Source organism: Pyxicephalus adspersus, chromosome 3 (genome assembly GCF_032062135.1).
Source record: "Pyxicephalus adspersus chromosome 3, UCB_Pads_2.0, whole genome shotgun sequence".
NCBI lineage: Eukaryota > Metazoa > Chordata > Amphibia > Anura > Pyxicephalidae > Pyxicephalus > Pyxicephalus adspersus.
The window spans coordinates 55,795,065-55,917,464 of NC_092860.1; the positions used below are offsets into that span (position 1 = coordinate 55,795,065).

The 122,400-nt window shown below is 37.5% G+C and overlaps 6 protein-coding genes and 1 non-coding gene across 9 annotated transcripts; 5 read left to right on the plus strand and 2 right to left on the minus strand.

Annotated features, from left to right (window-relative positions):
• Nucleotides 1-6,417: 6,417 nt before the first annotated feature.
• CIMAP1D (CIMAP1 family member D) lies at nt 6,418-12,044 on the minus strand. Its single transcript, XM_072406790.1, has 4 exons — nt 11,993-12,044; nt 11,566-11,676; nt 11,007-11,120; nt 6,418-7,107 (listed from the first exon to the last, which is right to left on the minus strand). The coding sequence occupies exons 1-4, from the start codon at nt 12,042-12,044 to the stop codon at nt 6,623-6,625; spliced, it is 762 nt and encodes a 253-aa protein (XP_072262891.1). The 3' UTR covers nt 6,418-6,622.
• An 8,063-nt stretch (nt 12,045-20,107) lies between these two features.
• Nucleotides 20,108-44,195, plus strand: LOC140326290 (hippocampus abundant transcript 1 protein-like). Of its 2 annotated transcripts, none has more exons than XM_072404756.1 (12): nt 20,108-20,320; nt 26,750-26,839; nt 26,919-26,981; nt 27,074-27,201; nt 27,485-27,599; nt 34,452-34,670; nt 36,476-36,589; nt 36,915-36,986; nt 37,580-37,692; nt 39,285-39,382; nt 42,458-42,624; nt 42,869-44,195. In XM_072404756.1, the coding sequence occupies exons 1-12, from the start codon at nt 20,237-20,239 to the stop codon at nt 43,079-43,081; spliced, it is 1,476 nt and encodes a 491-aa protein (XP_072260857.1). In that variant the 5' UTR covers nt 20,108-20,236; the 3' UTR covers nt 43,082-44,195. The 2 variants fall into 2 exon arrangements, with proteins under 2 accessions (XP_072260857.1, XP_072260856.1); XM_072404755.1 differs by having other exon boundaries at nt 20,109-20,320; nt 26,744-26,839.
• A 10,770-nt stretch (nt 44,196-54,965) lies between these two features.
• MADCAM1 (mucosal vascular addressin cell adhesion molecule 1) lies at nt 54,966-67,721 on the plus strand. Of its 2 annotated transcripts, XM_072404757.1 has the most exons (9): nt 54,966-55,069; nt 57,983-58,249; nt 59,284-59,598; nt 59,981-60,193; nt 61,412-61,678; nt 62,469-62,774; nt 63,435-63,644; nt 65,572-65,700; nt 67,074-67,721. In XM_072404757.1, the coding sequence occupies exons 1-9, from the start codon at nt 55,015-55,017 to the stop codon at nt 67,283-67,285; spliced, it is 1,974 nt and encodes a 657-aa protein (XP_072260858.1). In that variant the 5' UTR covers nt 54,966-55,014; the 3' UTR covers nt 67,286-67,721. The 2 variants fall into 2 exon arrangements, with proteins under 2 accessions (XP_072260858.1, XP_072260859.1); XM_072404758.1 differs by lacking the exon at nt 61,412-61,678.
• Nucleotides 67,722-70,293: 2,572 nt separating this feature from the next.
• On the plus strand, nt 70,294-72,866 carry TPGS1 (tubulin polyglutamylase complex subunit 1). The gene is made up of 2 exons (XM_072404759.1): nt 70,294-70,625; nt 72,189-72,866. The coding sequence occupies exons 1-2, from the start codon at nt 70,294-70,296 to the stop codon at nt 72,715-72,717; spliced, it is 861 nt and encodes a 286-aa protein (XP_072260860.1). The 3' UTR covers nt 72,718-72,866.
• A 3,590-nt stretch (nt 72,867-76,456) lies between these two features.
• Nucleotides 76,457-87,483, plus strand: CDC34 (cell division cycle 34, ubiquitin conjugating enzyme). The gene is made up of 5 exons (XM_072404760.1): nt 76,457-76,782; nt 77,867-77,953; nt 84,741-84,838; nt 85,647-85,781; nt 87,129-87,483. The coding sequence occupies exons 1-5, from the start codon at nt 76,600-76,602 to the stop codon at nt 87,337-87,339; spliced, it is 714 nt and encodes a 237-aa protein (XP_072260861.1). The 5' UTR covers nt 76,457-76,599; the 3' UTR covers nt 87,340-87,483.
• Nucleotides 87,484-95,551: 8,068 nt separating this feature from the next.
• On the minus strand, nt 95,552-95,728 carry LOC140327863 (U2 spliceosomal RNA). The gene has a single exon (XR_011920154.1). It is a non-coding gene; the product is annotated as a U2 spliceosomal RNA (small nuclear RNA).
• Nucleotides 95,729-103,280: 7,552 nt separating this feature from the next.
• On the plus strand, nt 103,281-121,660 carry BSG (basigin (Ok blood group)). Its single transcript, XM_072404761.1, has 9 exons — nt 103,281-103,446; nt 111,705-112,052; nt 113,391-113,547; nt 114,996-115,084; nt 115,754-115,890; nt 117,692-117,968; nt 118,310-118,334; nt 119,282-119,343; nt 121,071-121,660. Exons 1-8 carry the CDS (start codon nt 103,374-103,376, stop codon nt 119,334-119,336), a joined length of 1,161 nt encoding a protein of 386 aa, XP_072260862.1. The 5' UTR covers nt 103,281-103,373; the 3' UTR covers nt 119,337-119,343; nt 121,071-121,660.
• Nucleotides 121,661-122,400: the final 740 nt, after the last annotated feature.

Below are 122,400 nucleotides of genomic sequence, written 5' to 3' on the forward strand. Positions count from 1 at the left end.
CAAAAATCTGGACACTACAATGAAAATTGCAAACATTGCGGGATCAGTTGGAAGATGCTGAGAACTGAGCCACGAGGGATAACTTGAGAATCGGGTATTCCTGAGAGTATTGTGGATCTCCAAGGGTTTGTTCCAGCATTGCTCAGTGCTTTGTTACCTGAAGTTCCTCCTGATCGTCTTGAAATAGACAGGGTCCATAGGGCCTTATCTCACAAACCTATAGATGGGCCTCCTAGGGATGTCATTATAATGTTCCATACCATACAAAGGAATTGATTTTACAGGCGTCTCGTGCCAGGGACTCTCTTACTTACCAGAATTTTTCTTACCAAATTTTTGTGGATCTATTGCAGTCCACGCAGTCCAAAAGTGTAAAGTTCTAAAACCCTATCTGCGCATCCTTTAAGATAACAATATGCAGTATAGATGGGGTTTTCAGTTTAAATTGTTTTTTTATCAAAATCACCCCTATTCTGTGGTTACCACAGCTGATTTACAAAAATGTCTTATGGATTTATCATTATATCCCATGGCTGGTACTTCTCAAACATCTCGTGGGTCATTGGTGATGTCGGTTCACGCAGTTTCTCCAGATCCCTCTACAGGAAAAATTCCAGTTCTCAAGAAGTGTCTCGTTCCAAGGCTTTGGGGCGTCTTCAATCGCAATCTTTCTGCAAAGCGTCTGTTGGTTGATCTTCGTCCCTTTTTTTTTTTTTGAGCTGACTTGTTATCGTACGCATCTTTTTGTGTATTTTTATTATAATGTTCTGTGTATAATGCTTTATGCGACGTGTTATTTTTTTTTTAAACACGTTATCTCAGTTGGTATTTCCATTTTGCAAAAGTTTTACCTCCCCGCGGTGAGATGGTCAGTGCCTTAAGGTTACTTTTGCCTGAGGTGACACATGTTCCTCCTTGTTTTTGTTGGCCTCTGCAGTATTGGTTCCCCTATTTAGGAACCCAGGGTCAACTGTGATGCACTACGGCGCTTCCCTTTTCATGTTTTTTTTTTTTGCATTTTTTGATGGTGCATAGATTTTTATGTTATTGTTCTGTTCTAGATTGTTTTCCTTTGTCTTTTTCTTTTATTTTTTGTTTTCTGTTCTCTGTTTTTTTTCTATGTCCTGTTGTCATGTCTTTGAATGGGGATAGCTATTTATTTGGTAAGAGTTCTAGATGGCTTGAAACTTTTAACTTTAAATGTGCAAGGTATGAATTCCCCTCATAAGAGATCCACCATATTTAATTATCTCAGATCCAATAGGAATAATATTGCTGCTTACAAGAGACTCATATTTCTGCTTCTTCTGAACTGAAATATTTACACGCTACCTATTCCCAATTTTATCAATGCCCAGTTAAGAAATGTGGTGTCTTAATCGCAATACACAAGAAGACGCCCTTTATTTGTCGTAAACATACTATGGTGAAAATATGTACCTATTATGTCCTCAACACATTATGCGTAACTATTATGCCCCCAACACGAAACAATTGTCTTTTTTCTCTCACCTGTTTAGTATATTAAACAAACACGTGCAAGTTACTGTTATTCTGTGCAGTGACTCAAATATGGTTTTGAACCCTAAATTGGACAAATCTAAACCTGATGGCTTTTCTTCCAAGCAGGACTTGTCCAATTTTGGTTCTCTATTGAGTAATCTGGGTGTAGTAGATGTGTGACGGGAATGTAATCCTCTGGCGAAAGATTTTACGTTTTTTTCTCACCCGCACAACTCCCACTCACGGATAGATCACATCTTTATTTCCAAAACGCTAATAACGCAAGTTACCGATTCTCGTATCTTAACGGTAGCCTGGACTGATCACGATCCTGTTCTCTTGGTATGCAATTCATTTTTTCCTAAGTCTACTTCTAACAATTGGTATCTGACTGATTCCTTACTATCCTATTCTCCAGTTATGGCTGATTTATTAACTCAGACTACTGAATATTTTAGGACAAATATTGATACTGTTTCCTCGTCTATGGTTTTGTGAGAAGCGTATAAAACAGTTATACAAGGGGTCCTTATCCACCATGCCTCCAGACCCAAATGCGAACACACTAAATATTTGGCTAGGTTAGAGGCGGAACTGGAAGCACTTTCTCAAAGTTTTAAATGGCACCCCATGGAACGTAATATATTTGGTGGACACAACAAAAGTTTTATACAAATAATACTGCATAATACCCAAAAATAAATCTGCATTTACTCTACGTACTATGAATCAAGTTCAAACTTCTAACACTATTAATACACTTGTAGAATTTAGTTCTCAGCTAGCTAAACTGTATAGTGCTTCTCCTGAGGCTTATTCTTTAAAGATTCAAAAAAATTTTGTCAAAGGTACACCTTCCAACTTTAAATGCTGATCAAGCAGATTTTTTGGGTGCGGACATTACTCTTTTGGAGGTATAAGCCACCATTAAATTCTTTAAAATTGGCAAGAAGGGAGGTCCAGATGGGTTTTCGGCACTTTTTTATAAAAAGATGGCAGACTCCATTGCACCTCATCTAACTGATCTTTTTATTTTCTTTAAATCTTTAGGCCTCCCCAGTACCAATATGCTGCAAGCACAAGTGGTAATGATTCCTAAGCTGGGTAAGGACCATCTTGATTGCCTATATCCTTGCTCAACATAGATCTCAAAATTTTGGCGAAAGTGCTTGTATTCCGGTTGAACAAGTTTTTGCCTTCTTTGATCTATAAAGATCAAGTTGGTTTTGTGCCCGGCCATAAGGCTTCGGATAGTATCCGGCGTACAGTTTTACTTAATTATTTGGCCAGGCAATCTAATCAAAAGCTTATGCTCTTATCTCTTGATATGAACAAGGCTTTCGATTCCATATCCTGGCAGTACTTACATTCAGTTTTGCACAAGTGGAATATGGGTGCGGGATTTATATCCTGGATAAACGCTATATATATTCTACTCCGCTGGCTTCGGTGAGCTTTTGTGGTTATGTCTAAATTATTTACTATTGTACGAGATACTAGGCAGGGGTGCCCCTTATCCCCATTACTTTTTTGTATTGGCTTTGAAACCTCTTGCAGCATTTTTTAGACAAAGAACAGAATATTGTAGACTCAAAACTTCCCACGCATAAAATTTCATTGTTCGCGGACGATATTTTATTATACATAACCTCTCCTCATGTGACGTTACCATCACTGATAAAGATATTGGCTGATTTTGAACAGTTGTCTGGGCTCAAGGTTAAGAAATTGTGTGGAATGTGTTTTCCTTCCCCTCCCTGTATGGATCTGTATATGATTATTTTGAAGGTGAGCTACCTCTAAAAAGTATTAAACAAGTAAGTGGATGGAGAAATAAAAGACGTTTGAGGCTCAGAAATTTTTATGCAAAGAATGAAGTGTATTGAAAGAATATTTTATACATAGACCATCTAATACACAAAAACAAATAATGTTTTTTTCTGTCCTCTTGACATTTCACAAGACATGATATAAGTACATACTATACAAAGTAAATACATTAAAGGTAATTAACGTAACCGTATAACCGTTCATATGACCGTGCCGTGATGCGCAATAATCCGATGGGTTTCACAATGTTGGGCTTCCTCAGGGATATAAATTAGTGCGTGCTTAACAGTCTACAGATATAGAGATACCACATGTCAGGGATATAAGACATAATATGCCCCATAGTTGCTGTAACGTGACAGGAACTGTGGGGCATATTTGGTGGCCCTGTCCTAAAGTTTCTAGACAATGGATAAGAGTATACCATATGATTTACACTGTTCTGGGGATTAATTTACCTAAAGATCCACGACATGCACTATATGCATTTCATATTCCTTTGCCCGATATTGACAGGAAATCCTCAATTCTTATTTCTCATATTTTTATGGCTACCAAGCAGACTATAGCACATGCCTAGAAGACCTCTGCATTGATTTTTATGGAAATTAAAAATTGAACGCAAGGGACAATATTTAATGAAAAGATTACGGCTATTATTAATGATTCCCATAAGTTCCTGGACATATGGCAGCCCTAGTTGGAATACCATTTTCCGTCTCCGAAAACTCTCTTCTTTATATCTAAATGTATTTTGATTTAGTATTGTAACAGGACACCCCCCCACCTCCCCTTTTTCCTTTTATTTTTTCCTCTTTTGTTTTTCCCTGTTTTTCTTCTTTTGTCAACAAACAAGAAACCAAGAGATTGTATATGCTTTTTTTGTGTGGAAGGTAATCTAACCACTTTTTTAAAAAAATTTATTGTTTTGTTTTCATGGAGCATTTGTATTGAAGCTTTATAATGGATCCTATTCATTGCTGTACTGTAATGGATAGCGATTTTTCTTTTACTGTGTAATATGCTGAATGATTGTTTTATTTCTTCTTTCAAAAATACCTTTTTGTACCATGCTTCTTGTTACTTGTACTCAGTTGTATGATCCTAATAAACTTTTTGTACCAAGAAAGCAAAACTCTGCCTTTACCAAGATGGCCACCTATAGCTAGAGACACATTCCAGAACAAGGCAAAGTAATATTATGTAATAGGGAAGGATCAACGACAGGGAGACCACAGACAAAATTGGAAACTTTAATTTGTCGTCTGCTTGCCTTTTTTGAGCATAGCTTTCACAATGTTAGCTAGATTCAGCTGTTCAGCTGTTCGGCCTTCCCCATAGTCCTTCTGGCTTAGAAAACAGATGAATCAAAGGATTTGAATGTTCCTTTGAAGTTGCTAGTGTAGGTGCAGATACACAGATGCAAGTTCAAGCAGTGTAGCTCCTATAAGAAAATGAGCTTTAAACTAAACCAAATGCCATGCTATGAACATTACCATATTCATATTCTAACCAGTAGCTCACAAAGGCACTCTAGTAGTCTGCATCATTTTTATTTAACTTTGTTCTCTATGAAAGTAGCAACTTGACAGAGGTATAATGCAAACACAATTCATTAGCTTTCCCTTTCCAACACCTAATCCTAATAAAAAAATAAAAAATAAAACTGATTTCAACCAGACCAGAGTGCCTTGGAGATGAATTGCTCACAGTTCCGGCAGCTAGAGAGATCAGTGAGGACTTGTTTAACAGCTTAATACCTGTTTTTTAAGAGTGTGTAAATATATAAATGTCTATAACCTGGCTATAGGTTGGCTTTAATCATTTTTTCATTCATCATGTAGATGTAGGTAGCCCACCTACAGTTTTATCACTTCATGGTTTTAATAGAGGTACATTGGTCAGGTAAACTTCAATATGCATATTTTAGTTTTTATTTTGTCTTATACATCAAGTTTTTTGAACTAAAATTACATATCTCCCACATATTATCAATTGAATATTTAAAGGTAATATATTATACCAAAGTTACAATACACAGTTACAAAAACTTTGTGACATCATACACGTGTATTTACCATGTGCCATTATTGTTGGGATGTTAAAATAAGACGATTTCACATGTTGAAGCATGACAGGGACCAAATAATAAATATAGAATAAATAAAAAATAAATAAGAAAAGCAAAAAGTAAAGGTTACTTAATTTATTGCCAACCTCCCTAGCTGTCTTCACTTTCCCTGCTGCTCCATTGGGCTACTGGGAGTAAAACTTAATATGTGGTACTTTAGGGTATAGGAAGCATGCAACTCATTCTCCATTTCTTTCAGCAAGGGAGTTTTTAGCTCAAAAGACCTCGTACGCTCTATTATTTCAGCCTTAAAGCTTACACAGAGCAACAAAGTGGATGGGGGTGCTAAATAAAGGTTAGTATTGCAGCTGGGTTTTACATTGAACGCAAACCTGTAAGCTCCAACAGCATACATATCCAGCATCAGATGATACTGTGGGCACCTCCCCAATTTTCCAGAGTGGCCCGGGACAATAAAACATTGACCAGCACTGCTCTGATTCAATGCCTTAATACTTCCAAAACATGACTTCTTCCATGGTGTCAACAGTGATGAAAAGCTAAAGGGAGTTTTAGTTTTGCATTCTTTAATTCATATATGTTGCAAAACAAGGATTTACAGCTTACTGAACTACATGAAACCTTAGAATACATTTCAAGCAGAAATAAGCACATTATCACAAAAAGTCACCAGGATATTGAGTTCCTTGGCAGAAGAGACATAAAGTGTCTCTTTTGCCAAAAAAAAAAAAAAAAAAATCACCAGCTTCTGGCTCCTTTTGTTCTTTGTTTACACTGCACAGCAAATGTGCAATACAGTGTAAAGCTGGAAATGCCAAGAATGGATCAAAATGCTGGAGAGACACATCCAGGAGCTATATAACTGGCTGCCCAGTGGCCGAAGGGATCGATATTGACCCAAAAGAAAGCAGCTTTAAAGGATGCAGTAATAATAGCATCCTTGAGTTGTCATTATTGGGGGCACAAATAGGTGTGTGTTATATTCTGCAAGTATGTTTTGCATGTTTGCTGATTATGGCAAAATTTCACCTACACTACCAAGTTGTTTTCTGCTTTAAAATCTTTAAATCCTAATATTTAGGATGCTAAAGACAACATCAAGTATTCCTTTTGTATTAAAATTGGATTACATTTAAGGGACTTTGGACCACTTTAATAATTTCTGGGTTTTGGTAGTACTCATTTAATGGTATAGGATCAATTAGATACTTCTATGATGAGAGGAGTAGTATACTCAGAGTGTCTGATGCCCATTGAAAATGCAGGTGCTCGTTTTTTGTTGTTTGTGACTTTTTCTGGATTATGAGCTCCAGGCCCTGGGGTAGCAAACTGTATTTTGGAAACCGGATGTCGCCCAAGCATTGAATAAGCTGGACCTTTTTTCATGTAGCTATTGTTATCTGTTTGACTATAGTGAGCTGGACCTGGTGTAAGTGCTAAATCTTCAGAATGCCCTCCACGACGTATCCTTGCAGACATAGTAAAAGCTGGGGCAGATGCTTTTGCTGGAACTCTCGGACCCAGAACTGGAGGTAAAGAGTAGGTGTTCGGTGCTGGTACCTGATCAATTGTTCTGTAGCGGGTTCTTGAACCAATAGAGTATGATGGGGGTTTGCGATAAGTTGGAATGATACATTTCTCCGGCCTGTAAACCCCAGGACCAGGTGTTGTTTCTCTATTATCTGTGAACATTAGACAGGTATTATAGTGAATAATGTCATACTGACATCAGATAGTTGTTAATTTTTTTGGCAGTTTTTTTATGATATCACAAATCTATGCATTTAAACTAGCAAAATTTTATTCCAGCAACTAGTAATGTCTTTGCTTATCTGCAACATGTCCAAAACTTTACATAAATAAAAATGTTTTTTAAAGGACAACATAGACGTTTACAGATAAAAAAAATAATTCTATGCTGAGGAAAACACATGGGTTGCTGCTTTTCATGTTTATTTTCTGAAAATGTTAATGGTTAGCAGTCTCCAACTTTGGTGGGTGTTTTTTTCGCACCTACATTTTTATTGGGTATAAATCAATGCATACATAGCCTAATATTAAAAAAATAAATAAATAAAAGGGTACAAAGGCATACATATAAAATGCAAAAAACATACAAATTAGTGAGTGTTTCAACATGGAAACAAATTTTTTCCCTGGCAATCAGGCTTTTAAAAATAGAGAATAGAGGCAGTGTAACAGTTCTAACAGTGCAGTTAAATACTCAATTCACTAGAATGCAGTAAATGTTCGCCACCAATGACTGCTATTGTTTTTACGTACAGTGTGTTTGAACAAACAACATTCTTCTTGACTATTTACTATTAGAGTATTTACTACTCTCAAGCTGGTAAATTCCATTGACCCTTTTAAAGTGATAGGCAGGTCAGATCACTCTTTTATAAAGGTGGAAATGGTATAAAACTACTGTAAAATAACAGTAATGTAGTGGTAATTGAAAAGTTGTGGTTAAACCAAAAAGTAACAATCTTTTGAAACAATGACCACTTTTATGATTCCTAGTGATCAGGTAATTCACCCTTTTATAACACAGCCCTCTATAAGTTGACCAGCTTCTTGAAAGTGCTACACTGCATGTGTAACTATATGCTAATTAAACAGTTAGACAGACATTGTAATAAGTACTCTACCTTGACAGGGACTCATCTACAATTATCTTTCCTAATCAAAGTAATACAATTTGAATAGTCAAGCATGCTACACGTTAAAATTAGTTTAAAAGTGTAAAGAGGATTTTTTTAAAGAGCTCATGTGAAGTAAGAATGGTCATACTTACCTGTCTCTTATCCAGTCCCTCACTGTGTACTGTCACTACAGGACATGAAATCACAGTTGGGGCAGATCCAAAAGAGTATTGGATGTTCAAGGGATTACAAAGATCCACATCAAAAGGATGATTAGCATCCATCAAACAGGTAAGTATGAACACTTTTGTTTGACCAGACACCTTTAAAAAGATTCAGTTGATAGACAGACTGTAGTCATGTGTCGCCATCTAGTGGACATATTACCCAAAATCCAAACCCAAAATCCAAAACTGCTGAACACAAAATAATGGTGAAAAGCCAATTAGCAATTGAAGGCTTTATCAAACTTACTGTATTTTTCTGTGCCAACCCTTTGCCCTAATCTTAAATCTAATAAACCTGCATGTTTCTTCTATCCATTTATTTTTAAACTAAAAAAAGTTTGCAGTACCAGAGAAAATGGTGTGAGAAGAAAGATATAGACATCTATTTTTCCATCCATAGATTGCAGAAACTACTGAGAACAGATACTGCTTGCCATGGTGTTTTAAGTCTGTCTGGCTGGTAGAGCTATTAGGGGATTCTTTAGGGGACATCCTGGTAACATGTGCATACCCATACATATAGAAGGTGCAGTAGTTCTGCTGTATGGCTTTCCAGGTCCCACACTTGATCATGAAGAATAAGTCCAGCATTCCTGCAGAGATACCCACATAAAGTTGCACTTGCCACCTTGTTCTTTTTCTTCCCTACTTTTTTGAGTGTTGGTGATTATAGAGAAAAAGTTTGAAAACTAAATAAGGGCCCAAAAGCACATAAGCCTGTTGCTTGCCCAATCCACTTTTAAGAAGCTCATGGTCCAATTTATCATTTGTGAGCGGATTCCATCTGTACTTAACACTTAGATATAACAGTGTATTCCAGCAAAAAATGGTTCAAGTACTGGAAATTCTTTCCAACTATCATTATGGCCTATTGCTAAAGTGCTAGCACCCCATCTATTCACAGAGAATCTTAGCTCTCATCACAATTATTTATGGAATGTACCTTTATGTGTCAGTTTGGAATATGTATTTCTGAACTCCATCCTTACCCTAAGTTTTGCACAACTACACACATATTGTCACCTAAACTGTAATGACTTTGATTTCACATAACACAATGAGCCCTAATATACCTTGTAATCTCACAGGGTTTTATAGAAGCTGCAACTGGCTAGAAGAAATCCACCATTATCTAGCCTTTTCCTCTACAGTCTTAGCACCCCTAGCCTGATACTTTTATTCATTAGGTTCCAATCATTTGAATCATGGGGTCTCAGCCTCACAGATAGGCATTACTTAGAGCAGTTAGCATGAGGCTGAGAGGGCTGTGAAATTTTCAAAAGGCTACATACATCACCCTGCTGGCCTTTTTACAGCCATGATCTTCCCTCATTGCTCAGGGAAGCACAGAAAAAAAATGATGATGTTGCTTGGTCTGAAATAATTATTGTAAAATATTGTAATAATATTGTAATAAAAATAAGAAGGCTCTATTTAAAAATGTCATTGGCATATTTATAGAGAAGGCAAAAATTCTCAGATTAAACCTAATTTAAATGAGTAACGATTTAGGATTTTAGAGAGGTATCTACACAGGTCATACTAGTTGTATACAAGTCACACATGAATGTACAAAATCAAGACTTAGTTAAAAAAGCTCCCTTTTGACACAACAGGGCACATATTAGGATAGATAACCTAAAAAGGATGAATACCTCTACCATCTATTTTGTTTAGTAATAATTTTCTTTTAATAATTGGCATATTTTTTCAGCATAATGGCTTTCCTAACTGTATTTGTGTTTATCTAAAAAACTGAAATATAATTTGGATGTAAAATAATTGTGTCATATGTAACGGTATCCAACTGTTAAAAGCCTTTTTTTCTTGAATTCTCTTTCTTCTCTCTCCTCTTTTATCTCCTATTACGCTATTACCATTTTATTTAGCTGCTCAATAGACACTTTAATGAAACCTGCAGGAGCGGTTATATTTGGATTCAGTTTAGTTAAAAAATGGATTTTCATTTATAATGAAATATAACACATGGTAAATAAATGCTTTAGGTTTTTTTTTTAAATCAGCCACTGTGAAACTTTTCCTATAAATGCTATGGGGTAAGTAAAAAGCAAAACCTTGTATGTCCCCCTTTGCCTGTCCATCCTCCTTCAAATCTCAGTGAGCAAATGTAGTGCACTCACAGGGGTCTATTTAGAAAACAGTGAATCTGACATTGCCTTATGAAAAATGTTCCAGGTCCATGTGTTTCCATGGCTTCTTTCCCAGGTCGGTAACTACACTGACACCAATGTTATTCCTGAGTGTTATTTCTAGTGTAATAGGGCATTTTCTTCCCAAGGATTGTCAGATTAGGGGATTATCCCCCAACCATGATTAACAAAGTAGGAGGGCAAGAACTCATTTAAGTTGTTTGTATGCTTCAAGTCTGTAAAAGAGTCTTCATTTTAAAAACAGGAGTTCAATATCCATGCTTCATGGCAATATTCTTTATAATTTATAAAAATCATGTACTAGGTTGCACTTTTATTTATTATTACATTTTTTTAAACTATTATGCTGAATGCTGGTAAACAGTACTCACATGCTATAGCTTAGGGCCTGTGCTGTATGGTAATTAATGCAATGTTGTTCCAGCTTGAGAGAATCAAACATTTGCTATTGAGCTATTTCTAGGTGCATTTTGTTTGATAAAAAACATCCAAAACCCAAAAAAAACAAAAACTGAGAGTTTTTAGTGTTTGGACCTACCTGCTGATTTGCCTCTAGCCAGAATAGAATAAGCTGGCCCAGCACTTCGACCAAAGCGTGTCAAACATGGTTCCACATAATAGCGAGGTCCCGGGCTGGAATCGACAACATGGGCTAAAAAAAAGGAAGGAAGTAACATAAAGACATACACTGGCAACATATAATTAGAAAAGAAAAAGAAGTATTTATATATTTTTCTACAGTGCCCTGACATAGCCTCAAATTTTTTTTTTCCACTAACATAAGCTGCTGCGTACATGTGGCATAATTACTAGGTCCTGTTTAGGAATAATTCTAACATATCACATTTTTAGAATGTAGATGGTAAGCACTTTGTAAAAATAAATGCAAACAAGGTCTAACGTAAACTTTGATAAATTGTTAACAAAGATTTTAGGTTGCAAGTTCCAATTCATTATTAATAAATAGTAATAGTAATAATATTAATAAGTAAAAATGTCAGGGACATACTTGAAAAGTTCTACCTGTAAATCAAAGAATTAAATTATTATCTAATTTTACCTACAAAATGTTATTAAAAATTCATTAAAGATCATACCAGAGTGACTTGTCCTTCCGTGGAAAGAATAAGCTGGGCTGGAATATTTTGTATAGTCATGGCCTACAAACCCCACAGTTGGTGGCAAGTTGTAACGTCCAGGCCCAGGACCTAATGTAAAAAGAGGTTGCAAGAGTTACAGAATCAAAGAGATACTTGAGGAAGCATGACGGAGGATACTGAGAATAGGTAATGTAAAGAACTGAGATGCTTGTTTATTTCTGTTTTTTTTGACAGCAGAGGTTGTCTAGCACTCAATTAGAAATAGATTCAACAGCCTACTCACAGATAAAATCTGAGTTCAGATTGTTAGGCATTACTGTAAACCATTAACATTTGCTTCATTTGATTGAATAACATAAAAATGTTTTAGCAGGAAAAAAGTGACATAGCACATGGTAAAATCTAGCAAACTATACTCACTGACCTGTTTCCTTAGCAGCAATCATTGCTGTTTTTCTTTCTGTGTTTTCTTCCATTTTAATCCAGCGTCACTTACTTATCCTTATTTGTACCTATCAAAAGCTCTTGCAAAGAACAAAATGTATCCGTTATATTTTATAAAAATAGATGAATTTTCCTCAATAATAAGAAGCAAAGTTTGATGAACAGGTGTACTGTCAATGATCTTCCTCTGTTATACTGTAGCTCACACCATTGTAATTAGACCTAAGGATGTTCTAATATGTGTAAGCTTATCCTTGTGCTATCTCATCACCCACTCCAAAACACACCCATCAACCCCTCTCACATGGGTTCCAAGTCACTGGAGCAAGAACACCTTCATTATGATAGTTGGTGGATTTTATTTAACCATTTATGTTCTCTGTGCCCTTAGATCTGAAATTATTGAACAAATGATAGATAGATTAAAGCCAATAGTACTGTAAAAATGACTAAAAACCTTTACATATACCCATAGCAGATATTAATTAGTTATCCAAAGCACTTTTTCTTCAATGATTTCTTGGATTTTCCCTTTCCAGTTCTGTAAAATGGTTACCAGTACTAATACAGAGGTAAATCTCCCTATTGGAGACAGAAATAAAAACTTGAAAGAAGTCATAGCCCTTTCACCATCCTATCTGAAATTAAAAAAAAAAGTTTTGCCCAGAGATATACTTTACATTTTCTAGATAAAGCTATCCCAAAACATAAACAAGCATGATTTTTAGTATAAGCATTGCTGTAATTTGTTTGATATTTGTTTTACTATCCAATTGGGTACGTGTGCCAACATTCTTTCTAAAGCTGCGTACACACATGCAATTCTTGTCGTTGGAAAGGGTCTTTCACGATCCTTTCTAACGACAAAGGACTACACAATGCATGAACGAGTGCTGTACATACAGCACCGTTCTGCTCTATGAAGAGGGGAGGGGGAGAACGACGGAGCGGCACCCTGCTGCGCGCTCTCCCCCTTCCCTTGCATTAGAATCGCTCATCGTTCATCGTCCGTGGATCCGCCAGGACGGATGCAAGGACGATGAACGACCTGGGCTGTACACACGCCAGATTCTCGCCCAATATCTGGCCGATGCCGATTATCGAGCAAGAAAAATTTGACGTGTGTACGCAGCTTAAGACATATAACGCAGCTTAAGACACAAGATAATTTGCTTCTTTCTGTGTGCAAATATTTTACAATGATATAACAAAAATGTTGTCTTTTAATTTGGAAGATAACAGTACTCTTTCAAAAATTCCTTTTGATCACGTCTGTTTCCTGCTAAACAATGTCCATTTAATGTACATTGTATTTTAGGTTTTGTTATGGTTTGATGATTTAAATTTTAAATATTTTTAAATTTAAATATATTTGATATTTTTTAACAGCTGATATGCATTTGCATTTGCTATCAGACATTAAACTTACTCATCAATCACAGCATCAAACAATAAATGTTATACTAACGTTTCAGAGTTTAGTATATTTGTCTCAAAAAGTAGCCAGTTACATAACAATACCTATCACTGTTAATTCTTTTCTAACCTAACCTATATACCCGACTATAAACCAAGATGTTTTTTTAATGCCATTAGAAAAATTATCTTGGTTTTTACTCGGGTCATACCACTTGACGGTGTTAATAGATCCTCATGGTTTCCTCTTGTAAAATGTATACCCAACTTTTTGAGACATTATTGTAGTTTGTTACACAATTTACACTAGGACACTCCATCATCTACTGGTGCCCGAAATTAATACACACAAAATCATATCATCAAGTGCACGTGATCCATCATAACCATCTCAAAAGTAGAAAAAACTGTAAACAGAAAGGGGGAAGATAAACATACTAATCCTATGTAATTGTATTTCCCCCCTTTTAAATATTAATTGATGTAAAAAAAATAATAACACACCAAGGAAGTATTTATTTACATTCATTTTATTGCCATTTTTGTTGACTACTGTTTTAAATGTTAACAGTGATGACCAGATTTATTTACCAACAAAAACAGTAAAACTACATTGGCCTGAGTATAAACTTAGAGAATTGGTTTACAAGTATATGTAGTATATTTATAGTACTTAGCAATACAAAAAAATCTGCACTACTGTGGAGGTAGCTATCAAAACAAATGCTTAGCATTACTTTTAGCAGCAAAATAACTATTTGACATATACCCACTGATTTCTATAGGATATAATAGTTGTGGTAATGAGTGAAGATCCTCTAACCTAATATTTTCTTGTTTCAAAGTTTCATTCATCATCTTTTTTATAAAAATTTGTAACCTTCATGCCATGCCTAATGCCACCTCTTCTGAAAAAGCTTTTTTTCTGGCGAAACGCGTCAGTTTAATTTTTCCTTTTTTCTGCTACCTATGATTTTTCAGTAATAAGAATAATCATGATTGATTGTTGTGATCATTTTATGTTAAATATTTTGAGATTATGTTAAATAGTTTTTGGTACACTTTGCTAATAAAAATTTCCTAAAATTACCATATTTAGTTTTAGTTTAGTTTTTTTGATTTTTTTTGTAGTTTTTATTCAATATGGTCTGTACAGGTTTTTAAAAGGCACACATGAGTATAGTTCTTAACATATGGGCATATATACACATATGTTTTGAGAGACTTTATTATTTTAACTTCATCACTAAACATGACAGCTTTTCTGGTCAGTTGATGTTGATTAGGAAATTCTTGAGCGTAGTTGTAATTTATATGTGATTTTGAACTGTTCCATCCCAAGTGTTACCCCAGTGGGAAAAAAGGAAACCCCAATCCCTCACAACACATTGACAATGGTTTATGTCATACATAATGGAGCAGTCATTATTCCACAAGCACCTAGAATTTTCTGCTAAAGCAGAAAACAGCACAGTTTGTGACTGGAACAATAACATTTAATGTAATTTCAAATTGACTGTGCACACATAAACTTTTTTCCTATTTTATTAAAACATACCAATTAAATTACAATGAAAAAAATTAAAAATTGACAAATTAAATATGACTGAATAAAACTCGGGGCAATGCTTCTGATAACGTGGCCATATGTCTGACTATATGTTTATACAAAAATCATCATTAACAAAAAGCCATTGTCATAACATATGTCCTTTTTTAAGATTTTATTTTAGATTGATATTGATTTAATTCCTTTTATACAATAAATGAATGAATGGATATTAAACCTACGAATCAATGACATAGAATTCATAGTGGAATTGAATTGTGAATGCTATACACAGTATTACAAAAAAGACTTGACTTTGAACAAAAATAAATCACCATGGAAACCAAGTTTACTAGTAAGAGGAGTAAATCCTGCAATGATTCCTAAACACAAGGACAACTAGGAGGGCAAGCTGGGATACATGGAGATTTGGATGTAAACTATATAAATTATGCAGTCACTAAAATAAATTGACCAGACACATCATTTTGCAAAATAAATATACATCACAGTTGTACTTTGGTTGTGTGCTTGCAATATGTAAAATGTATAGGCACATTTAATGTGTGATTACAGGACAAAGAAATCCACATAACTGCCTTTAGATATAAAAAATGCCTAGGGACCCCCTAATGGTATTTTAATAATACTGGAAGCTAGCAAACCAAAGCTTTGCAATTGTTGCTACTAGGTTCTTGAATTGTAATGTGGAATAAAAATAATAATCTATGTAGTTCTATGGGTTTTTCCTTTTAACCATCATTTTTAAGACTTACTTCTTTTGGTTTATAATAAAATATATAAATTGTATTGGTTTACAGCAATCTTTAAATCATGCCAAAGATTTAGGGGATTAAGGTCTGGGCTTTTTCTAGGCTATTGCAGGACATTTGAATGGTTCCTCATTAAAACACTCCATTGTAGCTCCCAGTCTCATACCTCTGAAAGACTAAAAAGGAATTGCCTTACATTGGTGCCATCTTTCCTTCAATAATGACACATTTTCTTGTTCCTGCTTATGAAAAACATCCCCACAGCTTGATGCTGCCACAACTGTGCTTCATTGTAGGAACTGTGTTCTCAGGATGATGGTAAGTGTTACATTTGTGAAGTTCAAGTTCAATTTTAGTCTGTACATACAACCATCTTTTGTTGGAAGGGTCTGCTACAAACTATTAAGCAAACTCCAAATATGTTTTCTCATCTTTAAAATAATACAATATCTTCTAAAGAGAGCAGAATGCAAAACCATTGCATAACATGGAAATATAAACATATACACATTTGCAATGGCTATGGCAAATATTGTCATTAATTAATGTCTATAGATAATTATTAGGTTTAAGAAGGCATCCTGTAAGAATAGCGTTTGTATATTCAAAGATAATCCCATCACTGTTGTGTGTCTTCAGCTCCTTCATTGTTATTCTTTGTGTCTTTTTGCATCTCTACTTAATGGCCTCCTCCTCAACTGTGTGGGTTTTAGTGGACGGCCTTTTCTTGTCAGGTTTGTACTGCTGCCATATTATTTTCATTTTGTTATATTTAATTTATTGGTACTCTGTTTGATATTTAAATTTTAGGATTTTTTTATACTTAATCTGGATTTATACTTCTGCACATCCTTGTATCGGACCTGTTTGCAGTGCTTCTTGGTCTTCACGTTGTTTTCAGTGGTTTTTCAGACCTCATGTGACAGATATGTTATTATATATATTTATATAGTCAAATCTCATTACATAAAATGTTACTGTATTATTTACATTACTCAAAGAGTGTTTTAGGTCTTAATAAAATGGCAGTTCAATGGGGCCTGGCAACTGAATAAAACATCATTCACCATAGGAACTACCATCCCATGGTCAGTGATGGTGAAAAAAGAACAAAAGCAGTGCGGGGTTACTTTGTAGAAGGAGTGTGGTGGCTGTGCGGACAAAAGCAGCACATATCTCATTAGCACCTGCTTTCACCTGTCAGGCTGATGCTCTGTGAAAGCATGCTCACAATGTGTCTCCAGGCTGTCAAAAGAGCTCTCATGAGGCTACGCTGGAAGCTGCAGCTGATGTATATGACTTGCAGGAGGGATAGGGATCATTTCATTTATCTGTGTTTTTTTCACTTTGTGACAGGGTCACCTAAATACACTGACTGGACACATTGGCATTGCAATCAATTGTGGGGAAAAGTCAATGAGAAAGGTTGCACAGGAATCAATTGGAATCTAATTTATTAATATTACATTTTTAGAAAGACTTTACATTTTTTTTATAACTCTAAAGACCAGGTTCCTGTGAATAGATTATTACACCTGACATTAAAAAGTGCATTGCATTTAGGCAGCTCATTCAGACCTATAGCGCTAATAAAGCTTGTTCTCCATGCACATTCTTAAAGAGGATGTAAAGCCTAAATGGCTGATGCTTGTCTTTTTGCATCTCTAATTATTGGCCTCTTTGCATGTTGTGTGGGTTTTAGTGGGCAGCCTTCTCTTGTCAGGTTTAGTAGTGATGCCATATTAATTACAATTTGTTATAATGGCCTGTCTGCTGTGCTTCTTGGTCTTCATGTTGCTTGCAGTGGTTTTTACGGACATCAGGGGAGCATAGAAAAGAGTGACAACATACAACCACTATCGGGATATAAATGTTACTCCATAGCAGGAAGTCTCTGAAGAAAGTCCCTCATGAAATGAGCATTTGGTATTATTTTACTGAAAGCTGCCCGTTTAGAAAGAATGAAAATAACTTTTAAAATGACATGAAATTGGAAATAAACCAACGGTTTCCCAAAACAGTTACATTCAAGGTTCTGGTTATAACTATCACAACTGTCAGTGTGTGTATGTCAGTTAATAATGGAACTTCAGGGCCCTTATTGTGGAAAACAGTATTTGGAAAGCTGCACTGCAGAGAACTGTGAGGTACTTCCCAAAGTTACTGCATGGCAAAAAGCGACTTTTCACTCTCACTGTAGCCGCAAGCACAAAATGGCCACCAACCATTCCTACTTACTTGAATCCAAGCGATTGTGATTGTGGTTGGGCCTGCAGCAGAACGGTGTAACTCACTGCACGACTGAAATGGCCCCCTTAAGCAAACCTGTCTTCACATTCTCAACATGTAAAGGGGTAGCTATTTCTTTTACATTAACCACCTGGGCGTACACTGATGTCTAGGTTTCTGTACCAAAAGCGTTACAGGTTTTAATGAAATTTTTTTTTTTTAAATTGTAGACCTGTAACTTACAGAAATTTGTCCGAACAGGGTTCTAGTAGATATCATGAATATAAAAAATGTTTGAAACACACAATCATGTAAAAAAAAATACTTTTAATAAAATTAAAATACACAAAAATCAGCTTAAACAAGAATACATAAATAAATGAAAAATACTGAAAATGCGATAATTCGGTATACTGTATATTATATTTTTCTAAAACACCTCCCTAGTGTCCAACCGTCCAACGTCACATACCTATAGACAAAACCACATAAATATATTTTGTATTACTTTGTATTGGATTGGATACAGAACTTTGTATTCAATCCAATACGAAATATTTGAATTTCCCGCTACGACCCCCATCGACGGGCACACGCACGCACATCATCAGGAATCGCCGAGGGACGCGTACGCGAACGCTGGGTATTCTAATTCTTTCCAAACTTCCATGCAAAAAGTGTTAAATTTTTTGCATGGAAATTTAATTTGGATTGTAGGCTCTAATTCACCGAATTACCGCATAACTCACCGAAATATGTCCAAAATTTTATAAATTTAATAATTTTTTTTTTATAAAACATAAAAAAAACCTTTAAAAAAAAAATCTTTAAAAAAAACTAAAAAAAAGTTTAAAAAAAATAGTGTATAATGTAATGTACAGTAGCTTATATATTATATATATAATACAAATATATATATATTATTTAAGGATTTCTTTGTATTGGACTCAATACAGCTTTTTTGTATTGAGTTCAATGCAAAGGAAATCAATACGGCTTTTTCTTCTAAGGAGAGGACACCCGATGCTGGAGGACGACACTGGAACACGACGATGGACGATCGCAGCGGGACCAGGTAAGTGATCGCTCAACCCGAACTTTTCTCACTGTATTTTCATACAGTGAGAAAAGTACGGGCTTATCGATAATTGCAACTTTTTTTAGATGGGAAAAGTACGGGCTTAACGGTTGGGAGGTTAAAAGATTGTTTTTTTTTCAATTTTCTTAAGGGATGTCCCCTCCCCTTCCTAAATACTTGCATCACATATCCCAGGAGGCTGCAGGCTGCTCTTTCTGCAAATGTAATAATAAAACAGGTGCCGATCTCCCGCATGCGCAGTAAGGTGTCATGATGTGAAATCAGGAGACGTCAGGAAGAACCCAGAAAAAATAAAATGGCAGCACTGCATGGAACGAGCCCCGGAAGGGAGAAGTCAAGTCAGCAAGGGCTTTCACTTTATTTTATTTGATGAAAGTTCCACTTTAAGTCCTCAAGCTCACTGCTGGGAGGTTTGGGTGATACCACTGCTGTTTCCCAGTGCCTGCCACAAGGCATAGTGACATTACACAAAACACAAATTAGCCGAGGTGTGTGTGTGTGTATATATATATCTTATTTTTATATGCCACTTGTTATATTAGGAGACATGGGGGGCTTTCAAGAGCAGACCATCCCTTTTCAGCATTAGATTTTAATATTAGGTTTATTCTGCTTTTAGTACCAGTTTCACTCTAATTAGGCCTTCCAAGGTGTAACCCCTACTTCTTGCACACAATGCTAAGTTTCCATGAACAGAGCTGTGCCTTCTCGTTTTCCAGCACACAGCATAGTTAGTCTGGCCTGTGTTTACATAGCCGCTAGAAGCACGCACACATATGGAATAGCAGCAGTAAAACACATAAACATATGGAATCCACCGCCTGTAATGACAGCTCACACTTATGCCACACTCAATATGGAGCCGCTTTCTAGTCCCTTTTTCTATGGCGCGTCACATGCAGTAGCCACTCAGCGTCCACATTACACCTAAAGGACGGCTCAGTCTGCCAGTAGTAGTCTCTGAAGAAGAATCTGAGACTCCTCATTGGACCTACCAAAGCTGAAGGGTGGAGAGTGCACTGGAGGCCGGAAGCGGGTGATGAAGGGGGGGAATGATGCGGAGGGGGCCGCCGTTTCCATGGTAGTGTGGCCCGGTGAGCTGTGAGGGCCTACCTGCGGAGTCTTTCCCGGTGTCGGGATGACGGGCCTGAGCTCACCATGACAGGGGAAAAGAAAAAGAAGAAGAGGTTAAATCGCAGCATTCTGCTGGCAAAGAAAATCATCATTAAAGATGGAGGGACGGTGAGTGAGTCGTGACAAGGCGACACATACAGGTCGTGATCTGTGCCTGGATGGTGGCAGTGTAGTGACTTAGAAGTGGGTTCTTCAGGATGACAGTAACATATGGCGGCAACTGGTAACCTGACTATTTGCATAAGATGTCATGGTGGTGTTATTGAGCTATTGGCAGAAATGTATGGCTTCTTATACTGTATGCTGGTGTTTAATGGCGAATCTGCAGCTGTGTTATATAATGCATTCTGTGTCCCTAATGGTGTGCAGGTCACAAACATGGCACATGCATGTACGGTGTAGTTCTGATGGATCCAGATATTTAGGTGTAGGTGGCCCAGTACATCACTCTACAGGTGAACCTGGCAATGATGGGGGTGCCCCTGCTCAGTGTTGTTGAGGCCTGGAGATCTTCATTTATCAGTATTTGGTAAGCGACTTACTTGGATCATCTGTGTTGTCAATCAGATTTCAGCTTTTCTTTTCCAATAGAAATTTATAATTGAGTTAAGATAAACTTGTCTTATTTGTGTTATCATCACAAACTTTAAAAACATTCCTATTTATTATCTAAGTTATAATATTAGAAACTGTGTTGCAGCTAAGTGACAGACACCATTGTCTGGAAGTGATCAGAGCTCAGTATATCCATTTACAGCATTCAATGATTTGTACTTCGGACAGCCATCCATGCTTTGCTGATCTCACTAGGAGAAGTAGAAACAAAGGCGCTGACCTACAAATTCTAGCAAACTTTTAACAAATACCCTGAAGCATGCTGCAAGTGACAATTGACTAGGGGACCCCATACATGTGAATTTCATCATTGAAGCCATCAGATCAGCCTATTGGTAGAGCTCAGTGCACACATTTTTGTCAGCATGGGTTTTCTGCAAAAGCACTCTGCAAGTTAAAAAAATAAGTATGTGTAAGGTGTAACTTATCTTTTAGGTCTTTGAAGCAGAACTGTGCATTAAAAACAAATAAGACTGCAAACAGGAAGTTTGTTTATTGCAGAAGGGACAGGCAAAATGTCCCTTCTGCAAAAAAATGAACTTACCTTCTGTTCACAATTTATTAGGAACACTCACCTCTCTTTGCAAAGGCACCTCTGTCTTCACCTGGTCTTTTCTGGGTTCCTAACATCAGCCATATGGATTAACCAGGCCAGAATGACATCTCTCCTGATCATGCACACAGAAGTTTATTCTTTCCCCCTAGCTGGGAATGATGGGTATGTCAGGATCCTGCACTTAGGTTCACAGCTCTAAGTACCCAATAAGAAAAATTGTAAACCAACTGGTATGTTTATTTTGTAGCAGATGGGATAGAGCGTGTCCCCTTTGCAATAAACAACCTGTCTGGTCACAGTTTTTAATGTATAGTTCTGCTTTACTGTCCCCTGACATACACACATGCTGTCCCTGATCTGCCAAGTTTCAAAACCCTGATTGTCAAGTCCTGCTGCACCGCAATCCCCAGTCATTGTAATGTGGTATGTCCATGCCCCAACCCCACCTTACCTGTGTAGGCACATGCACAAACTGGTTCCCAACCTCTCCCATTTGGTTGAATTGGAGCATGGCTTAGCCTGCAATACTATGCTTTGGTCAACTAATAGTCTGAAATGGGCCTAAGACCATTTTTATTTTTATCAAAACAAAGCAGGCAGATGTCTGTTATTCTGTAATTACTGCACCTTTACATTCCTCATCATGTACTCATTCTATTTACCTTTCTCAAAAATGGGCAATGTTAGGATGCGTACACACGTGCAATAATTGTCGTTGGAAACGAACGATCCACGATAGATCGTTTAATAATTAACAAAAAAAGTGCACAACGACTGGTCAATAACGCCGAAGAACAAGGAATCTCGCTTGAAACAACCTTTCCGGCGGATCTGATTGGGCGATGATCATTTGTAATCTATTGTGTGTATGGTCGTTCACTAATCATGGATTGTTCTGTGATACACTTTCTCATGTACATGTCCCTTTCTGCATTGTTCCTAGTGTGTACATTATTGGTGGATTATATTTGAACGATCGTATTGTTACAGCTTGTACAGAATTGTGCACAGTACGATTGTTCAAAATAATCGGGAATAACTGTGGATTGTTCGTTTTCAAACGGTAATTATTGCCCGTGTGTACCTAGCCTTACTCAGTGTTCTCCCCAGCCCTTTTAAGCCAGGAGAGCCCGCTTAAAAGGGAGTTTTTGAGTGGTTACTGATAAGTTGGGTCACAATACAGGGGCTTCCACCTGCCTACAATTTCTATCCACCCAGCTTAAAGATATTTCTGGGTTGAGCACTGCTTCTTATATGTAAATCATGACTTTTGTCAAAAGTCAACAGCCCTCATCTCTTACAATCACTTGTCTGGTAACTTAGGTGCAACAAAGAACAGTAATACACAATTGTCCTTGGAAAGTAGAGCTGCGTTATATTCAAGTTTTAATTGACATCAGATTGGTAGGTGCTGGCACCCATCAAGGGATTCGCTAGGTCTCAGGAGAACGACTGAAGCAGTTTTTTTGCATTATGCTCTGGTAAATCTACTATGTTTCTGTAACATTCAATAGGATCGTTTTTTTCCCCTTTAGATATACCGAGAAAATTAGGCCTGCAAATCAATGTTTTAAGTTTTAAAAAACCTTGTTTTTTTTTTTGTTTTTTTTTTTAAATATCCTCACCAACTCTATTGGCTGTATGTGGGATTTGTAAACCCTTATTAATGTAAATGTGTAAACTCATGTAAACAGAGTGATATCACAGCAATTAAATTATTCATTTAACTAGTCTCCTAACTACTCATATTTGGGCCATGCTTTTATGCTAATTTAGGATTAATGTAAAAGCTGTCTTGTATATGGGAATAAAGGATTGGTAAATGTATAATTTGAGTTTTTTTAGCACTGGTCATTCTCATATTGAGGAATGATTCAGACTCTGTTTATTGTTTTGAACTACTGGGTACATCATTCCTTTGCATTTCTATAGGGCCTGGCAGCCAATCAACTGGGCAATTTACAGAGCAGAGCAATCTGGCTGTTCGTTGGCTCTATAGTGCTGGCTAACAAAACGTAGGCGTTGGGCCGATCAAGGGTTAATGCTTTTAAGGAAAAATCTGTGTTTTCTGAAACACTGCCAATATACAGAACAAATATTAACTCAAGAACAGGTTACTTCTGTTCATGCCCTCTACCCCAGCTGTTGTAGGATGCTTCATGATGCTTTATATCTATGACAGGTTTTTCTAATAATTTTCTAGTAAGAAAAAAAAAAAAAGAAGGGAGAAGTCTGAAGCAAGCCAAAATTCTAAAATCTGAATACTGACAGACTAAGCTGAATAATGGAATAGCTGGAGGATATTTTAAAATAAAAGGGATATGTGTTTAAGGCAATCATTTGGAAGCCAATCATCATTTATTATTGTAGGTCATTGGAAAGCATTAATATAAGACATTACCCCCCCATAATTTAGCAGAGTTTACTGGTATCTACGGTAGGGAAAAGGAGAGAAAGAGCAGAGAAGCTGCCCAAACCAACCCTCATTATTGACTGTTCCTTCCAATACATTGTGACTGGAAAGCTGAGATCACCCACTAACATAAGGGTCCCTATAATGTGACTGCTTTGTTTGGTAATGGGGGGGAGAAGATGGAGTTTCTGGCCATTAAGGCCCAATACGCTCCAGAACATTGTTTTTTTTTTTGTTTTGTTTTTTTGTTTTTTTTTTTTGTTTTAAACAAGAGTTTTGTGAAACCCTATGGGTCCTCCAAAGGAGTTCCCTAAGTCATGAGGAATGTTTGCCTTTTTGGTCAGTTTAACTGACGCCAATGATCTTTTTGGCCATCTGTAAGGGTGACATTCTTCCCACTGGTCAGCAATGTAATGTGTAAAATAATGTGCTGTGGATGTTATAACAGGGATTCCCTGAAAGTTATTTCAGTCTTAAAAAGGTCAAGAAAGACTGATCAAAAGAAATAAAGCTGCTGATATGCAGCAAATCCAAAGCCTAAAATTTTTATTTTGAATAAAATAGGGGAGGATTAGAACCTCGTTCAGGTTTTTATTCCTTACTTTATTTTTGCTTGGATTATTTGTGCACACTATATGTTCTGTGACCATTGCTATCCTAGAGAGACAATGAGAGTTCCAAAATCTTATAGTTGGCATCAGAATAGGAAAAAATAGAAATCCTCCAGAGATTCTATTTGCATGTGTTTTACCTAAATCTTGACCCTAAAACTAAATGTTTTATACATTTTAACACTACTCTGTTTAATCCAGTTTACAATATATAAACAATTTGTTCTAGTTCCTTTATACAGGCTATACAATTTCTTGTCAATAACAAAGAAATTTCCCATGTACATAGTCTCCAAGAAGGTATTTTGCCAATAGTCACTGTACAGGGCCTTACAAACAAACGAAATGCTGTAGTATGTGTGTGGCCATAAATTATGTCCAAACATGTATCTTTTGGTTCTAGTTTAACTATTCCAAGCTAATCAGAACATGCAGTATTTTTTTTTGCTTGTAGGAATAGAAATATGAGAGGTGGCATTTTTAACTGGTTTTTAAAGTTTCAAGCTGCAGGTCTGACATTCTATACAAATTGATGACATGCTTTATAAAACATCGTAATCCTGGATTTGATGCTTTGTCACTAGAACAAACATGCTTAACCAGAATTGGGATTTTTCAGACTTTAATCTTTGCATGCCAAGTAGTGCAGCAAGAGAAGTCTGCACTGACTGCTCCCTTATTTATTTAGTGAATTTTACTTAATGAAAGCACTTAAATCCCATTCTTTCCTATGTGGTTGACTCACATTTATGAAATGCAATTTTTTTTATTAAAGATAACCAATTATTGCATTTCATGGGACAGCTGCTGCACACACATAGATGTGAATAGGCCCTGAAGTCATTACCCAGCCTTTACTTTCTATGAGCTCATTTATACCCCATAAATGTTATATTTTCATCTTTTTGTGTTTAATTCTTTTTCAGAAATTGTATACCTCCTGCTTGATTTGCAAAGTAAAAAGTCCACCCAATACAGTTTTACTGAAAATCTCTGCTAGGATTGTTTTTTTTTTTTTTTTGTATGGCTAGAGAAAGGTTCTCACGGAACATTTTCCACTAACAAGGCTCTAGAAAGACAATATGCATGATTTACATGAGCCCAGGGCATTAGCTTGTCTTTCTGTGCGTTTGACAGATATGATCACAAAAATGATTGCAGTGCAGGTAGGTGAAATAATTGGAATTGGAAGGTCTGTGCACACCAGTGGTCATTGGGTGATGTACATAACTTGTACATTCATCAAAAGGATGAATAGAGCCTGACAAACATGTGGGGCACAAACTAACGTATTAACACAAAACAATAGCTGTGAATAAAAGTCATTGAGCTTTGCCTGATTTTCTGCTAATAAGTAGTATATAAAAGAGGGTTATATACAATGGTATTGGTACAGACACAGGGAGATCATATCAGAGATGGCTGAGAGACACATGTGGCCCCAAAACTACTGAATGCAGACTTCTTCTTTACAGATTGATAACTATTAACTATGTAGCTAATAATTTATTACTAATGGTGTTTTTGTTTCTTGAAACTTTCATGTTACCTTACAGTACTTCCATTATGTGTCCAAAGTGCAATCTCTAGAGCTCGTGCTAAAGCTATGTACACAAGTAGGATTTTTGTCACTGGAAATCGCTTCAAGTGACAGATATACAAATGAATGTTGCATACACAGCGCCCATTCTGTTCAATTAAAGGGGCAGGAGGGAAGAAGAATAAGTGGTACCCTCTTGCATCCCCCTCCTTTGACCTACATAGTGTTTGTTCCTGATCATCATTCATAGATCCTGATGATTGATGAACAACATCGGGTGCCCACTTTACACATATCAGATTCTCGCCCAAGATGAATGGTTGTGTTTGTCTTACGCCAGGAATCTGATATATGTACACAGCCTAAAACTGCAAGACTAGAGAATATAGACTATCATGGGTGAACCTGGGTGATCCAGCAAACCTTGACTGGATTTGGTCAGTGATTGAAAACATTTACCAAATAATACAAAATTACTTTAGAAAATCAACTCCAAGTTTTCTGGATCACCCAGGTCCACCCATGATAGTCTATCATCTGCGGTCTTGGAGAGTCTAATAAATCAGACCCAATATAAGGGGTCGTAGATGATGACAGTTTAGTCAGTGATCATACATCATGAATAGAATGACTAGTTAAGTGTACAACAGGCCCAACAAAAAATAAGCCTAAAATATCAGACCTTTGGACTTTATTTTTTTGTTTATGTGAAATAAATGTTAATTGCTGTATACAAGAAGAGTGTTTTGACCTTCATATAAATATTACACATTAATGCCTATTTTCTCTTACACAGCGACAGGGGGTTGGTGAGCCCAGTGTGTACCATGCAGTGGTGGTTATATTCTTAGAGTTCTTTGCCTGGGGTCTGCTGACAACACCCATGTTAACGGTAAGTTCAACACCCAGATCTATTGTAAATGCGACACCTTTTTTCAGATGACATTAAACATCTAATGATTACTTTACAGGTGCTGCACCAGACCTTCCCACAACATACATTTTTAATGAATGGTTTAATCCATGGAGTTAAGGTAATGATGTGTGCCTAGTCACATGCTACACGTTAAAGCTTTATTTTCTTGTGTGTACCTATGTCATCCTAATTCTGCCTCAATTCTTTCAGGGACTTCTCTCCTTCCTTAGTGCCCCCCTCATTGGAGCATTGTCCGATGTGTGGGGCAGAAAGTCATTCCTTCTCCTCACTGTTTTCTTCACCTGTGCGCCTATACCTCTGCTCAAGATCAGCCCATGGTATGTAATGGTGGCAGTGGTGGGTAGCGTAATGATTAATACTGCTTTCTGTCATTTATCAAATGTACAGTAGCATAAATTTGTTTTCGGGGACTTTGAAAAATGAGACCATGTTTCCCTGTTTCCTCACTTTTCTATGTAACTTTTATAAACCGTGAATTTTATAGTTTGAAATGTTAAGCTTAATTTTTTTTTTCGTTTCTAACGGTTGCAGGTTTATTAACACCTTATGTTTCTGTTTTAAGTTTATAAGGTTCTCTAATGCTTTTGAGTTTTCCTACAGGTGGTATTTTGCAGTGATTTCTATGTCTGGTGTCTTTGCCGTCACGTTCTCTGTCATCTTCGCCTACGTGGCCGATATCACCCAGGAACATGAGCGAAGCACTGCATATGGCCTGGTAAGCTTTATGTGGAGCACATATTGAAAACGTTATCATTCTCAAAGCTGAAACTGCTGAACAGCTCTTTGAAATATCTATAAAAAGTAAGGTAAAGTGAGCCTGTGAGGACAGAAGTATTAAATGATATAGACACAGCTTTGGTTTTCAAAGGTGCATTCTTTAGGGTTCTTACTCCAATGTACAATAGGATAGTGTTTCAGAACACCCCTGAAGCCAGTGAAGTTTGAAATGTTTGAACTCTTGCACTTGTCAGCAAAGACAGTCCCCATATCTCCATCCTGCCTGTGGATCAGTATATGCTGATCTATCATCCTGATGCTGAATGAAGATAGTGTACACAACAAAAGGTTAGTTTAAAAAATAAAATTGGGTTAGAGCCAGGGTTTGGAGGTTTAGTTTTTATTAGGTTTTAGTGGGGGAGGTTACGTGATAAGGGCTCACATTACGGGTTAAAAAACAGTCTGCTAGGTGTCAAGACTTTGGTTACAGTTAACTGTTGGTAATAAAATTATTATTACCTCCAGCAAGAAGAAGTGTGAGCAGAACTGTAGTGACATCACACAATCTCTTGACACTAGGCGTCATATGGACAATGCCTTAGCTCCTACATAAATACAGTTATGAAGCTAAATGCAGGAGGAGTGCCTCGATGCATTGGCTTACCAGAAGGTTCACTGCTATTTCTCAGGAGGAAAATTCAAATAAATGTAAATGTTTCAGTGTACTGTTAGGCACAGCTATTTTCTTTTTATGCTCCATTTAAGGGACTCTCTTTAGGGTAAGGTTTGGGTCCATTTCATTGTTAAGGGTTAAGTCATTTTGCTTTGAGCAACAGTCAAGAAATACTCATTTTCAAGCATTAGTCTTAAAGTATTAACTTTTTCTATCTCCATACCTCCTGTTGGTCATATAAAATATTGCCATTGGTGAGTCAGCAGCCTGGTCCAAGTATTTTTACGTCTCCGTGTTCTAACATTATCTGCTGTATCAAAAGATAGCACCTGACTCTACTAGGTACCAAAAATAACATTCCTAACACTTCTCTTATTCTCTTAAGTCATTCTGACCCAGCAATGCTTATAAATTATATTGTATTCCTTATGAGAGTAGCTGCAAAAACAAATTCATATTTGCAGCAGTAGTCTGGATTCTCCGTTATCAGAAGACATAAAATGGCAAAGTCAGGGGCTGTGGAGGGTTCAGTCTATAAGATGACTGGTTAAACAAGGAAAATATTCCTTCTTTTTACATGACAAAAATCCAAGCATCCTCTGATTCCAAAATGTTCTGTCATTTGCACTAACATTAGAGCTATGTACATACTGTAACTTTCATACACAGGGCTCCACTTATACTCTATTTTGTTAAAAATTAGCTGCAGATTGACTTCCAGATCTAAAGCCCTTGCCATTGTCTCAATTTCCAGATCCACTTAATCTGAAAGTTGGTTAGGCAGAGGGAGCTACCCCAATTATTTAGGTTGCTGGGCACCTGTAATCCCATTTCCCATCAGTTTTAATGCTAATGGAGTTAATGCTGTGGTACTTTCATTGGATGAAATGTTTTCTAGGCTCTGTCTCCCCACTGCTCCTGCTTGAAAAGAGCCAAGTAGACATTTAAACTTTGATTCTTATATAACACCTGCCTATGGGAAATTAGGTCACCTCTGGTCATCCGCTCCCTATCTGCTGACTACTGTCTGAGTTTTGGAAGTACCCTAGAGCCTGTATTACACAAAATCTGTAATATGTTTAATTTTAGACATCAGGGTGGGGTAGAATCCCACTGTTCTAGGTTTCCCCAAGGTCACAGGCTCAGCTGGCTGTGGCTGGGCCCTTGCCTTTTTTTATCATGCAAGATTTTATGACCCTATTTACCAAATTTTTTGCTGACTGTAATCGGAAAGGCCACAACCATACTCTTGTAACCTCTCCTTCAGATTCTGTATCTGATTTGCATGCAGCCTTGGAAGATTCTGAGCCACTCCTTCATTCCTCAATCAGTGAGGTGGCCCCTGAGGAATCACAATCTAATTAGATCAATCCCAAATTTAAAAAAACAATGTTGGATCTTATCAATGCAGTTTGGAACTCTCCAATACTGGAGGACCAGCTACCAGATATTTATCTAGTCTTGAGTTGTTTAAAATCTCAAGTCTACTAAGACTTTCTCTTGGAATTTTTTTCCCAACTATTCCTTTATAGAGATTAAAAACATCCTGACAAGCTGTTTGTTTCCTCCTATTAGTTTTTTTGTCCATTTAGTGATGATTTAATGCAGAAGTATTTTTCTTTTCCACTGTGGACCTGGCATTGTCCAGAGAGCTTTGTTCTCACTGGTAGTCCCTGCCCTTCCTCTAGTTTTTGCTGTAACCTTCTTGGTCCCTCTGACTGGTCAGAATTTATTAAAAGTAATCTAACTGCTACCAAGGTTGATCCCTTGCTTTTAGAATGCATGGAGCAGATTAAAATTTAGCTGAGGTGGTTTATTAGAAGCCTCATGACCTTTCCCCTCATAGATCGTATGTTGGTTCATATGTGTCCAGCATTAGGAACAGAATGTAAAGTCTTCAAGACAAATGCTTCGGTGAGTTTCCCAGGGCTAAAAACTGGAATTTTGCTCCTTGCCCCATCTTTATTTCTTCATATGCAGCCTACCTCCAATACCAGTGACTCTTAATGGCTTCTGTTGACATCCAAGTTGCATACTTGCATGTCATCATCTTTCCAGTTCATCAGTGATTTTTAAACTTTAGAAGGGGCCCTAGCAGTTTGAATCCTGCCTTTTTTTTTTGCTGTTGTAGCTAGGGTATTCACTAAGGTGCTGACCTTTGGGCTAAACCTGCTGCATCTCCATGGCATCAATAGGAGACTTCAGACACTCTGGTCTCAGGACTTGTTCGACCAAGAGCCATGGGTCTGATGGTAGCCTCTTTCAGGACAGTTTCATATGCCCAGTTTTATTTAAGACTATTACAATTCAACATTCTGTCATTTGAGGACAATGAGGAAAATGTCATTTGAGGACAGATAAAACAATTTATCTGTTACCAAGTGGAAGTTGTGTCTGGGCCTGGTGGTTCAGGAATCTGGCTCTGAAGTCAAGGTATATTCTTTTCATCTTTTGGAGGTTCGACAATGGTCACCATCCTCTCAAACTGGGGAGGAGTCCTGGTCACCCTGTTAATGCAAGGGGCTTGATCATCGCTGGGAGTCTTGTGTCCTGCTTAATATCCTGGAACTTTGAGTGGTTTAGCTGTCTTTACAGCACTGGACAATCCTATTGGATTGTTATTTATCCATGATGCATTTGGACATGTCACAGTGTAAATCTGTTATGGGGGACCATAGGGTTTGCTGCAATGAGAACTTTATATTCCAGCTTTGCCAGCTATGTACATTTTAGGTGTATGTAATGGACAGAAATAGATGCCCGGCTAGTAGTTCCCGGACCTGAAGGTCTATACATACTGGTGTGTTCCAGGACCTGTGTTGCAGGTAGTGAATGCTGAACTGGACAGGTTATTATTATTATTTTTATTAAACGGGATTTATAAAGCACCAACATATTACACAGCACTGTACATTAATTGGGGTTGCAAATGACAGACGAATACAGACAGTGATACAGGAGGAGAGGACCCTGCCCCGAAGAGCTTACAATCTAGTAGGTGGGGGAATTTACACACAATAGGATAGAAGTAGTGATGGTTTCAAAAGACAGGAGAAGATGTGTAGGCAAGTTTGAAAAAGATGGGTTTTAGGTGCTCTTTTAAATGAGCGGAAAGTAGGAGCAAGCTGAATAGGATGAGAAAGACCATTCCAGGGGGTTGGGGCAACTCTAGAGAAGTTTTGTATCCGTGCGTGTGATGAGGTTATGAGTGAGGAAGTCATTAGTAGGTCATTGGAGGAGCGGGGAGAGCGGCTGGGGGAGTATTTTTTTTTACCAGGTCAGAAATGTAAGTGGAACAAGAACTGTGTAGGGATTTGAGGGCAAAGCACAGGAGCTTTAATTTGATTCTAAGGTGAAATGGAAGCCAGTGCAGAGATCTCCAAAGAGATGCAGCAGAAGAAGAGCGGTGGGAAGGATGGATGAGTCTGGCTGCAGCAATTCATAATAGATTGTAGAGGAGAGAGGTTAGTCTCCAGGTGCAGGGGTCCTCAAGAACAAGCAGTTTAATATCTGCTCAGTCAAATGTATTTAGCTGATCTGGGTCTTCTACCCCAGGAGCTTATGTAGCTGGGTCTGAACTAGTCTGAAATCTGACTCTCCCCATCAGTCCAGTCTCTGCCCTTTCTATTCTGTTTCAGGGGCCCCTGGCTCCTTACTCTGTACAGGTAGTCTTGAATGTGTTTTAACCCTTCCACACCACCACCATTTCCCTTTTGACTCCTTTAATTCTTTCTGCGCTTCAAAAAACAAAAGTTAAACCCATTAGATATGTTTTCAAGTGAAAGAGAGGGATAAGGTTTAATGTGAGCATGAGGTTCAGTGGTACAGAAAAGTAGTTTTTGGGTATGGGGATTTTAGTGCAGAAAGGTATTTAATGGGGCTGACCGTGGGGTAGCTGTGACAATTACAAAGTAGTAGAAACCTTTTTTTTTTTTTTTTTTGTAGCTTTTCAAAGCTTCGCTAGTATTCTAGTGCCTCCATGCTGATAAAAATTTAATAAGTATTCAGTCCTACCTTTGTGGTTGTTGCAGTCTTTTCAACTGCTTCTGTCAACATGTATTACCACATATCACTGCTAGCTGCAAATGATACTAGCAGTATATTATATTGATGTAAAGTGATCATTTTAAATGGATGCTTTTGCTGGTAATATGGTTATAGGCATTTGCTGTGTGCTAAGCCTGTGCAGCATCGAGGAGGACAGTTTTATGATGATGATTACTGATAATATTAGATCAGTGTGGGGTCTTGCATTTGCATTCAGTTTTTTGGTGTCGCACATTCCAATCACCCTGGGGATTTTAGGCTGCATTGTGTACAAATGTATTTTTTATATGTTGGGTATTATAGAATAATTCCTAGTTCTAGTAGTCAGTTGTAAACAAAAGTACAGTATAAGGAAGAACTAGCTTTTTATATACTGTCCTTTATACATATTAAAGTAATCATTCTGCTAACATGTTTGTGAAAGCAAGAGTAAATGATCAAAATCTAAATTATGATTTGTTGTCTCCCCTGTGACCTGTACGTGACATATCTGCTGACAGCTCTACAGCAACATTTACAATGTTGGGAAAACCAGCCCTACCACTTGTTATACTCTGGTGTTTCTGCTTTAAATAAATGTGTTTTTGCCAAGCCTTTTTACTGCACACTTCCTAGAGCTTATTATTAATAATAATAATAATAAAAATAAAATTTAAAATATGCAGATTACAGTTAATGTAAAGCGTCTATAATGTATATCATGTAGTAGACCCCTCAATACACACATATTGGCCACTGTTTTATCCCTGCAAGTGAGGAAAGACATGAACTAGAAGGGCTCTTTAAAATTCCACAAAAAGTTTTTGCTTTGTTGGATAACAAAACTTTGTTTGTTAAGGTTTACATGTGCTAAAAGGAACTATCTTGTACCTGCCTTTATGCGCTCAAATCAGGGGTCTTCTTTTTGAAAGTCATGATGGGAATCACATTCAGACCCTAGAAGAGCTTAATCATTAATGCTGACTAAAAATTATATATAAATATATATATATATATATATATATATATATATATATATATATACATATATATTATTTTTTTATTTTTTTTTGTTAAATAGTCATTTTACTTTTATTTTGTTTTAATTTATATTGTCCAAGCCTTGCTCATATCCTGGACATGGATGATTAAAGGATATGAATAGGATTAGAATGGACAATGTTCCAAGCATGACAGTGCAAGCAACTGTCAAAACTCTCATAGAAGTAAAGAATTTTTAGTGGGAAGTTTTATCGGTACTTAAACCTGCCTCCATATATGACAAGCCCAATAAACTAAAAATGCACCATGGATGCAAGTTTAATCTCACATATATTTGTCTATAACTTATTTTGTGCTTAGATTGTTCTGTAGAAGGGGTCAGTGAGACCTGCACAATTTATTGTGGTAGGAAATAAATTCCATTTAAAACTGGAATAAATACCCTGGGGCACTGTACATGTTCACAACCTCTGTTTTTTGTGTACATCCTGTTCTGAATTTCTTGTGCTGGCCATGCCTAAGCATTAGCTTTCCCTCAACTTCTATAGACTGTCTCTCTAGTCTCCCCTAAAAATTATTACCTGACCTCTCAAATCCCTTAGTAGGTACATCTGAAAGTATAACAGTGTTAGCCTGTAATGTCCCGTACAGCTAATTCAGATATGTTCTTGCAATTATAATATTACAATCAGTATTGTTCTTTTTAAAGCACATGCTAATCTGTTCTTGAACAGCCTAGCTGTGTCTAAAAGTATTCCCTCCCGTACTGCACTCCACCCTTCACATTGCTGCGAATGTTTACACTTTATTCAAATCATTCTGTTTATAAGAGAAAATTCCTCTTAACCATATGGAGGAATGCACAGCCTGCTCACTGTATGCCTTTATGTGGTAAGGCTAAAGGAATGGAAGGATGTGGAATATATATCTTGCACTACATTTTATGATATCTACAGTCACCTATTCTTGTTTACATATTTCAAAAAAAACTTTAGTTAAAAAAAAGTTTTATCAGTTTGTTCATCAAGTCTGTGATAAGCATAATGTAAGGTTTTCTTTCTTTTCATTTGTGTTTCTTTTAACCTCAGTGTTTTATTTGATAAATGTATATATCATTTTTATCACCGTAACCTTTTTGTTTTTTTTAAGGTGTCCGCTACTTTTGCTGCCAGCCTGGTAACTAGTCCAGCAATCGGTGCCTACTTGGCTCGAGCATACAGTGACACTCTAGTGGTAGTATTGGCCTCTGGGGTGGCACTTCTGGATATAGGATTTATCCTACTTGCTGTTCCCGAGTCACTGCCAGAAGAAATGAGACCAGTTTCTTGGGGAGCACCCATATCTTGGGAGCAAGCTGACCCCTTTGCGGTAAGAAATAAGTCTTTAAAGGGCACTTACATGATTTTGGTAAATTGACCTGAAGGTTTTTATGAGTGAACCGTTTTATGACTATTCTATAGTATATGAAAGATGCATAGGCTCTAAACAGGAAATGAAAAAACTAGCCCAAGTAATGTAAATGGTCTTCACAGAGCTCTTTATTTCTAAAACCTAGAAAACATGGCATCTGGTCAAGTTGGTGGAAAATTAGAAGCCCTAAATTGAGTGTTTGATCTACATTAGTAACTTGGCTAAAGAACTGTCATGATAACCAGTCATGTAGCATTTTCAGACAGTCTTAGGAATATAAGCCTTTGAGGTTTTCTTTAACGAGTTTCTTTTACAGGTGAAAAGGACTGCCAAAGAGTCTCACAAAACATGAAATCTTTCATTTAACTCCTAATTGTGAATAACTGAATTTTTTTAAAACTCAGGTCAGGTTTTATATGCCATCTATGTCCCTACTGAGATTTTCTTTTTGCTTTGAAATTCCATCTGTGTCCATGCATTAGAGCTTCTTGTTTCTTTACTTCCTGTTCAACAAAATCCTGTTGAGGTTCCACATTTTTCATTACTATAAAAAATGCAGTATTACTTTTTATGGAAATTGCTGTAGAGTTAAATTCTTACAAGTATTTTGGGGACCAAAAAGTACCCTTGGAAAATAACCCTTGCAAGTTCCTGAGCACTTGAGTTGGAAAATACTGACCTAGTCTTTTATCTAAAATAAAGGTTCTCGGAATTGGTTGCAACTACATCAGGAGGTAACCTGGGATCTAATTTAGGGACTTCTGTGTTTAAAACACATGAAAAGAAATTGAAAATTGACTTGACATATTTGATGGATTGGGGAATATACAAATATGTAGATAGAAATCAGGTAATAGCTGCAGAAAGGATGTTCTTGTTAGAGTTACACTTCCGCCTATTCTGTTTAGTTTTGTGAAAGTTCTTCTGGCGCCTGGAAATGTTTTAAGTGTTTTATGTGTGTTGCACGTCACAAGCCTTGCTGATGTCAGCAAAAACTGAATTGAAAACCTCAGCTGAAAATTCACATCAGCTATTGTAGTCTATGTTATTATTCAATCTGCACATGAGTTTTTTAAACAAACTTATAGAGTAATTTCTACTTAGATATTTATAAATGTCATACAGTATGCATAACGGATCACTTCTTATAGTTGAACTAATTGTCCCCAACTTAAAAAAAAATATTAGCTTATCTTTAAAGTTTTTATTTTGCTCTCACTACATACTCCAGCAAATGTTTACTATAGTATGGTCTCTTTATGGATTGTATTCATAAAAAGCATACACACTTATACAAAAGCGATCTACACTCACTTGGTACCTCCTTTTTGCACAAGCTATCCTTGACAGTTCACTCTGCAGCATGGGCATCACATGTGATCCTTTCTCTGTACTTCAGGCATAGTGCTCCACACCAGGTTGATAAATCATTACTGTAGCAACATTTACACAATACTTAATTAGTTAGACTTTAACTTAAAAAAAAAAACTTTGAGGAACTTGAAGGGCTTGACAGGGCCCTCATCACCCCCCCCCCCAAAAAATAGATTGTTTACAAAGGGGCTTATGGGCAATATTTTACAATCCTAAAGGGTTGTAAATTATTGAAATGTGACTGGGTTAGGATTCCTTTTAAGGTTGCTCTTACACAAAAAAAAATTATACTTCATTTTTAGCATGAAAAAACTGCTATTAAAATTCCTGCTTTTTAAAATTCCTTAAGACACATCTAGTATTATAACTTTTCTGTTTCCTTTTCTTAGTCCCTGCGAAAGGTTGGCCAGGATTCAACAGTTCTCCTCATTTGTATTACTGTCTTTCTTTCATATCTTCCTGAAGCTGGGCAGTACTCAAGCTTCTTTCTCTACCTGAGACAGGTAAACATTACAACTCATGATTACCGGAAATTTGTTAAATATTCTATATAGACGTATGAATTCTCGTAGTTGTCTTATTATACATAAGTATTCAATGAAATGTCTGCCTTTCCCATTTTACACTTTTTTCAGTGTGTGTGTGTGTGTGTGTGTGTGTGAATATTATTACATATGTCCGCAAAACCTGCAGATAACATCATAAAGAAGCTTGTGAAGTTTTTCATTACCAGTCTTTAGGAATATTTTTAAATTGGTGCAGAATTACATAGTATTTCATTTGTTAATATAAGAATATTTACTGGTTCTTCTGTCTTTTTCTGAACAGGTTATTGGTTTTACATCAGAAACTGTGGCTACATTTATTGGTGTTGTTGGAATATTGTCTATTTTAGCTCAGGTGAGTTTTTGATATATGTAACACCTAAGAATACAATGAGAGAATGGTGTACAATATAATAGAAGCCTATTTGTTACCCGTTCTGTTTTCTTTTGTGTGCTATCATCACTTCCTACACATAAAGCTACGTACACACGTCAGATTTTTATCGCCCGATAATCAGCATCGGCCAATTATCGGGCGAAAATCTGCCGTGTGTACAGTCGTTGTCGTGTCGGTGTCGTCCATCGTCCGGACGACCGACCTGCCGTATCCACGGACGATGGACGACAGCGGATCCTAATGAAAGGGAAGGGGAGAGCGCAGCAGGGTGCCGCTCCGTCGCTCTCCCCCTCCCCCTCCCCTCTCCATAGAGCATGAACGGTGCTGTATTTACAGCAACGTTCATGCATCGTGCACTCCCTTGTCGTTGGAAAGGATCGTGAAAGATCCTTTCCAACGACAAAAATTGGAAGTGTGTACGCAGCTTTAGTGTTACTGGTAAAGACTACAGCTCCAAAGTTAATGATCAAGGCTTAATTTTTTTAATGTGCACAAGGTTTTTTCTTTTTTCTATTTGTTATATCAAACTGTATCCTTCATTTTGTTTTCAGACGGTGATGTTGGGTGTTCTCATGAGATCTATTGGTAATAAGAACACTATTCTCCTTGGGCTTGGCTTTCAGATCCTGCAATTAGCTTGGTATGGCTTTGGTTCCCAACAGTGGTAAGTGACAATAGATTCAGTTTCTGGAACCAACTAATTTGTGAAAAAAGCAAAAGGAATTTCCCTTTAGTTATAGGTATACAGGTTTTAGGTAAAATCAATATTCAAATCAATATTTTGTTTGAGTGTATTATCCATAAATTTTGTTTATATGTTGCACTATATTTTGAAGACTGCAAAGTGCTGCATAGAACCGTTACATCCTGCCCAAGATGAGCTTACAGTTTAGGTCAGGTTTCTGCAGTCTTGTCAGATATAATGCATGTTGGATATGTGTTGGTATTGTGATTTGGGTTTTTGTCCTGATTAATTTGGGTTAGACCCCCTATTATTCAATCTGTATATATAAAATTAGATGTATGTATGTGTGTTTGTATGTTCCACCATCACTCAAACGCATGGAGACATTTCAACCAAACTTGCCATACATATGATTGAGACTCATGTGAGTGCACCAGCCATCTATATACAGCGCTGTGCTATACGTCGGAGCTATTTTTGGATGTATGTGTGTATGTCATCACTAGGAAATGCATGGAGACATTTTCAACCAAACTTGCTATGTTCCACTATCACTCGGAAACGCATAGAGACATTTCAACCAAACTTGCTAAACATATGACTGAGACTCATGTGAGTGCACCACTGCTCTTTGTACAGTGCTGTGCTATATGTCAGAGCTATATCTGGATGTATGTTTGTATGTATGTGTTATATTTTTAGATGTGTGTGTGTGTGATCACTAGGAAACGCATGCAGACATTTCAACCAAACTTGCTATGTTCCACTATCACTCGGAAACGCATCGACACATTTAAAATATGCTAGACATTTGACTCAGACTCATGTGATTGCACTGCTGATCTTTGTACAGCGCTGTGGTATATGTAAGAGGTATATTTGCATGTATGTGTGTATGTATTATTGCTCAGTGACAGTGTGCCTTATGCTTACATACTTTTTTTTTTGGACACTTTTCCAAATTTCTGGCCTGTAATAATGCCTTTGAGAAAACGTAAGGCAATTGGCCGAGTGCAATCAAAGGCAAAAAAAATGAAACAACACCGTAGACAAGAAAATCCAGAGGACAGGAATAGAAGACTTGCCACGCTGTGCGAAAGAGCTACTACATCTAGAGCTTCAGAGACAGTACAACGGCATGAGGCACGACTACAGGATAACGGAGATAGCGCTACTACATCTAGAGCTTCAGATACAGTACAACAGTACAACCAAAAAACACATACACTAAGTTGGGAGATAAAATGCAAGATGTCATGTAAAAGGTTTTGCAAATGGAACTAGACTCAAAAAGTAAAGAACTGCTAAGTGATGGGGAAAATGTTGCTCCCCATCCCTCCTCCAGCCCATCCAATATACCTCAATGGTGTTGGAGCAGTTGAAATATACATATATGAAGTCAGGAACACCTTTTAAAACAAACCTGTTAAAACAAACTGCATATATTTATGACATACACATTCATAAACAACACAGGATGGTATAACACAATAAAGAAGTGCATATATAGTTTATTGTCTGCTGCTTCTGTAATTGTTATTTTTATTAAAGCAAAGTTTTTATTATTTTAGGATGATGTGGGCTGCAGGAGCAGTAGCTGCAATGTCAAGCATTACTTTCCCCGCGATTAGTGCTGTAGTGTCTCGCAACGCAGATCCTGACCAGCAGGGTAGGTAACTGAATTCTGAAAATGGTGAGGTCACCCATTCTAAATTGTTGGTCTTTACAGGGTCATTCTAACAGCTGGGAGATTGGAAGATGCTGGCACATCTGCAGATGGCCCAGACATACAAGCCAAAAAACTGTGCATAATGTACTGTGAAGTATGCACACTGATTAGTGGAGATTAATTAAAGAGTCTCTTTAATTTCAACTAGGAGAGAATTCAATTTCAAATGTACAGGCTAGGCCTAGAATTCCAAGGGGACTTGGAATTATTAAGCTAGATATATACACAGGATTTTTGTATATACTATTGCTTTTGAACATAAGTTACCTTTAGATAGTAGGTTAGGTTGAAAAATTCATAAGTCCATCAAGTTCAACCACTAGGGAAATAAACATATCCCAGATATAAAACCCTGTAAGACGTTGGTCCATAGGAAGACAAAAAAACCCTGGTACAATTTGCTTCAACAGGGAAAAAAATTCCTGATTCTATGAGGCAATCGGATGGTCCCTGGATCAACTGTTTTGTTTTTTTTTTTGTTTTTTTTTTCACTTTAAAGCCTTAATACCCAGTTATATTCTGTGCTTCTAGAAAAACATTCAGCTTTTTCCTAAAGCAATCTATAGTAGTTGCTGAAACTACTTCCTGAAGGAGCTGATTCAACATTTTCACAGAAAAAAAACTAAACTAACTAAACTTATTTTGCTCCAGATGCAAAGAGTGTGCTCTTGTTCTTTGTAATGATCTCAAAGTGAATAATACGGAAGAGAATTTTCTATATGGACCGTTTATATTCTTATACAGGGTGATCATATCCCCCCCTTAAGCGTCTCTTCCTAATGGAGAAAAGATTCAGTTCAGCTAATCTCTCCTTTTAGCTGAGCTCCTCCTATCCTCGTTTTAGTTTAGTTACCCTTCTCTGCAGTCTCTCCAATTCCACAATGTCCTTTCTGTAAACTGGTGCCCAAAACTGGACTGCATATTCCAGAAGTGGTCTGACCAATGCTTTGTACAGGGGCAGGATTATGTCTCCATCTTTGTACAGATGGAGACATAATCAGATCCTTTTCCATTTCTGACTCCTCCCAACTGTATTCCCCCCAGACAGTATGTAGCATGCATGTTGTTAGCATAACTTTACATTTATCTATATTAAATGCCATTTGCCACTTGGCTGCCCAATCAAACAGTACATCCAGGTCTGCTTGTAGATTATAGACATCCTGTATGAACTTAATTCCATTACATAGTTTGGTGTCATCTGCAAATGGTACTTTTAATCCCAAACTCTATATCATTTTTAAAGCTGTTAAACAGTAAAGGTCCCAACACTGTACCTTGGGGTACACCACTAATAACTTTTGACCAGGGGTCGGCCAACTCTGGCCTTTAGGCCAGATACAGCCTAGCCGGTAGTTTATTTATAGTTATTTATTTATTCTGGCCGATCCAGCCTAATGCCGGCCGGCAACCCGTGGCGGAGCGGAACAAACTACCGGAGCTCCGGAGTCGCATGCTGCTCTTGAGCCTCCATGTGGTGGCTCCCTTCTCTATTTACCGTGGCTGGCTTTAACACTTCCGCCACAGGAGTAAATCAGGAACATTCCCTCTCCCTATGCATTGGGAGGAGAGGGATTTCCCTTCAGGGGGCTTTCCTGGTGGGGGGCGGAGCCATTAGGACGGGACTCAAGAGAGTCTGGCCTAGTGTGCTCCTGCCTACCCCTAAAATGGCTTAGTTACCAAAAAATCTTGCTGACCTCTGCCTTAGACCATTCAGAGTATGAATCAATAATTACAACTCTCCGGATGCGGTCTTTTAGCCAGTTCTCTATCAATTTACAGATTGACTTTTCTAAACCTATCGACCCGAACTTCCATAATAACCGTCTGTGGGGTATAGTGTCAAATGCTTTAGCTAAGTCCAAGTACACTATATCAACTGCTACTCCACTGTCTACCTGTTTACTTACTTCCTCATAAATAGAGAGTAAATTTGTTTGAAAACTTCGGTCTTTCTTGAAGCCATGCTGACTATCACTTATAATATTATTTTCTAGCTGAAACTCCCCTATATGGTTCTTTATCAAACTCTCTAGGACCTTTCCAACTATGGGCGTTAAACTAACCGATCTGTTGTTACCTGGTAATGACTTTGCTCCCTTTTTGAAGATAGGAACCACATTGGCCTTACGCCAATCTATCGGTACCTTGCTAGTGACTAAAGAGTCTCTAAAAATTAGAAATAATGGCTTTGAAAAAACTGAGCTCAGCTCTTTGAGGACACTTGGATGTAATCCATCAGGTCCTGGTGCTTTGTCAACCTGAATTTTCAATGAATTTGGACTTGAGCTCTCCTATTTTTCTTTGTGTACACAGAGCTAAACAAAAGTGTTTAGTAAATCTGCGTTTTCTTTATCCCCAGTTACCAACCCAGCGACATCCAGCCTACATGCTCAGATCTGGGGATTTAGTTTACTTTCCTTTGCGATCTCTCTTTCATTTTGAAGTTTTGCACATTTTATCTCCTTTTTACATCCCATGATTAAAACACTTCCACTTTTTGCTGCTTTTTCTATCTGTGCTAGTAGTTGATTTTCTATTTCTTCCTTAGTACTGGGGTACCTATAGCAGACATTAATTAATTGTGTGTTATTCAACCCCACATTCAACTCCACCCATAATGCCTTCACTTGTATTTTCAGATGTATTAATAAAAATAAACAATTCCTGGAGTTGTACTTCAAATAAATTGCAAATGTGATTTTCTTACAATGTCCTAAAAATTTTGGCCCAAAGCTAGAAGTATTAACATTCAGTATTAGTGATTTTTTTTTTTTTTTAATTAAACAAATTTGTGCAAGTTTCAATAAAAAGATACATACATTTGTGGGGTAACACATAATAATGTATAATATACTTTACTTTTACTAGTACAATTACTTATTTCTTAGTTTGACACATTTTTTGTGGTTGTAGTAATGGAAAAACCTGTACATTTCACAAGGTGTAGGCCAACAATTAGGCCATAGAAAATGATGATTTCTTTTAAATTTTCATAATTTGTCCCAAACACAGGTGTAGTACAGGGAATGGTAACTGGAATTCGTGGCTTGTGCAATGGACTGGGACCTGCCTTGTATGGCTTTGTCTTTTACTTGTTCCACGTGGAGCTTAATGAGATGAGTGATGTGGAGCCTTCTGACAAGGTTCTTAAACCTAACATGGCCAACCCTTCTGATGAGGTAAGCTTTCACAGCAGTGGGCCATCTTGGAAAGACTGGGTGCTTTGTAAATATCTTTGCTGCACATTAATTGCACGTTAATGCATTCCACACAAGGCAGGGCATTAGTCTTAGCCTTTTATGTATATTAGCTTTTTGACAAGATATGAATGTTCTTTCAAACACCCATTGTGCTGTTGATTGGACCAGATTTTTGTTCTTCTAAAAGTACACTAAGTTCCTTTGTGTTTTTTTTTTTTTTCAGAGAAGTATCATCCCTGGCCCGCCCTTTCTGTTTGGAGCCTGCTCCGTGTTACTGTCCTTACTGGTGGCACTCTTCATCCCGGAACATACCAGCCTTACACTGCGTTCTGGTGCCCATAAGAAACATAATAACGGTGCTCAGAGCCATGCACTTCTGCCTCCAGCTCACCTCCCGGAGGGCAAGGAGCCGCTTCTTGATGATAGTAGTGTATGACCTATAGACTGTACATGGGCATCTGAGCTGTTGGTCTGGCAACATCACAGACTTTTGTCAAACACTGTGGGGAAACCTTGACTGCAGGATCAAAGGCAGCAGGGGCCAAAAGACAGTGAAAGGATGGACTGTGTCATTTATTACCCCAGTACAGGGTTAGATAGAGCAAAAGCTGTTACAAACAGGTTACACTTGCGTGTGCCACTAAATGTGGGAAAAGAGATCACAATAATTGCCTGTTAAGCAGGTAAACCACATGGCTAATTTAAATTGTATAAATCTGACAGCTGTCTGTAGACAGTGGATAGAAGTGGGATGTATGTATATTGGAAAATGAAAGGGAGCATGGCATTGGGAGAGGCAAATAAATTGGAAAATCACTTGCCAAAACACAATGAAAATATGCCACATAATCTGCCTCTTAGCCTATCCCTAGGAGTAGCATTTGTTGCATAGTAATTATTTTCTTTTTTTTATTTAATTTCTTGTTTTTTTAATTACCGGTATTACTATAGCTGACTGAAAAGAGGGACACTATGTTCCTGTTGTATGATCCTTTTTTCTTTTATTATTTTATTTTACTTTCCCATCTTTTCCGTACACCGCAGTGCAGCCCTGAGCAGGTTGGATGAAGTACCCTTGTCATGGTCTGACAGACTAGCCTCTGAGTGTACAGAATTAAAGTTAATTTTTTTTCCTAGAATCCTTTGTCTTTTGACTTTATTTGCTAACATTTGATATCTAATTTAGGGGGAAACTGCGGTTATGCTTACTTGTTTATTGTCAAAGAGTTTACCAAAAAAATGAAATAACTTTGAGAGGATATTAACTTGTGTTTTACTGAAAGAAATGAAGAGTAGAGTATGCTTTTCCACATTTTTTTTTGTATGGGGGGGGTATGGCAATAAACTTACCAGTTTGTTTTTGGGATGTGGAGGAAACCATAGTGCCTGGAACATCTGGAGAGAACATACAAACTTCATACAGATAATGTCCTGGGACCCTGGTTCTAGCCAGTGAATAACTGTGCTCAATGGCTAACACTCTTGCCTTTTTAGGTATGGAATAATCTGGAGATATGTTTAATAATAATAAAAAAATCTGTTTTAAGTAATTCTTGTAAGTGTCAAAATGTAATGCAATTGTCCCATCACAAATGTGTGCATTGTAGGATTTGTTTTAGCTCTAACACTTACCGTCTAAATTTCAACTGTGATAATCTGACCTTTCCTGTAATCACACACTTAATATATTTTACTATATAAACACATACATCCTGAAGGAAACAGTCATCTCCTGAAGATGTAGACATCCGGGAGATTGATATTCATTTGCATGTAAAACTGTTTTAGTATTGAACACTTGCATACACAATTGGCTTTCTGGATATTACACTCTTGTATATATGAACTCAATTTAATGGTAATTTCACTAGAATATGACTCACACGGTATCAATATTACGGTTCTTTATTTTTAGGATTGAAAAAGATGTCGTCAGATCATTGAACATTTATCAGGTTTACAGAAGCTTACCACATATGTATATATGTATGTATATATTTATATACAGGACTGGAAAAAATATTGTTTCTATGAAGTGTTTGTTCAGGTAAAGCACACACTCGAGTCACTGTAGGTAGAGATAAAATAATGAATCAACCCTTAAGCCTTTTCTTCTTTTATGTAGTAAATGCACATTTGCATCCTGGGGTATAGTGTTTACATATGTCAGCTGTACATTCGTTTTGTAAGAAACTGTAAGATAAAAAACAAACCCTGTTAACTAACACATCTTAGACTACATACACATGTTAGATGATTCTCCTCCGATTTTCGCATCAGGGCTAGTATCGGACAAGAATCTAACATCGTTCATGGATCCGTCCTGGTGGATCTATGACTGAGTGAATACAAGTGAAGGGGAAGAAGCAGAGTGGGGTGCCGCTCAGTTGATCTCCCCCCTTCCCTCTCCATACAGCAGAAAGGGCCTGTATGTATAGCACTCGTTCATGCATCTTTCAGTCTTTTGTCGTTGGAAAGGATTGTGAAAGATCCCTTCGAACAACAAAAATCTAATGTGTACATAGCCTTAAATAAATGTCCATTTTGTATGACTCCTTGTTTAGAAACTGCAGATAAATATATACTATATTATAAAAATATAATATAAAATAAGTTTTTGTGGTCCCCTGGTTCTGGATCCAAGCAGCAGTTTTCAGGCAGAATTTAGAAATCAAAAAGGGTTAATTTTCTAAGAGCAAATCAGTGTTAGCTTTTCTGATCCTATTTATTATTCTGTTTGGCTAGTAACATTATGCTACTAATATTTAACTAATACTACCATTGTAATAACTAGTGTATAACTACTGTATTTAGTTAGTAAATGTATGGCTCAAGCCAACCCGAAGTTTAGGCATACCTAGCATACAGTTTTGGTTTTTTTGTTTTTCCATTTTTTTTAAACCTTTAGTATTTAGGGAATATTTGTACCAGCTTGGTAAGAACTGCAAAGCACTTGCTTTTTTTCATGAATTGAAGGGCATTTTAGTGTGCTGCAATTAGGCAACCGATTAAAACTGAATGCGCTGCAAATTGAATGGTCAAGTTTCCTCTTTTTTTCTTGCAGCACAATTCACAGGATATATGGATTTGTTTTGTGGTACAAATCACATGCATTTGGAAGGTGCAATAGGGCACCTTTTACAAAGAATATCCCTGCATGCATGTAATGTGCTTTACCAGCACACAATTAATATAAATGTGCTTCCAAACTTTTTTTTATTTTTATTTTTTTTTTTTTATTCGATTTGAATTTCTTTTGTGTCACTTTACAAGTATGTGAAAATTGAAATTTGAAAGATTACTGTGGGCTCTTTTTATGAAACAGGGAATTTATATTTACATTTTTAAGTGCAACACCCCAAAGGTGCAGCACCGCCCCCTAATTCTCGATCGAGAATGAATGGGAGCGCAAAGCCCCTCCTGGAATACCTACGTCACGCATCCCGGGCGGCTCTTGGGTGCTCCTTCTGTGCATCCCCGTGCATCCCAGGCATGCGTAAAAGGAGCCTTTTCGCGCAAAAAAAAAAAATTTGCTGATTTCACACATGCGCAGTGAGCTTGGCAAGTTTTTTTTTTCCATCCTACGTCACCTTTTCTCGAGCCTGGGTCGGGTGATGTAGAATGAAGAATCAGGAAGAAGAAGATAAGATGGCGGCGCCCGGAGTGATGGGACAGACAGATGCCAGGAGGACACCAGACCTGATCCAAGACACCCCCGGATGGATCTGACTGTACTGTGTTTTTTGGCACTTTTCAGTTTAGTTCCTCCTTAAGCAATAATACATATAGTAATTAAAAACATTTTTTTTTTTTTTTTTTTTTTTTTTTAAACGGTACAGACAGACAAAACAACGATTTGAATTTTGAAGATCATGGGTGCAATGAGGAACAGCATTAGTATAATAAAGTATTGCCACACATTAAAATATAATAACAATAAAGCGAGGGAGGGGATAGCTGAGAAACAATAGGGGTCCGAAGGGAGGGTATGGGAGTAGGTTGAAGATTTTATATTTTTTAACTTTCATAAATTGAGAGTAAAGACCAGACAGAATTTTTGGTTTATTATTTCTTAACTAATTAAAATTAATGTAAAAAAAAAAAAAACATTTTTAAGAAAAAGGAAGACATACAAAACAATACATAACACTTTTACGGTAACTATTAGAAAATGACAACAGCTTATTTATACATAGAGTTGTAATTTTTCCTCCTGCCTTTAAACATCCTCAAAAATGCATCATTGCTACAAGTTCATGTCTCTTGAAGCTGGTTTTAAGTCAAAGGTAGATATATACAAATGACTGATTGTGACTGGAAGTGCTGTGCGTTGGCATGTCCTAATACATTTCTCACTCGGAAGTAAGACACTGCCATGAATTCCTATGCTTATCCACAATCCGCTGTGAGCGAATGGACTGTGGAACTGCAGAAAGTTATGCAAAATTTACATTTCAAGCAAAGTATATTACTGCAGTGAAAGAAGTGAGCATTAGGTTGGGGAAGGTGGGGGTCACTCACAAGACAACCCAGATGTGAGCATAGGTACTGGTGTCCATTAAGACCCATACACAGCCTTCATGAGTGTACCTACAGTACTCCCCTTTTAGTTGAGGGGGTAGTCTCTTTCTCCCTCCCACTTGGCTTAAGCATCCCAGTGCTATGCAAAAAGTGACAGACAAGGTGCAGACATCATCTGCAACCTCTAATTAGAATCCTTAGACTAATTTAGAAGATGTAGGATAATAATATAGTGGCTGGTGTTAGTCTCAACTGCATGGCTCAACAGCTGCTGTAGTACCATTTACCTGCCATTTAGGCTTCAGTTTGTGATCCAGCCTCTGAGTTTTACCAGCTGATACAACAATTCAAAAGTTGGAGGTTGTAATACACACTCTGAGGTTAGAGCTGCTGCTGTACAACATGGAAGTAAAGAAGATGTTGTGCAGGAAATGAGAATCTTAGAATTGTCAGAAGTTCACCCAATATTGGGCCAACAAGTTCATATACCAACATACTGAAAAGAAGAGAGCAAAGTGACAGAGAGATTAGCTTGTCATTGTTCTTTTAATGTTTGTGTTTAATCATTAGCCTGAGCTAAGAGAAAGTGTGTTGGAAGGTGCTGTACTTCAGCCTGTAAACATCTAGTGCTAGAAAACAAGTAGTGTAAGGGGTATGTCTGGATTGCAGGGCAATATTTAAGCATAAACTCATAAAGTTTAAAGCAGGTTTTGTTTTACCAAAACAAACTTGAATTCATTAAATCTTTAATTATGGAATACATTACATTTCTTGCATTCACATGTTAAACAAACAAAATAGTCATAGGATCCTTTTAAAGATGAGGGGGTCATTTACCACTAGGAAACTGGATATGTACACCTGTGCTATGCGGAGTTTTCCTGTTCTTGTCATATAACCTAGTTTATGGGTGGACAGCAGTAAGTAAAAGGCGCAGTTGGAGATGATGTGATCTCATTTCTCTGTATAGGCTTCCTCAGGGGAGGTTGAGACGCAAAAAATTAGATATATGTCAGTATGTTTAAGCTTACTGGGTAAAAGGCCAGAAAGACCATTGTAGTGGATAAACCTGAGGCACAGGAGAAGTCTAATGTTGTACTTATCCATTTTCTTAGTAGTAAATGGTACCTTACCTTTAAAGGGATCCAATGACTATTTTCTTTGTTTAACATGTTAATGCAAGAAATTTAATGTATTCCATTATTATTATTTAATGAATGTAATATAAGTTTGTTTTGCCAAAAAAAAAACCTGCTTTACTTTTGTTCGATGTTGCTTTAACATTATTAAGGGGTGCATCTTATAGTGTGTAACATTATTTGCTATAAAGAAAAGGAGCCTAATGTATTTTATTTTGTTTTATTTGTGTCTTGGTATGTTTAGTTGAAAATCTCATATATATATATATATATATATATATATATATATATATATATATATATAGTCGCCTATATTCTATGGATTCATGGGAGAAAAATATAGGGGGTCTGTATATAGCAAAAAAAATATAATCTGCTTCTATGAAGAATAGTTACTGCTTTGTTTGATTGTTTCTGTTGCAGGTGCTGCTCTCTGAAAACAATCAGTGGGATGACCCTGAAAGCGGAGCACAGGATGGCCTTGAAAGCTGATAAGAGACCCTTCTGGTTAGAACCAGTTTTATTAAGAATCCAAGATGCTGGACAGCCATTTCTGTGTCAAAAGTGCTACACGTGATTTATCCACCCCAATAAATGTTTGTGAACTTTTATGCTTTTATAGACTTCCGATAATACGTTATTGGATAATCTGCTTAATGACAATTAGATAACGGCTAAGCCCTCCAATACAGGAGTGATTCTGTATGCCTATAAAGATTGATGTATTTCCTGGTTTAGTTAGAATCTCTTTGCTTTAACTGCTAAGATTTGATTTTCCCTGTTGCAGCAATAAATCTTCCTAATTAGGATCTACTGTCTAATCTCTGATGGTCTGTTTGGAGACCCCCTAAAAGAATCGGACAATATGTTCCATCTGTTTATTGAGCATATTTTACTCTTAGCAGTTAATCACTATTTATTTTATTAGCTCATCTTTTCTATTAAAGATTCTCTCCAACCCACAATCGTAATATATGTACAGTGTTTTCCAGGAATGTAAAAGCTTACCACGCTATATACATATATATGTATTAGTATTTCTGTATAAATAAAGTTATTTTTTGGGGGGCAAACAAAGAAGATGTATTTTATTCATTACCATTCTTTGACCAAAGTTTTAGCTAAACAAAAAAGAAACCTTGGCCTCGGAGAGATAGACCCATCCTTTAACAGGAAACACAACCCCCAGAACACTTTAAAAAAGGAGATAGGATCAAAAATGTTTTGGAGTTACCAGGTAACTTACAATAATTTTCCACAGGCATCTTCCAGGATATGAACATAGATGATAAGGAATTAACCATACAAACAATTAGGACAGAAGAATTCATGCCCTAGGCCTGACCTAGGCTGGACATGGAGCTAAAACTAAACTGCAAGTTTTGGCGTAAACAAATACTTGTGGATTAAGAACCACAAGACTTGGAGTACAATTGAAATATATATAAAACCAGGATGTTCAATATATAGATTTTGCTGTTGTGTAGCCCTACAACAAAGCCTCACAAACTGCATTATCACACGCAAGTGTCATGTCTGAGGTGTGTGGTGTAGTTAACACTTCTAAAACCACATGACTACACCATTATGTATGAGCTTTGTCATACGTTTCACATTTTAAATATGAGAAAGAGGAACACTTTGGTGTGGCATGTCACGTGTTGCTTGGTTCAGCAAAAACAAAAATTTGGTATGACTAAATTGTTTTTAAAAATTGGGTGTGATTTTAAGGGGTATTACTAAACAAACATTGTACACATATGCAATCACCTAGTAACCACAAAGTACTCCAGTGCTGTTACTAGGCCACAATCAAAAGTCTCAGGTATACATAAAACTCAGAACAATGTATCTTCTAATATATTTGCTTTTTGTACACTGTAAAGTGTATGTTTTTCGTTTTGTACAGAATATGGAAATGTTAAAGCCACTATCACTTTTTCAATCTGATCCGGTGGTCATTGCTTCCAATACAGGACATAGTAGGAAATCCAAAATGTTGACGTCTCACGAAACAGGCATAGAGTGGAAAAGAACAATGAAAAGCACAGTACACTGGTTGGGATTATATCATATAATTGGCACCCTTAACTTTGCTGGTCAATAGGAGGAATGTTGGCATGGTGAATCTGTGATCAATAAGAAGAAGAGTGCTTCTGCCTTGAAAGTCAGTGAGAAGGAAATTGTTGACACCAATGTTGGCAGGCAGTAGAAGAAAAAATGCCCAAGCCTTAATCAGTTTGCCATTGTTTTAATCAATAGATGGTATATAGGTATAGGAAAATAGATGGTATAATAGATAGGTAGAGCAGGCAGCCTGTGTGTTTTATATTGCCTGGAGCTCAACTTTCAATACAAACTTGGAAACACTTGGGGATTACATAACAACAAGCAACTGTTGAGGCAATTAACACTTTGGAAAGAAGTATTCAATGTACAGCACAATTAATGAAGTAGTGGTCAAAAGTATGTTAATTAGTGCCCTTTACTTTTCAGTGAGAAGGACGAAGAATACCTTGACCGATTAAAATAGACACTTCAACGGATGGGGACAGGTGACTTTTACCTGCAAAAAAAGAAGGTTCCCAAACACTTAATATTCCTGTAAGTCCAACAGAAAGGCTCTGTCTTCAGCATGTGCCTGTGCTAAGACTATGGACATTGCCTTTTTAGCATATTACTAACAAACAGTAAAACATTAGTTTGTTATCGAATTTTTTGCCGTATAAGACGCACATTTTCTTCCCCAAAACTGGGGGGGAAAAGTTGGTGCGTCTTATACAACAAATGTGTTATAAAATAATTAAAATAAGATACTCACCCAATACCCGATCCTGCGTGTGTCCCCTCTCCTCTCTGGCTGCAGCGTGTGTCTCCTCTCCTCTTTGGCTGCAGGGTGTGTCTCCTCCTGGCTGCAGTGCAGAGCGAAAGAAGCCGGCACATCGCCCCCTGCTGATCCCTGCCCTTAAGCTGCGTACACACCTGCAATTTTTCTCGTTGGAAAGGATCTTTCACGATCCTTTCCAACGAGAAAAGACTGCACGATGCATGAACGATGCTGTACATACAGCACCGTTCATGCTCTATGGAGAGGGTAGGGGGAGAGCGACGGAGCGGCACCCTGCTGCGCGCTCTCCCCTTCCCTTTCATTAGGATCGGTCGTCGTCCATCGTCCATGGATCCGCCAGGACGGTCGTCGGACGATGGACGACGACCGACTGTACACACGGCAGATTTTCGCCCGATAATTGGCTAATACCGATTATCGGGCGAGAAAAATTTGCCGTGTGTACGCAGCTTAACTGCCGTACAGTGGAAAAAAAGGTAAGAACGGCACAGAGTGATCAGAACGGGAATTTGAATGGCACAGAGTGATCAGAAGGGGAATTTGAAAGGCACAGAGTGATCAGAAAGGGAATTTGAATTGCACATGAGTGATCAGAAGGGGAATACCGGTATGAATGGCACATGAGCGATCAGAAGGGGAATAATCTTTCAGAATCTTTTTTTTTCTAGATTTTCCTCCTTTAAAATTGGGTGCGTCTTATATTCCGGAGAGTCTTATACGGCGAAAAATACGGTAGTTTGTTCCACCTGAAAGAAAAGCCCCAATGGATAATCAAAGAGGAGTGGACTCCTATTTGCCCAGCCTGTGATTACATCTTGTGTATCTGTGGAAAGAATAGAAGAAGAGGAGGGAAGGAAAGTCAGGTTTTTAAAAGGCAACCAGAGTTAAATTTAAACAACATAATTTAAAAGATTAAGAGCTATGTCTCTATAAATGAATCCTAGGCCAACATATAACCACTAGTTTTTGCAAAAAAATAGCAATATAGTTTAGTATCATACTAGGTTAGCGATGGCCGTAAGGTGTCTCACCCAACGCGTTTCGCCCGAAGGTTTTGAAGGTTGCCCTTCAAAAGCCTGGCTTTCCCCCCTCCTCTTCTTCTCTTCCTCCCACAGATACACGAAACAGTAAAACATCTTTATGACAATCCATCCCTGGTTGTTTAAAGATGATATTTGAGATAAACCTAAACCTCACCACACACCTTCCTGCTACCAACCATTAGGAAGCTTCTGTTATTCTCTCTTTCTCTGCACGTGTGTTGAGGACACTTGTTATTGGCTGTCTAGTGATGGGGTCCTTTCAGCATTCAAATCAGGTGTGACATCTTTGCAAGAGGATAGTTGGAGACCAGCCTGGCGAGGGACTTAGACAGTGAATTTAGGCAAGAAAATCTTTCCTCACAAATTAAAGCAGAAGTAAACTCTTAAGAGAAAAAGGTACCAGGAGGTAGAGGTTTTTGTCAGAAAAGTACCTGCTTCTGGTATTTTTTGTTCTTACTTTGCACTGCGCAGCGCGTGTGCCATGCAATGAAGAGCTCAGCTTTATTTCCAGGATTGTTGGGAATAGACTTGGATGTCCAGGACAGTGTAACTTTTGCAGCAGTGTTCACCAATAGTTGAAGAGGATCAGGGAAGACCCAGAACAGTTGGCAGCAAAGTTGGATTCTATAGGGGATGTAGCATTGATAGGTTCCTGGACCTGTCATTACTGCAGGGTGCTAAGAAAGCAGTGTTGCCAGTTATGGCAAAAATTCACCCACGTCAAGAGGTTAAGTTCTGCCTTAGGAAAATAAACCCAGCTGGATGGGTTATAGGGAGGTGGGAGGGTGATCAAAATATGATTTTTGGTCAGAGAAGGCTTTATTGTGAAGCTACTCATTCTCATAGATTACAACAAAGTCTCCAGAGTCAAGTTTTAGTCAATCTATACAAGCTTAAAATTGTAACAAATAGCCAGGTGGCTGAAAGACAAATGAGTTTGTAGAAATGCTAAATAATTCTGCTGGCAGAATACAAAGCAAAAACCTAACAGCTACAATGGACAACCACCTTTGTTCAGAAGCCCCCAATGGTAACAAACAGCAGATTTCCTGGTGCCCCGCTCCTCCTGCACCAAGAACCCCGTGAGCTCTTGTCACTACTTCTGCACAATAGGGCTCTACTGCATTGTAAAGTACTGTCAATCTAGTTGTAAAAGGTTGCCGGTAGAAGGGGAAATAAAAGACTAAAATAAAAGAGCTAATAGTCCACCACCATACAGTGACAAGCAAAAACATTTACCTAAAGTAGTATTCTTTTATGCTTCTTTGTAAGCTCATATGGAAAACAGCATGGAGTGAAATTTATTGATGTCACTATTGTGCTGCTCATGTTTCTCCTTTGAGGAGCAGAAGGAACAATGCAAGCATCTCCCTGCTTCTGCTTCATTCATTATGTGGATCTGTGCTTTTTGAACCTTTTCTACTCGCGACCAGTCCTTTGTTTTTCGCTTACACAGTTTACAGTCCTCAAGGTCAGACAGGTGCCCATATCAGATGTAAGGCGCACTACAAGTTAATTTAGGTAATCCTGCCACTGTACAACACAATAGCTTGCTCCTAGAAAAAGTTCATATGTACCCTTGGCTTTTATGGATAAATGTAAATGAAATACAACTATTTGAGAAAGTGTTGCCATCATAGATCTAGTATCCACAGGCATAGGTGAAAATAAAGGTCCTGGGGATGCGGATAAGGCTAGATGACAGCCAGTACTCATTCTCTACTTTTTTCTTCTCCCCCCACCCCCACTACCTCATATTTCTTTTGTCTTCCTCACATATGTAGTTTACTGTACTTCATTTGTCCCTAGTCCCTATCCTCAGACAAGGTCTATACATATGGCAATACAGTGATGATACTCCATAGTTATTTATGAAATGTACTTGTTTTAATATTTACTTATATATAAAATCTTTGTTTTTTAAAAGTAATGTATGCTGTCGAAACTTCATGCACTGAAGATATCATTCATTTATATGAAGTTAATAAAATATAACTTCAAAATAACTGTTCTCCAAAAATGTAATAAACTTTCCTACTTTAATACTGGTAGTAAATAAAGCATAAGCAACAAAAGGGTTATGTTTAGTAACCCAAATGGAGGTCAGAGTATAGACAGCAGGACCGGTAGCAACGTCAGCCGTTCAACAATAAGGAGACAGCAAGGAAAGTTTTATTATTTCATATATGTATTTGCTTTCACCTGTGTAGCTTGCTTGATATATATTTAAGCCAGATAATTATTTGTTGATTAAGATATTCCTATCTTAACACCACTGAGACACCCAAAATGACATCCATATGGTTCACACTACACAGGCAAACTCAAGCAGGACTGTATTTTTCATTAATATGATCTATGAAAAAAATAATTCACTCTATAAACATCCATACCACAAATATTTGTGATCCACAGCAGATTGTTGCACTAAAATTTAATAAACAATTTAATACAAAAATTTACATCTCCCTATATGTGCTTTATTGTTCCTCAAAACCACAATGAAAGAAAAATACATTAGATGAGACATTGAATGAATGCCTATATTCCCATTTGGTACAGAATAAGAACCATGCAGAAAAATGAAACTACACTTTTTTGTGTAATTGGAATTCCCCACTGGTGGACGTTTTTTCACCTCCTGGATTCCCCATATTTCTTTCTTCCCAGTTTTCTCCACCCTTCTTCTGAATTTTCTTGAAGCCCCAGAAGTCCCTATCCTCAGACAAGGTCACACAATAATATATAAATCAGGAGGAGAGAGAAAGCAAACACAAAGAGGAAGGAACTTCTTGTGAAAGGACAATCATTCGGACCCATGGCTCCTTCTGTGATCAGCTATATCCTTCTGCATCTGTTCCTTCGGGTCAGCGGTAAGAGAAAATCATTAGCTCCACTGTCTACTCCTCTGTTGTTACTATTCAGCATTTTTCCTAGAAACAACTTGTTTAACTCTGTTGTCTCACACTGTTATATTGACCTAAATATTTTTTTAACTGTTTTAACAACACAATGAATAGGGGTTTAAAAAAACTAGAATTTAGGGTGAGATTAATTTCAATTTTATTAAAACTAAAATATTTAGCAAATCAAAACTTAACTTCCACATTAGATAGAAATTGCAAAAAAATAAAAAAGTTTCAATATGACATCAAACTAAAATCTCATTCTCTTAAAGCTCATGATATATATACTGTAAACGTTAAGGGATGATACATTTGAAAATCTAGTCTGTTAAGTAATTTTTTCTACTTTTATGATATTAGTGATAAAAAATTATATGGTTAAGCCGCATACACACTTGCAATTATAGTCATTGGAAAGGATCTTTTACGATCCTTTTCAACAACTAGGCACTCCCGGATGCATGAACGATGCTGTACATACAGCACGGTTCTGCTCTATGGAGAGGGGAGGGGGAGAATGACGGAGTGGCACCCCGCTGCACGCTCTCCCCCTTCACTTGCATTAAGATCGTTCGTTGTTCATCGTTCGTGGATCCACCAGGACAGTCGTTCGGACGATAAACAACGTGCGCTGTACACAGCCCAGATTCTCGTCCAATATCGGCCCTGAGCTTATTATTGGGTGAGAACCATTGGAAGTGTGTACGTAGCTTTAGAAAACCAGATGAATCCGAAAAAAGAATTAAAAAAAGATTTTTGTTTGAATGTGTATGACAATATACAGTATCTAGCCTGAAGAGAATCACACTCACAGAGCTTGGATACTGAAACTAAAATATATTTAATTGGATAAAACATTCTCCTGACCCGATAATCACTAACTATAAAATAAAAAATAATTTTTATAAATACATTTGTGAAAACATGTTATTTTTGCTGCATTGGTTTACTGACAATTGCAATCTTTTATATGTATTGAATAAATGTGTTTTTGAGTAACAATCATTGATATTGATGCCTTAAAAGTGTCACTTTCTTGAATATTCCTATTTTCTGTACCTCCAATAATGATGACTCTAAAATGGTTCTTCTGTTTGAGAATACTAAATATAAAAGTATATTAGTGTATTAAATGTGTAAATGCTTCTGTGCTGTAAAGAGAGCCCTAAGTTTGGAGAGGGGGAGAGGTTGGAAAGTTTTACACTGTAGTAATAAATGGCCATCTGTTTCCCTTTCTGAAAGGGTTCCTCCTCAAAACAAATGTATTAAATGATCATGGGCTATACTTATGGCAATACAGTACTGATACTCCATAGTTATTTATGAAATGTACTTGTTTTAATATTTACTTATATATAAAATCTTTGTTTTTTAAAAGTAATGTATGCTGTCGAAAAAATTAAATAGTGGCTACTATATTTTTATATTTTTTCATTAGGGAGGAGGAAAGCTTTCATGTTTTTACACTTGCATTGCATATTCTTACATAATAAAATAAAAAAAATAAAATGTATGATTTCTGACATACAGAACATAAATAACATATGAAGCATTGACACCATAGTATCAGATGTACATTGCACATGCCGATTGCAATAGTTCTCCTTTAACCTCTTCTTTTAGATATATTGCCCACATACTAAGGCTATGTATACACATCAGATGACGGTTGCCTGAGATGAATGGTCATGCTCATCTTGGACGAAAATCTGAAATGTGTACAGTGTGCTAATGTAGTTCTTAAGTGCGCCGCAGCGGATTGATAAAGAAGTGATTGGAATGACAGCTGTGCTGAGTATAGTACAGTGTACAGTGCTCATTCATTCATCTGTTACTGGAAATGATCATGAAACTTTGTGTACAGTCATAGTGATATGAAATATGTACACAGCCTTTTTTTTATTTGCAGGGAGAAAAAATAAATACTTTTTAACCACACTAACACCTTTTTGTAACTTTTAGTCTATAGATTTACAAAGAAAAATAAAAACATTTTTGCATAACAGTATGATCAAATAAAGCCTTGGTTTTCCTATATAATGATATAAGAAATTATACATACACACACACACACACACACACATTATTTATGTATTACTTTTTTGTCCTAAATAATGACTCAATTATTAAACAGGCTCACAGCAAAAATGTAAAAATAGCTGTTCCCAATAGTATTTATAAAAAAAAAGGAGCCACATGAATATATGGACAGTATTAGAAAACATTTAAACAGATCCTTTATTGTAAGTAAAACATTGGACTTATACCAAATTATACAAATTTTTCCCATAAGACATACAAGGAAAATTATTAATCCTATTGTTTTTATTATTATTATTATTATTTGCATATTATACATTGATAGGGTTGTATAAAATAATTTAAACACTGCTCAATACTAAAATACATAAATACAAAAGCAATTAAATGAAATAAATGAAAATTTACTCTCACTTTACCATGCTGAAAAGAGTCGAGTGCCTACTAGGATAGTGCTGAGAAGGGAGGAGGAGGAGATGTTCTGTAATTCACAGAGAGTTATAGCGCGGGTTGTTCACTGAATGGTAGCAACTGGCGTAGTGATGCTCGTGGCTTTGTCTTAAGAGAGGTAAATAAGGCTAGCGTGCGGTGTTATGACGTATTTTGACCCATATAAGTTCTAGCACAAAGGTTGTATACCAAGCAAAAATTTTTGGACTTATACTAAGTTATACTAAGTTGGACTTCCAAAGTGGACTTATACCGAGGTACCACTGTATATATATATAGATATATATAGTGAACCTAAAGGTTACAAACAACAGATCTTGTATTGTGTTACTTATCCTAATCTCTGTACATGTGTTAATGTTTTCTTAACTCTTCTATTTTTTTCTACAGCCAACTATGTTTTAACTATAACTCCTCAGAATCCATTGGTGCCTTTTGGAGGGTCAATAAAACTAAATTGCTCCATTAATAATCCTTCATGTACTACTTACTGGAAGGGGCTTGACATCAACCTTGGCAGCATCTATAATGCTCCCGGGTATAGCGTCCTAAAAATAGAAAATGCCGATGTCAGAGTGGAGGGCACCCAAATCTGTATGATAAACTGCCCTGGTCGCAGCAAGAATTTGGAAAAATCAGTGTTTCTTCAAGTATATGGTAAGAAGATGTGTTTTATATATGTGTATGGTGCCCCACAAATATATATATGTATATATATATATATATATATATATATATATATTTACCTTTGCATTTAAGTCAGAAAATGCACCACTTCTCCCAGAAAATTGTTGCAACTACAAATGCTTTGGTATTGTCATGTGTGTCATGTTTATTTATTTTGTTGGCAATGGAAGAACACAAAAAAATAGGAAAAAAAAAGATCCCAAAACATCAAAAATAGCCTGGACAAAATTATTGGCACTGTATATTTAATACTTGGTAACAAACCCTTTGGAAGAATTAACTATTAATCACTTTATGAAACTATCAATGAGTCTTTTACTTGCTACTGGAATTTTGGACCATTCTTCTTTTGACAGCTGCTCCAGGTCTCTCAGATTTGAAGGGTTCCTTTTTCCAACTGCTGTTTTAGATCTCTCCACAGGTCCTCTATGGGATTTAGATCCAGACTCATTGCTAGCCACTTCAGAACCACTTCATGCAATATCATATAGCATCAGACTGCAATTCTCTTCTCTTTCTCCTTCTATCCATTTTTACATGCTTTTCAAGAGCTTTTTTTTTTAAACTAAGATAAGGAAACCTAGACACTCCTCTGTTTATATACGCCCATCAAAACCCCCAAACACCCCCCGTTAAAGTGCATCAAAAATAAAACAAATTTAAAGTATTACAGGTTGTTTTTTTTTTAAAGCAGCGATGAAGACTGAGTAGAAAAGCGCAATGCCTTTTGGCAACTGACAATTAGGACCTTTTCTCTTGAAGGGTAAGCAGTCGTGTCACTGCAGAGGATGGCACACACTCACTACTGAATCAGTCCTATAGCTAAGCAATCACCAACTTTTCATGATTAGTTCTGGCTCCGACTTAGCAGGAGACATGTCAAATCTCAGAGATAGCTGTTTTCACATATACAGCAGCACTATATATATAGGTGGTATCATTTTATTTGCTGCATACTTTAAGCTAATTTTTCAGTGCATTGATTTCATGTCTCTTTTTTTTAGCCCTTCCAGAAACTTTGCTTTTGAGTACCAACATAACGGATGGCATTCCTTATCTGCACTGTTTCATGAAGGGAGCACGTCCTTTGGACTCTATTAAAGTACAGTGCTATAGAAGCTCTGAAAAGCTGGATAATTCTGAATATTTTGAAGAGATAACTCCAGATGAAGATTTGGATATATTCAATGTCACCTGGAGCTGGAGGATTAGCAATGAGGACTTTATTCAGGCACAGACTTTATACAAATGTGAAGCAGAACTTTTTTTGAGTGATCAGACATTCAGAATACAGGGAATAATGGACAAACCTAATGAAGGTAAACACAGATCATCTTATGTTATTACAAACGCACATTTTTTTTCTATTTTATCATGGTATTCATAAATTTAGGAAGAGTTTACAGAGTTTAACTACAGCCATGTTTCTTCTATCATTTAAAAATAAAAACAGAACTGGCTGCTCCCTTTTCCCATTCTTAGCTGCTTTTTCATAAATTGCATTGAAAATTCTTAGATTTTATCAGGTTTGGGTATCCTCTGGTTACTTTCTAAATACAACAACTGTCTATTACACCAGAATTATTGATGCTAAATTCATGTGCAATTCACATATGAAAATAGTAGTTTTGTAAACTTGAGCCCTGCAATTTATAAAAGAGAATTACACTATTTTAATCTTGTTCTTTCCTTCAATCATAGTTGGGACCACTGAAATCTTGTCTACAACAGTGAACATAACTGACAACCAAAGCAATCCTTTGACTACAAGACATCCTGAAAATTTCTCCACAAGCACAAATTCTGCAACTTTATACACCAGAACCCCCGAAGAGGGGACCACAACACCTCAATCTACATCTACAGTGCTCAGAAGTCACACCACATACAAGAAGCCCTTTTCTCCAGACACATGTAAGCATGAATCGAAAAAATTGTTTTGGCAATTTGACCCTTTGGCTGTAACAGTGACCAACCCTAACACTACAATCCCCGGTTGCTCCACCTGAGTTTAACAAGCTCACAGCACATAAAGTGCTTCCAGATAAAACTAAGCATAGAAAAGGTGAGTTTACTGCTGAAAGAATTTTATCATGGCAGATCAGTCTGGGCTGCCATTACAGACCCTTCTTAAAAATTATAGTTCTGAGCTGCTGATATTCTCTTTTTATAATTTCTGAGTCACAAATCACATTCACAGATCAAGAACTACTGATTCCTTCCTCTGGACCAACTATATCCATAGGGTTTTATATCTAGGATAAGTTTATTTCCCTGGTGGTTGAACTTGATGGACCTATAATGGACTTTTAAACAGACCCTCAGCAGAAATGTAAAAAAAAAAAAAAAAAAAAAACTGTGGTCCATATGAGGTATACAGGTGTAGGAGATAAACTGGGTAAATGAATATATGGACAGTATTAGAAAACATATAAATAGATGCATAATTGAAACAAGAACATATTGCAATATACAACATGATATTGCAATGATTCTACAAATCAACCAATAACTATGCACTGCCTCACTGCATATAAATTAAGGTTGTAAATCTAAAAATGGTTGTATAGTATAGGTAGCACCTTATATTTTATAGTTCTGATAACTATTTGATTGTACAAACCTTTATGGTCCTACTGAAACGTGTGGTTAGCCTCAAGCTTACAAGCAACAGCTCTTTTATTGTGTCACTTCTCGTCACTTTAAGGTTACAAACAACAGATCTTGTATTGTGTTAAGCTGCGTACACACCTGCAATTTTTCTCGTTGGAAAGGATCTTTCACGATCCTTTCCAACGAGAAAAGACTGCACGATGCATGAACGATGCTGTACATACAGCACCGTTCATGCTCTATGGAGAGGGGAGGGGGAGAGCGACGGAGCGGCACCCTGCTGCGCGCTCTCCCCTTCCCTTTCATTAGGATCGGTCGTCGTCCATCGTCCATGGATCCGCCAGGACGGTCGTCGGACGATGGACGACGACCGACTGTACACACGGCAGATTTTCGCCCGATAATTGGCCGATACCGATTATCGGGCGAGAAAAATTTGCCGTGTGTACGCAGCTTTACTTATCCTAATCTCTGTACATGTGTTAATGTTTTCTTAACTCTTCTATTTTATTTCTACAGCCAGCAATGTCTTATCTATAACTCCTCAGAACCCATTGGTGCCACTTGGAGGGTCAATAAAACTAAATTGCTCTATTAATAATCCTTTCTGTACTCCTCACTGGACCGGGCTTGACATCAACCTTGGCAACGTGCATTCTGTTCCCGGTTATAGCATCCTGACAATAGAAAACGCAAGTGTCCCAATGGAGGGCACCAAATTGTGTGTACAAAGCTGCCGTGACGGCACCAGAAATTTGCAAAAATCAGTGTTTCTTCAAGTATATGGTGAGAATATGTAAATTTAAAATCAAATCAAATAAAAGCCTGCTCTTTACCAAGAATAACTGTGAATACAACATCGTTTAACATCAGACTGATGCTGTTCTCTCTCTCTTACTTCTTCTCTTTCTCCTATCCACTTCACATATTTTTCAAGAGCTTTTAAGCTAAGGAAAGCTAGGATTTAACACTCAAATGAAACCTCTATTTAAATACCCTCCAAGTGCATCAAAGGAAAATATGTTTAACGTTTTACAGGTTATTTTTCTTCTAAAATGGCAATAAAGCCGGAGTAGAAAAGCCCATCACTTGCTGCAGTCTGGGACCTTTTCTCCTGGTGGGGAAGCAGTCGTGTCTCTGCAGCGGTTGGATGCACTCACTACTGAGTCAGTCCTAAAGCTCTGCAATTTCATACTCATGCTGATTGAAGAGTTCTGGCTCTGACTGAGCAGGGGTCAAATCTCTGCAGAGAAATAACTGCTTTCATATAAAGAGTGAGGCTAAATATAGGTTGTATACTTTTGCCAAAAATCCCAGCAAACAACCAAATACAGAGTTTAAATACATATATGGCAGTTGTAATGCCTGCTAAAAGACTAAAACTTCTGCCTGTGCAGCTCTTAGATTTGGTGGGCCACCCAGTCCTCTTTGGCTGAGCAGGACACATCATATTACTCAAAAGCAGTTAGGTAACACTTATAGGTCTTATCGCTAAATATTGACTCAATATGTTTTTTTATTGCAGCATACTTTAAGTTTACTTTTCAATGCATTAAATGTATGTCCTTTTTTGTAGCTCTCCCAAAAACTTTGCTTTTGAGCACCAACATAACCAATGGCATCCCTTATCTGCACTGTTTCTTGAAACAAATGCGTCCTTATGTTGATATTAAAGTTCAGTGCTATAGAGGCTCTGAAAAGCTGGGCGCTTCTGAAGATGTCACTACAGATGAACATTCTAATATATTCAATGTCACCTGGAGCTGGAGGATCAGCAATAAGGATTTTATGCAGTCACAGACTTTATTCAAGTGTGAAGCAGAACTTTCTTTGGGTGAACACACATTCAGAATTATGGGAATACTGGACAAACCCAATGAAGGTAAACACAGATCTACATTTAACAAAGCTCTCTAAGGCTGGAGAGGATACACTTTTATCAGTAAACCTGGGTGATCCAGCAAATCTGGAATTAATTTCATCAAAGTAATTTGCAATTTGCTTGCAAATGTTTGGAATCCTGGGCCCTATCCATTTTAGGTTTGCCGGATCACCCAGCTTCACTGATGAAAGTGTATCCTCTCTAGCCTCGGAGAGCTTTCATAAATCAGGCCCACTATGGTATTACAAACATACATATTCTTCTATATTAACATGTATATTCATACATTTAATAGGAGTTTAACTTCATCTGGCAGTATGTTTCTTTTATCTTGATCCTAATTTTTCAAAGACCTGCTTTCATAAAAAAAAAATCAATTTTGTCTTTGAAAATATAGAATTGGCTGACCCCCCTCCCCCATCCTTTGCTGCTCCTTCACAAATCACATTGAAAATTCTTATATTTTAACAGGTTTGGGCCCCCCTGGTTACTTTCTAAGTGAGGGAGAGGGAAATACAATAACTGCCTATTACACCAGAAGTATCCATGCTATTTAACTTCATGTTTAATCCACACATGAGAAAAGTAGTTTTGTAAACTTGACCCATGCATTTTATGTAGGAGAATGGAATAATTTTAACCTTGCTCTTTTCTTTATAGCGAGGACAACTGAAACTTTGCCTACAACAGTGACCATTACTACAAACCAGCCAGAAGCTTTGACTACAGGACTTCGCAAAATAGTCTACACACACACAAATTCTGCAACTTCATACACAAGAACCAACAAAGAGACCCCATCATCTCAATCTACATCTACAGTGTTCAGAAGGTATATCACATACAAGGAGCTCCCCACTCCAGAAACATGTGAGTATTAAACGAAAACCTTGCTTTGGTAATTTGCACCATTACACATTCTAATATCCAGAGTGAAACACTTTAAATTGTATTAATAATAGTGCGGACCACTGACCCTTTGGCTGTAACCAGTATTAAAAACCAAACAGGAAAACAAACAACACAGAGGTTGCAGCAATCACTGGGTCCATCTAATGAATTTAGCATGAAAAGGAAAATGTTTACCTATCATGGCAAATCCGTCTGTGCTGTCATTACTGACCTGTGCTGAAGATAATAGTTCCTGTATGCTGGTGCTCCTACTTTGATACTTTATGCATAACACTTATGCAGACCAGGAATTTCAGACTTTTCCCTGACCATTTTTTTCTGAATGCTCCATTTTGCTTTGTACATGCATAGTCCTGCTGCTAAAGAAACAGCTCTCATCCCACTGTTAAACAAGCAATGTCACCAGCTCCATGGATCTTGCTTGGTCCCAACAAGGTATCCAGTTGATTTGAAGGAGCTTGACAGCACTCTTATGCGATTCATGCTACCAGTACTTAGTAATAGGTACTGTTAGTATGCAACATGTCAAGGCGCTCTCATGCTCCTTTATACCCCCTGTTTTGGGTAAGAATAGAGCACCTACTGATTGTATTGTAATCTAGGATTCTTCACAAATTTCCTATTGCATATACCAGACATACTGTATGTTGCATTTTAGAATTCTGGAAAATTGTGATTGGTAAAAAGAAGGCAAATTTGTAATAACATTATACAGTAATTTTTGGGAGATTTTTAGTGTTATTATGTTTTATTGTTGTTTTTTTCTTCATTTTTTGTTCTCTATCCATATATTTATTGGGCCAATTTATTCAAGCATTTTTAGATTGGAGAAATTATACTATCATTAAAGAACCTGGAAGATCCAGCAAGCCTGTAATGGATTTCTTAAAAATAATTTGCTATTAGTTGGCAAATGTTTTTAATCCGGGACCAGATCTTATCCAGGTTTCCCGGATCACCCAGGTACTGCTATGATAGTCTGTCTTCTCTATTCTTGCAGAACTTAGAAAAATCAGGCCCATTAGGTCCACTACATTCAAAGCCCTAGCAAGACAGGCAGGAAGACGTGTAAAAAAAACTGTAAATTTTTGTTGCTACCAGATCACCCCAATGTTACAGTGATGATTGTTTATTTTGCATAACTTTTCATTGTCACATAAACAAGCCTATTGTGTTTGGTATTTATAGATATATGAATATATATATACATTCTCCAGACGACCTTCAATGCTATTACTAGCAAGTTTTTTGTTGTGTTAGGTCACATGATTGCTGAAATATTTTATCTTATCTGAACTACTTTAGGATGTGTGTCAAATATTTATAAAGACTCTTATTGTATTTTATAGTTTTTGCTTATGATAACTTTAGTAGAGAACATACTGTACATTTTGGTAAATTAACAGTAAATTAAAAAAAATAAACTACAAAAATATAAAAAAATAACTACAAAAATTATTAACAATATCAAAAGCAGCAAATACATATGCCAAACAAACAATAGGTGTACTAAACAAGTTACAAAAGGAATAAAAGTAGGTTATTTCTATGTAGTATCTATTAGACTAAAAATGAAATGAAAGTAAATGGAATTGAGTATTCATATACATATATATTTTCTGTGGAACTCACCAGTATACACATATATATATAATCTCTTTTCTTGAATAAAAGGGTAGGAAGGACATATACTGGAATTGGTACGATACACAAAAATTAACCCCCACATAAGGAGTTATGGAGCTGTTACTATGACTACACAACTCACATAAATGCATGTCATTTTTATTTTTTTATTTTATCTAATAGTGCAGAATATTTGTTTTTTGGCATTTTATGTTGAAGAGTGAAATCATTTTAATATTTTCTTTTGCTTTATTGCTAGTGCGGACCACTGATCCTGGAAATATTACAGAGGTGAATCAAACCGTAGTTATGACCACAGCAACACCTGCAACACAGAGGACATCAATTACTGAGTGTGCCAACCTGACTACAGTGCCCCCTCACAGTGGTAAGCATGAAGAGAAAATGCACCACAGTGACATCACTAAATCTCATTTGAAATGTCCAGAGAATAGCAGTCAGATGCAAGAGTGCATAGAGAAAGATATGCAGCCATGAAGCTGTATACACAGGAGTGAGCAGGCACTCTCACATACTAAGTACCCTGCTATTTTTCTAATGTTTCTAAGTGATCAATTTCACATAGAAATATTTACATTTTTTAATTAATTTCTGATTTAAACATCAACTCTATGCTATTTCCTGAAATGCTGGCCTCTCCTTAAATTGCTGCCTGGATGTTATGCATGATTTGATGCTTTCTGAAATACTAATACATATGCAGACTATGATTTAAAGTATACTCATTTTAGATCTGTAGTTGGGAAAGTGCTGAAAAGTAAAAAGTGGAAGTAAATTCTAGAAATAAAAATATTGTATGTCACTTCTACAATGAAATAACTTTGCCTGCCTGATAGCAATTTCATAAATACACTCATCTGTCCCTGTTCTGTTCTGTTCTGTTCTGTTTCTGGTTTCAGTTTTTGGCCATCTTATTTGGCTGGCATGTTCCGGTGCATTCAGTCCTAACAGTTCCACATGCACAGCTCAGCGCTATATCAGGTCAGGCAAGTAAGTATATTTTATTGCAAAAAGGTCATTGCCTGTCCCTTTCTGTAATAAAGACCTGCCTGATCACAAATATTCAAAGCAGAAATTTAGTTCCATTTAGTTCTGGTCTAAGTACATTTTTCTACACAAAGGGACATATCCAATTTACAACACATGTATAACAATTTATTTACATATTATAAGTACTTTTAAGTTTTGGGTGCTGAATTAGCCCCTCAGCTTGTGCCACAATAGATCCATGTGTGTGGAGGTAGAAAAAAAGCTGTGAAACAGCAGATAAACTAAAGACCTACCATCCACACCAGAGGGTTTCTCCTTCTGAGGACTCACAGAAGTGTTGATCAGATGCCCATATAAACTCAGTTCTCCTTGCTGGATGTTCATCTACAATCAACTTGTACCTGAGACCTCTGATTTCTGTATTTCTGCTGACTTCTGACCTTTTGATTTTGAATAACTTTGCTTTAGCTCTCAACCCTTGCTTTTGACTTTTCACCTTACTCCAGCTCTCAATTCCAGGCTTGACTAAGTAGAGCAATATTTGTGGGGTTCAACGTGCTACATATTATAAACAACGTATTGCAAACCAAGCAAACTGCTGTAAAACAGAAAGCAGATAGCCATGGTCATTATAGCAACAAAGACATGTTTTACAAGACCCCTATACATGCAGTGCTGTTCAGTGCGGTTATGTCAATTTGTGATACATGATTAGCTCTATTCTTTAACAAAATAATTTTTACATTTCAGAAAACATTATTTGGATGGTTATCCCTGCAGCAGGTCTAGTTGGAAGCATTCTACTTATTCTGCATACCTGGAGACAGCTACATAAAAAAGGATTTTTTCAGCCCAATGAGTTACCATGGTCTGATTGTAAACATGGTCCAAAGGATCTTGTAAATAGCTTAGAGACTGGATCATCTTCTTATCAACTTAAAAATCAAATAAAGTACTCCTAGTGTATTATATCATAAGACATCTGTACAGAGACTGACACGACAAAACTGGTACGGATCCCTTATTGTGTAAAAATATTTTTATATGGGTTTAAATATTTTTCTATGTTTGAATGGATCTCATGGATTATTAAAGCTTTCTTGGAGAGTATGCTATTGATTATATTTTATTATATTATGCTTGTAGTCACAATTTTATGCCAGTAAACAAAGCTTGGAGGACTCCATAAAGACACACCAATGCATTTATATCATTTGAGATGTGAATTTCCTGAATTTTAAATCTTTTAGTGCCATTGGCTGCTATTATTTATGCTATACATATGTGTTGATACTCTTTCTCTTTTCAGAACATGGTACATGGACAAGATCTGTATTTGATCTGTATATTTGTGTTTTAATTCCATGCACTTGAAGTAAAGTAAATGGATAACCAAAACTTTCCTTTTTACTTTTGAATAGCAAGATATCCCAGGTAGGGCGATATACCCCTGCCAATGTATTATTTTCTGTCTGTCTCCCGTTGGGCATATTTACCTTCAATTGTTATTATAGTAACACAACATAAAATGGGAGACATCTCTACACAGTCAAAATAATTCTATCTTTCTGTCTCGAGACACACTCACAGTGGGAGAATGTCCCTAGTGGGGACACAGACAGTAATAAAAACATATAAAAAATATCTATATATATAAATAAATATCTAAAAAGGCATGTATAACCAATGGATGCTAAACTATGAAAACAAACAATCAATAAATACAGCACCATAAATGTATGTGTGGGGGGAAAAAACAAACATACATTGTACATGTATTTTTTAGTAAAACGATAATACTGCTTTGACTACCAAGGACCTGCCCACACACTGTGAGTATATGCAGAGCTTTTGGACAATTTAGCTTTGAGTGTGTGCCTACAGTATGTCAATAGAAACCTACAGTAGCTCCCTGCAAGAATTTGCCTGCGGATGATCAAATGGAGCAAAAGAAATGTGTTTTCCGCTACAGGAACAAGCTAGAAAAAATGCTGAAACGTCATCTATGGAGGAAAACAGAGGTTTTGGAGTAAATCCAGGTCATGCCGGGAAACATATATTAAAGACAACAAATCCTATATTACCAAACTTCCTGACCGGCCCTTTAATCAAGCCTGCTACTAAGTATTTATGTATACTGTCATTGTTGTCAACTTTATAGAAATGGTGACTTGAACAAACATCTTAAAGTTAACTTAAACTGGGAAAAACCCTCTGTGTATGCCATAAAGCCCTTATGGGGGGGGGGGGGGAGAGTGCTATACAGCTAGGGAACCAACACTGTCCCAAAGTTTTTCATGTCTTCAGTAAACTCCTTGGGTCCTACCAATGTTGCATACCAATACCTTAGCAGAGCTTCCCTGATGGATCAGACTTTTGCTTACTTAAGTGAAAGTCAGTCCCTGGTCCAGTTCTCCTAAAAGCTCAATAACTCTGGTCTTGAATTCACCAGTTTGGGGCAAACACTTAGGCATATAGCAGCCATTAAAAGCCCCTAGGGGACAGACCGGTGATGCCCCTCACATCACTGGCATTACCAGGTGAACTAACCTAGTCATGATCCCCTTCTCTAAGTTCTTTTGATGCAGGCATTTCTCTTTTAATGCCCATGGCGAAGCAATGATAATGTACTCATCATATAGCTGCCATACAACATTTTTGATTGAAATCGGTATTATCCATTATCCAGGGCAACCTTAACAGGTTACAATCAGCCAAACACAATGCTTCCAATGAGGTATATTCTTCCATACACATAGTGCTTAGAAGATGAACTGATTGCTGCATGGAACTAGTCTTCAAGGTTTCACTTATGAGATCTTCAGGGAGAATGGGTCACTGGGTCAACTATTTTTTACTTAAATAGCTTCAACAGTTTAGTTTTAGGAAGTCCCTCTGAGGACACATGACCACCCTTTTTATAATCATCCTAAAGTTCAGATCTCTCCCAGGCTTCTGCCACTTTTCTTAATGTCTCCATGAACAAAGTTAGGTAGACATAGCTCTGAATCACTTCACACAATTCTTCCTAACCATAATGAAAGAGAATGGGTTGCACACCCCGGCTTGTTGGTGAAATAATTGGTTGTTTGAATACTTTTCTTCTAAAATATATGCACCACATATGTAAATCCAAGACCATGTTCCACATAACACAGCATTAATATCAGTTTACTCCTCCAACTTGTTTCTGTTCTAGCTAGTCTCTGAATGTGAAATAGTCACACATTCCTCCAGGTGAAAGGGGGAACCCCAGAGCTCACATAACTGTTTTCTCCAGAAGGGCATCAGAAGAAAAGTGTCCTCTTTCTATCCTCTCCAGATGCCTACCCATGCCCCATCATCCATGCTGTTCTTTTTTCTCCCCCAGAAAAATATTGCTGTCTGTTAATTCATTACAGCGGACCGCCTTGTTGTAATGCATACAATGCAAAAAAAGCATATTAATATTCCTATGTATAATGAAGAAGCTTCCCAAGACCCTAATAGGCTCTGTAAAATGTACTCATTGCCTTATTACCTGAACAACATGTGTATATTAGTAATTAGTGTCCAAGGCATCTTGTGAAATACAGAAATATTTTTATTTATTTTGATAGATTGCAAGTGGTATCAGAATTAAATATCTGTATATTTTTTAAAGAAATACAGAAATATTTTTACACTTACACATTTCTATCCTTAATAGCAGGGCATACATGTATAATAATTATGTATTCTGGTGCTTTGGAAATTAGGTTTATTAATTTTTCTCGCACATTTCCCAAAATGTCATTTATTTACAGTTTTTATTGGATTAGAATATTTTTTATTACATTAGAATAATTTTGAGGATGATTGTTGCTTCAATTTTAAGGAGTGTATGCTTGTTCATATGGCGTCCTCAGTTGCCATGGCCACCAGAGTTTCCATTACCAAATATGGCGTCGTTGCCTAGCTATACAATGTAATACCGTTGCCCTCAGCAAAGATGGCGCCTGACTGGCTTCACACGGGCATCGCTATGGCTGACAGGAGACGTGCTGCAGGTAGCTCCCCGGTACCCCGGCCTCCCCAGCGACAGACCAGCGGAGCGGATTTCTTGGTTCAGGCTGGAGTGCGGACTATGATGAGGGAAGCTGTCCTCAAATTAGTAGAAACCAGGCCGGAGGATCCCGTGGCTTTTCTGGCAGATTACTTCGGGAGGCTCGGCCCGGGCCCTGCAGGTGGAGCTGCGGCTGCTGATCTGTGTCCGCAGCTACCAGGACAACTGCGATTAGGCCGCGCCCTGTGGTACCTCAAGCTGGCCCATCACTCGCAAAGGTGTGATGTTATCAGTGACAAAATGTGATATGGGGTGGGATGCGGCAATGTGCTTTATGGCAGAGGGGACGGGGGCTCTGCCTGTGTTAGCATGAATCAGGAAATATTAGACAGTCAGCATTTTCATTGTCTGGGTAAAGTGATCCTGCACATCCTTGATAAAAGCCCTTAATCCCTTCACCAACTAGGTCCAGTATGTCCCACACCATCCCGGTTCTCCTCTTTCTGACATTGGCCTGAACCATGAGCGTGGCCATCAGAGTTCTTTCTCACGTCTCCTCGTCTCGCACTATGCATGCGTAAGATTGGCACTTTTTTAGCATTCCAGGAAAGCCCCTGATGAAGCATTCCCAATCTCCGCCATGGCCAGAAGGAGCAGCCCACGAACTCCTGAAAGATGTGTGCAAATGTCCCAGGAGGCTGCCGGTTCTCCCATCAGTCATCATGGCAGTAAAGATGGAAGGGTGGAAATGCCAAAACATTTTTAAAAAATTAAAAACAAAACTTTTTTCCTATTACATAAAGGCCTAGCTACCCACTTACATAAAGTTAAAGATGTGATGATAGGTCCGCTTGTTTTTTCACATCATTTTTTTTTTAAATGTAAATGTAAATGTAAATTTACATTTTTAAATGTAAATGTAAATATCAAATACAATTACTTTATTTTTTTTTTTTTTGGTAACGTGCCTCTAACTTCCTTATATCTTGCCAAGGTAAGGATGACATGTACCTCTCTCCTCCTGGAATATCTACATCACACATCCCGGTCAGATGTAGTTTCCATCCCAATGATATCCTGTGATATGTTGCTCGGTCACAATGGCACCAGATCTTAATTTGTGCAAGAAATCAGGAAGGTGGCTTTAAGGAATAACAACACACAGCTGACTAAAGCTAGGTACGCACTTGCAATAATTAACATTAGAAAAAGAACGACTAATGAATATCCACCATTCCACCATCAAAGTTTTTTTGTTAACAAACGGTCGTTAATTGTTCATTTCCAACGATAATTATTGCAAGTGTGTACACAGCTTTATAGAAGTGAGACCATCTTTAGAAGAGCGGTGGGTGATAAGAGGACAGTGGATGCAGGATTTGCTAGGGTCCTATATGTATATGCAGCCTAGGTCACTACACAAGCTGTCATTTAACCTAGAAGTGGACCAGAACAACTATGGAGGAGGAGGCATGGAAGAGGGCTTGGAGTGGATTAAGTCAGGAGGGCAGCTTTGATCAAGAGGGAGGCATGGCTAACTTTTGATGGGAACAAGATCTGCTTCAGAAGAGTGGTGGGTGAGAAGAGGCCAATGCAGGATTCACTCAAGTATGTTTATGCAGCCTTGGCCATCATATGGCTTGTCATTAAACCCAGAATAGGACCAGCCCTGAACTATAGAGGAGGGTGCATGGAGCAGGGCTTGGGGCCTGGGGGTATTGCTTGTAATTTTTTTTAAATATTTTTTGTTTATAGGAGGTGAAGGTAATTCAATAAATACTTGATGTGGGCTTTAGGATTTAAAATGACTTGTTTTTTCTAATACATGTTTTTATGATCAGGACTGCTTTTAACAACAATCTGACCGTTGCTTATGACTGCCTCAGCGCTGGAGGAAAGAAAAAAAAGCCAGGTCTGAATGGCAAGCTCTACACTGACTTGTTGACCAAGATATGCCATGAAGGTGATCTACCTAAAGAGATTTCCTCTGCTCTACTAAAAAAGATACAGTGCCGAGACCATGAAGCTGTGCCATTTGACGTCTTCCGTTACGGAGTAGTCACTTGCTTTGTGATGATGGAGTTCAGATCTAAAGCGGATACTTTGTTCAACATTCTAGATGAGGATAGCCAGTCAGACCAAAGGGTTTGCCAGACAGTACTGGACACTTTAAAAGAAGCATTGGTTGCTAGTGACCTATCAGTCCCTGCTAGTTATTTGGAAGCTGGTTCAAAACTAGGACCTGATTGTTTGGCCGTTGCCATGGACCGTGCACTTTTAGGTAAAAAAACAGGCGTCCCTATGAGCCGCAATGAATTTTTAAAGGAAGCATGTTCCCTTTTTCTTGATAAAGTCAAACCAATGCATTGAATGGCTTCAAAGGACTTCTTAAAAAACACAACTTTTGTGATTTTCTACATTGCACCCTCCAGCAAACAGTGTAATACAATAGTAAATATATTGATACCAACAGGACAGATTGTGTAGACATTGTCCTATTTCCAGCTATGAAAATGTTGGCTTGCTTTGTCTTTTCTGCCCCTGTATCATTTCCTGTTCAGCCCTTCACTTGTGTATGCATGAAATCAAAATGTGTTGTTATAGCCTGTTTCATTATATGTTTCAAATAGAATTCTAACCAAAATTTTTATTCAATTTTGATAGAATTGAGATCGTTTAGAACTACTTCAATTTTATTAATTTATTTCTAAGTAATTTCTATCTTTGTCTTTTGTTGTAAGGTTTCTCCTCCATTCCTGTTTGGTTTGACAGATATTAAAGTGCAATAGGGAAATGAACAGCAATACCATACAAATCTCCCCTATGGGGACACAGGTGGATCTCCTGTTTACTTAAAGATGCCTTGTCTGCTTGGGTCCCGGTGTTTATTACCAATACGTAGCTCCCCTCAGCACAGCTCAGATTTCTCAGGACCAGTAATTCCAGATGTTCCCTGTAGAACCACAAGATGGTAGGTCTGTTGTAGTGGAAGGCGCTACTTCAGTAATAGGTCTTAAGCAGACCATCTTCATTTTGTAACTTGTATTGGCTTGCATTATGTGGAAACCTTTGTTCATCATATAGGTAAATGGCAGTCTGTTTATGTCTGTCACATTCTTCTCAGTAGAAAGATCTCACCTGTGTGAGGAGACTCTTTTTGAAATATATCAATGACTGCCCCCCCCCCCTTCTGATGATAGCAGTAAGCATTGTGTAATATACCCCTGAGGTACAAGAGGTTGGAGGGGACTTGCATCTCCCTATACTACTGATGTCTATTTATTTAATATGCATGATGCAGAATTTTACTACTGCTGTAGTAATAATGAATGAAATAAAATATTTTCAAATATGCCTCAATACCTTATTGTTCAGTTATTATTATTCCACATACAATGTCACATCTCAAGTAAAGGGGTATTTTGTGTATACAATTCATCAACCACAGTTTAGTCAGAAATCTATTCCTATTTGACAAGAATTCAGACTTTATGCTTGTTAGGTTGATGTACATTTTGTTAGTTTAACATCTCCCTACCCCACTGTTAAGTACTTAGTGGCCTCTAATGGAGCATGTGCTTTTTTATCATGTTATTGGCCCTGGAACTTAGCTGAATTACAATGGTGAAGCTTAATGAAGAAGGCGAAGAAAGAAGTCAAAGATTTGCAAAAATGTTGGTGGACGTAACGAGTATACCTTATGGGGGGAAATCAATTCACCGAAGCTGGCACAGCATTGATGCCCGTTTAACAGATAATATACTTTGTTGTTAAGATTAGGTGATTATGTTTGCACAAGGCATGTTTTAAAGTGTGGGCTCTACATTACAAAAGGACATAACAGCAAAGGCCTTCACTTGGCAGAGTGGCAGGGCACTGAGGACTGCACAAGCACACATCTGTAGATTTTATAATTGTTTTGTGTTTTCAACATGTATTATTGCTTCTTCAGACTTGTCTATGTTATTTCTACATTTCTGCTGAGATTAATGGTAAGGTTAAGGTTCAGTTATGTTAGAACTGCATATCTGTATGTTAGCTTGAGCTAATCTGAAATTGTTATCGCAGAAAAGATTAGTCAAATCAGCCCATCAAGATTCTTGAAAGATGGTGAACTTGAATAAAGACTGTGAAGATCTTGGCATTGGTCTGGAAACTCATGTAGGTTGCAAACATAGAAGAGTGGAACGTTTTACGGTTTTTAGTTTAATATTAAGCATCAAAAGTAAATTTTAATTTTTGGGTGCTAAACCTTGTAGAACCATCAAATAAAAAATTAGACTCCTGGTTTATCAGTTTCAATGGCTGTAATTGATTCCCACCATGGGAAGGTTTGAGGGAATATTAGGTTCTTATTTATAAGTGGAGCCAATTGACACATTTACTTTTAAGCCAATGTAAAGATGTCTGTGAAAACCATCCTACAACCCACTGATACTTTTTCACCAACCCCCATACTGCTCTTTACCTGTTGCCTTTGGGTTTGGGGGAGCATGTGACTTGTGTTAATACAATGTTAAAGAATTCAAGTCTAACAGGCAATTTCTAGCCCAAGCATGAAGGTAATGTCACATCAGGTGACAATGGGCATTTTGATATACAGTAAAATGCAAGGGAAAATGAGTGTTGATGGAAATGAGGGAATCAGGTGTGAATGAGCAATGTACCAACAGAGTGCTAAAAACATTTACATGCAAAATAGTTTTATGGACACCAAAACATCTCTGATCTGATGGGGAACGGACTCATGAACGGGCCTTTTGGTATTTGATACTAAATGTAAGCAGGAGACATCAATCTCTTCCACTAGTAAACAACACACTCCTACTTCTATCCATCTACATTAGGGGTGTGAAACTCTGGCCTGAGGGCCAAATTTGCCCCCCAAAGGAAATTTTTTGGACCCCAAAGGAATTCTAAATATGAATTGCAGCTAACCTGCCTCTGCATTGAAATAGCGGCACTACTACAATTCCCGGCATCACTCGTAGACCATAAACCAGCGGCCTCTTTGCCTATGCGTGGCCCCACACTGAACTGTTTTATAGATGCAGGAAATTGTAGTAGCACTGCTATTTCAGGGAAGAAGGAGTTCCAGCCACTCATAACATTAGGCCCCGCATTGGACTGTTTTATAGATGCGGGATATTGTAGTAGCGGTGCTATTTCTCTATTTTAAGCTTGTTCCAGATTGAATGTTAAGAAAAACCCCCTTGTTTCCATATGAGAAGGGTTTATCTAAAGAGAAGGAAAACTTCAATTTTTTTAATAAACAAGTTTGGCCCGCAACTTTGTCTAAGTTTTTAATTTTGGCCCTCTGTGTATTTGAGTTTGACACCCCTGGCCTACGTGATCTACAAACTTAGTTTCATCAGATCCGGTCACCGTCTTCCATTGATTGATGGTTCAGTTCTAACATTGCCATGTACACTGTACTGTGTAATACATTGTGTGTTCAGACACTTTTCATGGTCAGTTGTGTAATGTGTGCTACAGAAGCTCATGTGTTGTACATCACACAGAATATCTCCATGTCCCCTCCGTATCCTCAGCCTTGGGTGCCTGTGACCCTGTTGGCATTCCTTGGACCACTTTTGGCAGGCATTAGCCATTCTATACCAAGGAAGCCCCATAAGAGCAGCTATTTGTGACATTACACTCCAATCATCGTAATGGCATTTGTCCGAGTGGCTCTGACCCTGACAGATTTCTGTTTTCCATGCTTCCACCATTTTAGAACTGGTAGTTCACTTGCTGCCCAATATATCCCAGCCCTTGTTTAATGGTATTCAATTCACTTTATTTGGTATTTCATTATTTTAGTAGGTTAGTGTATATTCCCTGTATTAGTGCCCGCTAAGATATGGGTGACTGGTATAGTTTTTGTGCCCAGCATCAGTCTGTAGCGGACAGGAAAGGACAATACTACCCCATCTGAGGGCAACATGTCCTCCCCTCCCCCACTACAGCCCGGCTTCCCTGTACTCCCATCACCCCCCTTCCACATGACACAATAGCCGCGCCGTGCAGAGGCGTCACAGCTCCGCCCCTGGGGCTGCTGGGAGTTGTAGTCCTCGCCTCCCCTTTCTTTATTATCACGCCGGGTAGTTATAGAGCGAGTCGCTTTTAGAGCTGTCCCTTCCTGAGGAGCCCTCTGTCACCTCTCCTCCCTGTAAACACGACAGTCACTGGCAGGCTGCGGTGAGCAGTGGACGGCGGGAGCCCGGGCACAGCATCCGGAGCACAGGCGCCATGGCCCGGCAATTGATGCCGGTGCCCAGCTCCCAGAAGGCGCTCCTCTTAGAGCTGAAGGGGCTACAGGAGGAGCCAGTGGAGGGGTTCCGGGTCAACCTGGTGGATGAGGGGGATCTGTACAACTGGGAGGTGGCAATATTTGGGCCCCCCAGCACCTTCTACGAAGGGGGGTATTTCAAGGTGAGGAGGAGAGTAGGATGAGTCCGGGGGGTCTGCTGTGGGGTCTGCAGGGGACTGGGCCTAGCAGAGTCAGGTGGGGGATGGGAAAGTGATGCTTAGGGACAAGTAAAGTGTATCAGTTTGTATTGGGGATAGGATACAGAAGTGTTCTCGGTCAGGTTATTCTTTTTTTCAACTATATTTGACCCCTTGGGTAGATTTCTATTCACATCCTGCTCTGACACAACAGGAGGTGAGTGAAAGTCTCTCCAAAGTAAGAGAAATGCACTTTTAGACAAAGAAAAGAGTCCTCATGGAAAGATTTCCTTTTGTCATCATCAGCTAGCATGCTGCAATAGATCTGGCTTTTTAAGGTTTGGATAAAATAAAAAGATGGTAGAAGTATATGTAAACCTAGACATTAAACTCAAAGCTGGTGATCCTGCCATGCAGATCATTTTGCAGGCCTTTCCTTTTATAAAGCAATAGTCTCCCAATAGTTCTCCATTGTCACCTCCTCACAGGATCTCCCCCCCAAGAAAGTTATTGCTTTGCCCAGACACATTCCACTTTTCTATCACCAGGAAACCCACCCGGAAGAATGATGTGCCGCACAAGTAACGGGGAGCCCTGCACAAGATCAGCAAAGCTCCTATGTAACAAAGGATAAAAAAAGTGAAAACTTTGTTGTTTTATAATACAAAAATATTTTACATTTCTTCACAAAGAGACTCAGTTAGTCACAAAGTCCCCCCACTGCAAAAGAAGAATATAAATACTTGTAACCCTGCTGAACATTGCTCTGTTGAAGAGAAATTTCCTTATTAGAAACCATCACTTTCAGGTCGCAACTTGTCGCTAGGACATGTAGAGGGAGAATCTCCACTGTGGGGCACAGACATCAATAAAAACCTGACTGGGGTTTAAGCTGAAGATAACACCAATTTTTAATTGACAGAGGTCACTTGTACCTCGTGACTGTTCATCTTGGAATACATTGTAATCTAAATTCCAGTTCCAGATTCTGGTTGGTCTTTCCATTAATAAGTATTTGTGTACTTTTATTATGTCTTAAAATATTTTGTTTATTTTTTTTATGTTCTAGGCTCACCTGAAATTCCCAATAGATTATCCATACGCTCCACCAACATTCCGGTTCATTACAAAAATGTGGCACCCAAACATCTATGAGGTAAATATAGTTTTCCTGTGAGGTGGATTTAAAAAGTGAACATTGAAAATTGCAATTTTTTTTCCTGCACAGTTGACATAATTGCTACACACTGGTAGGGTGCTTGTACATTTAAACACAGAGCCCATTGACTCCTGATTATGTTTGCACTTGTCTTAGTTGTACTCAGATGGCCAGTGATGTATGATGTCAAATCAAACTTATGGCTACAAAAACTTGGCTTTAGCTTCCTTTAGTTTTTACAAAATAACAACAAGGGTGCTCTCCCTTGGACTTTTCTAATAAAACTTGAACCACAAATACAACAATGTTTGTATATGAGGACTTTTTTGGTACCTTATCCTTAAATCATTCTAATGTACATAAATAAAATCCAATAATAATTTATTAACAAATACATAAAAGTATGAACATGACATGTCAAACAGTTGCATTTGTACAATCAATGTTTCAATTATTTGCTATACAATAGCTTCCTACAAAGTCCTAGTTGATCTGTGTCAATATAGGTCTTTCTGTTCTTTACATGTTTCAGCTGCTTGGCTTTATCAGAACACATTTAAATGACCCTCATATCTCTTTCTAAACAAATATATTACATAATATGTACAGTCATCATTACAATGTGATCATGGACCATATACTTACTTTTTTCACCAATGGGTAAATCTTTCTATGATCATGCATTAAAATGCCAATGCATCAGTAAAGAACTTTATAAGAGATAGTGAGGTAGGTTATCTTTCCTGCACCCTTTCTATACATCGAAATGTGTTTTGAGCTAAGGGGGCACGCGAGAGTTTAAACTATATATTTATATATATATATATATATATATATATATATAATATATATTATTATATTATTAGCTACTCAAAGGGTGTGATGTTTCTTCTCATTCGTTCTGATTAATCTCAACACTACAATTCCTAAAAAAAATATTACATATTAAGAAAAAAAATATTGATAACCATAATATTGATAGCCATAATTATAAAACATATTTAACATCCAATTAAGCCTATATTAAAAAAATATATCCTATTCCCATTCCTAACCATGGAACACAAGTTCCCCTTATCCATATGCATAATTTTATACCTTTCCTACCCAGCTTTAAGCTTATCTTTTTAAATCCCTCAATGACTCCCATATTGATCCATGCATATTAGGTAAAATTCTAAAAATATAAAAAGTTATCCCATCTTTATTACATTCTAATTTTGTGCTGCTTGTAACTAAAATATAATTCTTCAGTTGCCCTTCTTTTTAAATTACACAATATTCAACATTAAGCTTGTATTACCCTCCAAACAATAGCTAATTAAAAAAAATGTTATTCTGTTAAGTTATTAAATGTGATGCTTGATTAATTTATTATATTTTTCATATCAATGAATAAAAACCTTCCTCTCCTATATATTTAACCAGTAACCATACTTAATGTACCAGAATTCCAACAAAACTCTCATTGTCAAAATTTTCACAGAAATGAGATACTTAAAGTTTTATGCTTCCAATCATATTTTCACCTACATTTACCTCCAGTATCAATAAAATCATTAATTCTTAGAAACTCCCACTTACCCCAATCAGAGATTTTTTTTTTTTTTTTACATTCTGCCACATGCTTCTCTCTTCCTACTTCCCTGACGCTCCATGTGATCTATGGAACCACCTTTCAGTGCAGGTGCTAATACTTCCTAATCTAACCCATATCACTTGTACTTGTGTTCCAATTAATTCTACACATTATATCCTGAGTATTAGCTTCCATTCAAAACCCCATGGAGTGCACAGGATTTTCATTTTGGTTGAGTACATTCTCCATGGGAAAAGTTGACACCTTCCCTCTCCACCACCACCCCATAATATTAATTATGTCTGTTACCATTACCCGTAATCTTAGTGGACACACCAATTAAAAAAACATCAATAAATGCCACCTAAATGTAATTAATTTGTAACAATACTTTTGCGCTTCTTTTACAATTTATAATTGATAATGGCATTGGTAACCTTTATACATTTCTTAATGATCCCATATATACAAAAAACTTGAAATAAATATATATATCACAATATATGGTTCAGTCATATTGTCAAAAAAAAACAAAACATTTTTTCTCTATAAAAATGCCCTCAAATTTGGTAATTTCCTTCAATTCTGGATAAATTGTTGCTTTTAGATTAAAAATCCATTTGCTTTCTTTTTGTAATAGAATGTTGTCACTATCGCCACCTCTCAAGTTGTTCCCTACAGATTCTAGGATTAAAAATCTTAGTTCATCTATTGTAAAACTATATTTTGTCCCAGCAGCAATTCAACTCCACTCCTTCTGGTATATTAAAACCAGGTTCTCCTGTTTGATAAATCCACTTACACTCGGTGCATTTGCCACAAGGATAGGTGCCTTTTTCCTTTTGGGTAATTATCTTTCTTTGTCTCAAAATAACTACTAATAAATTTATCTTTTATCGATGGAGCGCTATGGTAAAAAAGTAATGGTGTTTCCCCCCCAAAAATTCTTAATTTGAGAATTATTAAATGGTATATTTTTGGCAAATATCTCTAATTTCTTTATTGTTCCTTGAGTATTGCACAATAATTCTCATTTGTAGATTTTTTGTTCAGATTTTTTTTTGCCAAATAATATGCTGTTCCTATCTTAACTTTTCGATTTGTCCTTTTTATTATTCTATTGCTATACCCCCTTATCAATAAGCTCTGTTGTAATTCTTTATCTTGATTTTTATAATCCTTATGATCTGTTTCTCTTTATCCAGAGATATTTAAATACTTTTTTTTAAATGAGTTTTTTGGTTATGGCATAGAGGTGATATGTTTACAAATAATGAGTTATCAATGTTTAAGTACTTTGTTTTTAAAATGTGGAAAAATATCACAGGTCAGCAAAAAAATAGTTTTGATAATCAGAAACCACAGCAAACTATTCCAAATAAGTTTTTTGAGCAGATTTCAGATCTGTTTTCAGTTTTTCCCTAACACGTACAGTTCCTGAGTTATGAGTACTATTATAGTTAACATTGTACGTGCATGTATTTTGTACTAAAACATATGCACCATTTAATTGAATGTTAATACATCTTCAGTGTGAAGTAAAATAAGGCACACTGTGGTATGGATCTACTGAACAGTGTCAGTCAGGTACCAGTGTTTCTTTAGAAATGGTTACAGTATGATTTTCTTGTGTACTCTTTGGATTGTGGCGGTACAGCATCCAGAAGTAGTCTGCCATCATACTTTCATTCCAGGAACCTTGGTAGCGGTGCTTCATTAACTGAATGTCCTGGTGAAAACGTTCTCGTTGTTCGTCGCTCACCATACCAAGATTTTCCAGGAAGAATTCTAGATGCGAGTGCAAGAAATGTATTTTTAATGACATGCGACAACCCAGTTTCTGGTATGAATCAAGCAGAATCTGAACTCCTTCCTTGTATGCAGGAGACTTATGGTTGCCCAGGAAATTTTCACACAACCACTTGAATGCATACCAAGCTTCTAGCTCAGCTGTTGGGAGAGATTGTTTGAAAACATCACCCTGCAAAACAGACTTGATCTGTGGCCCTTATAAATATCCCTTCCTTCTTTTTTGCAGTGCTTATGTTGGTATGCCTATGCTTATTACTTCTCAACAAGGTACTGAAAACCCATGGCGTTTGATTTACCCATGGCCTTTACAAGGTTCTTCATCAAGCCTAACTTGATATGGAGAGGTGGCAGAAATATTTTATGCGGATCAACTAGAGGCAGAAACTTGACATTGCTTGTTCCGGGCTTATAGGTATTTCTTGGTAGCCTCTTGACATCACGCTTGACATCATGATCTCCTGTAGATCGGCTGTCCCACAGGCATAGGAAACAGCAATATTTTGTGAATCCTCCTTGCATTCCTATCAGTAAGCCAATGACCTTTAGATCCTCAAAGATGTTCCACTGGTGTGTTTTATACTGGATTCCTTCAAGTAGTAACTTCATGTTGTCATATGACCCCTTTAGGTTAACGGAATGGGCAATCGGTAAAATTGGTTTGCAATTAGTATTATAGACTGCTTTCAATCTTCTTTGAGAGCAATCAATGAAGATACGTCATTCAGATGGAACATGCTCTTGAGAAAAAGTGTTAGAGTGCATTTATATTATGACAGCACAATTAGACATCACTAGTGAAGAACGTTGTCAAGTTATGATTTCATTTTCTGAGGTGCTTCTGTTTAAGCCTTGAAGCAAGAAGTTCTGCATTATCTTTGGAGAGATTTACATCACGAACGAGATCATTCAGCTCCGCTTGTGTAAAGGTCTCTGGTATGAATCTTCATCGGCCAAGTAGTCAGGATCAGATAATTCGGGGTTGTAACTGGCTGCAACTCCAGCATGTTCCTCATCACCTTCTACAGAAGCAAGTCTATCATGTGGCAGTACTAGAACTGGCAATTAATCATCATGGAGAACAGGCCTAATTGCAAAATCGAGGCTGGGACATACAATTTTGTGCTTAGGTTTACCTCAGAATCCACTTTTGTGATGTGGCAAAAATAGCAGTCGATTCGATGGTCTTGTGTTTCTCTTCACACCATCGGGATTGCAAATGGCATTGCTGCTTTACCCTGATTTAGTCAGTCACGCAGTTTGTTGGAACAACTGGTACAGATGAAATGTGGTGACCAAGATTTATCCTGGTCACCGAGTGGACAGCCGAAATATAATTTGTATATCTTTTTAAGTTCTGTGGTAATTTGGCGGCGTTGTGCTTTCGTTGTGAATGAACCACACGTAACAGAAACTGTCTGGATCATTAAGGCAATTTCAAGGCATGATGAAAAATGAAATCAATCGCAGTTAGTGCGGTCTCTAACCTTAAAAAAAGAAAACTGTTGGTAAATGCTGTAATATGTTAAGGCTGTTATAAAAGAATTTTGCACGATATATAGTTAGCGCCATCAAAAAAACTAGATATGCTAGAGAGAAATTGAATACAGATTTGAAATCCGCATCAAAAATACTACAAAGCCCACATAAAATTATATCTGATGAAAATGGTATGTTGACCTGCGTATTTGGTATCCTTGTAAGTAAATGTTTTTTTAGGAATTGTAGTGTTGAGATTATTCAGAAATACAGAGAAGAAACATCACACCCTGTAAGAAGTTAATTAAGAATATATATTTTAAACTCTTTCTTCCTCCCTTTGCTCAAAACACATTTCAGTGTATAGCAAGGGTGCAGGAAAGATAGTGAGGAAGGTATTCCTGTTATCTCTTGCAGAGCGCTTTACTGATGTATTGGCATTTTAATGCATGATCATAGAAAGATTTAACCATTGGTGAAAAAAGGTTTTGAATAGATTTTTTGAATAAAAGTAAGTATATCAACACATTGTTAAATAATATGATGATTGTACATAATATGAATTATTTATGCTTGTTTGGAAAGAGATATGAAGCTCCTTTAAATGTGTTGTTCTGATGAAGCCAAGTAGGGGAAAAGCATCAAGAACAGCGAGACCTTTATTGACATAAGTCATCTAGGACTTAAAGGTTTGTAGGAAGCTATTGTATAGCAAATAATTGAAACATTGATCGCACAAATGCAATTTTTTGACATGTCCATGCTTTTAAGTATTTGTTAAATAAAATCTAATAAGAATTTATTATGTGCGTTAGTTTGATTAAGGATAAAGCACCAAAAAAATCCCTATATCCAAACATTTTTGTAATAGTGGTTCAAGTTTAGGATAAAAGGGGATGTGGCACATTGATTTAGAATACTCTATGGTTTATTAAAAAAAGCTTTTCTAATAAAAGATAAGAAATATGTTAAAAAAAAATATACTTTCATTTTTTTCCCCTCTTTGTTTCTTTGATGGAGGCTGGGGTGGCCCTAAGGGGTCCAACCTTTTTGAACAAATATTTTTATTTTTAAATTTTGCATAAAATTACAGTATTTGAATAACTGAACATTAATAATATTAATAGTATCAGCAGCTCAACAAAAAGAGAAAGGAAAACGTAGACATAAAATACATAAACCAACATAAAAGTAATAGACATAAAAACATACTCAAGTAGAGTCATTCCAGCATTAAAAGAACCCTCTTCACATTATTTGCATAGTTATTGCAAATCAGTACATTCTTAGTTATATACTATGTGGAATGTTGACATTTCAAATAAATTGCATCCATTTCAGGGGCTGCTAATGCTTTATCAATGAAAGCATGCCACTTGCTCAAGAACGTATAACTCCCAAGATCATCACCTTGATCTGCTTCCAACTCCTCTCTGTAAAAAAAGGACAGTTTTAATTTCAGACCAACCTTTTTAACATATGAGAACCCTTGAAAACTTTCACTTCTTAGAAATCCCCTACTATAATTACTTTATTCACAACGCACAGTGCATTAGTGTAGTGGTCACTAGATGAATGTCACCCTTTCAGATAGCCAAAAAGATCATTGGTGTCACTTCAACTGACCTGAAAGGTACAAATTGGTCAAGGAACCCCTAGCAGTCATTGGAGGAAGGAGGAACCTTGGTTGGGAAATACAAGTCTAGACTGTGGCTATAAATGCCCATCTTCCCTTTGTGCATGGGGGGGGGGGGGGGGAGTACTGTGTACATTACTAATGCTGCAGAAGACTGCAAAAGTGATCCTGACAGTGGGGTGGTAGGCATTACACTTTGATGGCTTTTATCCAAAAGGCTGTTGATCAGAGAACTCAACTGCAGCAGAATTTCTGTTAAATATATTCAGTTTTCTTAACAGAATGGAGATGTGTGTATTTCCATATTGCATCCTCCAGTAGATGACCCACAGAGTGGAGAACTTCCTTCTGAACGATGGAACCCTACTCAAAATGTGCGGTAAGCTTAATTCATTCATATACTTGTTTCTGTTGTCTCTTTCGCTGTAGTGAGTTTAACTGATCTGTGTTTTAGAAGCTATGGAGTAATACAAATGTGCCCAGAAAGGTGTGAAATCCCTAAAAGTGTAATAATTTTGTTTAAGTCTATAAACCTACTCAAAATCAAAGACATCAGTCTACAAATAACATTTTTCAAACAAATAAGTGTGCCTGTTTGGTAAGTAGTATTGACTGAACAAGCCTCTGTTTGTTTTTTTAATATGTCTGGACAAACATAGGCTAATATTCAGATTAAATTTAACCAAAGTTAGATAAACTACATTTAGGAGCTCTTAAATGTGCATAGAGGGTATTACTACAGGAAGCTGCAAAGGTAAAAAACAGTGGTGAGTTTTCATTGGCTACTTGGCATCAGCAGGCGGGACCGGCTCAACGCCACTATCCAATGAGAATGCTTATCTGGTGTGAGCGTACTTATTGTTTGGTGTCAGAAGAAGACTTCTCCCATTGTTTTCTAATAATTACGGTGGTGATGATCACGCAGTGTCTGTGTAATGTCTGCTAATGTTCAGTTCTGGCAGAACAGTGTTTGGGCCAATAGCAGCTCAAAAGGCAACACTAATTGTAAATTTTTTTTTTTAGATTCTACCACAGATCTGCTTTACCCTCCCAGTGACCTAACTGATTAAGGCCACCTTTTAACTGATCAATTTCTTATCAGTCTAATTTATATTGTTCTTTCTTGGTATACATAGATAATAAAATTGATATTAACATATTTTGATATTGTAAAAACATTTTCACAGAACAATCCTTCTTAGTGTAATCTCTCTTCTGAATGAACCAAATACATTCTCTCCTGCTAATGTGGATGCATCAGTAATGTATCGAAGATGGAAAGAAAGCAAGGGATGTGATAGAGAGTATACAGATATCATCAGGTAAGGTCACTTTCTGCGAGCAATGCATATGTCTCATGTAATGTATACATAGACATGGAAAAATGTGCCTATTGTGCTCACTTTACACTATATTTAGAACCATCTGCAAAATCCATAGCACTCCTGGTAAGGTGATTATTTGATTCTTAACAATAAGCATAATAATACCTGATTATTTTCACATCCATACAAACTGATAACATTTAATAGGAGGTTGCTTCTGAGAATCTTCATTGACACTATGTTGAAGCTTCCATAGCCAGAAGTTTTCACCTTGGGGCTTTACAACTGAAAGCAGGGGTGGGAGAGAAGTTTAGGTCCTGTGTACACCATGGTGTGTTCTAACATCAAAATGTATTCAGGGCAACATCTTGCAGCAGTGAAGTAACAAGGAAGTGTGAATTAGTGAGAATAGTATGATGGTTGGTGGGATTAACTATCGGGAACTGTCTCCGCTCTATGAGTAGGTAACATTTCATTACCTAGAGATGCTAATAGCTACCTTTCTTTTATGTAAATCCATCATGGTCCGTACACTACTTACATCTGCAAAGTCAAAATTCTGGGACCCACATTTTTTCCACACACCCCTAAGTTTCACACAGTGTAACATGATGTTCTGACCACTAAATACATTTAAGGGGGAATGATAGAAGCTCCAGATTTCATATTAAACTACATTGATTAAAAGACTTCTGTGGTATTCTAGAAGATGAGGCATGTTAAAAAGGACTGTATTGTAGAATCTTTGGGCCACAGAAAAAAAGTAAGGCTAAGGACTAGCCACCAGGCTTGCCTGTGGTCCTGCAGCTGATCTTTCCCCATTACTCACACATCATGCTTTCAGGGTTTTTTGCTCCTTCTCAATGCTCATCAGTGGGCAGCATTGTAATGACATCCCCGATCTTCATTCTAAATCTCTTGACTAGCAATCAGAGGCTGCAGTGCCTTAGATCTCACAGTGCATTTAGGATGCTAATCAGCATCTACTGGTGGTTACAGCCAGGGCTGATCAGAGTGAACTGTTTTTAGCACAGTTGCAATGCATTGCGAATGGCTTTGGTATGTCATTAAATGCTTGTTTATACCACGGTTGTACATAATTAGGTTGTCTCATGCTTGGGTTCCTTATTTGTCCCTGACCCAGGGTAAGGATACAGAAAATCAAGTAATGAGGTTAATATTCTTGAAGTATGCTGGGTCAGTGATCATGTGGAGAGCCAGGCAACTAACATTAACAGAAAGGTTTAATTAAGGCAGCTTCTCTATTGGTGGCAGCCATAGTATAGGTGTTCTTTAACAATAGACTCAGAATAATTAATCTACGCTTTTTGTTTATATTATTAGAAAACAAGTTCTCAGTACCAAAGCAGATGCAGAGATGGATGGTGTCAAAGTCCCAACAACACTGGCTGAATATTGCGTAAAAACAAAGGCTCCAGCTCCAGATGAGGGATCTGATCTTTTATATGATGACTACTATGAGGATGATGACATGGAGGATGAGGATGACAGCTGCTATGAAGACCAGGATGACTCTGGCAATGAAGAGTCTTGACCTTTCCTACTTCCAGCAAGATCTGCCTGCTGGTGCCAATCTTCTACCATCTCCCAATAAACAGACGCGGAACATATTTCAGTCTTTATTTCTGTGGCCAAGCTGCAAGGGACCTTGTTAGCGAACAGTCACCTCGAAGTGTGCAGTGCTAGAATAAAGAGGGAGTTGGGAGATTTTAAATTTGAAGTGCCAGGAATGCTTGTCGAGCTTTAGAAGTGTCTTAATACTTGCAGTACAGGCTTCTGCCACTTGGGTGCACCAGAGTGCTCTGCAATTGCTGCTGCTTAACCCATCATTACCATTGCTGTTTCAGGCTGCGGTGCAGGGCTGAAATTGGGCTGTGGGAGGGTGTGAGAATTTGCTTACACTGAATTACTTATTTTTATTTTGACAGTGGGTTGTAATGAATTTACTATTGAGGTAGACACATATACTGTTTTACTATTTGGTTGGGGTAGATTAGTTCACAGATGTGATTTATGTGGTTTTGATTTACAATGGATTGTGGGTGGGTTTTTTGCAATTTTCTGCTTTTATTTTAAAAAATATTTAATAAAGAAAATACAAGTATACCTGAAAGTGTCCTGTGGTTTTTATAGCAATCAAAGTGGAGGAAGTGTTTTTGCTAGATTTAAAATAAATGGTCTTTTTTTAAACAAAGCCAGTCACTGTTTTCCATTCATTTTAGTGATACAATCATGACATAAAAAATTGTTTCTGTATTTTAAAATCGTATAAAAATGTGTTTGTTCTTTGATATAAGCACTAACACTTCCATCTTGTAGGGGAACTGTCTAAGCATAAAAGGGCTGAATTGTATCCATTCATGCTACAAAACTACCTAATATAAAAGGAGGGGTTGGGTGTGATCAAACATTAGGAACTAGGTTAAGGTTTACACAATCTCCCCACAGAAATCAACTGCTGAAGCTCAAAAAAAAACCCAGTATACGGAATAAAATTTGACATTAATGTACACATGCATTTAAATATACAAATATACCTTATTAAGTCTGTGGAACTGTGTATTTATATAATGATTAGCTTTTTTTGTGTGTCAGCAGGCTTTAATCTAGTCAGGTTTTAGAGTTTTTTTACTTTATCCCATAGAAGTAAATTAAAAACAGCTACTTGTCATTATGTGTAGTTCCTGTCACATGCTATATATTACCCCGCCATGCTAGCTCCAAATCACAGATACTATTGTTTAGCAATATCCTTGCTAGACATGTGCTGTTGGAAGGTGGAATTATATATCTTTGTACATAAAAATAGAGCTGATCTGATTCAACAGAATTGTAATTATATTGTAACAGACAAATGGTTGTTTAAAAGGATGTTACATTGATTTAGTTAAAGCATAGGGGCAGTTTATAAAAAAAATTGCTAGCCAACCTTGGTGGCTTTGTGAATGAAATTGACCCGGATCAAAAACTTCTTAGTATAAGACTTGTAGGTGAGGGTTGAGGGATTCTGCAATACAAGCGTAACTGCCCTGGTTGGTATAATGACATTTAAGTGCTGACCCCATAAAATGAATTAAGATGGCCACACATTTATATGCTCAATCAATTGATCTTTCAATGTGACTAAAATGATCGAATATTTAAGTAAACTGCAGAACCATTTGATATACTCAGCTTTCGATTTTTTTTTTTAAATTCTGACAAAACAATGGTCTGTGGTCATATTTTTTTTCAGTCATTTCGATTTAACAAATATCTGTGCATATTAGAGGACCTGTTTTGATACAGATCAATAAGATAATGATTAATTAATAGATCAGTTCTCACAGATTACATTCCATATAACAACCATATATGCTTCATCGTTTTAGATTTTACTGAAAAATCCCTTTTTTGTGATCACTTAACCCCAGGTTGATCACAAATCAGTAAGTGTATGACCACTAGTAAAGTTGAACAATAAAGTGTAAAGATACCAAGCTGGATGTTTTTTGAATGGATTGCAAAGTCTACCTCTGTTAACCTATTTCCTTTTTATTATCACAAATGTGAAGCCAAATTGCTATTTCATACAAGAGTGAGGCCATAGCCTTTGTTTTTTCATTTATTACCGGTTATCTGCTAATAGGGCCTGCTGACAGGAAAATATTGATTCAAATCTCTCGCTGATCAGTCAAAGAGCTAATCTGTGGGAACTCATCCAGTTCAAATCTTTCATAACAGTTAATGTCAATATCACGCCCATACTCACTGTGAGTTTCATACAGTTGTTTTTCATGCAGTAAATTCTAAATTATACTGTCAGTTGCTCAATATTCTATTTGAGGCCTGTGTTTGTGGCTTTGTTCAGCTTTTGTCATCAAATAAAACATCCTTCGGGATGTGTCACCAACAGCTGATGACTAGGCACATGTTTCCTCAAGGTGACTTTTTAGTTACAACTGACCTTTCCTGCACCTGTTTTTACAATGTCCTTTTGTATAAACTATGCAAAAAACATCTTCAGCACCTTTTGGGTTATATATATATATATATATATATATATATATATATATATATTATATATATATATATATATATATATATATATATATATATATACACACATACACCCCCACGCATTAAAGTCCAACTTGTCAAAGATTTATTTTATTTTTCATATAAATGCTGGTATTTCTTTAGGAACACTCAATGCTCTTCTAAGAGCTGCTATGTATAGTGGGGAGTAATACCACAGCAGTATATACGCATGTTACCAGTTTCATTGCTGCACCACCACCCCCTTTGCTCTGCTGTGCCTTTCAAAATCACAGCACAGGGATGACGTTTAGGCTTTGATAGCACAGCAGAGTGTGTTAGGATTATTGGCACGGATTTGTTTTTGTTTTGTTTTTTATCTTCTAGCCTGAGTTTTGTACAGGGCTTTGCAAGAGATGCCAAGTGAATTCCTTATACTGCTTGCATTGTTTGAAAAACAAAAATGATTTCCCTTATATTTGCCTGGATTGCAACTTTAACCGCCTTAGCTCTCTCACCTGCATAACCCTTATGGAAAAAGGTCATGAAAAGATTTTTGCCATAGGCCTGTTTATTTGGTGACAATTTTGTTGGCTGTAGTCTTTACTATAACAGGAAGGATATGTGTCCTCTCTTTTGTCTATTCATTCAGCCAATCATGTAAGCTGGATTGCATGATTAAATGAAATGACAGGAGAGAGGAGCAGGCTTGCTTAATTGGCTAAATGAAACAGACAGGAGAACAGGACTTAGATCAAAGTGCAGCAGCCAAGGAGGACAGAGGTGATGGGTACAGGACACTTTATGAATATGGAAATTATGACTACAAAAAGTGCCAATAAAACATGTAATTCTAGCAGTTATTGTAAAAGTGGCATTGTTTCCCACAGATGGCCATTTTATAAATGTTTAGAATAAACAATAGCACTTTGTCTGCTGACCAGGAATATAGACTATGGGCCCTATAGTCCTGGATGGTCCTGTAGAGCTGTAATGCACAACCATTGTACAGCACTGGTTTTACATATGTAGTGAACTGCCCACATTTACATAAATACCTCAAAATCTTTTTTTTTACACTCTGAACTGACACATATGAACAGACAAGCAGCATAATGCTTCATTTACTGTCTAGTCCAACCTGGACCCAGATGATATGGGTTGAATGATACAGGTATATGAAAGATATCTGGGAGCTTAAAAAGGTTTTTTATGGGGAATAACTTTGTGCAAAAGCTGAACAATGCAGAGACAATTGGTTTTGTTATTTTTTATTTTATTATGATACTCATTTATCTTATAGCTCTGTTTCAGGTGGGGTCTCTGGCGACTATCACTTTGACCTCTTTGCCTTAGAAATTCGATTAAGGCGGCACAAAGCAAGCTATACACAGAGTGCACAACTCAAATGGGTGCAGGGGATTTACCTTTTGGTACTTGTATGTCCCGGTATGAAGTTTTAAAATTGACTATACTATTGCTGGGTTTTATTATTATTATTTCTAGTCAAATAGATTACCTATGGGGTTATAAAATAAAAACAAACTATATTATGTTTCCACTGTTACATGTTACAATGCAAATGTAGATAAGGTAAACAGTGCTACTGTTTACTGCACTATTGTTGGGAGCAGCATCACATTGGCTATTTGTATGTATAGCTTTTCCAAGCTTATTACTCTATAAATGTTTCCTCAGGTTGTGTCTGCCTGTGAATCAGCTTGTTCTTATCATGTGGAACAGGCTGCTTATCATGTTAATCAGCAACCAGACAGAAGTAGGCATTGAGCACATTGTGCTGCTGCAAATATCCCTACCTCAGCTAAAGTATAACTACAGCCACAGCATTCCTTCCATGAAACAACTACGGTATGTATGGCAGAGATCATTCTCCATATTTTAGTCCAGTAAGAAGGATGTCAAAGTAATTGTCCCTGCATTGTTTGTAGATGGCAAAGTGACATATAATGTTTATAATGAAAATAATGTTTATAATGACAACAAAAAATACAATCAAACGCGAGTTAAATGTCTTTATTTCACACGGAAGGTTCTTGAAATTTATAAGCATATGTTATGCTGTGCATACTTACAATGTATGCAATAGGTTATACTCTAAAATATGGAATTTCATTTAAAGAACTGGACCCCTGATAAAGCTGCCATAGGGTGCCAGGCTGGTATCATTCTTTTTTCTCTCAAGATAACAGTTTCAGACAGAGCCCTGCAGCCCAGAAATACAACAGAGTCTCTTTCATGTTTTGCAGTAGGTATGGTGTTCTTTTAATTGAAAGCTTAATTTTTAGTCTGTGGACAGAAAGCTCCAGAGCTCTGGTTTTGTCCTATCTGTGCAAAGGGGATTGTGGCCTGTCATTATGCATTATAGCAAATTGCAGTCTGCCTTTTTGATGTTATATTTTAATAATGGAGACCTCCTGGGTCTTTTTCAATTAACCCCGTGTCACATTCATTTGTGAATGCCTTCTTCCAGGCTTGCTCCATGGTACATGGGTCCTTTTTCTGTTCTGTCACAAATTAACTTTGTCACCTGTAAGATTAAACTATCTCCTTCTCCGCAGGACTAGGTAATCTGTGCTATCATTACTTCAATTTACGCTGCACCCATTTTTAGACAGCACTAGCTCTGTCCAGGATTCTCCAAGGATCCCATGTTGTGACTCCTTAAAATGATCCGTTTGCCTCCACAGACTATAGTTTTCTATAGGTGGAGTAGAATAATCTATCAGAGGTGCCTCAGCTGTAACACTTCCTCTGGTGGCGGTACCTGTCACATGATCTATGCCCACTTACAAGATTCTCCCAAAAAAATGAATTGACAGGCCATATAATGTTGCCTAAGAAATAATTTTCTGTATCCAATTTCCAGGCTACTGCATGTTCTCATTGGACTCTGATCTTGGGGTCCTGGGTCCTGGACTGCTACTTGGTGTGACATCAGCCTAAGTTTTTACATCACATTCCTGTGCATCGTATTGGTTTTACTCGTCGGCTGTCACCAGTTCTAGCTTGTTCTAGGCCACAACTTTGGCATTCCCTCCGAAAGTCTATAGCCCCTTTCACGGTGGGGGGGGGGGAGCTAGTTACATCAAGTGTTTGTGGCTTAGACTCTGTTCCCCATTTACACGAAGGATCCACTAGCCACTTGTACCATGACACTGTGCTGTTACTCAAAAAGCTACAGATGTGACAATGATGGACCTTGACGTTCAGCTTGTATGACTTTGGAAGCTGTACTTGGCTTTTCCTCTTGCTGCTGTGCCCACAGAGGCTCAAAATAGTTATAGACCTTATATCATAATTTGTGAAACCGTTGTCAAAGAATATCAAGCTTCTTGGATATGATTTTGTAGCCTTTGCATTTACAATGTCTGTCTATAATTTTCATGTTGATCTCTTACACTTTTTATACTCCAAGCGCACAATTGAAGCTAATATAAATGAATGTATTTATCATCCAAAGGATTTGTAACTCTGTTCAGCCGGATTTATGGTAACCCATCCCTGACTGGATCTTCAGCAAAACAACAACATAGGGAACGGAGGAAGAGAAGCAGCACAGTGCGGTTACAAATAAGTACTCACTACCCCACATACCTACATGTGCATTACAGTGAGCCTGATGGACCCCTAGTTTTCATCCTCATTCTTTCTCTACAAATTGCTCTGTAAAGAAAAGTGCCAAAGGCACATCAACCTCCTTAATAAACATGTAATGACTTTTAATGAATGCATAAATGCATTAATTAGTGTTTTTTTATCTGCCTGGAATTCAGTTTTAATCAGCTAGGAAACTACCGTGTAATCGTATTGGGTGTGGTACATGCTGATTGAATTTGGGGGAAAGATTGCATTTTACAGTAATGAAGCTCTGATAAATAATTAGCAGTCGTGAAGCAGTGAGTGATATTTCAATTTCGGTTATAAAGAATTCTGTGTTTAGTTACGAATTTGTTAGGAAGTATTGACGAGTAAATACCATCAAAGGCATAGTATATTTATTAAAAAAATAGTAAGGGACATCTCCTAATGATGCTGCAATGAATATATGTAAAAAAATTCAAACCTATTGTATTTACATTACTTTATTAGTTATGTAACAATTTTACACATATATAGGGACACAGGTAACAGAACTAATCTTTATTGAGAAATTAAACCCTGGAAGCTGTGCTCAAAAAGCAGAAAAAAGCCAATAGACTTGTTACCAATATCTTTTTCCCATTACTGACGTACAATCTTTTGTTCTGTACTGTGTGGAGGTAACTATCTTGGCAGAAATAAGGCATACTTTCCTTATATCAGAGCAAGAACAACAATTAGCAGCACAGTAATGACATCACCAAATCATATGTTGGCTATACATTGGTTGATAGGTGGACAACCAGGTAACTGACTGATGACTCCCAGATATCAATCTTTTACTTGTTTACCACTCTGCACCCATCAACTGTCCCTATTCTTTGCCTGATCAATGCCACCCTCTGTGTGCCCATGTTCATTGATCTGTGACTTTTTTCCTTCTGTGATCCCATAGCCTCCTGTGACCTTGTGTCTTCCAGCTACCCTTCCTGCTCCTGTAATCTTTCTGCTGTGTTCCCACTTGCTGTTCTCCAGTTACCAACTACTGCATGTTCTTGACTGACTACTTACTGCCTGAAGCAAAGTCTATCATCCCTTTCTGGGTTTTATAATAAAAATCAGGTGATTCTTCAGATTCTGTGAATAACCCTTTACCCAAGATAATCTGCTGAGCTCCTGCTACCTAGAAAACCATACTCGGCTGCTTGATGTGCATTAATGTGCTCATTCTGCATCAGAGTTGGCACTTTTTAAGTCTCTTTCCTTTTAAAGTCTCAGTTTAGTTCTGGGTGATCTCCAGCCATTCCTGTGACCTACTCCAACTTGTTTTCTGTTTGCCTATAACAGACCTAGTGTTTCTGTTTCCTGGTACCCTAATTAATTAATTATTTAGTGTCAACCTTTGTTTTCTTGGTTCTACACCTGTTGACAATTTCAGTCTATTTCTGACTCTACACCCATCTCCCACCTTGTAATAAGGCTGCCTGTTTGTTGGCAACCCTGGCCTGTCCATGACTATAATCGTTTTATTATTTACAGCTATCTGTGCAACTCCACTGGCCCTTTTTTCTTCTGTGATGACTAAAAGGGTAATTTAATGGTAGAAGGTACAAAAAATATGTTCTGTCATTTCACCAGGTATGTAGCAACATCAGGAAAATGCTACACCACATTATGTTGAGTGACAAACAATGTAGGGAACAGTAGTATTTGTTACCAATATATATGACCACTCATGCTCATCAAATGCTATGAACTTAATCCATTATCCTTTACCCTCTATGTCAAAACGTAATGATAAAAAGTAGGTACAATCCCAGCCTTCGAGTTATTGAGGTTATCAGCCAATATGCCCAATATGCCAGACTAGCAAAAACTAGAGATCAAAAAAACTAATTCTTTCATTTAAAAAAAAATAAAAAGGACAAATACCAAAACCAGCAAATCCATTGTGGGTCAAAAAATATCAGGTGCCCCAAGATGCCACCCACCGGGAGATGATTCATTGCAGCTTCAGTGCTTCCCAGTCACATAATGAGATCATTGGTTCTTCATCCTGAACCATGTGGATTTGGGCCTGTCTGGGAGCTCCTTCTCAGCAGTCTCTGGCTTCCCTGCCATCTCTTCTTGAGGAGTTAAGCCTGTGTCTTGCCCTTTACAGAGCATATCCATCTGGTCCCACATCCTGATAGGCAGTACTGATCCACTATCATACCTCCAGTAAGGACAGCAATGTCTTTCCCATTCCTAATGATTGATAAGAACAGATACTACACCTAATCTTAGCCTAAAGGCTGAGAAGTGATAAAACATAGCAAATGCTTTAAAAGCAACTGAACAAAAGTTCCCAAGATATATATTTAAAGCCTGTCATGACATCATGGTTTCCATCATACATATGATGGAGAAAAAATTGTAGACACAAAGGTACAGGAAAGTGCTTTTTTTAGGATTACCATAAATATTTTCAAAAATATTCCAATATTTTCCAAATATTTGGAAAAATACAAACTGAAGAAGAGAAAACTAAATGTGCCACCTCATCTATAGACTATTAAGTGGCAAAGCTTACAAGTATGAACCAGGGAACCCAGAGTGAGCCTTGGTGAGCAAAGTCCAGAGGAATATACAAACAGTGTGCACAAGTTCATGTGAGGGAGTGATTTTTTTTTTATTATTATTAAAACTCAGTAGCAAAGCACCTGTAGAAGAAGAGTGGTGATAAATAAAAGGTTATGGAAGGACTGCACTTATGGAGAAGAATGTGACACTGCAAGTCAGACATGGACAGGTTTTTACATTCATATAGACATTATTTTGGATTTTTATTTATTTTATTTTTTTAGCACAGTTTGTGTTGTTCTCCTTTGTGTGTGTGTGTGAGGATAAACATGTTTTATTTAGTATACAGATTGAAGGGTATTTTCACCGTATAGAATAGTGTTACACTTATTCATACTGTTGGAGATATATTAATCTTAATGTAGGATGCTAGCATTTACAGAAGGTGTGTGGGAAAGTTTTGCAATTTGTGTAAAAGTTTGCTTCTTATATCCTAAGACTTCCTAAGATTTCATACAGTGACCTTTGTGTAACAAGTCAATGCAAACAGCAGAGAGTAAGATACAGAAATCCAAATAAGCAACAATCTTTTTGAGTAATTACATAGCACTGATTTACGCTGTGCTATTGTATAAATACACAAAAAAATCAAAATGATTAAACATACCAAACGTGTTATCCATATAACAACAAATGGATTCCTGACAAGACTTAAAAACAAGAAAGCATATTTTGGCTTTTTCACAGGAAAATCATTCCAAGGCTGATTTTGGCTTGATATCTAAGTATGCATTCATAGAACAATAGGAGCACCCAAAAAATGACCCGGTCACATCCAAGTTTATGTGCAAAGAGTTTATCCACGTTGATTAGGATCCAAGTTTGAAATGTATCCAGAACAGTTTCTCAATATGCCTCTGCTGGCAGACAAGATTATCTCATGGTCTTTAACATGGCCTCTCCCAACCTTTTTAACACGAAGAAACCCTTGAAATAACTTTCAGGACTTCAGGGAACGCCTGTTAAAATTACTATATTCACAGCTCCCAATACATTAGCAGGTGGTCAGTGGGAAGAATTTCTCTTATATTGCATGTCAGAGGGAAGAATGTCATCCTTTTGGATAGCCCAAAAGATCATTGGTGTCAATAGTAATTGCTTTGAGAGGTCCAAGTTGCTCATAGCTCAAGGAACCCTGAATGAGAAACTAACATATGACTTTCTCCCTGTTGCCTGGTGGTTTTGAGTACTGGTGGGTATTGTGCTAGTATCTTTTCATGCCCATATTCTAATCCGTTGTCTACTGTATTTTTGTTTTATATTGTGGCCATGAATTGTATGTCCATACATATTCAAAAGAAATTTAGTCATATTTTTTGGGTATATGCAGCTTCCTGGTACTATATGTCTGTTAATACGAAGCCTACACTGTTATGTGTGATATGATGTATGTGTTGTATATCTGATTCTTTTTGTTATGTTTACCTGTTATTTTTTCTCTGAAAACTTAATAAAACTGATTGAAACAAAATAAATTTAGTGCCCCTTGTATTTGTAATTTTCCTGCTATCTAGTTGTTCCTATTTCCTAAACCAACCCCTGTAAATGAGAATTTACCACATAAATCTGCTGTACAGTAATTTTATAAGTCTATAAGAGTACTTTCCTAATATGTCACAATACACAGCTTTGGTAAAATGAAAACAAAGCTGTAACATTTTACCTTCAACCTTTAAAAAGCAGTCCTTGAACTTTAATCATATGACTGTGTCACGTAGTATATGCTATATGAGTAGTGTAATCAGTCTGCTTTAGGCAAGCGTAACATATTTCTTCACTGAGACTGCTAAAGTATTGTTTGTAAGTGTGGGGCAGCAACAATTTGGTTGTAGCATGTCCTAAAGGTGAACTGTTTATATCTTTATTTACAAAAATAATATATAATGAGAAATTGCATGGGAACCCTCCTAATTATAAAATAAAATCGTTTCTCAGGAAAGGAACCTGGCTGGCAGCAGCAGCAAGCATGTAAGCTCCCCTTTTTAGCTATACCAAGCTCCCGGTCTTTTAAATACCAAGTACCTGTCTGTCTCCAACAAAAGTAAACCACGCTGGGGAGAGAAACTTATCTCCGCAACGTTAAATAAAAATGTTGTACGGGTCTTCGGGCAGGGAGTTATTGGAATCTGGAAACTACAAGGGGCCTCCAGTTACCTGTTTCCTCACCCCAGCGAATGGGTAGAGGAATGCCCAGCAAAGGGTTGTGTCAAGTCTACAAGTAAACACATAACATAAAAGGAAAAGTATTCTTGTTTAACTAATATCCACTTATGCAGGGTTTAGCAAAGTTCAAAGGTGACATCCCAAAACAATCTGTCCAGTGCTGGCAGCTTGCCATGCATAATGATAGGAGTGCTACTTGGCTGCTAAACAAATGGGCAAAGTCCCACTTTACTTACACATTACTCGGATAGATTCTACTAGAATCACAGAGAACCCAGGATCTCTCTGTATGACTCATTAACATATATCTGTAAATAAAATCAGACTCTGCCTAAATTCTTAGTGGCCAGGTGAAGTCCAAAGTATCTATTTAGAGTGACCTTGTCTTTCGTATAATAAGTCATGGACTTTAAATGAGTAAAAGGAGGAGCAGTGACAGTTCTAAATATGTGTACCCTGGTAATGACAGTTATTACTAGTTATGCACGTGTAGTATCTGTGGCAGAACAAAGGGGTAAACTCTACCAGGGACAGAAACATAAACAAATTAACACTTAGATGACAGTGAAGAGCAGTTTTCAACAATAAATTCCAAAAATAACTGCAAAAAGAAACCCCCTGTGGTGTCTGCTAGAGCAAAGAAAGTCCCATTGTTGATCTGGTTGGAAAAAAATAAACCCCTATTGTTATGTCAGTGGTAGCAAAATAAGCACAAGTATTGCTTCCAGTGGGAGTAATAATAAATCCCATTCCGGTGTCAATAGAAGTAAAACATGCCCCATCGTTAATGTCAGTGGATGAAAAATGTCCCATCATTGCTTTCAATGGGAAAAAGTACTCATTGTATTAGCAGCAAAACATAATACCCAGTCAATATATATTACTATTTTTTTGAAAGTTCAAAGTCTGTCTCTGTTGAATAGCATAATTCTTTATAGCACATTGCTTCTCTTATCAATAAACAGATAGCAGAAATAAAGTTTTATTTATGATTTTTTTATACATATTTTTTTTTTGTTAATGTGCCATGTGCCTGCCAATGCTAAAACCAGTGTAGCAACAGCTTCACTTAGTCATGGTCACTATAATCACTTCTACTAGATTTGAAACCTTTGGCTGTCTACATTGGCGATGCTGGTATAAAATAGCTTCCACACATGCACTATTCATGTTGTAGGAAAACCATACATAGTCTTCCCAACCTTTTTTTAACATGGGGGATCCCTTGAAATACTATTCAGATCTTCAAGGAGCCTTTCTATAATTATTATATCCACAGCATGGTAATCATTAGGAAGAATGTCACGTTTACAGTTAGCCAAAAAGATCATTGGTGTTATTTGGGAAGCAGAAACTGCTCATGGCTTAGGGAACCCCCTAGGTTACACAGAATCCTGGATGAGAAACCCTGGTGTACAAAAAACAGAAAAAAAAAAGTCTTGACAGGCAGATAAACGTTTTCTGCCAATGAAAAAGCCTGCCTGTTTGGACTGCTACTTAGACTTTATTTGCATTTCAAGGTTGATTTAGATGTTGCTTTCAATAAACATATAAAATCTTACTAATACCTTTTGAAAACAATGGCATTCCAGGTCAATGATGGATCAATATATCAATTGAATATTGGCAATGCTTGTTCTTTAGTCCATAGTGTTTAATATTGACCAAGTTTCAGGATTCAGTAAAGTTAGGCTTAACGATAAGTACAATAATTCCAGAACTATTTTACTAACCCCCTTAAAAATACCCAAGTCACATGCTGCTAGAAAACAGCACTGTTTGTTATCAGTATGTAGTTCAAGGAAAAAAACTCTACAAACAATATCTGAAATATGTAGCTAGGTATTTAGTGGAAAGTCATATGGAATAGAAAAGTTGAGTGTAAAAACAGCTAAAATCTTCACTCAATAAACTGTGTGACTTATCAATGATCCAATCGTTTGAACATTTCCTATTTTATCTGCACATATCTGAGTTTTTGCAATTATTCACATATTGTATTGTGTAAAGATTCCTGACTTATTTAGATAATAAAAGTTTCACAAAGAATAGCTTTGTTTAGGAGCCAGTTGTATTGTCTTATATTTTATATTTGCTGTTTTGTGTTTTATCTTTTGTATATATATAAATAAATAAATATATATATATATATATATATATATATTGATATATATATAAATATTGTACACACACAATCTTAGTTTTTTTTTTATAAAATATTTTTAGTTTTTTAAAGGAAAAATTATAGTAACAACATTGTAACAGAACATAATGAATTGGACACAAAATAGCCGTAATAAAGAAGAAAACAGTAAGAAATCATTGGAAATCAACAAATGATTCACAGTGGGTGGGATCACGATCTACTGGTCGATCGCAAAGGCAATGCGAGTCAATCGTGGAGCCCTGCCTTACCTCTCACTGCGGTTTACCAGCCGCCCTGCTGTACGTATATAGGGATGCTGAGGATGTCTTTCAGTGAGTGAGAAGGCTCGTGCAACAGTGGGGAGTGGAGGGGGGGGGGGGGGGGGGGGGGGGGGGGGGGGGGGGGGGGGGGGGGGGGGGGGGTTATGCAGAGAGGGCGGGAGGGCAATCTGAGGTGAGCAGTCCTGGGCAGCCATGTCAGTTCAGACTCGGTGTCAGGGTTCAATTACTGAGATACCTTTGTACAGATTAGCAGTTCTTTTTCTTGTGCAGCACATCATTGTCCTATGACAGGTGTAGTGTAGCTTTCTGGTCACTATAGTCTTGTAGTGCAATGTCTGTGCAATGATCTGCTATTCAATGTCTCATTGGCTCCAGTCACTCCTGTGAAATATACTCGGTATACGAGGTGGTGCTGAGAAGTTCCTGGCTTTGCCCCCTTCCAGATGAAATAGAAATATGAGTGTGGGGGCATATGACAGCCTAATATCTTGGTATGTAACTGTGCAAATATCAGGTCTTTGTGATTCTTAAAACTGTTTTTTCTTTTAGTGAGAAGTTGTGATGGCAGAGGCACAAGCAAGTTTCACGTTGTTGGAGTTACAGGCCATCATGGAAAAGCCACCAGGGAAAGTCAGCATAGGACATTCACACTGAGGTGTCACAAACACTGGGGGAGAAGTGTCCTTCCTACAGCACTGTTAAAACCTGGATATCTTGTTTCAAGACTGGGCATTACACCGTTGAAGATGAGCCCCGCAGTGGGCGCCCCCCAACCTCAACTGACCTGGCAACCTGCGATGCTGTCCATGAGCTGATTATTGAGGACCGGCGAATATCTACAAAAAAGATACTGGACATCTCACAGGAGCGTATTGGGGTTGTTATCACCACTATCCTAGACATACGCAAGCTTTCAGTGAAGTGATCAGAAGAAGGAACGAGTTGAAGCATTCAAAGCCGTTTTGGGCCATTTTGAAGCTTCACAGGACTTTTTGGCTAGGTTAGTGACAGGGGATGAAACCTGGCTCCACAGCTATGATCCTGAAAGAACAGTCAAAGGAATGGCGCAACAGCAGGTCCCCGCGGCCAAAGAAGTTCGGAACCCAGAAATCGGCCACAAAAGTCATGGCGTCTGTTTTCTGGGACAAAAGTATTCTGTTGCTGGACTACCTACCTCAGGGCCCAAATGTCACCGGACAGTATTATGCTAACCTCCTGGACCAGCTGAAGGAGGCAATTTAGAACGAAACGCTGTGGAAAGTTGACCAAAGGGATCCTTTTTTTTGCAGGAAAACGCACCTGAGCACACGTCCAACGTTGTGGCTGCCAAATTGAACACCCTGGGTTTCCAATTGGTCCACCATCCCCCCTACTCACCTGACCTGGCCCCTTCGAACTATTATCTGTTCCCGAATTTGAAGAAACACCTGAAGGGGCAATGTTTTGAGGACATTTCTGACGTCAAGATGCTGCTGAGACCTGGTTTGCGGCCCAACCAAAGGACTTTTATTTGAACGGTCTAGAAAAGCTGCAACTACGCTGTACCAAGTGCATCAGTCTCAGGGGGAATATGTTGAATAAATGTGTTATTTCATAACTCTGGCTCTCTTCTTTCTGGGCAAAGCCAGGAACTTTTCAGCACCCCCTCGTATATTTAAATAAATATATGTTTAGCATTTTTATTGTTGACAGATCTATTTGACTTGGTCAATTTAAAAGTTGCTTGCAAGCCAAAAAAAGTTTGGTCACCCCTGGTTTATTACCGCTGAAGGATTTTATTGTTGCCTATGGCTTCATATACTGCTGCCCTGGTAAAAACAGAGAAGGGAAATCATCCCAATGGTAACTACAGGTGGAAATCTCCCTTTGGTAACAGTGGGGGAAATCCTAAGGAGGAACTAAACTGAAAACAGCCAAAAAAAAAATACTTACCTTCCACAGGGTAGTCCAATCACTCCGGGGGTGTCTGGCATCTGGTCCTGCCAGCACTCCGGGTGCCACCATTTTAGTCTCTTCTGGGTTCTTCATCCTACGTCACCCGAACCAGGCGTGAGATTGGGTGACGTAGGATGGAAAAAAAACTTGCTGATCTCATTGTAAAAACTTTTTTTTCTTTGTGTGAAAAGAGCCTCCCGGGATGTGTGACGTAGGTATACGGCGAGGATTTGCGCTCCAATTCATTCTCAATCACCTAGGCGATCGAGAAGTAAGGGGAGGTGCTGCATTTTTTTTTTATTTAAAAAAAAAAGTGTTGCACTTAAAAAAAACACAGAATTTTTACTCTACATAAAGGGGTTGTCTACCCTTTAATGTAAAGGTAAATTTCTGAGTACGCTATAACTGTAAGGGGAAATTTCGCAGGTGGAAACAATGAGGTCATATCCACCATACACCAGAAATCTATTCAGTGGAGTCACAAACTTCAAACTGTTCGCATTTCCATTTAGTCTGTATAAACCCACAGAAAGCACAGTTTTAGCCGCAGCTATACAATAACCTTGTCCTCACAGAACACAATGGAGCGCAACCGCCATATACAGAGCTGGCGTCTTGTGACACGTGACACAGAGGCTGTGCCGGGAGCTCCAGGCCTCATCCAGTAGGGCGCATGAGCGGCACCCCGCCCCCTGACATAAGCCAGCAGGTGACCCGCAGCTCCTTCTCAGTTGGTTGTTGGTGTGTGAGCAGAGCGGACGGGCCTAGCAGTGACTTTCAGTGACCCGCTTTAGAGGCCGTAGGATGTACAGCTTCGCTTTCATCACGGTGCCCGCCGTGGTGCTCTTATTATGCGGGACGGGAGCGCACAGCTCAGGTAATATCATCACCCACCGGGCTGGGGGTAAGCACAGGCCCGATACCGGGCAGCAGTGTGTGCTGAAGACTATCGGTCACCTCTGGGGGGAGGACACTTCATCCATGTTTATATACCATTATAGCAGGCAATGAGGAATAGACTCCTCTCTCCTACAGACTAGAGCTGTATGGTGCTGACTGAAGTGCCTGTGTGGAGTTATTCCTTGTTGTCTGGGTTTAATTTTAGTAGCAGAAATTGGGTAATACAGGCTGTGCCTACAACAGGGCTTTGGGTGTAATTATGGCTGCCATAGGGATTAATAAACAGGTGTGTGTGTTTTGTTTGTGTCTCATTGGTTTCTGTGTTTAGCCAAATCTCTTCATTTTGACTTGTTGCCCTGTGCCAATGGTGATCATGGCACAAATCTCCCCACAAACAGTACTAAAAATCCTACTAGTTCTCATACTTCCCTGATCTGAATCTTAGTGTGTATATATATATATATATATATATATATATATATGTGTGTGTATATATGTGTGTGTGTGTGTATATATGTATGTGTGTGTGTGTGTATGTATATATATACACACAATCTACACATAATTGTTCATAATGCATTTTTAGGAAGAGATCTACTCTTCCCTAAAGAGGAAATTCTTTAATATTTGATCTCATTGCAATATAAACATTTCATGTATGTTTATTATAAACCATTATCTGCTAATTCTTCTCCATCTATACAATTCTGAAAAGGACCCTTTCATGTACACATTTGTAAAATGTATATTCTAAGAATATTTCATATATACATTTAATTATTTTTTGTTTCTTTTCTTGCCATAATTAGGTGTCCTATAAAAAGTAGTGATAGAAGATTAGACTTGTTGACATCCCTTTCTCCCTTGTTTATTATTGTATGGAGTTCTAATCCCACCACAACCCTAAAGCTACATACACACGTCCAATGGTTCTCGCCCGATAATTGGCTTAGGGCCGAAATCGAATGAGAATCCGGCGCGTCCATCGTCCGATCCATGGATGATGAACGATCCTATAATGCAAGGAAGCAGAACGGTGTTGTATGTACAGCGCTCGTTCATGCATCGTGCAGTCGTTAGCCGTTGGAAAGGATCGTGAAAAATCCTTTACAACGACAATAATTGCACGTGTGTACCCAGCTTTAGTGGTCAGGATTGGAAGACCATCGCATACCATATTCTGTTGACATTAAAAGTCTTGGGGTACAGGTGCCCTTGTCATTCTTACCTGGGCAGTGGACGCCATAAGGAAAGATCACTGAATCTGTAACATTAATTTTTACCTCTTGGTTTTTATAATTTTACAGTTTTTCAGTATACCAGATTGAAAATCTAGGTGATTGGGGTTACCTTGTTTTTATCGGCACTTCTGAAATCTCTTTTAAAGCTAGCAGGGCTGCTTTTAAGAGATGAAACCTAAGAGTATGGTAAGCTGCTCGCACTAATATTAATCCTCTTTTCTTTCTCCACCCTGAGTGGCAGCATGTGACTCTGGGACGTTTCCAGTTCTGAATACCTTTGGTAGCCTTTGTTCTCTCCTGTGGATATATTAACCTGTTGTGTTAAAGTAATGTTCATTAAGGTCTGTTTAAAAAGGGGGGTTTATTGGAAAAATGCCTAAAAATGCACATACCATGTTCATGTGTTTATCCTGGCATTTTTTTTTTCATAGTAGAGGGTAAAGTGAACTTTATGCCTATAAATCATTTTAAGCACTGAGATTTATTCGTAGGTCGAATGCACAACTCCCAAAAAAAGTCCTTGTGTATATCTTGGCTATGCTGCAAATAATTGTAGGTGACTAGCAAGAAGTGAACCAGATGCCCTCATTACACTTTTTTCCCTTACTTGTGCAGATTTTTTGTTGGAAATGTTTTCCACCCTGCAGTACAGTCTGTGGAGAAAACTGCGTCAGAAAGTGCTGTCATTGATGCTTCCTTTTTTGTGTATTAGGAAATATTCCTGTGACTGATCATTTTAGATTTGACCTTCTTATTGACTCCCTATGACAATAGCTATAGGGACAGAGTAAATCTTGTAAATGAGGACAACAGGTTCCAAAAAATGTATTGGCTTTAGATTCTAAATAAAGATGTCCTGTTCAGACTTCAACATTTGAATGTGTTTGGAGACTGTTCATGCTACAGCACTGGTGTTCTGCCATGTCCTGAGCTGGGTCCACCACCTGTGGCTTTGCAGATGGTAAGGTCAGGCAGATGGTACAGGTAAAGTGTTGGATAGTTAGGAGATAAGGATTGCCACAGGAGCATGTATTACTGTAAATGACCACTTGTCTCTCGGGCTGGAGTGGTTTCCTATTTGCATTTTTCAGGAAAGACTTGCTGTAGAATGCATTTTGGTTTCTGCAGACGCATGCTAAAATGTTCTATTTATCACCTGGTAGGATGTTGGTGAAATATTGGCTTGGTTTTTAATTGAGTAATTGATTAACTTGTAAAAGCTTGAGATGAGCCTAAAGGTTGAGCATACTAAAAGACTATTTTAAATCTGTTTTGGCCTTGAAAATTTATTTAGGTGTTTTGATGATTAAATCCATTTGCTTCATATACATGCTTGTTTTTATCTTTTCTTTTAACTTTGTTTTCACTCCACTGTTCTTCTTTTGTTGAAATTATAACAAGATGAATATTGTATTAGGTCTGGCACCCATGTCCAGCGAGTGTGGTTAGGTATATGTTTAGTAAAGTTTCCTGTCACATAGGACAGTGTGTTTTTTTTTTTTTTTTTTTTCCCCCCCCCTATCTGGCAACTGTTCATGTACAAGTAATCTTCATAGAGACACAGTAATAAAATTCTGAGAAGTTATGAAATTTTCTAACTACAACCTAAGAAAATTTTGGCTTTTCATGGAGATTAATGTATTACTTATTCTGTACCTTGTACAAAGGGCTTTGGCCTGTTTTCTTGACTTTCTTTGCCAGCGTGTTGGGTTCAGCGTCTGACTTTATACGTGATAATCATCGATGGGCTTGTAAATTTCAAAGCTTCTTTTTTAGAACATTCTTAGAAAAATGTTTTCCTACACCCACTCCTAGATAGCTTGTTCTGTCTATATTTTCTATCTTTGCATTTATGTAGAGAAGTGTCTTGATAAGGACTATCCTTTTTAAATCTTATCTTCCTAAATCTTTTGCCGGTCAACTTTTCTTTCCACATCTTAAAGCCTGTCATCTTAGTCCCTACATGTCAAAATTATAATAGCATCCACAAACATCAGAGGGTGGTTAGATTTGCATACAAAGCCTAACTGCTCTCAGGAAAGATTATCAAGCACAAGGCATACAAACAATGACTGTTCTTTTCCTTGCTATGAATGGTGCCAGTAGAGGAGATAAGTGGCATAGGCTAATTTCCTAGGGTAATTGTGGCAACTTTTCTACCCTCCAGTGAATATTGTTGTAGATACTGGAAATGGAACTGCAATTCTTTACTTAATTGCATTATGTCCAGTAATATTTTTCACCTGGTTATAGATTGCCCCATGTATTATCTAAGTCTTCAGTAACCCCCCAAAACAGCTGGGTGGGTACTGAAAATGCCAGGTGGTGCACCCATATAAAGGGGCTGGGGAGACCACTGAGATTTCATTGTTGGCAGTTCTCCTATACAATCACCACCTGAGCCTTGCTCTGTCCCTGAACAGGGAAATGCCAGCATGTGATAGGAAGCCCCTTCAACCCTGGTCAGGACATGTACTGAGCTTGTTTGTATGGTTAAGAAGGCTACATTGGACCTGGTTTTTAAAGTTGCAAAAAACAGAAAACCTTAATTTATAGTACAAGGTTCAGCACAGTAAATTCTGTCAAACTGGTATAGTAAGTCTGGTTTTGTACAAGTAAGAGCAAGTTAGATATTATATTAAACTTGTTTTCCTCTGGTGGCCTTTGTTCAGAGTGCCTTGCTTGTATCTTGTTTCTACCTCTCTGTACACTTCAATTCTGTGTCTAAGGATGTTATGTTGTGAAGAGAAGAGAATTAGGTTTGTCCCTCTTTGCATTTATTAGAACTGTGTATGCTGTCTGCATTCTTCAGATCAATTTTTTTTATCCAAATATATTTTTATTTTCGAAACACATATATGCATCTGAATGCAACCTATTGGGGCAAACTTATTGGGTCTTCTGACAACCTACTCCTCCATGTCGTCAAATTATCTAATTGGTGCTCCTGCCCTGTTCATCTAATGAAGCTGGACTTCTATATGTAGGGTAGAATATGGCCTCCTCCAGGTGGTGATGTCCCCAATGAAGTGAGAACACTGGCTGACCAATTTTATTTTTGGTGTGAATATGTGAATGGTTTTGTAGTCTTCCCTGTGGATAGAGCTGCCTCTTCATTGACATTTGGTTTAAAGTTCTATCAGCTTTCTCAGCCGGTGATCAAAGAACCAACTCCTCTTTCCTTTTCTCCTTTATTGTAAATTGCAGCCTCGTATGTTTGGTGGCCTGGTAGGCAGGAGTAGGTATGGTGCAAGCTAGGCTAGGTCTGTGAAAAGATTAAAAATCTTGTGAATTTGTAGTTGGCTGGATCCTTAAGTGAACAAGAACCAACTTTATTGTAAAACGCTGACCTGTGTAGGATGCAGTACATTCTGAAGTGCCTGGTAAAAGATAAATACCTGAGTAATGTAAGGTTTTCTGGAATAATTAATCATGTAATGCACCTCCCCTTTGGAGCATTGTGTTTTATTTTTAGGATGTTCTTTCCTCTCTTTTTCTTTTATTAGTCTATGCCAGGGGTGTCCACAATTTTTGGCTCGCAAACTACTTTTTAAATGATCAAATCAAAATGATCTACCATCAATAAAACACACACACGACTATAGTGATGGGAAAGCTACAGCTCACCTGTCATAGGAGAATGACGTGCTGCACAAGAAAAAGAACTGCTAACCAGCACTGCTCACCTCTCTGCCTCCCTTCCCACTGTTACACGGAGCCTTCTCACACGAAAAGACATCCCCAGCATCCCTATAGACGTAGCAGCCGGCTGCTGGTTAACAGCAGAGAGGAGTAAGGCAGGGCTCTGCCATCAACTCGGCTTGCCTTTGGATCGCGTTCGATGTTTTTGGCACCCCTGGTGTAAGCTGTTCTAAATATGTAACCAAGTTCTCCTAAGACATGATGTGGTACAGTGTGATTGGAAATATTTTAAGTGTTGATATGACCAGTCTGCAGTAAAGTGCACTGATCCCAGGCATTACCCAGTGTGTTATTGATGTGTGACAGATGAGCCGGACAGGCGTTTGCTCTTTTCAAACTTCAGTACCTGGCTAATGTAACACATTGTATTTGTTGGATAGTAAACCCGGATTGGGACACAAGTCATGTCCATTGGTTTCTCCGTATTTCTTTTCTGACAGGATCAGTAATTCACTTATTCTGTTAAAGGGTTTTTGTGCACCCTGGTGGGTAAGAAATTGACCAGACTGGCCTGTCATTTTTTTTGTATTATGGAAACTTAACAGGAATATGTAATTCCCAAATCTCTGTGCAGGTGGGATAAGAAATTGTACCAGAAAGATGCTGTTGATAAATCTGACATCAGGATCCAGACAGGCATGATCCACTGAACTTCATCTATATCTATGGACCTGACTGCTGATAATCTGACTCTGTATTGCATATGTTTTCTCATACGTTATTTTGTGCGTGCTCTAGGCAGTATAGGTTTGCAGCTATAGGGAACATTCTTCATCTTCTCTAAACAACCCCACATCAATGTACAATACAGTTTAGCACTTGTAGAGCAGTGCCTGCTGGTAGATTTTGTGAAGGTGACCTTGTTTATGCCTGTGAGTCAGAACATGTAACAATTCCACTGTAGACACAGTGTAGTCATAGCATTATACAGATTTCCAAGTTGTGACAGAACATAAAGGATTGTTTGTTTCACTGTGAAACTTTTTAGCTGATTGGTGGTGGGGAATAGCACATAATTGCAATATTTTATTGGCTTTTTAGGCACTGCTGCCAGACTCTTTATAGACATTTATGGTGCATGTCACTCTGGCTTTGTGTGTGTCTTTTTTCAATCTTGTAGACTTGCGGTTTTGCTTCCTTAATGTGATCAGTGTTATGTTCTTCTTTTACTCTGTTTAAAATAATTGCACTTCTGTTGTCCCCCTGCAACCAAGTCTTGTACTTGCCTTGGTCAGTGAGATTTTTAACTAGATTGTAGGTCCACTTAAATTTCAGACAAGGTTTTCTGAATCCCAAGATTAGAACAATATTCTATCTACCTGCCAAAGGATTTGTATGTGCTTTGTATATTGGGCTGCTTGCTTGGAGTTGAGTTTATCAAGTTGCCTGACCCATTTTTACTTCTGTGAATGTGTATGGTTACATTCATAGACAAAAATAGTTGTTCCAGATTAATCTGATGAGTTACATTTGGATGGGAAATCCAATTAGTGCTAGGCTAGGCTTTCCAGTTACCATGTGACGGTGTATTCTGTATTACTAACATACTGTGCCTGGTGTGTCAAATCTGAAAGGACAGTGTACGTTTTAGCAGACCTTTGCTTTTTGCAGTGTGCTTTTTTTAAACTGATTTGACATAAAATATCCTGTAAGGGACCTTACTGTCAGATAGGCATGTGCTTTTTTCCTGACCTCTAACCAGTATCTGGTTTCAGTATAGTAAGGTCAAGGATGTGATCTTTGGTGTAGCTGACAAAGGTCAACAGCTGTTGGTTCAGAAAAGTTAAGCGCAAAGGCCATTATAATTCTGTATTGGTACTGACACTTGAATCATCTGTACACTTGTAGTTTTATACCACCACCTATGAGTTTTTAAAAATCAATGTGATGTGCAATTCAATTGCATTGTTTTTGGTCTAAGAGAATTCTGCAATCTCAAAAGTTTATGGTACAAAAAGTTGTGTGATTTCGAATCTATCCATTCACTTTGATAGCCCTAAAACCAAAGTGTGAAGAACTATGTTATGGGGAACATCGAAAAATGTGTAGTTTGTGCCTAGGCAATCCCCTGGAAAGAAAAAAACATATAATCAATTTAAGGTTGATGTGTGTTTTATATTTTTTTTTTTTTTCTTCTTGGAAAAGATATTCTGTAAATGAAGGTTGTAGTCCTTGTATTTTGAATATGAATATGCGTGTATAAATTGAATGTTGCTGCTCAATCTGATTTAATTTTGTGTAATGGAAAATGTTGCTCAATTCTCCTTTGGAAATGCTGAGTAATGGGAAAAGATGGCCCTGCTGTCTGAACTTTTTACAGGCTTCCATTTGCAGAAACCATAAATGTTAGGGTTAATCATTTTCTGTCTTTAGTGGGACAGAGTGAAGTAAAATATTTTTACAGTCTTGTGATGTCAGATTGTAATGTAATCTGTTAATTATGCCTTGTCCTATTTAGTGCAGTCTAGCCTAATTAGCTCTTGGATGAAGAGAACAGTGCTCATTAACTGTTTGCTCCATGAAGCTTTTCTGTTTCTGATACTCTTGTGATATTAGAATTGTCATCAATTGTTACACAACAGTACAACTCCTGTTCACGTCTTCATAATCAGAACTTGTTAAGTCTTGGTTGTAGTCTTTTATTAGGAAACTATCATTTAAAGCAGATCTGTCACAGAAATGATTTCCATGTATCTTGCCCTTAACTCATTGTAGAGAATGCTAATTGGCTGATTTGGAGTCTGGGGTGTCAGTCACACCTGAAACATATATTCATATACCACAAATTACTAAACACTGGAGCGGTATAATCATTCTGGATCGGGTATTCATATACTATATTAAGAGCAATAATATGCCAATCAGACAAGCTGGACATTAAAAAAATTGTCACTCATTTTATTGGGTCTATAATCTTTAGGTGAAAAGTGCAAATTTAATTGACTTCAATAGATTTCTTTCAGAGGTGACCTTTTTATATTAATGGTTTGACTGAATTGCCCACTTAATACTAATTCATTTCTTGTATTTTCTATATAATTGCCATGCCTAAAAGGGCATCCCCAAATACTGCAAACATTACAATTTAAACCTAAAAACAAATTGCAGTTCTTAAGACACAACACTGATATAAAGCAGCCCCTTTAAAGCAATATTTTAATATGGAGTTGTCCAGTATCTAATTACCTAGTAGTTAGATGGCAGTAGCAGGAAGGTTCCATAATATGACAAAACAGTTGATTCTGTTCACACAAACTTTGTTTTTCTTTTGCCTTTTACCCACGCCCCACAGCTGGGTTCATAAAATCTCCACTTTCTGAGGTCCGACTGACAGGCGAATCAGTGGAGCTACACTGTGAGGCCATCGGCCACCCTATACCTGAAATACAGTGGTGGTTTGAGACGGACTATAACAATGACAGTTTCTCTCAGCTATGGGATGGAGCACGTGAAGACCGTGTGCAGATGAACACAACCTATGTAAACCATGCTACAAGCACACTCTATCTTTTCAACCTGAACCCAGAAGATTCTGGGACTTATGAGTGCCGTGCCAGCAATGATCCAGATCGTAACCATTTGACCAAGACCCCTCGCATCAAGTGGATTCGCTCCCAGGCCAATGTTATTGTCATAGACCGTGAGTGAGAAACTGGTGAAGATTTCCTGATCTCCTGAACTCCCTCGTTATCCAGTGTGATTCCTCCTAGCAGTCCTAGATTAGAACTTTCCTTGCAAGTTCTCTGCTAATTATTCCCTTGGTCCAAGATCCCATTCCCTAATGTGTTTGTTTTTTCCAGTTGTGTAGGAATTTGATTATTTGTGTTGGTTTGCCAAATCCCCAAAAAAGTTCCTTTACTTTATAAACTGTTTTTTTTCCCCTTGCGGATGTGGTTCTTCTGGGTTCAAGAGAAAAAAAATATAAGAATCCTATGTAGAAATGTTTTCAGCTCAAGACAAAACTAAAAGCAGGAAGCCTGTTGTGGATTGAAGACTCCCGCATGGAAATGTGCTCTTGGGAGCCCCTTGTTCCTAATTTAATTGTCATCTTCGGTGTGGAATTCCAGATGTCTTCGCACTGTCTGCTCTTTTTAGATTCCTTACTGCTGTCTGTCTTGGATAGATTGTATTGTAATCCTTGTAATCTTTTTATCTCCACCTGTGAGCATCTTCCGTTCCTATCCAATGCAATCCTAAATTCTAACTTTCCCCTCCTTGCTTTCACACTGTGGAAAACTAATTTGTTTCTTCCTAGCTGACCCTGATGGTTTCCAAGTAGTGCACATTTAAAATTAGACTTAAGAAACCGCAGAAGTTCTTGAATACAGTTCTTTAAAGAGACAATTTTATTTTCCATTTTTAGGAACTCGCGCCCCCCCCCCCCCCCCATTCTAAGGAACAGTAACTAAATTGAAATTACTACATTGTTAGTTTGATATTGAGGGCCATTATGGTTAAAATTGTTTTTCAGCTCTAAGCAAATCTTCTGGTGAAGAAGATGCTTGGGAAAGAATAGTGGATGTGAGTTTCATACCTGAAGCTTTCAGACTGTAATCAAAAAAAAACCCTCCTTTCCCAGCAGCAGATGGGTATTTGGCCATTTTTATACTAGTATTAAAAAAAAAAAAAAAAAAAAAGACACATAGCATCTGGTGTTGCATTTAATGTGAAGGTCCCCAAATTTCGCTAATTTCTTGGCTGATTTTCTGACTTCAGTACTTGGTGCATATTTGACGCAAACGTAGCTGAAGATGGCTGTAATCTGTTGGGCTGCCTAATTGTGTAATTGTATTTGCCTAAATACTAAAGCAAGATGGCATGTCAAACATTTTATAAAACAATTAGGCAGGGCAGCACTGGTATTCAATTAATGAAAAGCCCTCTTCAATTAATGACAATGGCATCTGTCATTGAAAAATGCTAATTTTTTTAAAATCTATATTTGTTTGACTGTTTTTTTGTTTTTTTTTTTCTATAGATCCACTAATTGTAACCAGCTATCCAGATGCAACTGGTGGAGAATTGCTGATCTGCAATTTAACGGACTTTACTCTTACTGTTTCTGGTCACCAGTGGCTTAAGGGATCCAAAGTTATCCATGAAGATAAAGATGCCTCCCAACTGACAATCTACAAGTAAGTATCCTTTTCACTCTGACTTAACATGGTGTCACAGGTCTTGGATCAGTTATTGTCCAGTCTTTGACTGCATGAAAATTGAGTTATCAATAACCTTTCAAATCTGTATATCGTAGTCTGTGGAACCATAATATACAGCAAAAGAAAAGCTTATTTAAACTTTTACCACATGCATCAAGTTTACAGTGTTATTTGGAAGTAGCAAGGACTAGCTTTGCGTGAGATAATGTGTATTCACACAAGGCACATAAAGGCCGCTACACAGACACCAGGATTAACATATTTGTGCCATTGTGGGCCAGCAGTGTTTGCATAGAATGAAAATTGGGTGGAGGGGGAGATGCTATCTTCCTGGGTGACATTAGGATGAAGGTATTGGCATGGTGTAGGCTCTTTAGAAAAGTAGAACAAATATACAATTGATAAATCTAAACAATATTTGAGATGCATATATAGAAGTCCAAATGTAAGAAAACTGACCCTAGGTTCAGTTTAGTTTAGATGGAAAATACATGTGCTTTAATGATTATGTATGCAGTTATATTGGAACTGTCCAAAAGCATTCCAATACTGCTTCTAGTTCTCCATTTGGTTAAGATACTGCAGGGAGGGTTGTGTTTATTTTTTTATTTGTTTTTTTTCCATGGGCACTTAGGCTATGTACACACGTGCAATAATTGTCATTGGAAAGGATCTTTCACTATCCTTTCCTGCTGTACATACAACACAATTCTCCTCTATGGAGAGGGGAGGGGGAGAACAACGGAGCGTCAGCTTTAGCCCTGTTTTGCATTTTGTTTTATTTTGTTCAGGTATGAGCACTTGATTCAACAAACTTTCTAATAGCAGACCTGTAAACAGTATGTACTTGGAACCTTGAAAAATTTATCTAAAGCTGGTAGAACTGATAAATAGTACAGCTACTAGCTGATGGATTGCAAAGGTAGAACTGAGGCCACATTTGTGTGTTTTTTTTTTTTTTTTTTTATATACAATAATTTGGTCATGTTGCCACATTTTAAGTGTAAAGTTGTACAGCGTAGATTGCACTAAGAAGATCATGTGCTCTTGTCTTTTAGTAAAGTTGAATTTGTTTCTGGTTTGTGAACCTTTAGACTGCTTTGTTGGCTTAATTTTGTCTTGGCAATAGAATGTCCTATGTCAGGGGTGGGAAAACTGGGTTTTGTGCAGTCAGCGTTTGCACACATTAACATCAATGTCATGCTGAGATGGTAGCACGGCATCATCTTATGTAAATGAGACTATCCAGCTATCCATGGAATAGCTGCTTTAGACTGGGTTTTATTTCCAGAATGTTTTTTCCCTTGTAGTCCAAAGATAAGGGACATGTAAAGTGTTATGGGGTTCATCTGTCTTTTGACTGTCATTATTTGGTTTAATTCAGTTTTGTTTTATGTAGAATTTTTTTTTTTTTCTTTTTCTAGTATTACTGGGGTGAATGCAGAAAGCTCTGGGCAATACACCTGCAAGTTCTTGACCTCTCCTGAAGTGTTTGCAGTGATTAACATAACAGGTAACGTGCTTTAGTATTTCAAATAGGAATGTGTAGGTATGGCCAAAATGTAATTTTTCCATACTTAAACTTTTGGTTAAATTCAAAAAATTAAAAAGTTTAAAAAATGCAAGCATCGCACAACTGATGACAGCTAATGAATCAAAGTCCTTGGTCGTTCTCTCTAACCTTATGCCTTTATGAAAAGTTACATTAGCTCCTAATTAGATCAGTCAGATGTAATAGTTCTGATTTTTATGTAAACCTGCCGTGTCCTAAATACTTTGTAGCTTACTATGAAGTGTAGACTTATGGTTTATGCATGTATTTTTCCTTCCTCAAGCCGTTTAATGCCTCTACATCTCCCTAGTTGGATGTTAAGATATTGACTTCCAGCCTGCATCAAGCAGATTGGTGGAAAGGGCAAGCTACCAACTACCTATGAGTTTCTTTCCATAGGATATATTTGCTCTATAAGCTTCAAATGTATTCTTTTTGTTTTCCATATGCATTAAATAAACTGATGTCTGGTTCCAAAGTTGCTTTTTTATTTAGTAAAAATCTTTCTTGACTTTTTTTATGTCTTTATTATCAGCAGGTAGTTATACCAACCAATAATAAACAGTACAATAGTTTATAACAGTATGAAAACGTACATCTTGCCTTTTTAAAGCACATCTTCTTTTTCAGTTGCACCTCATGTTGTGGCCTACAAGAAAACCGAACATGGCAACGAAGGAGACACGGGAGTAATGACCTGCAAAAGCAACACTTTTCCACTTGTGGATGAGTGGACGTGGTACTTGGTGTCTCAAGATGGCATTCAGGTATGTGAAATCAGGTGCATTTTCTTATATAGTAAATATTTGAAAAACTCAAAGTACATTTATATTTCATACCCTGCCCACTAAACAAAAAATATGTTGCCTTTGCCTAGTTTTTGACTGAGACCTTTGTGATGTAGGATTCCCAGTTCAAATGAAGTCTGCAAGCAACTGTGGGACCTTTGACCTGTTACTCCTTCTTAAGCTAATCAATTTTCTGCTGTCTTTATTTTGATGGTAGTGAAGGCTTTTTTAGGACCTGTTTATGGTTCTGGGATGTGATGAAGCATTAATTCTTGTTTGAGTGGAGGCCATTCCTCATTAATGGCTTTCTAATGCATGGTATAAATGCAAATCTGGCACTGAAATGCTAAATAAGCACACATCTTTTGTGGGTGTAGACCTCTTCTTTTTCATAATGTCATTAAATTGTTAATCGGAGCTCTGTGTCGGTTATACTATCTTTTTTTTTTAAGACTCGTCAGTCCAGAGCACAAAATGGCTGATTGTTTGTACCTAGAAGAATCGACTGTAGTTTGAAGGGAAAGGGTAGTTGCACCAAATATTGGTTTGATTATATATATCTCTGATGGTTCTGCCAGTATAATAATAGACTTTCAGTTGCATTGTATTAGGTTTTCACACTTTTTTTGTGATGTTCTCTAACACTGTTAGAGACTGTGTCTGCTCAGTGATTACTTAAAAGGAAAGCATTATAAAAACAAACTTGTAAGCCAAAGAATATTTGAAAAAAAATGAAATCTATCTTTGTGTTCTTAAAGCTTTTAATTTCATTGTAAATGGTCAAAAAAGAATTGGCCTTACTGAACCCTTACCAAGGTTTTCTCCAGCTGTGCATAATTCAAAATGTACACACACCTTGCCCCCATGAACTGGACTGCTCAGAGGAAGGGCTTCCAGCCGTGTGTCTAACTTCTTTAGAATTGCTATATCTCTTGGCAGAAATCCATCAGGCTGCATAAATATGATTGGGAAGCTTCCTGTAATTCTGCACGTAGCAACCCAAAGGATGTACTGATATGAACTCATACCGTTGGTCACTGAGGATTCTTCCTTGCACCATTGTTTTTGTGAATAAATCCTACAGAGCTGAATATTTAATGTCTTTTGTTTATTCATGCACTTTAGCTGTAGGTTGTGTCCCCCATATGCATGACTGACAGTGAACATTTGAGTGTTCGGGATGTTCCCATCTGGGACTTTTTTTTATTTTTATTTTTTCCTCCCGTTTGCCCCAGGAAAAGTATGAAAGTATACCCATTTTATCAGAGTTGTCCCAACATTGAGGATGTTGTCACCTTTTCCTAGGACAACCTAAAATGTTTACTTGTCCTAGATGGTAAAAATCAGAGGTTGCATCAAGAGACGCAATCAGGGTGGTGAATACAAATAATTTGTCTAACCCTTTCCTTTATTGAACACCTAAAGAAACCTGTTTGCCTGTACATACACTTTAAATATTGTATGTCCTCTCAATCAAAAAAGGACTATAGTTTATTGAAACTATGTTTGCTATTAGGGCCTACAGATGTAATTAGAAGCCCCTGTGGGCAGAAACAGAGCTCCTCTGTGTGGATTAAAGGTTATTTTTGTAATGTTGTATATAGTTGCTTTAAGACCTGTCTCTAAGCAAGATATTTCCTTTTGTTTGATACAGAAAACGAAGGTTAGCAAGGCTAGGGCCAGCCAATTTTGGACTACTCCATTGCAAAGTTATCTGGAATATATCTGTTTAGCGAATGTTGACTGGGACACAATAATTCTTTGACATTCTTCTTTTCAGGCTATAGTAAACGGATCAGAAGAACGTTATTTCATAAAGTCCACTGGAAATAAGACAGAGCTTCGTATTCACCAGCTGGACATTGAAAAGGATCAGGGTGAATATATGTGCAATGGATCCAATATACATGGTAACACTGGAGCCACCATTGCACTCCGTGTACGTAGCCGCCTTGCTGCCCTTTGGCCATTCCTTGGCATTGTAGCTGAAGTGCTGATCCTAGTAACCATCATCTTTATCTATGAAAAGAGGAGAAAGCCAGATGATGTGCCAGAAGGTAAGACTCATTTGGGGATTTTGTTAGAAGCTTCTGGATGTGTAGAATTTGTTAGTAATTTTTTTGGTATTTCTTAAATCCTGATTTATGTGGTTAAACATCTACTTAAAATACCTAACTGTTCTGATCCTACTACATTATGTTCCTCCTGTGCATCACTGTAGTGAACTCACTGTTTCTCTTTCTGAGCTTCTGGATATGTGAATTATTTTGGTAAGATGGAACTTGGGCATCTTTTCTGCTTTGCTTTGTTAGATCATCTGCTCTGCCCAGCTATGCTGGCTTTTTCTTTTTTTTGTCAATGTTTAATCTTATTTTTTTTTCTTATTCCTTATTTATAGATGAAGACGGTGGATCTGCTCCTCTGTAAGTACTAAAATTGTACTGATAGAGTTAAAGATTATAGCTAATGTCGAGTTTTGTCTTTATTGCATTTTTTTGGGACTAGTGCTGTGAGGGCAGTACAGTACTGTCAATTCAGGCTTTAATATCACAACTATTTCCCTGGAGCCATTTGTTGCTAGAAGGCAGATTTATAGTTCTGCATTGCAGTAGATATAAATCACCTTTACAATATAAACCTTCAACTACCCTGCCATTAGAACATGTCTAGTTGTGAAGGACGCTACAATGGTTGCAATATATTTTAAAGTGTTTTTAATAACTTACTAGTCCTTATGTGGTGGCTGCATTAATTCACATCCGGTAACTTTTCTAAAACTTTTCTAAAAGTACAGAAATTACCTGTTAACTTTTTACTTTGTTTCATGTGAAATTATCTAAGAGAAACAATATCTTTTCTTTTTCTCATCTCTTGGGTGATGGAGAGGAGATGTTTGAAGCCCATTCTGGGTGATGATTATCACATTCTTAATAGCAATAGTGGAAGCCCGAGCATAGCTATTCAGGGCAGTAAGAAGTTGATTTTGCAGGATGCCAGATACAATTAAAGGGGAGATTGATGCAGCCACCACATGTCAGGACAGGTAAATTGCAGTATAATTACATTTGTTTTGTGTTTAAATGTACTTGAATGAATTGTGCAATGAAAAAATAAGTTATATACTTTGTGACCACACATAGTTACATACATATGGAAACATGGTTTGTAGTAACACAGTAGCCAGAAATTGCACATTGTCTGGAAATTCTACATTTTTTTAGCAGGATGAAAATGTTCTATTTTTCCTTATGTACACTTATTCATCCCATACGTGTACACCTATACTGTGGCTGTGCATTAATACTTTTTTTAGTTTAAGTCTTTTCTGGTATGCCTTTTTTGTAACCTTTTTTTTTCTGTGCATTTGTAGGAAAAGCAATGCTGGTGCAAATCATGACACTGTGCGACAGAGGAACTCCAGCTGAATTACAGGTATTAGCTTTACTTTAACAAAATTTAATAATGAACCATCATTACCACCTATAGGAGAGATTTGGAAATTACTGTTTACACATGGCTAGTCAGGGCATGGTACACTGGAAGGTCTAATAAATCTAAAATTGATGCCTGGGTCTGATTTCTGGAAGGTAAGAATAATGCATAATTATGCACTTAAAGTATCTAGCAGCCTTTTTTAGTCTTTTTTTTTTTTTTTTTTTTTTTTTTTTTTGCTACTAGTTTTGGCAATTTGCGAGAGGCTAAAGCCAACATTTAGTAACAATTTCAATCTGTGTGCTTCAATATTACACGTTTACACAATGCATGGTAATATGTTCTAAATTGTGCCTTGTAACAATACAGTTTTTGGTCCATTGTGATTTTTGGACAACCCATTAAAAGAATGTTGGCTTAACAAAGCATGTTAATAAACCTGCCCTAAAAGCATTGTGGTGGAGAATATTGTAATTGGGCCCAGAATCTATTTGTGCATGTTCAGGATGATCCTGCAGAAGATGGAATAAGGAATGTGCTAATAAGTGTTCTTTTTCTAACCCCTCCCATCAGACAAACCAGTCAAGACAGCTACTACTTTTGCAACTGAAGTTGTTTGAAAATTGGAAAGCCTAGGAAGTTCCTTCATAAAACCAAAAAATGGGTTTTGCATATTTATGCTGAATTGTGTTCATTTTTATACATTGTTGCTGTTTTCTGTACAGTGAATGTTCAGTATACTTAATGGCTGGGACAGATCCCCTTTCCACCTTACATCCTAGCATTTTAGATTGGGCTCTTCTGAATCTCTAGAGAAGGATTTAATTCACTTTTTTTTTTTTTTTTACAAGCATTGACTTTAAATTTGAGTTCAGTGTGCGTAAATATATGATTGTTGTATTCATCATGCCAGCTTTGATTTGCTTTTCACAAAATCCAAATGGCAAACTGATTTGTAATGTTTACATTTATTTTTTTATTCATTAACCTCCTGGGCATTACACTGATGTCTAGATTTCTGTACCAAAAGCGTTACTGTTTTTCATGAAATTTTTTTTTTTTTTTACATTTTAGACCTGTAAGTTACAGAAATATGTCCGAACAAGGGTCTAGTAGATATCATGAATATAAAAAAAAGTTTGAAACACACAATCATGAAAAAAAAAAAAAAAATGTACTTTTATTTTTATTTCATGTTGTGTGGTGTTTTTGTACTGTAAAAACCATTTAGAAGCAGATTACATTGTACTCTGCTTTTAAATTTCCCTCCCTGACACACCCCCATACATCACCAATCACATCACTGGAAGATGACTCATCCTCTCAGTGATGTGAGGGGGGGATTTCCCTGCCTCACACAGACAAGAGACACAGGCACACACTGGATGCTGGAAGCTGCTGGTATCTCCGGAGAGATGCACAGCACAATGCAGGATTTCTGTATTGTGCTATACATCTCACTGCAGATGCCAGCAAGAGGAGCTGCGGACACTGGGTGAGTATTTCCTTTCAGTTGTAATCCGATTTTCATACAATGTATGACAATTGGATTGCAATATAACATTTGTTTACATTTAACCACCTGGTGAGAAAAACTCGGGGTTAACGAAAATTGCAAGTGCTGTGCCCACAGGGGTCTTTGTGGTATCTCACTGGTAAAAAAAAAAAAAGTATGTCTCTTGTGATTACAATATGGCAATTAAATCATTTTTATGTTTGTCTTTCAGGTGAAGAGTACTACACATAGAACAAGCTATTGAGTTCTGCACACAGAAAATTTGATTTCCCCCACCCTTTGACTTCCAGTTGTAATTGACAATTCCTCTTCTGTTTTTGGTTGTGTAATGCCTATAAGACATTGGCTTGACACATAAGCTGTACTGCTGGATTTTATGTACATGTGGTTCTAGTTCTGCTGACAGGGACTACTTGTTCTAGATACTGGTGTGAAATAGTTGCCAAAAAGTTAGACTTCTGGCTCACAAAAATAGATTCAACTGTATTAAAGCCATAATTTCTTTTCCATTGATCCCGTGAACTCTGTGACCTAGGTTTCCTAATGTTTATAGATATTTTGATTTTATTTTATATGTGTTCGAGACTATTGTAGAAAACATGCACTGTGCATGCAAGACTTGACTGTTTTTTTTTCTTTTTGTTTGTTTTTTTTTTTTGATATTTTACTGTTTTAAGTTGGAGGCTTTTTTTTTATTTTTTTTTTTTTCACACTATCCAATGAACATATTATGGATGTTGACACTGGATTGTAAATTTGTGTCTGCAAAGAAACCACACCAATAAAGATTTCCCTATTTTATTTGTGCAGTTTTCTTTCTACTATATTACATGTGGGACTTTTTGAAGTCATTCATCATTGCTCTTATTACAAAGTGAATAATTCAGTTCCTGGACACTTTTGGGATCTCATCTAAACATTTGTGTCAATGGTAATGAAAACAAGTCTTGAATGTAGCTTGTTGGGTTTTTATGCTGACGCTTTCTCTACATATTTTGGTGCAGTGGCCTAAAAGAATTCACATTTTGGGTAGCATACCACAGGGTGGGTTCCGGCTTTGGCTGGTGGCAACCCCCAGCGGGGTCAGGAGAAGGACCTCACTTAGGGGGGCACCCTGGCCAGAGCCGAGGACCACTTCTCTGATATGTATCGCAGTCTCAGGGCGGTGGGCAGGTTCTGGCATTGACATCACTCTGGGGGAAGTTTCTTCATATTTTGAGTGACACATGGCTCCCCATGCATGCGCTGTCTGGAGTCCATGCATTTAGTGGCATGCGAGCTCTGAAAGGTTGGGGACCACTGGCATAACAGACCGGCAGCTGCCATGTCAAAATTTGATTAATCAGAGACTCTATTGTAAGTTTTTTTTTTTTTTTTCACACATCTGAAACTTTCAATAACCCCACTAAAAAAATGTGTATGTGCTCAAATTGGCATGACTGACTTCCATTATGATCTGTTTTTTGATAGGCTCTTGAAATCTGCATGAATACAGATAAATGTAAGCTTGTGTTTTAGACTAGGGTTGTTTTCTTTCTCCA

What these genes read in the sequence shown, in the direction of transcription:
- MADCAM1 (XM_072404757.1), top strand. Translation starts at nt 55,015, where the DNA reads ATGGCTCCTTCTGTGATCAGCTATATCCTTCTGCATCTGTTCCTTCGG. An exon ending in TCTGTTCCTTCGGGTCAGCG is followed by an intron (nt 55,070 to 57,982) that starts GTAAGAGAAAAT and finishes TTTTTTCTACAG; the next exon opens with CCAACTATGTTTTAACTATA. An exon ending in AGTGTTTCTTCAAGTATATG is followed by an intron (nt 58,250 to 59,283) that starts GTAAGAAGATGT and finishes TCTTTTTTTTAG; the next exon opens with CCCTTCCAGAAACTTTGCTT.
- LOC140326290 (XM_072404755.1), top strand. Translation starts at nt 20,237, where the DNA reads ATGACAGGGGAAAAGAAAAAGAAGAAGAGGTTAAATCGCAGCATTCTG. An exon ending in CTGCTCAAGATCAGCCCATG is followed by an intron (nt 27,202 to 27,484) that starts GTATGTAATGGT and finishes GTTTTCCTACAG; the next exon opens with GTGGTATTTTGCAGTGATTT. An exon ending in TGGCCAACCCTTCTGATGAG is followed by an intron (nt 42,625 to 42,868) that starts GTAAGCTTTCAC and finishes TTTTTTTTTCAG; the next exon opens with AGAAGTATCATCCCTGGCCC.
- TPGS1 (XM_072404759.1), top strand. Translation starts at nt 70,294, where the DNA reads ATGGCGCCTGACTGGCTTCACACGGGCATCGCTATGGCTGACAGGAGA. An exon ending in CTGGCCCATCACTCGCAAAG is followed by an intron (nt 70,626 to 72,188) that starts GTGTGATGTTAT and finishes TTTTATGATCAG; the next exon opens with GACTGCTTTTAACAACAATC.
- CDC34 (XM_072404760.1), top strand. Translation starts at nt 76,600, where the DNA reads ATGGCCCGGCAATTGATGCCGGTGCCCAGCTCCCAGAAGGCGCTCCTC. An exon ending in AACCCTACTCAAAATGTGCG is followed by an intron (nt 84,839 to 85,646) that starts GTAAGCTTAATT and finishes ACATTTTCACAG; the next exon opens with AACAATCCTTCTTAGTGTAA. An exon ending in GAGTATACAGATATCATCAG is followed by an intron (nt 85,782 to 87,128) that starts GTAAGGTCACTT and finishes TTATATTATTAG; the next exon opens with AAAACAAGTTCTCAGTACCA.
- CIMAP1D (XM_072406790.1), bottom strand. Translation starts at nt 12,044, where the DNA reads ATGGAAGAAAACACAGAAAGAAAAACAGCAATGATTGCTGCTAAGGAA. An exon ending in CGGAAGGACAAGTCACTCTG is followed by an intron (nt 11,121 to 11,565) that starts GTATGATCTTTA and finishes CCTTTTTTTTAG; the next exon opens with CCCATGTTGTCGATTCCAGC. An exon ending in GGCTAGAGGCAAATCAGCAG is followed by an intron (nt 7,108 to 11,006) that starts GTAGGTCCAAAC and finishes TAATGTTCACAG; the next exon opens with ATAATAGAGAAACAACACCT.
- BSG (XM_072404761.1), top strand. Translation starts at nt 103,374, where the DNA reads ATGTACAGCTTCGCTTTCATCACGGTGCCCGCCGTGGTGCTCTTATTA. An exon ending in TCCCAACTGACAATCTACAA is followed by an intron (nt 113,548 to 114,995) that starts GTAAGTATCCTT and finishes TTCTTTTTCTAG; the next exon opens with TATTACTGGGGTGAATGCAG. An exon ending in TGCAGTGATTAACATAACAG is followed by an intron (nt 115,085 to 115,753) that starts GTAACGTGCTTT and finishes CTTCTTTTTCAG; the next exon opens with TTGCACCTCATGTTGTGGCC.